Raw genomic sequence first — 121,896 nt, forward strand, 5'->3', positions numbered from 1 at the left:
TTGGATGTTACTGCAGTAGGCTACCACAGAATGTCGCAGAGCCATGCAATATCCTGTCTACATCTCATTGGTCAGGGATTCATCCTATTCGATAATGACCCAGAACAAAAGAACAGAAGAACTTGACAGTGGCCTCAAATCATGCAGTGGCCAGCACTTAAACATAAACCCCACAGAGCAGGTTTGGGATAAATTGGACAGAAGGTGAAAGCGAAGCAAACCAACTTCTGCAACAGTGCTGGGAGGAACTCACAGAACAATATTTGATTCCCATTGTGGAAAGATCAGCCAACTCCAAGTCATGTTGTGCTTGCTGCATTTTTGAACTGCTCAGTTTGAACTCGGTTTGAACTTGAACTTAGCTAAAGATGAGGCAGAAGATTCTTCAGCAGAGCACCACAGCCTTATCTTAAGTCCATGTTTAAAATTTTAGAAAAAAAAAAAAAAGATTTCTTTTGTTTTAAATGTTTCCTGTGTGTCACACCGCGGTGAGGTCATGTTGGGTTTTTTGTCCTGTCTCCATGTCTTGTCTTGTCATTTCCTGTTTTATTTTGAAAGAGTAACTCTCCTCTCGTTTCAGGTCACTTGCCCTCCCTCGTGTGTCTTGGTTTGATTGTCTAAGTGTTTCCACCTGTCCTTCGTTACCATGTGTTTAAGAGTCTGTGTCTCCCCTTGTCTTGTGCCAGTGTGTCGTCTATGTCAGTGTCTGTATGCGATCATTCTAGCCTTCCACAGTTTTGAAACAAGTTGGAATCCTGTACCTTTTGGTTTTGTTCTTGTTCCTCCTTGTCGAGTGATTTTGTTATAGGTCTCTTAGTTTAGTTCCTCCAGTTTTCAGGAGTGTTTTTTGTTAGTTTGAGTCTGATTAAGTAATAAAGACCTTTTTGAGAACACTATCCTGCATCTGCGTCCTGACTCCTAGCCTGGTTGTGACACTGTGTTTATTACAACCAAACTTAAAAACAAAACACACAAAAAAAACGTTTGTGTTTCCTATTGTTGATTCAGTTATGTTTTTATGTCCATTTCTATCATGTTTATATCATATTCTTGTCTTTTTATTCTACACGTTCATGTCAATCACTCAGATTATTTCAGTCATTAGGTTCTGTAAATGTGGAACAAAACAACAATGGGTTGACATAATAAAATGTACTTTTGAATACTGCAGTATTTTTAAATAACACACACAGTTAATGCCCTTTTACCCTGCTGCCAGTGGTATGGTGTATGCACATCCTCTGCAGGGTTATTTTTACAGATTAAATCACCTACATTACCACATACTGCCGATCATTTTACTGGCATAGATTAATAAACAATTTTCACACAAAACCTTCACACATGCACACACTGTGCCCTCTCTTAGTTAGTCTCAGAGCCATGGCAATTAATCACACAATGCAACATAACGCACTCTGCATGGTGTTCCTTGGGCCTCTAAATGGGGTAAATAACCCCAGCACTCACCATGCAGGGAGACATTTCGTCAAACAAATATGATCAAAACAAAACTAATGACGTGTAAATTGTTTATGATGCATTCTGAAATGAGCAGGCCCAGTGCAATGTCTGGGAGTAATCATAGACACGAGAAAGACATAATCAGGAGCAAATGTATATGAACATAGCCGGAGCACACTTTGACACTGCGCCGCGTGTTGGAGTGGTCTGAAGGCAAGTGATACAAATGCGTCTGGCAGCAGGAAAACATGTGGTCTCTGCCGTCTGTGCTCAGTGAGAAAATGATGTTTGAAGGGTGAATGACTGACAGATATGAAAAGTGTTCTTCAATTTCATAGAAGCGCAATCACAATACTGAATGAAGTGTTATTTGTAACAAAGGGGAGCTCTGCTGAATCTCCTGAACTGGCTGCTATTGAACAGTGAGTCAGTAAATGAACTCCACGGGCATCATTACAATACATTTCAATTAGCTCACACACACTGGTTACCAACTACATTTGTTACAATGCACATGTGCATTTACATAACCAGAAACAGCTGCTATGTTAAATGGAGACTATGTCTAACAATATAAAGATGTAACAATGTCACAAAGACACAAGAGCTCAACTGAAGCTGCACTAGGAAAACTTCTATGTAAAAAAAAAAAAAAAAGGATATTTATGTGTAATGTGACTGGTGTTCCTCATACTGCTCTGGGTGTCTGGTTATTCTCCCACACTCTCAGCAGGTGGCTGTTCTCAGTGAAAACGCTCTGGTAAACTCACTGTAAAATACCAAACAGCAGACAGAAAACATTAGCAACTAGATGAGCACAGTGGAACACTGAGCAGCTAAAGAGACAGAGAGCGGCTGAAGAAAGCCTTCAAACCCCTTCACTCATTGCACACCTTTTGTTTTATTGAAGATATCATTTTAAATGGATAAAGCTGCCGTTTCGCTCGTCAGTCTACACCCAATGATCCATATCATGAAGTAAAAGCATTTTTTCGAAATGTTTTCTTTTAAAAAATCAAAAACTGAAATCTTTCATTTCCAAAAGTGTTCAGACACTTTGCTGTGGCTCCAAACTGTGGTCAGGTGAATCCTGTTTAATTTATCTTATCCTTGAGATATGTGGTGCTCCAATTCACCCTGCATGTCAGGAAAAAAACCAAGGCATGAAGTTCAAAGAACTCTGTGTCAGCCAAAACCATTTCTAAAGCTTCAACTGAGAAATGGAAGGATGGACCTTGAGAAGATCTGTTGTCACTGTTCCTGTTGAAACACTGGCCATCTGAGCATCTCTGTGACAGAAGCTCCTGCCGTCCATGCTCCAACAGTGAACCCTCTTTCAAAGTCACTTAGATCTTTTCCTCTGTCCACCTTGATACAAAGCCAGAACCCACTGGGCCTGCTCAGCATTTTTATACACGCAACAGAGCATGATTGGTTGTTACTTTAATCGTACCATCCAGTCCACCTGTGTGGAAGAATCTGCATTTATTATCTTTCTCCACTCATTAATTCAGGTCTTTCTTGGATACATTACAGGTCAAAGTTTTGGAACAGTTCTCACTGGATTTGAATTTGATGTTCTAAAACTTTTGTGTGTTTGTTCTTCAAAAGAAATCTTTTGAGCAAACAAACTGAACTGATTCACTTCTTGAAACTGGAAAATCTACCAAAAGCTATTAAAACACACAATACCTGACAAACACACATTAAACACAAATGCAGACAGTCAACATGAGCTTTAAATGACAAATTATCATCCAGAAGTGAAGGTGTTTAAACAAGGAGACCATTTAAAGGGCAGTTATAAGCTAATTGTCCCCTGGCTCAGTATCCAGCTTAAGTTTACTTACATTTGGCAAATGCTTCTATCCAAAGCAACTTACAAGTAAGGGACATTAAATTCCTTTGGTGGTACATCTATTCAGTAAAGTCATACAATTTGAGAGGGATCATTATTCCCATACATTTCTCAGCAAGAGACTATTTCCCAACATGTGGAGCTATTCCTTCAAATAGTGTTGTCTTCAGAGGAAACTATAATGGGTACACTGGTGGTGGTTTTAGTGTGGTAGTAGTAAGGACTAACCCTCAGTCAAAAGATATTTTTGACGAGCAACTACAAATGTCTGTAAGATATTTCTTTAGTCAATTTGTCTAGATTTAACTTTGAAATCTATTTTCTGTCAATCTGACCTCACTACATGATTATCTGAATGCTCATAGCAGCAGTAGTTTAAAGGATGGTAGTGTTATTTGCCTGGAACCATGTCGGTTCAACCCACTGTGGGCCCCCTCACACAACCATAGCAGTGTAGCACTGCAGCTGCTATGCAACGTGAGAAACCAAAGCCAGCCCCTGCCAAGGCAGTGAATTACCAGAACTAATCCCACAGGCAGAAGCTGAGGATCTTACAACAGAGAACAAAAGCTCTATTTCCTCTCTGACGGAGGCACAGCAGAGGTTTAGCAGGGTCCGCAGGGTGCTGCCCAGGGGGGGTTAGGACTGGACGAAGGTACAGACACACAGTGTTTTTGAGAGGAATGAAAAGAAAAGGAGTCACATGATGATGCAATAAATGACAACGATCCTCCGAACATACCTTTGTGGCAAATTGAAAGACAAGAACTGGAAAAACTGAAAGAAATATTCAAACATAGAGACGATATGTTTTAGCCTCTCTTAGTCCAAAGACTGGTGGTAGAGGAAAGCTTGCCCTTCTTTAAAAATTACATCAGAAGCTACTGATATGATGTATCATGGCTTATAGCTCATGCACTGAGCGCGGGACTCACATGACTGACACTTTCTTTTCTGACAATTGATTGATAGCAATCACACTGTTAAGCTAAACCTAAGTTATAACAGCACTGGTTGTGCTAAGAAACTCAACCAAATAACAAGTGTAAATCAGTATTAAGCTACATGTTTTGTTACCTTTGATGTTTTTGTGATTTTGGCTTATAAACACGCATATGGGTTTTGAATTCTCAAATCTTTGCATCGCAGAAGATGGCAACCCTACTGCTGGGTGTGTTTTATGTTTTGTTATTCTTCTGCCTCCTTGAGTATTAATGATACATGTAATAGAAAGAAGTTTATTTGCCATAATGGAGATCAAAGCTGCAGAGTTGAGTTGAGTTTTGGTGGATTTCTGGACAAGCCAGCTTCAAGAAAAAAAGTTCAAACTGTTAGTAAATGTTAACACTGTATGTTAAAATGTCAATAAATATCAGAACATTCTGCTGAGTTGTCAGGTCAAATGTTTTCACACTGTAGATTTCTTACAATGGAAGTTTTTTCCCATCCGGCCTCACGCTGAATAGCAGCCCTGTATTATGTTAGCTAAGATATGATATTAATCTCCAGAGTGTGTGGTAAGTACGGGCCTTGAATCAGGATGTGACTAGGTTAATTTGATATAACCTTTGCCTTAAGTTCAAAACACTCCTTGCAACCCCTCTAATAATGTTCAGTAATTAATTTGTCATATCTTGTTCATTCAGCCCAGTTTTGTGAAGTTGTTAAAACAACTGTTTCTGGTTGAAGTGACTCTCAGTGTAAAACCAGGTGCAATGACTATAAGTTGGCAACTGTTTTTAATTGTAAATAGCTTAGGCCTGTTCTTAGGATTGCTAGATGTTGCTTGCACTAATTTGCATATCCAAATGTCCCACACACACACACAGGCTTTATCATGACTTGTTACTAGCTTTAAAGCTGCTATCAGCTTCACAAACACTTGCATTCATGTGAGGTTGCCGGGTTTTGTACCACTGCACACATACAAGGACCTACCCACCTGGATTATAATCTGTTTGTTAAGAAATTGTATTTATTGTTGTCTACAGATTCAATAAACAAGATGCAATGTTGTGATTATTCAGCTTCAGAGTTGTTGGTATTGTTTTTTCACTTCAGTCCAGGGCTAGCTGTTTATCCACTGCTTCCTGCCTTTATTTTGAGCGAGGCTACCCACCTCCTGACTGGCTACTGAGTGGTAGGACCCCAGTTCCCACTCTTTAGATTTAAAGCCATTTTTTTTCTCATTCTGTATTAACCTGGTTGCTCATGAGACGCTTCCATTCTCCTCTTCTGCTCATTTTCCAGGCTGTCTTCACAAAGGTCTGAGAAACCCACTACAGAAAAGCACTGTGTTGCTGAGCAGTTCTCAGAAAACATTTACTGTAACCCAACACATCTTTCTATTAAATCATATGATGCAATGAGCAGTGTTGCCAGAGGTTAATTTACCATGGCAGAGACATCTCGCACTGCTCTACCTGTTTTGATATCAGTGTAAATGGCTGTGTTTGAGGGCTTGAGGAAACATGATTTCTCCATACAATCTGTGAGTGTAACAGATGTATTTTCCCCTCCAGGAGCTGAATGAAGAAAAAGAACATTCAATATGTAATTACCTTCCACAGAAATTGTCACGGTGTTGTCAGGAATTCAATGTGCCCCCATAAGACTCGCAGTTTAACGCAAAAGAAATAAATGTTTGTTTGGCTTTGTGAAGGAGGGCAAGAACCACCTCAGCTGTTCATCATGAGAAGCAGGTCAAACCCCCATCTGATACTGTGAGACGTCTCACCATGCCAATGAGTTCCTGTTGAAGAACACACACACACTCCCCACCAGCTACATCTATATGCAATATTTGTAATGGTTGTGTGAGACTCTGTCGCAATGTATTTTTTATTCTTATTAACAGCGTGGGTGCAATTTATTTTCCTCTGAGGCGATGAAGGTGGTTAGGAGAGCAGGAAACTCTGGTCGGAGCTGATAAGCTGCTGCTCACACACAGGCCTGCTGGAGGGACCAGATTTACCAGGAAGACAATGTCCACTAGGTCAGACGCACACATGCACAAAAACACATGCATATGCACGCTCATTTGCACAAACTATACTTTTGAGGACATCAGCTACATCTCTATACAAACTCTTACCTTTACATTAAAAGAAAAGTGGTTTTTAAACTGTGTTTGTGCTAAAAACAAAGATGTATGTGCAGAGATCTTAGAGATGTAGACTTATCTCCTTCAAGGAGATAGTGAGGGAAAGAAGGAAAGGGGGTGAGAGAAGGAGACAACAGCGAGCTTAATCATTAACAAAATCTTAAGAATTACAGGTCCTGTCAAAAACCTCAGTCCAGTATAAGTCAGTTATAATGAACAAAAGTTACTTTGTTTCTTTACTTTGTGTATTTGTTTAGAGGATCGGGATAAATGAGGAAAATAACTGAAAGAAAGGGCCACCCTGAGCCTTTTAGCCTCAATTTTATATGAAAAAAATTAAATCTATTAGTTAGAAAATTTGCAGATAAGATATATCCCATAGTCAGACATTTTTTTTTTTTGCTGATTAGGAATGTACATTCAAATGTAAAGAACAAGATTAACCCTTTTCCTGTTCAGGAACTTAACAAAAACACATGTATATACAAAAAACAAGCGTTTTGGTAACGCAGTGCTGATAGGATTAGTAACAGTAATACTAGTCCTGTTTTAGAAAAAAAAACACATGCCTATGAGGTCTTTATGTTCTTTGCTGATTTTGTACTGCATCATACCCAGCATTAGTGTAGCGATCCTTATGATCCCCATACTAATAGCTAAAGTCTTAAAGGAGCTATTTGTAAATTTTGCTATTACTACATAGCCAACATTAGCATTTACAGCTATTTACCTACTGGTCTAAACTTCATTCCTTTACTCACCAAGAGCTGTCGCCAGTGTTGGAAAGCAACCCTCTTGTTTTGCTTCTATTTCTATCACTTCTTCTACCAAACTTAGCACGCTGGCCAGCTCTGGCCCAGTCTGCCCAGCTCATCACTTTCTGATATGAGTCACTGTAGCATCCAGGCTGTCCTGAAGAAGTAGGGCTTCTCACAGGGTGTATTATAAACAGGGCTGGGAAGTAACGTGTTACTAATATTATTACTTTTCCCAGTAACAAGTAGTGTGAGGGATTACAGTTTCTAAAACAGTAATAATATTACTGTTACTAATCCTATCAGCATTGCATAACCAGAACACAATTAGTTTTTTGTTTTTCTTATGATGATGTCATTCTGCTGATGTCCTGGATAGCAAAGAAGCACTTCTTGCAGCTGCTAGTTGTCCAAACTTCAAACTCTGATGGCTGAAATATGAGCGATGAGGGCAGGAGCGGGCTTGTGAGGGAGCTTCTGACAGCTCCTGCAGAGGAGCCTACCTCTGCATCCACTATATCAGTCACCCATGATGAAATGGACTTTTATACATTTGAGACAGGCCGAGGACTTACTGCTACCCGGCAGAAAAAGAAGTAATGGACTACTTGAGGTTGGGGAGGGGCATGAGGTTGAGACTAACGTCAAAAACATTTACATGAAGTACAACACTCTCACCCCATCTAGTGCACCTGAGCGGTGGCTTTTTAGTTTAGGAGGTTAGGTGCTCACCCTGACAAGGAGCAGACTGACTGATAAGAGGTTTGAGAAGCTGCTGTGAGATATAATCAATATTTCACTTCTGAACATTGGGACCATGTTTAATCAGGGCTGAAATAACAAAACAGGAAGCTACGCTATCACCCTAAATGTGCAATGTTTAATATTTGTAAAGCAAAAGTAATTTAGTAATATAAAAAGTAATGTAACTTATTACTTTTGTTATGAAGTAATTAGTAAAGTCATGTTATTACTTTTAAAGGAGTAATAAATAAAAAAGTAACTAAGTTACTCTTCCTGAGTAACTTGCCTAACACTGGTTATAACCTCTTGTATTGTAAACGGAACGATGACTGAAGCTTTTGGGGAGACTGGTTGCTTTAATACTGTTACACAATTGCCCCGTCAAGTGCCCTGGTACCTCAGGAAACTGGAACTTGGAGAATTAAATATCCATCTCTAAGAGAATATATATGTATTTTTCCTCCTTCCATGAATCTCCCTCCAGAACTGAGCTTTATCTTGTTAGCAATTCAGTTATATCTTAGAAAACACAGTTCATTCAGTCATGACAATCAGTTAACACCTAAGCACATATCAAACCTCCTTCAAGATGGCACTTCAACACATCAGTTTCAGAAGATCCTGATTTCAACTCACTAATAAAAGAGAATGGGCACCCTCTCTGGAGATGGAAGACTCTCCAGAGTTTTCACCATCACTGTTAACGGGACACAGGTGAAGCCGTAATAAGAAATAAGATCATATCATATTCATCATACAAGAAAAAAACAGAAACAAGAATGAAACAAAATCCTAGAGCCACTAACAGGATCACATCACCAAGCTTCACACTGCACCAGGGAACCAGACAAGGATGACCACTCTAACCATCCCTGTTCGCCATTTTTATCGAGACACTTTTGGAGGAATTGAGGGAATTGAGGAAGCCAGTAAACAACATAGAATTATTTTATGCAGATGATTTTTTATTACTATTCACAGAACCCCTGTGCATCACTGCAGGTAACTTCCAACATCATTAACAACTTCTCCACAATCTCACTCTACACGATAAACTGAAACAAATCAACTATACTACCACTGTTTGAAGATACATGGGATTCTACAACCAAAGAGTCTCCTCTCCCTCTTCACACTGGCAAAATCGGGCATTTATATTTCTCCCAGGCTGTCAGAGCTCTTCAACCTCAATTACACCTGCCTACTAGAAAAGCAGAAGATGACTACAAACGCTGGACCAAGCTCCCAGTCACTCCTGCTGGACTGAATTGCTACAGTTTAAACAAAAACTCTAGCTCAGATTAAATGATTTATTTTCAATGATTGCTCCCACCCCCACTGACAGATGGTTCAACTCAATTTTACTGGAAAAACATTACAAAATGAGTGGCCCACCAAACTTCCTCACTACTTTCTGGCAAAACTACAATATTTATTCAAATGGACCCAAAATCACAAATACAATAACTCATGGCTAGAATAGAACAAAATCAATGTAAAACCACCTCAACTGCAGATCTGCTCTTTCTGTCACAATGATCAAGAAAGTGAATTATCATATGAATAACAGAATCTCCTCAACTCTGACAGCCCCGTGGAAAACCAATGAAATCATTCGATCTTCACTTGCACACCTGAGTGTGGCACAATCCAGACTTCAAACTGCACAACACCACTGTCAGCCTCCCTCATGGCAATAAAAGGGAATCACTCACCTTCATCATATATTTCATAACAACAAATTCATGTCATAACACACTAATCCAAAAATATGGGGTTGGGAGAAACAGAATTCACCCAAAAACAAAAGCCATGCACGCAATCACAAGCCCCAGCCATGAGAAACATCTCCCTCTCCCCCCCTTTCCTCCTGATTTCTCTTACCCATTACTGTCTACCACACTGACTATCTAAGATTGTCTTAATTACTATCATTACATAACAATACCAATTTTCTACGGTGGCCCTGAGAACTTAAGAAAACACATGCAATTAGACAAAACACAAACAAATTCAGATAACATCTTCATTAATTTGACAACACATGCATTGCAAATACTCACAACACAATCAAATACGCAACTGCACGGCTGTGTCTAAAGGAGAGAGTGTCTGCAAATACTCACAACACAACAGAAGTGTTTCCAGGGGACGCAAAAAAGTAATGAACCCAGCTGGGATGCACTTGCATGGATGTATTACATTTATACAGGCTAAATTATGTCATATTATACATTTGATTGTATTTGCAGCGTGTTTGTGCATTTGCAGCCCATGTGTTGTCAAATTGATGAAGATGTTTTCTGAATTTGTTTGTGTTTTGTCTGTTTACATGTGTTTTCCTAAGTTGCCGTTATTTAACTACTTTTTTGTGGCAAGGCCGCCAGTGCCCAACACGGGTTGGGGGTGTGCATCTACTGGGGATGGGGAAGAAATAAATGTTAGACGAACCCTCCTAATGTCAGGTGGTTGTCACCTGCTGAAGCTCAGAGGTAGAAGTAGAAATAAATCTTCTACAGAATGACAAAAAAAATATGGCTTTTGGAGTGGTCCAGTCAGAACCCAGACCAACCCAGTAGGGATGCTGTGGAATGACCTGAAGAGAAACAGTCATTCATCCTTAGAATATGAACAGTTCTGTACGAGGAATGGTCCCGCTCTCACTCTCTGCACACTGTTATTGGCCAGGGGCTACACACCCACTGCCCTGAGGTTGCAGCCCAGAAACATCCCAAACACAGCAAAATCAGAAGAAAATAAAAAGTTCGAGTAAAGGGCAGTGTCTCTGCAGATACATACACCACCACACACCAAAACATACTTGGGTCAGTGTGTGCAGTAAACACACAGAAAATTATACTTGTATTATTAGCTTAAGCATATTGTCTGTACTTGTGACTTAGATGAAGATCAGATCACATTTTAATAATTGACCAATCAGAGCAGAAAACCAAGTTATTTTTTTATGTTACTACAGTGGGTCCAGGTTTATATATTCGGAATACTAATAGGTGTGACTGTAAAAACCTTACATGGTTTATGAGCACCATCACCAAAGTTAAAGTTAAACCCTCCCAAACTCATGATTATGCAGTTGTGCTACCTGTTTGTTTATATGAGGAGGCCAGAAACAGCAGTGTAATGATAAGGGAGAAAAACTACAGCTTGCAGTGCACAGTCAGGAGCACAGAGACGTCCATGAAGTGAAAGAAGCACTGCACTGTCGGAATATGACAGCCAATCCATCAGAGAAATGGAGGCTGTGTCTAAAGCACCAAGGAGAGAGTGCCTGGAAGTTTTATAAATAGTTGCACCTTTTAAAGGAAATTGGAAGTTGTCAGACACATGCCATCTGCATTTTTTGAGAATATCTCCAGTAAAGGCACTTTTTGAACATGACTGAAACATCATAATATACAAAGTGGCAGAGCAGAAAGCCTATTTGGAAACGATTGGATCTCCTGCTGCACTAAGAGAAGTCTATTCACAGCCCAGTAACACAGTGTCAAGGTGTCAAGACTAATGAATAGAGTTTCTATGACATCTATTAACCTTGCTTATACTTATGTTGTACGTGTGTGTGTGTGTGTGTGTGTGTGTGTGTGTGTGTGTGTGTGTGTGTGTGTGTGTGTGTGTGTGTGTCCGGCTATGCGTTACTGTGTGTTATGAGCATCTATATTTATGAGGAAAGATGAGAAATGTCCTCTAAAAACGGGTTTATTCTTGTTTGGCAAAGGGGGCAGTTTAAGGTTCGGATTAGGGTAAAAAAAAAAAGTTTTAAGTAAATTAGTCATTTGGCAAAATAACAGAGATCTTAGAATCACTGAAGAGTTACAGCAGATTGTACCTACTTACAGGGGTTGACAGTAACAAAGTACATTTACTTGAGTACTGTACTTAAGTACATTATTCCAGTATCTGTACTTTACTTCTGACATTCCTCCACTACACTCAAAGACAAATGTACTTTTGACTCCACTACATTTCTATGAAGTACTCTTACTTTGAAACAGAGCTTTTAGTCTGAGTTAGTCAGAGCTTTTTAGTTTTAGTTAATGAATTTTATTTTATTTTGAAAAATGCGATAGACGTTATGCTGTCAGTTTGAACCTGTCAGTATCCTAACGATGCTATGTTAGATAAAGATGAGCCCACAGCCTGCTCTTCAGTCCATGTTTGAAGTTTTAGATATAAAGAAAGTTTCCTTTAGTTTTAATGTGTGTTTAATTACAGACTTTTAAACTGACAGCTTGTAGTAGTTGGCTGTTCTTTAGTTGATTCAATTGTGTTTTTATGGCCATTTCTATCGGCTTTCTGTCATATCCTACAGTCTTTTATTCTCCAGGTTCTACACTCAGTTTATTCTCCAGGTTCTACAGTCTTTTATTCTCCAGGTTCTACACTCAGTTTATTCTCCAGGTTCCACAGTCTTTTATTCTCCAGGTTCTACACTCAGTTTATTCTCCAGGTTCTACAGTCTTTTATTCTCCAGCTTCTACACTCAGTTTATTCTCCAGGTTCTACACTCAGTTTATTCTCCAGGTTCTACACTCAGTTTATTCTCCAGGTTCCACAGTCTTTTATTCTCCAGGTTCTACACTCAGTTTATTCTCCAGGTTCCACAGTCTTTTATTCTCCAGGTTCTACACTCAGTTTATTCTCCAGGTTCTACAGTCTTTTATTCTCCAGTTTCTACACTCAGTTTATTCTCCAGGTTCTACACTCAGTTTATTCTCCAGGTTCTACACTCTTTTATTCTCCAGGTTCTACACTCAGTTTATTCTCCAGCTTCTACAGTCTTTTATTCTCCAGGTTCTACACTCAGTTTATTCTCCAGGTTCCACAGTCTTTTATTCCCCAGGTTCTACACCCAGTTTATTCTCCAGGTTCTACAGTCTTTTATTCTCCAGGTTCTACAGTCTTTTATTCTCCAGGTTCTACAGTCTTTTATTCTCCAGGTTCTACACCCAGTTTATTCTCCAGGTTCTACAGTCTTTTATTCTCCAGGTTCTACAGTCTTTTATTCTCCAGGTTCTACACTCAATTTATTCTCCAGGTTCTACAGTCTTTTATTCTCCAGCTTCTACACTCAGTTTATTCTCCAGGTTCCACAGTCTTTCATTCTCCAGGTTCTACACTCAGTTTATTCTCCAGGTTCTACAGTCTTTTATTCTCCAGGTTCTACACTCAGTTTATTCTCCAGGTTCTACACTCAGTTTATTCTCCAGGTTTTACAGTCTTTTATTTCCAGGTTCTACACTCAGTTTTTTCTCCAGGTTCTACAGTCTTTTCTTCTCCAAGTTTTACAGTCTTTTATTTCCAGGTTCTACAGTCAGTTTATTCTCCAGGTTCTACAGTCTTTTATTCTCCAGGTTTTACAGTCTTTTATTTCCAGGTTCTACAGTCAGTTTATTCTCCAGGTTCTACAGTCAGTTTATTCTACAGGTTTTAAAGGTTCTACAGTCTTTTATTTTCCAGGTTCTACTGTCTTTTATTCTCCAGGTTCTACAGTCAGTTTATTCTCCAGGTTCTACAGTCTTTTATTCTCCAGGTTTTACGGTCTTTTATTTCCAGGTTCTACAGTCAGTTTATTCTCCAGGTTCTGCTGTCTTTTATTTTCCAGGTTCTACAGTCAGTTTATTCTCCAGGTTCTATAGTCATCCAGTAGGTTGTTTCAGAGTCAGGTTCTGTAAATGTGGAATGATACAATATGTTGACATAAAAATAAATAGTACTTCTGAATACTTAAGGTGAGTACTTCAGTACTTTATCTGAAGTAAACATTTGACTTAACAACCTCCACTTCTATTACAATAATATTCAACCAGAGGAATGTATACTTTAACTCAAGTAATGGAGCTTTGGACTTTGTCCACCTCCGCTCACTAAGCATTATTCTGTACAGATACAATATGTACATTTTCTTGCAAAGGCCATATTTGTACTCCTACTGTTTTTGCTGTCAAAAATTCAATTACATATGTAACAACTTGTAACCATTAATTGAACAATGGACCAGTGAACAGGGGACCACTGCTCCAGCAGCATTGCTGCTTGGACCCCTAAATATCTGAGCAATTACAATAGGGTTCTACACTGCCTGTTACACCTTGGGATGACTGGACCCGAATGCAAGCAACACAACAGGCTGGAGGTGCAATGCATGTGCTTTAATAAAACCAAGAATGTCCAAACAAAACTCACTAACAGGCCACCAGGAACAGAACACAGGAGATCCAGCTCAGGAAAAACAGATGCACGGGATCAGCAACACACAGGTAATTTATATGCTGGAGACACAAAACGGGACACAGAACAAAAAACTTGCAGTGAACAAAACAGAAAAACTGACCAGACAACTGGGAGGACAGACTGACAGCGCACAAACAGAACCAGTAAAAAAACACAGGTGTAACACATAGGTATAGGGCGGGGCAGACAATCACAATGGAGGGAACACAAGCCAAAGACAGTAAGTACAACCACAGTGAACACACAAAGTAAGTAATTTTAGAAATAAAACAGGAAATTGACTAAAAGTCCAAACATAAAGACTTAAAATGGTCCACAGAAATAGTCCCTTTAGGGCAGACCATGACACTGCCACTATGCATACACTGACCCAGCACCCAGACCCCTAATAATCCTTTCTACAAAAAAAAGGTTTTTTATATCCTCTGTGCTCTGGCGCAAACAATAATAATAATAATAATAAAAGGCATACTGTGTATACAGAAAGCCATTTTCTTGATTGAATCAATGTCTCACAATATTCTCGATGGAACATTTAGATGAAAAAGAGGATGTTACTCTTCACGAGTGGTTTATATTCATACAAGTTGCACATAAAAAAGTAAAAGGAGTTTTGGATAATATAACAAAAATGATCTTGCATGAGGCCCAGTGAAATGACAAGTAATTGAAATCATTTTAATTGTCTATCCATTGGATCCCTCCTTCACAAGGACTTCTGGAACCCCTGATGGACCCATGGGAGTCCTTATTTTATTCTATGCTTATCAAATTGCACTTTCAGATTTATTTTAGTGAGCGCTGTAAATGACAGTTCTTCAGATATAATTTGTCCTGCATGCCTCACAAGTAATTGGTTACCAGTGGACATTTTATTGCATTAAGACATCATCAGGCACTGCCAGTGGGGTAATAATACAATTCACCGTCTAGAAAGAAATGTAAAGGCAGTCTTATGGAAGATAAATGCAGAACATGGAGTCACATGATTTACACCATATGAATGGATAAATATTCCAATTTAAATGCAAAATCTTGAGGTGAGGGAGGCTGTAGATCAACACAGACATTTTGGTATATTTTACCACAGCATTCATAAATAACACCCAATGCAATTACTCCTCTTCAAATAAGGTTTTAAACCTTACTTGTCACTTTGCGTTCTTATAGTAACGTTTTTATTTCCTAAACCCTGTGTTATTCTTGCTCTCAATGTAATTGCTTCTGTCCTTTGGTTCATCAAGCTGACTGATATCTGTGGTAGCACACTTTCTCAAGATCTCAGCTCTCTGCACCAAGCCTGCACAGCCTTTTCTACCGCTCCTCTTAAATCACACTTCACTAAAGCCAACACCATTGGCTTTTATCGTCTGACGCATTTCATTCTCCCCTTTAGCCTAATGGGTTGAGCTGTATTTTCAGTATGTGTACAGTATGTTTGTGCACCTCACTTGTCCTTTTCAAATGACTAAAGCTCTTTTCTACACCAATATATCAAATTGTGGAGTCCATGTGTGATCCTCCAAGATATCTTTTTAATTGAATATAGAGTAATTAATTTCCCTGTGTTCCAGATTAACATTATTACTGTTTGTGATTACTGTCTGTCAACTTGAACTCATGGACCACTCTACTAACCTGGTATTTCTAAACAGACCCTGTACATTGCTGGAGTTGAATCATGGCTTCCATTTATTGCCAATGATGAAAGCTTGATCTCAACTTCAGAAACATTAATTTGACCAAAAAGAAAGACAGGATAATAATACTGAATAATAACAATGAATTAACTTAATTTGATAAATGTATATATTTAGATTTTTTTTCAGACCCATTCACATTGGTCACATTTTGTTATGTTGCAGCCTTATGCTAAATTAGTTGAAGTTAATATTCCTTCATCAATCAACATTTCACATGACAAGCTGTGCACATCTGGATTTGGGGATTTTCTGTCATTTTTCTCTGCTGGTCATCTCAGGCTCTGTCAGGTGGGATGGGGACCAATGGTGAACAGATGTTCGATTGGGTTCAGGTCTCAAGGACCTTCACAGAGTTGTCCTGAGTTGTCTTGAATGTGTGTTGTGTGTTATTGTCCTGTTAGAAGGTTAACCTTTGTCCAATCTGAGGTCCTGAGCACTCAGGACCAGGTTTTCACTGAAACCCTGATCAGTCTCACCCAGTGAAGTGCTGCAGTGATGGTTGTCCATCTGGAGGTTTTTCCATCTCCACATGGGATCTCTGGAGCTGAGAGTGACCTTCAGGTTCTTGGTCACCACCCTTACCAAAGCTTTTCTCCACAGACTGCTCAGTTTTGCCCAGTGTCCAGCTCTAGGAAGAGTCCTGGTTGTTCCAGACTTATTCATGTAAGAAATGATAGAGGCCACTGCGCTCTTGGGAACCTTCAATCGAGCAGATTTTTTTTTTTTGAGCTTCAACATAATCCTGTCTCTGAGCTCAGTGTTAAATATTTTGTCAAGTGCAGAGGCCAATTAGATATAAGAACCATTAGTTTAAGTTTTCCGTAGGTTAGACAGCATGTCAGTGTAGCAGGTCAGTACAGTAAGATCTAAAACAATTGAAAAAAGACTGAACTTGCCTTGCATTTGCACTGTTGTCCTTCTTATACTTATAAACCTCATGTTACAAGATGTTTTCTCATCTCCACTGAGTTTTCTGTATTGTCTGGCCCTTTTCCCGCTGTCACTGAACTGTGAGGTGACAAGCCAGAGAAGCATTTGCCCAGAAGTAGAACCTTAGAACACCGAGTTAGAGTTCAACTGTGTCACTATGTCAATGCAATATTTCAATTTTTCCTGTATAAGAAAATGTATACATTTCTGTTTTTGCTTTGTCATTATGGAGTACTAAGTGTAGACTGATGAGGGGAAAATGAATCGAAAAAATGTTACGCTTACGGCTGCAACATAAAATGTTCAAAAAAAGTGTCTGAATATTTTCTGAATGCACTGTTTACCATCATATTGTTGTTTCTTTTGAAACTAAGCTAATTAAACAGCTTTACCTGGATTTGTCAGAATCAAGATAATGGCTTTTCTTGTATCTTGGTGTTGATATATCATTGGACTGTAAAGGTGTGTTCGGAAAGAAAACAAAACCAAATCAAAGTCTTTGGATTACGCCTTTTGAGTGAATTTCATCTAAACATTCAAAGCCATCCATACCAACTGTATAGATGGTACCTTTCAGGTAGCTAGCAATGGATGCACCAACTGTGTGTGAAGTGTGTTTGGGTGCAGTTCAGCCTCTGACTGAACTCTTGTCTATGCATTTTGTGAAGCCTCATTGCTAAAGCTGAAAAATTTTCACCTTGCATTTGTGTCTACATCTCATTTCTCGCTGCCCAGGCAAATTATGCAATGTCAACTTTCAATTTACTTTGCATGCACTCATGCTGCCTCTAAAATTCACAAAACTCACAAACAATACCCAATGTTCTGTCTGAATGTTGTCCCAGTGTTCTGTCTGAACATTGGGTATTGTTTGTGAGTTTGCCAGACTGAATGTTCACTTGATGATGTTAAGGAGACTTTTTGGATTTAACTCTTTGGTTTTGTTTCAGTCATTTCTGTGTGACGGATAAAAGAGAAAAAATACACTAGACACTCGTTTTTATACTGTAAGACTGAGCCTAATAAAATGGTTGGAGTGAAAAAAGAATTGCTCCACATGATCCTTGTTCACAAATTGCATCCTCAGGAGGCCAAGTCATTGCCAAAAACACACTGTGTGGATTTCAACGTCTCATCTCACCTAATATTGAGAAGGCAGTGTTTACTTTACTTGTCTATATCAATTTGCACTGCTCGCAGATTGTATAAACTTTGATCTGCTTAGAGAAAAGATGCTATCCAGTGATTGTAATTCTGTCAAATTTACACCTGGGCTCACTAACATTATCACACACTGAGTCTAACTCCAGTCCCACTACTTGTCATATATCTACAAACACTATCTGGCTGTATCACAGGCTCTATGTTGATCAAAGTAATGGTAGGAGAGAAAACAACTGAAATGCTGATAGTGATGATGACAATGATGGCTACCATGATATCCCCAAAGTGTTTTGACGCAAGCTGATTAAAAAAACCACCTCTCTGCAGGCACAATACAGGGCCATTTGTCATCAAGCAACGACAGGTGTAATCATCCTTTTTGCTTGCCTGCCCCATCAGTCTTCCCCTTACCATGTATCAGGATCAATCTAGGCTCATTTATTTTAATCGTTTCTTATTTGCTAAATTTGCAAAGTCAAAGGAGGACAACAGAAACAAAACTCATTTTGAAAATGAGACAAAGAACAAATTAATGCAACTCCATCCTTTAAAGGAATGTTCCCATTTCTTTGGTTTTCAACAAGACATTTTGCTAGGGATTATCCATTATAGAAAGAAGAAAATCCATTATATTCTAGTAACTTTTACACAATATCATTATAGTAAGTGGTCACTTTATTAGGTACACCTACACACTATATTTCAAATCAATACAGCAGCTCAGCCAGAATTTCTCCCTTTACAAAGTTTATAACTCTCAGTTTCAGTGACATTGTTGGAAATGGGAAAATCTATTTAATGTTTATTACAGAGGTCATCACTGAAGATGGTGCTGTGCTGGACTACATTATATTGAGAGGTGTTTTTAATATTTTGTCCTTCCATTACATACATGATGGGGCACTTTTGGGACACTTTTGAGTATAATTATACAATATACTGTGTGCATTATATTGTAGAAATGTGCATTGAATATATGTGAATGTTTCTCATTGTAAAAAACATAAAACTTAATTTGATATTTTGTAACACACTATGGTTATTCAAGGGTACAGCAGTACTGCAAATCAAACGTTTCAGAAAACTGTCAAAGAGTCTTGGAACAAACTCTGTTACTAGACCACTGATGTTTTATAGGACCAACAGTGTACTGTAGGACGTACTTCTGTATATATCAGTATGGTGAGAAAAAGGGCAATTAGCAAAGGTGGAGAGACTTGGGTGGTCAGGGATTCATCCTACAGCAAAATAAAAAAAAATAAATAAAAAACATTAAGATGCCATCTGTGGTTTTTGGAGTATCTCAGTTATCATTTCTTTCTCAGCTATTTTAGAATATTTCGTGCTGACGTGTCAAACAGTGCTCCAGTAAGGTTTCACACATTTGGGAATCTCTGACAATGAGCAGTGGAGCTGGCCTGTAGACTTAATGTTACTTTTTGCCTTTGTCAATTGCTGGATTTCACTGTGAGGAACACCAATACCCAATCCAAGTTTCAGTAAAGAGATTTATGAGCTTTTCTTTTTGGTGAGTTTTTGTTAAATTTTTTTCAGTGTCAGTCTTTCTAAATTTACATGTACATGAATAGAAAGTATATATATATATATATACACACACACACACACACACACACACACACACATATATATACATATATATATATATACATACATACATACACACATATACATATACCCACACACACGCATTATTTGTATTTGTTTACTACTCCTTTATATATTAATTTATTAATTTATATATTTAATGTTGCTGTCCTGTCGCTTCAGCCTTAACCGTCCCCTTGGCAACAACATCCTGTCGTCGGGACGTCACCGGCGTGTTTTCCATTGTCCACATAACATGCTGCTAATGGGAGACCTGCCTCGTTCCTTGTAGTAAAAACGAACCACAGAGTGAGTGCTGCTTTCTACACTGCAGGTCCTCGATTTCGATTGAGCATGAATTTGTCTAGTTAGAATTGTCGGTGCACCGATTAAACTCCATTATTTCCTATCTCGAACTGGTGCTAATTAGCAGCTAGCCAGATAAGCTAGCCCAGCTATGCCTTGTGACTAGCATGTAGTGCTGCTAGTGACGCTAATACTTATTTGTTGTACGTGCGGGTTTGGCCTGTTTGGTCTGTTATTGTTAGTCTAACCGGAATCTTACCCTTTAATGCTGTTCTCATACTTATGTCTGTGTGAAGCGTACGTAACAGTGCAGTAATTTGAAGTGAAAGACTACAGCTAATGCTATTCACAATTAGCTGAGGTGGCAACGCAACTGCTGCAAATGTGATGTTTGACGGTGACGGGATTACTATGTTGTATGCTCAAACTTGTTAGGTTAAAAGAGTCTGTGTGGTTAACTAGTGGTGAAAAAGACAAGACTTTCCCAGCGTCATTATAACATTGCGCTGCACTGTGATAGCTGCAGAGGCGCAGCGGTGCTCTTTGTTTGCTAACAGTGTGCAGATACTAAACGCAGTGTAGAGGTTTCTCTCAGTTTTAACAGTTTTAGGATCAGAGAAGCTGCTGGACAAAGTCCGATTAAATATGTCCCTTTCCTTCCTGATGCTGGAGTCCTAGTGGTCTGTGTACAGGTTTGCAAAATGTAAATAACCATGAGTTGTGGGTGTTTTTCTTCTGGAACAAGAACTGAAATGTAAAGAGCTGTCCAGGGTCTTAGCTAGCAGTGCAGTAGTTACTAGAGGTGGGACTGTAAATATTTGACTTTAAAAGAAAATCTTACTATTCTACAATCCAAGTTTTGGCTTAACTTGAGTTTACAGTAAAGGTGAACCTAAATTCTAAGTAAAGACGCAGAGATCAAATATGGCTGATGCAATGCCACTCTTTTTGTGTGTTATGTGGATTCTCAGTGGTAACTGTAGGCATGCCACTCCTGTTCTGCTGGCATGTAACACTTGCACATGTTCCACAACATGTTCCAATACCATTTTCTCACGGATTCTGATACCTGAACTTGTCTATTGGTCGACACTGACTACCAGCCTGATACTGACCCTGTGCACTACTAACCCTGTATGGATGTGATATAATAGGGGGTGGGCGATATATTGCATATACTGAATGTATCATGGCTTGTTCCGCTTGGGATGTTGTAAATGACTATATTATGATCATCCAGTATATTTGATATATCGCCCATTCCTAGTTGTCACGTGTGAAAATACCCCAAGTGAACACTGTAAGTTGACTACTTGACAGCCATAAGTGAATTATTTCAACAGCATTTGTGTAGGAATACTTGCTTTATTGCAGCTTGTTCCACGTAACATGTAGTAAATGACTATATTATGATCATCGAGTATAAATTGTCACAAAATTATTTTAAGATGCCAGTTTGTAGTTCGTTTTGGCGTTTCTCTTTGCCCTTTGGCACTCTGTCTCACAAACACACTCCCCCGGACATCCAGAAAACTCTCCTAGCTGCGTGTGTGACTTCGGTGAGGTGTGTGTAATTTTTTTTATCTGGAGCAGAGGGAATTGGAGACAGCAAAAAAGTGAAGCACCAAAGCGAGTATATAGGCTACATATCTAGAAATGGTAACTGAAGATGCAGCGGATGAATTGGTTCAGAACACACTGCCTGTGCACATTCAATCTCAGTCCAAAACATTTTTAGTTCAAATTTGGACATAAAGTCAGGTTATGATTTGGCGTAAAACATATACCAGTATTGCTCCATGAGTGTAAGGCTTTCCCTTTACAGGAGTGTTAATTTTGTTAAATTTGTTATATTTAGATTTAGTCTTAGTCTTAGTCCTGAGATAAAAAGTCCATGTTAGTTTTTGTCATATTTAGTCAGTCTTTTCATTTTTAATCAGTTCTAGTCAACTAAAACTCTTGACATTTCAGTCTTGTCTTAGTCAAAGAAAGTCTAGTTTTAGTCAAGATCAAGAATGGGCTTAAACTGCTGTAAAACTGCTTTCTGATAAGATTTCATCCAACTTATTTTTCACTAAAAGAAAAAACAAATGAGTTAATCAGAGAGTAGAAAAAAAAGAAAGGGAAACCTTTCACAATCAAAAAGAACCTTGTACACCAGACCTGCGATAAATAAATCGAATAAATAACTGTGATTATCACTGCACTACAAAATCCAAAATTTGATAACTTGCTGCATGAACATCTAAGTTTACTCACACTTTAATTTCTCCAATTCTCCTCTGTCAGTGGACCGCAGTTTGAAGCGCCGGCAGGTGAAGCCACTTGCTGCCTCTCTCTTAGATGCCTTGGATTATGACAGCTCAGATGACAGTGACTTTGAAGTGGGAGATGCCTCAGGTAAGCATGGTCTTTGAAACATCTAACTGCCATAAAGCTATAAAGTACGTGCAATTTTATATTCTAATTAAAGTTACTTAAGTTTCTGTTTTTGTGTACAACCTCCCTACAGTGTTTCCCATGCATAGACTTCACTCAGGTGAGCTGCCCAGGTGCATTAATGTATCTTAATGCCGTGGAGAGGTGGTAGTGCTTTTGTTCAAGTGGAAGTGCAAGTTGTAGTTCCCTTGATGCTACTCACAAAAGCAAGAAATATGTACAAAAATGATAAACAGTAAATGATAAGTCATAAAATTAAAACTATTTTTCATGGTGGAGTCTGCAACCCTGTGTTGTTAAATGATAAATAAATGAACATTGTGACATTTTTTATTTACTATGTTTTGTAACTTAAACCTTATATTTATCTAGTATATATTGTGCCTTATATATGATACTATGATATTTTAGTGTAACTTCCATTGAGAATTGTTTTGGCTGCAAGTAAAACAAATGTATAAGTCGTAAACACAAGGAAAGCAGGTAGATACACTATATAAGAGACATATAAACATACTAACAAAGAACAAATACACAGTGTGAACATGGCAATGGACTGCAAGGTTAGTGAGCAAGAAAGGCCAGTGAATAAAAATGTGACTTTAGACTAGATTTAAAAGTGGAGATAGAGGGAGCACATCTGATATTAAGTGGCAGGAGGCTCCATAGTTTTAGGGCAGCAACTGCAAAGGCTCTGCCACCAGTTTTAAATTTGATTGTGGGACATGTAGGAGGGATCAGCTTTGAGGTCTGAGAGGTCTAGGAGCTGAATGCCAGTGGATGAGATCTGCAATGGAAGGTGGAGCATGGCCATTAAGAGCCTTAAAGGTAATCAGCGGGGTCTTAGTTTGAATTCTTTAGTGAAAGTATGTGACAGCAACAGCCAATCGAATGGGATGTGTTGGAATGGCAAAATGAGTCACACTTTCATTGTGTAGCATCTCCTGCTGGGCTGCAGGCAACACTGTCAGCCAAACACAGGGAAGGTTGTTCCTGTGTCTGGTTCAGAAGCTGTTTTGTTGACTTCATTTAAACTCAGCATTGGAGCTAATTGGGTTGAGCTTGCCTGCCTCTCACTGTCCCTCCATCACCAGTCTACATCGCAGTTAGGTGTGTGGTTCGGTCATTTTGAGACAAGTCTGGGTTTGTAAAGTCTATAGCCTGCAGTTGAATCTGCACAACTATGTGTACAATAACTCAAAGTGCAGCTAGTACACTGAGAAAAGGCAAATCGACTCCACTCATCCAATAACCACTGTTCTCTAATAACACCCTGAGAATAATACTGAGAGTATGTTCCCCACCGAAAACACATGTTTGACAGACTGCTAGGCTGTTGGAATTTAAATGAAGAACAAACTATTTCGAGTGCCCGTCCACACCGTTATTAATCTTTACCCACAGGAGAGCACCAATGTAGGGGAACTATCACTAGAGATGAAATTTAAATGTTAAAATTTTTTTTTTAGTTGTTACACTTTTGAGCAACTAAGTACATAAGTGAAAACAAACACCATGGAGATGTACATTTATTTCCTTTAAAATTTTATTCTAATTTCAAGTTTATTTAAACCACCTGTCTATACAAAGACCCTTCAGATGCAGGAACACCAACCAAGCCTTTTAGAATGGCCTCATTGTTACTCTTTTTTGATTCACTTGTCATTGTTATGTGCTGTGATAGGTTCAGACGGCACAGGAAATGGCAGTGATGAAGAAGGGTCTAAAGCGAGCGCTGCAGGCTCAGAAAGTGAGTCAGAAAATGCTGGTTCTGCAGATGATGGTATAGATGAGGAGGAGGCCAAAGACCTGGCTGCTGAGGACAACTTAACGGAAGACGAAGAGAAGACCAAACAGCAACCTTCCTCAGACAGCTCGACCAAAGACACCCCCGCTGTCCCCCCACTCAAAGGCCGACGCAAGAGCAGAAAAACATCAGAGCCTGAGCCTGCTCCAGCGGCTGATACTGTCTCGACCACTGCATCTGGCAGCGTGAACACTGAAGAGAGTCAGGCTGAGCCCAAGAAATGGAATTTCCGCAGGAACCGTCCCTTGCTGGACTTCACCACGATGGAGGAGCTGAACGAGATGGATGACTATGACAGTGAGGACGATAACGACTGGAGACCCACAGCAGGGAAGAAGAAAGGCAAAGCAGCCACCCAGAAAGGAGGTACTGAGGAAGAGGATGGGGGCAGTGCTAGTGATGATGATGATGATGATGACGATAATGATGATGACGATGACGATGATGATGAGGACGATGACAAGGAAGATGGTGATGACAACAACAACAACAACAACAACAACAGTAGCAGTGACACAGACAAAGAGGTGAAGAAGCCCATGAAGAAAGCTAAGAGCTCCAGCACTTTTGATGAAGAGCTTACTAATGACAGCATGTCCCAGGGAAAGGGCAATGAGGTGAGTACAACTCTAACACGGACAGACTGATGGCCTGACGGATGTTTAACAAAGAAAGATTACTGATCCTCATTTCCTCCGAAGCAGATTCAAAGCTGCACTGATCAATATTTTAAGAACAGTAGGTCAGACTGACTCTCTGTTATGTGATGGGTGACAAACTCAGAGAATTATCACTCAACTCTGCTCTAAAAGAAGCTTTTTTAGCCTCTTTCAGCTCATTGTTTTGATTTTGTGGCCTCCAATCTCCACTCACATCAGCCTCCTTTGAAAGCAGCAGCATTTACTAGTTGAGCTGATAGCAGCTACATAGTTATGGAGCCAAATCAGGGCCAATAGTTTTGTAATTGAAAAACAAATATGGAACTGAAAGTTCAAGTTTTGATCTTGAAAATATGTCATGAATTCAAATTAAATTAATTTTTTTTAGTTTAAATATAATTTTGATGCGATTCTGGAATTTCTTTTGAATAAATTATTTATTTTCATTTTTCACTTTTATATATATTTTGATATTTGAGGTCTTAATTTTTACAGTTGCAAATCCTATTTTTGCATCATTTCTGGCTTTCCCCACCTAAAAGCATTTTTTCCCTTTATGTATGCAGCTATGTTTCAAAAATTACCCATTGTTTTAATGTTTTGAAATTTATTTGATGTTTTTTTCCCAGATTATATACACAAACAGTAGCTAACATTTCTCTTCTAAACTCCGTTGCCATAAGGCTGTCCTGCCAAGGAGGACGCCATCACAAGCAAATACTATGCTGCGCTCACGCTGGCAAGTGGAAGTGGGAAATGAAAAGCGTGGCTGTTGAACTGCACAATCTGGCAGTTTATTGCTCTTATACTGTGATTGGTGCCAAGTGTGCTCTAAAACAGTTTGCTAAACGGTGCTGTCAGTTTTTTCACTGCCAGTCACGTGAATGTGGTGGATAAAAAGTGTTGGTTCATTCTTCTCACAGTACCTACATTTCCTGAAGGCAACGTAATTGAGGAAGATGCTCCTCAGTCTCCTTTGTTGTGTTTGTTATGCTGTCACTCATGATTCCATACCCCTTTCTGTTGATGCCACGCCCCCCACGCCACATCTGATGTCTGAAACTGAAAAAATGTGATCTGAAAGAAAAAAAAATATCTAAAAGTGAAAAAATAAGATTTGCAACTTAAAGAAAAAAAAAATCAAAGACCTCAAATATTTAAATATATATGAAAGTGAAAAATAAAAAGAAATCATTTATTCAAAAGAAATTCCAGAATTGAATCAAATAATATTTAAACTGAAAAAACCTTTCCTACACTTATTTATTTGAATTCATTATTGTATTTTAGTTTTTTAGTTTTAAACTATTGGCCCTGATTTGGCTCCATACATAGTCAGATATTTTTCTCAGGAGTTGGTGGAGAGCAAAATTTATCACATGGGTTGCTGCCTCTTGTGAAAGTGGCCGTTTACCATTTGTTCTCATTTTAGATGTCAAGAAAACAGTGAAACATTTAGGAATGGCTGTAACAGAAGTAAAAGCTGGTTAGGTCACAAATCTGAAGGCACTTCAACATTGTTTAAAGGGACAGTTGTGGTTATTTGTCGTGGGCTTGTCAGAGGTCATAGTCAGTGCGTTACCTGCAGTATCAGCTGCCAGTTTGGAGAAGCAGCAGCTGAGTGAATTGCTGCTGTGGATGTGGTCAGCAGAAAAAGACATTAGACATTTTTAAAAGACTCACTGAAACAATCCAATTTCCGTCTAAATGTTCACTTCGTCAAAACAGCACTTTCCTTTGGTACGACATTTTTTTCAACTGCTTAGCTACCGCATTCTGAACACAAGCACACCTACAGGGCTCATTGTATTGCCCCGCAGGTCAGCTGAGATAATCAGAAAGAGCTAAACTTCACTTTGTTTTGACGGGAGGATAAAATGCTGCAAATATTCTAAATGAAGTGAACATTTCAAAAGATATTGGATTTTTTCAGTGGCTGTCTAACACATTTTTCCTGCTGACCACATCCACAGCAGCACATGGCTCCTGGTGCTCCTGCTGCTTCTCTAAACTGGCAGCTGATCTGAATCTACTGCAGGTGACACACTATGCATGACTACCTCACACAACCCCGTGTCAAATGCCCTCAACTATCCATTTAATGTCTTTGATATTTTATTTTGAATTTTATATGTGATTTGTGTGGTGTTGAATATCTCACAGTCTTTGTGAAAAAGCTTAATTCTTTTTCAGTTTGTTAGACTCATTCAAGGATGTTTTCCATAGCTAGCAGTGCTTTTCTGAGCCGCCTTTATGAAACAGCCCTTTAATCCACACAGCGTGTTCAGTTTTTCAGAGGCTGGGAGACTGTGTTCCACAAAGAACAGAACAGCAAGCACAAAACATCAGATGTGAGAATGAGTGGGTTTGAGAAAGTTTATGAAGTTCAAAGCACTTCATCCTGGAAAGGTTTTGTTTAAAATGGTAATTATAAAAAAGGAACTGTAGTATTTTGTGAGTATGGCAGAATTTTTATTATATCTGAATGATAAGTATCATAAACTTGTCAAGTACCCAAACTTAGCATTGAAGGCTTGGTGAGAATCCATTGTTTTTGCTTGAGCCTTAATAATTATAACTGAGTAGTTATGTTCAAGAATCTAAACATTTTAGTTTATACTAATTTCAACAAATTTAGGCAATTTAGACACGTTTAGACAGAGATTGTTTGGACCAGACTTCAAGCCATAAGAGAGACGTGAAATTCTAACAAGCTCCCGAGCACTGAAGTTTTCTACCTTGCCCTAGTTATGTAAACCACTGGGTGTTTGGACTGCATATTGTCTACTATGTGTGGCATTCCAGAATATCCAACAACAATGAGTCACAAAGTCACCATATAATCCAGTGAGAGGTTTAGATGGTATCTGAGAATACTTCTGCTTTCGTTTTAATCGACTTAGCACACTTTTCATGAGCATTGTATGTGGCATTGACTGTCAGTTACTGGATCTGTGGTCACATCAGAGCAGAGGGACGGGGTTTGGATAAGTGGCTTTATTCTGTCTCTGTCTCCCGATTCCCCAGGATGCCTTGCTGGACCGATCCCAGACCTGGAGCACTCAGCACATCCTCATCTGCTGCGTCTGTCTGGGAGACAACAGCGAGGACGCAGACGAGATCATCCAGTGTGACAACTGTGGGGTGACTGTGCATGAAGGTGAGCTACAGCGTTACTCCAGTGTAACGACATGTAGAGCTGGAAAAGATTCATACCTAAAATCAGTCAGACAACAGTGCAGGGTATTTGTGTCACTCAGAACAACTGTGAGGACTCTACTGAAAAGTGAAATTTTACCTCAACCAGCCTACTTCTTTGGAAGCACAATAATGTTTAAGAGACTCATTTTGATCAGAAGCTGGTCAATCAGACAGGACATACTCCCTGACTAAGTAACAAACTACTACATATGTCATTTAATACTTCATATACTATATTTACTGTAACTGTACAACCACTACAGGTGATTGCACACTTTATTGATATAATGGTAATTGTAAAACTGATATTGTTGTCAGTGCTTTACATCTACATCACACCACTGATCAATGCTGACACAGAGGCAAATGTGCAATCCAGTTTTTCTCATTTTCATTTTACCCATCATCCGCCCTCGTGTGTGGAAATGTGAAAGTGGGTTTGAACAAGCTTCCTTCTCTCAGTCCTCACACCAACCTCTTCTGTCACTTGTTGTGTGTACAACCAGGACTGACACCGAATGTCCTCAAGAAGTGTGTGCTGTTACTCTGAATGTGAAGAACACTTTGTTGTTGTTTGTTGTTCTGGATCACTCATCTGAAGTATTTGATTCACTCATTCTGATCCAATTTGCTTTGTCATCTTTTAATCCTGTCCTGCTGTTGGGGCCTGTATTTGGGGACTGGCCTTTTGTCTTGACCACACCCCCGTCCATTATTGGAGACCCAGATTTTGATTGACTCCTGGTTTTTATTTGAGGAATTATGGTATTATGTTTGTTTTTTTTTGTTAGTATTTCAATTTTTTTAAAGTTTCTTTTCTTTGGTTTCTTGAAGGGGATGGGGGGCTGCCCCCGTCCCACCAAGACAATGGTATGGGATGGCATGGGAAACACTGGGAAGCATTTCATTACTACTTGAAAAGACCTGTGATCGACATTAGCAGATCAGAAAAGATTGTTTTGGTTTTTATGGTGGATGCAGCTTCTGGTCTCTGTTTGTCTCGTCTCTGCTCTGGGCTCAGCTCCTCCACACAGACCGAGCGGAGAGCAGGGGAGAGAGGCCATGGAGGAAGAAATGACATTGGGTGAAGTGAAACATATTACCGGTACTCGAGTTGATAACAACTATGCTGTTACTGTCTGTGCAATAAAATTCACACTAGAACACACTTCATCTTGAAACACCTTGAAAACCCCAACGCTTACGCCAGACTTTTGTTTATGGATTTTAGCTCTGCATTTAATACAATATTCCCTCGGATCCTTTTAAACAAGCTGAAACAGATGGACCAGCTCGTCCTCCCTCCACCAGCAGTATTCAGCATATGCCTTAATATCAAAAATGACTTATTTGCCACATTTGCTACGGATCTGCAGCCATTTGGGAAAGACAGGCCTGTTACTAACAACAGAGAGTAAAATTATAAATCTATTTAATATCTGTTCTTTTCAAGCTTTTCTTGTAGCATCCTGTAGGATCTTGTGAATTTGTCTTATTATACATGTTATGAGTTAGAGAGGGGGTTTCGGGTTCATCAGCTGAGTGAGTCTCATCAATGACTCGTCATCTGTTTTGGATCGGAGCTCTCCCCGACACCCAGAGTAATGGCTGACCATGTGAGATGGATCACTGGGATACCACTCATTTTCGGTCTTTCTTTTGTTTATTTATTGTCCCTGTCATTTAGTCAAGAAAACCTGAACAGAGCTGCTTCTTTTCATATGGGCTGAAGATGTTTATATGGTACAACTGTCAGTTTGGTATGTGCCATTGCACAAAATACTTATTTTATTGTCATTTTAATGATAATACTAATAAGTGCTGAAATAATTAATTGACCATTGGCATAAAATAAATTGGCACACTTTTGATAAATAATTAAATCATTTATTTAACAGATTTAACTGGTTCCAGCTTCTTAAATGTGAAGATTTGCTTGGGTTGTGGTGCTTTGTGCTCCTGCGCTTCGGAGATGTGCTTCAATGTTTTTTGAGATTTCCTTTGTAAAACAATACATTAATTGGAAAAAGAATCTTTAGATGAATTGACAATTAAAATAGTAAATAGTATAATTATTAACACAGAAAAAAATCACAGTGAACATAGTGAATATTTATGTATGTAGACAGTCTTAAATGCAACAGCTAACAGCTGAATTCTCCTAGTACAGCTTATTGTTCATGTCAGAGTCTCATGTTTTAGTGTCATTACTGGCATCTGACATGATCATTTGTAATGTGAAAACTCCTTGTTAAGAAGGAAACACTGTGTATCCTTACCGCACTTGAGTAATAAAAACATAGCACTCTGTGGGTACATTGCTGCTGTACCTATTTTCATAGTATTTCCAATGGTAAGTGAGTGATGTGCAACCAAAAATGCTATTGGAGTTTGTCCAGTCATAGAAAACAATATTCAGGGCTGGTATGCATCATACCCTGTTGGTGTGTGTGGACATTTATCACGGTGATTATTATGATCCAAGACAAACAGCAGCAGTTGTATTCAGCAGTCCTTACATTGTTGATATATGATATTGTAATGTTGGCCACTGAAAGTATTGACACCGTGTTCACATATGCCTGTAATCACACATAACTAGGGATTCGAATTGAGAACCAGTTCCAGTTGAGAACCGTTACAAATTGTGTACACCGTTGGAATCGTATACCTCAGATCTTATCGCCTCCTTTTGTCTTTTAGCCGGCATGTTTTTCTGACAGTTACACACTGTCAAAGTCACGTGTACTCACTACTGAACACTTGCAACAAGTAAGAGTCATGGCACAGATGAAGAAAGATGTTGACAAGGCTGGTTGTAATGTCTGTAAATGTGTACAATGGTAATTTCAAACAAAGGTGGAAACACTAGCAATATGCTGAAACATCTTTCTACACAACACAGGCTTAAAATCCAGAGATCCATGTATTTGATACCCTAAGATGAAAACCTGTGCAGGCCGATCCACACAGAAAATTGATCAGGGAACGTTAAAGGAATTGATAAAGAATCAGGTTGAAAAGCCGAATCGATAAAGGCATTGGTATAAATAAAATCTTATCAGCTCCCATCCCTACACTTACCACATGTAACACAATATCGCACAAACTCATGAGTTGCATTTTGCTGACACAGTCCACCATCACTTTAATTGGCTGAATTGTGAACACCTCTGAGGTGCAAGCAGGACTCGTTAGGTTATCTCACACAGTCTAACTACCCTCTTTTATGACACACACACACACACACACACACACACAGTAGTGAGAGGTGGGTACAGTCCTAATCACCAATTCTCCATTGGCAGACAGGAGATATTAGGAGCAGGTCTTAAATGGATCTTGTTGGTTTGGTTGGCTGATATTTTCTTCCTCTGAGACATGTTTAATCTCCCTGAAAAGTGTTTTGCAGTGGAGGCTTGAGAGAGAGAGGAGGCAGTGGCACATGTGGCCAGTTCTTATTTTTTTCTCCAAAGACATGAATAGAAAATATGGAACTGCATTCTAGCAGTAGGTTTGATATTCCTCTGTACTTGTGCTTACAGTGGATGAATCTGTTGTGCTATTGGAGGTTTTACTGCAATAACTCATCTGTCTATCCCTGTTAATTAACTTCATTAATTACTTAAATCTCTGACATTAAATATTTCCTCTAAAATGTGGAACAAAGTGGGGCTTAATTTTACAAAGAAAGTCGACGACAGTGCAGGTTGTGGTGATGGTAACTCCAAATAAGGGTGGAAACACCAGCAACATGCTGAAACATCTCACGACATAACATGGGAACAGTTTACCCAATGTGCCAAAACAGACAAACAAAGAAGATCATGTTCTCCCCACTCTCTAGTGGTAACTGGCCATGTAGATAGTTATGACTCAGTTCATTAAGGTTTTAAGATTGAAGTTTTTGTCCCAATACCTGAATGTCCACACTAGGGTAGGGTGGGGTGGGGTGGGTGAAAAGCCTACTGTCACGTCCTCCTGGCTGCGTCCCACTGCCTCCCAGAATCTCAGTTACACCTCATTTAGCAGCTGTGACTGAGCAGTTGCAATGAGATCTAGTTAAAAATAAACTTTGGTATTACTGACTGGAAAAGTAACTCCATAAGCTTTACAAACTCTTTTATCCTGTATATTAATATGTATATACTTCTTTCCTGTTTCATGAGTGTTATAATATTTGCTGCTGACCCATATTTCTCCCAGTTCTTGAATTGTGTAGTATTAAGTATTGCACTATGCTTTAAGGTGTTGCTAGCAAGGATGAATCCATTGCCTTTCCATGTGTTCATTTTGAGGAGGGCTGAGGTGGGATTTTGAGGTGTGACCATTTGATTGTGGAGAACTGCTGCGCTGAGGCAGGGTGGTGCTTGTGTGCACCTTCTGGAGCGCCCATCTTAGCCCATCGACTGATAGGAAGTGCTTGGGTGAACAGACGTGAACAGGTATGGCATAGGGTCTGGCTTCTCCCATTATACAGATAACATTATTCAAGTTTTCATGATGGGTAGGACTGAGGGATAATACAAAAGGGAAAAAGAAAAAACCATCAAATGACAATGTGGCAAAAAGGAGAGTGAAGTGAACACTAACTGCTATGCAACAGCTGGATCATGTAAACTTACAATACAACTTCACTAAATCAACTGTCAGCAGTACATTGTCATAGAGAGTGAGGTTTCATTGCATGCAGCATTCAAGTAAAATGGGAGAGATATCCACAACTAACTAGAGATGCAAAGAAAGAGACTTACAATGAGCAAGTAATGTACACCATCACATGTGATCTAGCATCTTATCAATTATTGATGAAACTATTTCTGTATCATTTCTGTACCACACAAATATCACCATAAATAACAGACTCAACAAAAGTCAAACTTCTATCTGAGCATAAAAGATCTTCTGCCAAAACCTGCACCTCAACAGTGTGCCAGCAGCAGTTCCCATCTCAAATGAGTGCAGCATAACATCAGTCTGCCTGTTTTTACTATATGACATATTGCACATACATATTATTATTATTATTATTATTATTATTGCTGAAAGGAATAGTTCATTAAGCACTTAGTAGACAGAAAATTAGTCTGCAATATGTTGGTAAATCAAATTATAGTTTTAATCATTTATCAAGCAAAAATGCCAAAAGAGTAGCTGCTTTGCAGCTTCTCAATTTTGGGGATTTGCTGCTTTATATAATTATAAACTAAACTTTGCATAACTCTGATGCTCCCCTCCAAAGAGCAACTAATGATTTACTGAAGAATGCAGATGGTGGCATGTGCTCTGTTTTACTAAATTTGACATTCTAATTGACTGACTCTCTTTATTGGCCTAAAATACGCTAAGTGCCTTCAGGGTCCCAGTTTATCTTTTTTTTTCATAAAGCTGGGTTACAAATTGAAGGAAAAACCTGAAAAACAAGTGAAGAAACAGGATGACCATGCCCTGATACATGTGGGGAGGAGGGCATGTGGGATCACCGATTGGTTTGGTGAATATGAAAGCAGTCACTAGATCTCAAACCAACTGAAGATTTATGGAAGATTTTGGAATGACATGTTAGACAGTGTTCTCCCTCCCTATAATTAGGGAATATATTTTGGAAGAATGGAGTTAATCTCTCCAGTAGAGACCAGAGACTTGGAATAATCAATGCCATGGAGCATTGAAGCTGTTCTCGTGGCCCAATATCTTACTAAGACACTTTTTTTTCCACCACCCATCTGTATATGCCTTCACTGAGCAATGCAGCTCTGTTCACTACAGGGGGTTCTCATGCAATTTTATGCTGATGACATTGAGTTATACCTTCTAATAAGGCCCCTGTGTTCAGTATGCTGCGTTCTCTATGGGATTGTCCAGCTGATATATTTGGGGTTTTGACTGTTGGTCAGACAAAGCAAACATCCATTGTTATGGGCATTTTTTTATCACCTGACAGGATATAGACTAAATAATATGGATCAACAGGAAAATAAAATTACATCTATGTTTTGACAGCTTGACTTGCTAATTTGAGGATTCGTGAGATCGGTAGTCCTGATACCGGAAATAAAATCATGTACCCCTGCTGAAAAGGTGTACTTGTTACATGTTAGTTCGTTTTATCATCACAAAGCTCCTTGTTCAAGGTTAAGGCAAGGTCAAATGAGGGAGGACTTTGAGGTAGAGATGAGAGATGAGCTGCCAGTATCAGGAGTCAGTCTTGATGCTTGACTCCACTGCTTCTCTTTGTTCTTGTGTTTGCATCACTGTCCGGACACCATCACTCCTTGTCAGATGAGAAGAGAGGCTTACATGAAAGGTAGCAAGAGATCAAAAGATGGAATGAGCAGGTGTCTAAAAGCAAGTATCTACACAGGGCACATAGAGGAGTCCTGTTACTGGACTGCCTGTTGATTAACAGACTATGGCCAGTCATACGGCTGGTTTTCCTGAATTCATTAGTCTGTAAATGCAGATTATTTTGTCATTAAGTGACAGCAGTTTCTGCTTATCAGTGTTAGGTTACACTCAGTCATCCAGTCAGTCATGGACAGACACTGTTTAGACGCCTGTATTTGGCTGTAATAAAATACTGTATATGTGACAACAGAGTAGCAGAGAAGCAAACAGAGAGGGCTGAAACCTGCTAACTCTGGGCAGAGTGCAAATATAATGTAAAGATGTCATGCATATGCTAATTAGAATATTATGTCATCTAGCAAAATTTACTGACTTTTCAAGCAGGCTTTCCATTGAAAGTACTTGCTAACAGTGGTTCCACAAGAGTTTTCAACTATGTCCTCAATTTTTCACATTGACCATACACAGTCCAGCCATATACTAGGTTTTGACCTAGTGTTGGAGTTTCACTATTGATCTGTTTGCTAATCTTTTCACTGACTAATTTGTTTAGTCTGTGAAATTTCAGTTAACAGTACAAAGTTAAATATGCCAAAAGTTCAGTCAGCATTTCTATAGACAACACTTTTTAGATGTGAATTTTTCACAAAGCTCAAGTATGATATAGTTTTTGGATTGTTTGTCAAACCAACAGTCCAGAATCCAAAGATATTGAGTTTACTATAATAGAAGACTGAAAAAAACAGCAAAAGTTTCCATTTGAAAAGCTGGAATAAATGACTTTTTGCTTTAAACATGACTTTAAACAATCTTATCAATTTAACAAATTGTTGCTGATTAATTTTCAGCCAAACAACTAATCAGTTAATGGACTAATGGCCTCTACTGTGGTGTAAATATGGACACACAGATGGGTGACAAATGGAAAACCCAACATAAAGTGGTTTATTAAGGGGTTGTTTCTCCACAAGACTCTAGAACAGCTTCAGTTGTCCATGTCACAGATTCTCAAAGTTTGATATTCTCTCATTTGGTGTTCTAATGGCAGTGTTGGAGAGTGCTGTGTAACATAGTTGTTCATTTCGGTTGAAATCAGCTAACTGAAGGCACACAATTCACATCATTTCCATCCCTTCAAACCATTCACTGACCATTGTGCTGTGGGTGGAAACATCTGCCTTCATTGTGTTTCTCCAATCATTTATTCTTATTTCCTTTTAAATATGTAACCTGTTTGTTACATTGACTATGTAGATAGCTACAGTGCATTCAGAAAATATTCAGACCCCTCTATTTTTTTTCACATTTTCTTATGTTACATTCTTATGATTAAAAAAAAAAAAATCCCTCATCAATCAACACTCAATACCCTATAATCACAAAGTAAAAATGTTAGATATTACAGACTTTACGCAGCAAAGGTTGAACGGATGGCTATGGCATGACGTGTATGACATAGATTCTATCTCTGCATTTTCTACCTTTGCAGCCCAAGCGTCTACAATGTCAAACCAGTTGTTCTCCCATAGTAGGCTGCAACGGTAGGAAGTGTAGAGACATTGCATATCAGAGCAAAAAACAAACCATGAGGTGTAGTGAAGTGTCGAGGCACAGATCTGGGAAGGCTACAAAAATTTCAGCTGCATTGAAGGTTCCCAAGAGCGCAGTGGCCTCCACCATAGTGTGTAGCAACCAGGGCTCCTTAGAGCTGGCCGCCCACACAAAGTGAGCAGTTGCGGTCAAAGAACCTTAGTAAGAGAAGTGACCAAGAACCCGATTCCATGTGGAGAAACTTTTGCACTGTATAAATATATGATTAGTGTGAAACTTTTGCCAAGTTGAAAAAGTGAGTTCTCACTGTCCTGTCACAATAACAGATGGCTGATTCTCTCCTGTGAGGTGCTCATCCCTTTCCCTTTCATCCCATGGACAAACAACCTTCATTCTACATTGTCATCCACACATGATTTCATATTCTTACGTCTGGATGCATCTACATATAGTTAGTTAGTGTCTGTTGAAGGCAAGCAAACAGTTCTTTGTATAAAATTTCAATACAGTTAAAAGTACTTCTCTTGGTTTAGCCGACTCTACCTTGCCCCTTCTTTTTTCTGCCAAGCTTGTCATTTCTGACAAGGATAATCTTTCCTTCAGGGATTATGAAGTTATCCTGTAGTCATCACTTTTTGTCAGCTTAGCTCATATTAGCCAGCAACCCGTGGCTTAACGGTCTGAGCTTTGTATCTCAGTTCAAAAGGAACATCCAAGATTTGTGCCACGGTTCAGCCATAAGTCGGTTAAGCCAGCATGGTGGTCATTCACAACCCCCAGTTCCACAGTTGAAAGCCCAATCAGTGAAGATGAAGCACCCAACTGTTGCCAGAGGTGTTCCAGTAATACCTGTTTTTAAGAAAATCAACATTGTGTTGAAGTATATTGGAGCTAGCATCCTGCTCATACCACATACTGTGGAGGAAAATCGAAGCAGAAATAGGCAGTAGATATCACCACATCTTAGGTAGTTAGATTCTATGTAGATCTTTTGTTTTGAGGGTCCAGATGGATTCCAGCTGTGAATTAATTGCGCCAGTGGAGTAATCAGAAGCTTGATTGGTTTATCCTTCATTTCAGTTGATTCTAACTAGAAATCTGAAACCTGTAAATACTGAAGATACTGTAAAAACTGAACGTGTGAAAACTGAAAATTCAAAATTTGTGATTCATCATGGCACACAACAAATGGTTTCTCAATCAGAAAAGTACATGTACCCACCAAACAGTGCAGAGCTGAATAAACAACTCCGTCTGGCCCATTGTTTGCTTTCATTGGGCTGCCCGGCTCCTCAGTGTGGCACACATTGACAGTCATGCAGAACACTGGGCTTTTGATTTGCGAGTCTTTCCTATTGCTCAAAAAGCCTGAAGGCTGGTTGACTGAATTAGGAGTTAGAGTGTTATCTCCCCAATGGAGGCAGAGTACAGATTGCTGCCCTCATTGGTAGTGAAGAGCACGTTTGCCTGGTGTAATAGCCGCCATAGAAACCACATCAGCCTAGTAATTGTTTAGGCAACCTCAGAAAATTAAGAGGACAACATTAAAATGCTTTTGCTCGGCTTCCTCTTGCTTCTCCCAGGCTACATTTTTTATTAAATGTTCATACTGTTGTGCCGCAGTGTCACAGAAGATTGACAGCTTTGGACCAGAGAACTGAGTCAACCCCATGGTTACATGAACTATAGAGTACAATGAACAATATTGACACTGTTTTTTAATTTAAGTCGGTTGAATCTATGTTATAAAGCAATACCAGTGCATAACTACAAGCTGATTGGTTACAATGTTGTCCTTAAGTTCCAGTAGCTAACCAAGAAGAGCTCTCAAACCAGAGCAACATTCTTCTGGTGGCCACAAATGAAGGATTATCCAGTGGATGCAGGTTTTACTCTCTCATTATGTATTTGTTAACATATGGTGGCAATGAAGAGCATAGCAGACAAACGTATGGCAGAGTGGGAAGCGAGTCCATGTAGTCAAGTCATTCTCATCAGTTTTGACTAAATATTGCATGACATTGTTGTACCTTTAAATGATATGGTAGAAATAAAAATAAATTAAGATTAAACACTTGGTTTACATGTTTCACTTGTTGTAAGATATTCTAAGAATAGAACCTGGTTTACTTTGCAGTATAGGCCGACTCTGTGCCTGTGTGTGTGTAAGCTCCAAAGCTGTGCTGTAGGCTATGCTACACTCTAGCTTATAATATTATGGGTTGCTTGTGTTTTATTCTGCATGTTTCTGATAGTGGTGGAGATTACTGAGAAGACAACATAAAGCAGGTTAAGGAAAGACTGGTATTGTCTTCTAAAATGCAATGACTCCACAACAGTCTTATAAAAAGTAAAGACATGAAGTGGACCTTCAACCCATTTCTTGTGTCAAGAAACTATGGCTGTCAATGACTATTGTGAATTCTAGTATATATTAGAATTATTTAAAAAACCCAGACATCTGATTGTGAAAATTAATATTTGATTGTGAAAAAAAAAGCAGCAATACTGCAGCTGTCTCATAAGTTTTTGCCAAAACCAACTGTGTGGTAATGATGGCAGAGAGAGTGGTTTCGTGGGTGATTCGTTTGGAAAGGTTAAGATTTCAGAGAGATGACTGATGTTATCTTTCATAAACACTGTAACTGACTTTGCCATACTGTGTTTCCAGGGTGTTATGGCGTGGACGGCGAAAGTGACTCCATCATGAGCTCAGCCTCGGAGAATTCAACGGAGCCTTGGTTCTGTGACGCCTGTAAGAATGGAGTGACTCCAAGCTGCGAGCTCTGCCCCAACCAGGATGGCATCTTCAAAGAGACTGACGCTGGGAGGTGGGATACAGTAGCACCCTGACCCGGTGGTCAGTTGCTATTTACGAGGCCAGCGAGTGGAACATGTTCAGAAACAAATATCACCTAATGACCCCAGCTGGTTGAAATGCTGCAGGCAGCCAAAGGCTATCTAAATTGTGCATATATTCAGTGCTGGGGAGAAAAGGAAGTTGAGGAGAGAGAGAACTACCAGAGGAATGAGAGAGGGGGATGGAGGGAAGAGAAGAGATAGAGGAAGAAAAGGAGTGAGAGAAAAGAGTGTGTTATGTGAAGCGTGGAGACTTCAGCCACGTTATCGCTGATAGTGCTCCTCAGCCAGGCTGCACCCGAATTTACTACTTCACTAGAGCATGAAAAACACAGCAAATTAAACTGTGGAGCGGTTGCTTGCCAGAGATGGATATCTTTATATTGGACTTCGGATTCTCTTCCCTAAAGTCTGCATTTGAAATTGTGTCACAGCAAACTGTAGTCAAGAGTCTGGGGCTACATAAATCTATGAATCCATTTCTTTTTGAAGTGTCTGAGCAAGTCACTGCAGCCAATTTCATAATATTAAGTTTTCTTTTGTTTGCAGTAATTCACTACACTGAATGCAAAAGTAACCATAGCCATAGATTTTGATCAGTTTAATGGTGTTTCTTGAAATCAGCATGCAGAAGTCGATACATTTTAAATGTCACCTTTTAAAAACTACTTTTCGTCTTAAAACATTTTCAGTTCATGATTTTCATACTAATGTGTTATAGTTTGTGCTGTTTCTCTTAAACAAACCACTTTATCAGCCAGTTTGATTTTGTTCATCTTCATTTTCAGATGGGTGCATGTGGTTTGTGCACTTTATGTTCCTGGAGTAGCATTTGGAGACATTGATAAACTACGACCAGTGACGCTCACAGAAATGAATTATTCAAAATACGGGGCCAAGGCAAGTACTCTTCTTACATCCTGATGTAGTTTAGTGATGCATAGCTTTAGTAAGGTTTTACTGACATGCTTAACTTCCTGCAGGGCCAGTTTTAGACCTGTTCTTTGATTACTGTATCCTGACTTTATGTCCAGATACACTCACTGAACACTTTATTAGGAACATCACGCAAATACTGGGTAGTTGCTCCCTTTGCTCTCAAACAGCCTCAGTTCTTCATGTCATGGATTCCACCAGATGCTGGAACCTTTCCTCTGAGACTCTGCTCCATGTTGACACGATGCATCACATCATTTCTGCAGATTTGTCAGCAGCACATTCATGCTGCCAATCTCCTTGTGGGGGGTGCGGGTTGGGGGGTGGTGGGGGCACTGAAATTCACTGAACTCACTGTGATGTGATGAAACCAGTTTGAGACGACTTTAGCTTTGGGCCATGGAACTCAGACTATGGCATTCAGAGCATGACTGATTGGTATTAAGGGGCCAGAGTTGCATTCCCCACACCATTACACCACCAACACTACCAGCCTGGACTGTAACAAAAGGCAGGATGTGTCTGTTGATGCCAAACTCTGACCCCACCATCTGCTGCCTCAGCAGAAATCCAGATCCATCAGACCAGGTCTTCACCTGTCCAGTGTTGGTGAGTCTGTGTCCACTGCAGCCTCAGGTTTCTGGTCTTGGTGACAGGAAGTGGAACCTGTTGTAGTCCATCCACCTCATGGTTGGACGTGTTGTTCACTCTGAAGCTTTTCTGCTCACCACAGTTCACTGAGATCACATATTTCCTCACTCTGATGTTTGATGAACAGTAGCTGAAGCTCCTCACCTGTATCTGTTTCTGCTGTGAGGTGATCGGCTGATTAGAAAATTGCATGAATAAGTAGGTTTGCAGGTGTTCCTAGTGCAGTGCTCGGTTAGGCCATACTGGTCATGTTTTTACATCATTCCTGCTTACGTTATTCTCCATTAGAATTAGTAAATTAGAACATTTGGGAAGTGTATTTGTTTATTCTGTGTCAATGTATGTTGTGAATGCAGCTGAAATGTGAGTTTAAGTAAAATTATTGACAGCGCTTGACAGTGACATTGTTGAATAGTGGCATGTTTAAAATGCTGCACGAGCCACTGGCACTTTCAGCTGTGGAACACCATGCCACTGTGCTGTATTTGTCTGGGGGTGTTGAATGTCAAGGAAAATACCTTTTAAGTCGAGCTCCAAGGGAGAACAGAATGTTTTAACTTTACATTCACCCTTTTTTCATTTTTTTCATTTTTTTCATTCATTTTTCACTTTTTTCCCATCTTGAGAAAATACATTGGTTTGGGGTAGATGCATGACCCCGCTGTTAGGAAAAACTATGGAACACGTGTGTATAAGAAAGCAACCTTATTACAGATACAACTTGAAGTCTCAGTGTTATATTCTGTGTGCAGGAGTGCAGTTTCTGTGAAGATGCTCGTTTTGCTAGGACTGGTGTGTGCATCAGCTGTGATGCAGGGATGTGCCGGTCCTACTTCCATGTTACCTGTGCACAGAGGGAGGGACTCCTGTCTGAGGCTGCAGCTGAGGAGGTAAGGGGAGCCACCTCGATATTCAAGCTGAAGTACTTGAAGTACCACTCACAATTATTTGTTGGGGTTTTAAGCAAAACCTCTGGAACGCCCACTCAAAAGCTTTGTCATTGTTGGATTTACACATATGGGATGCCCCAGTATTTCACCTGGTAGAGCGCGCACCACATAGCAAGGCTGAGTCCTTGCTACATGCCCCACACCTCCTAGTAACTAATCACTTGTGGTATTGTTTTATGGATATTAGATACAATCATGGAAGAGCTAACAGAAACATTCTGTTTGGCAACCGTGGCTACAGGTGGCATGATGCAAACAGTCAGCACCGTGTTCTATCTGACACTCTGCAGTGACTCTTCAAGCAGAACAATTCATTGCAAATACATGTGAATACAAGCACAAGACAAGCATGATAGCTCTCCAAGCTAGCTGATTTGCTAGTTGGTAACATCAGCTCAGAAATGTTGCTGTTTTAAATGCTGGTATGATCTGGCCATCACATGGATACTTCCTGCGCTGTGAAATGTTTTTTTTGCTGTTTTGTTGTTATTGGACAAACCATTGGCTTGCTGGAGATCTGTGCTTACAGGACACAAAGCTTCACTTTATCAACAAGTCAAACTGTTGATAACTTCTATTGCAGCAAGCTAAGATTCAATTATTCTAGGAAGCAAGCGGCTGAGAAAAACTGCTTCCAATTTTGTATTTCTTCCTGTGACAGAGTGAGAAATGGAGGGCGTGGGTTGTAGAAGGCCAATGAGTAAAAGCTGTAAAAGAAAATGTTTGTTTTTACTAATTATTATAACTTTCATGTATATCATTTTTGCCTCCTCAGGATATTGCAGATCCTTTTTTTGCATACTGCAAACAACATGCAGACCGCTTTGATAGGAAGTGGAAAAGGAAGAATTATCTCGCCTTACAGTCTTACTGTAAGGTCTCTCTGCAAGAGAGAGAGAAACAGCTTACTCCTGAAGCTCAGGTAAGGTTCATTCATTCATATCAGCTGCAGCAGTCAAACCTCAGAACAACTTTCCAAATATGCATGTGTGTTTGTACCTCAAAAAATTACATAAATCACATATGGAATTATTTGTCAAGTGAGATAACTCATAATAGAGAATGTGCGGGGGGGAAAAAACCCTTCTTGCTAGACAAGAGAGATCATTTGGAATTATGATTGTTGTTAATCTTAATTATGATTTTTATTTTATGGAAGGTGTTTTTAATAATCTTAGTTATTGTTTGCTAGGTACAGATCTTTTCAAGTTATGTGAGATGTAAGTACACGAAAGCACAAACAGGTTTAATTTTAGTTGCACAATTTTAGTTCAAATCTATTTTGGAGATGATATGCAAGACCTAAAGGTGAAACTTCTGTTACTCTGTGAATTGCTGATTAAAGTCATCAATTATAGAATCATCAGGGTTTAGGCACAAGTATATGGGCATGTTCAAACACACTAGCAACACTCAGTCACACACAGAGTGACTCTAGACTTAATTCTATGCAACAAGCCTCCACACTCTGCAGTGGTTTCCATTGTTTCTAACAAAACCATATGAAAGGTATTTGTCTTTCTTTATGTCTTACCATGACCTCAGCCTTTCAGATGACACTTGTCTGTAGAGAGCCTGAATGTGACTATGAGTCTATAAAAGTTCAGTGACAGAACACTTAGATCACTCACCATGGCAAGGGGCTGGTGTAATCTTGAGGAAATGTCAATCACAATTGAAATTGACAGGTGAACAAAATTTTCCAATAACACAAAGTACTGTATTCAAAAATATGAATGGGTGTGACTGAGAGCATTTTGGGCATTTTGAACCCCCCCCTCAAAAAAAAAAGTAAAAATGTATCAAAATGTATCTTAAAGTCCTGACTTTTGGTCAGGACTTTAAGAAACACTGTGATGGACAATAGTACATTTCCAGATGTGTGACAACTGAATGAACATGTGAGCCTGTCCCACCTGCAGGCCCGAATCACGACCCGACTACAGCAGTACAGGGCGAAAGCAGAGCTGTCCAGGAACACCCGGCCTCAGGCGTGGGTGCCCCGCGAAAAGCTGCCACGACCTCTGACTTCTAGTGCTTCAGCCATCAGGAAGCTGATGAGGAAGGCAGAGCTGATGGGCATCAGCACTGATATTTTCCCTGTGGACACATCCGACGCCAACGCCAGCATGGACGGACGCAGGAAACACAAGCAGCCAGCCCTCACAGCAGACTTCGTCAATTACTACCTAGGTGAGGAAACTATTCTTGCAGCTCCAGTCACTGCAGTTGTGTTGCTGATTTTCCTCTCATTTTCCCATTTTCTTGCCAATCTCACCACTTACTTATTCCTGTGTAACGTTGGTAGAGATGCCTCTGTGTCTGAAATAATAGAAAAAACACTTTTCCACTTTTGAAAACTTTGCTTTCATGGATTAAAAATCATAATTGATGCTGCATTGAGAGCAGAGAATCAACGGAGCATTTGCAGAGTAAGATATTGGCATGGAAATTGGCATTCAGAATAAAATACGTTACAAAGCAGTAATTACTTTTTTTTTTTTTAACCAAATATTTTTTAAGTAATTTAATGCAGCATTTACAGTGCATTCAGAAAGTATTTTGTTAGCGCTATCGATCTACATTCAATACTCCATATTGACAAAGCAAAACAGAATCTTAGAAATTTTTTGCAAATTTATTTAAAAGAAAAAACTGAAATATCACATTGACATAAGTATTCAGCCCCTTTGCTGTGACACTTGAAATGTAGCTCAGGTGCCTCCCTTTTCTCTTGATCCTCTTGTTTGTTGTTTCGACACCTTGATTGGAGAACTCTGGTTCATACTCTCTTCTGATGGTCACTCTCGTATGTGCATGTTGTAAGAGTGGACATGTGTTAGTTATAGTGTTATGCTTTTCTATTCATTAATCATGCTTCTGGTGGGTATGCAAGGGAATCTTTCCAACTTCCTCCATTCTCCTTCAGAGCTGCCTGAGCTGAAAACCTGATGCTTATATGTACGTTTGCTAAGAGCCATTCATAGGGTTGTCCTCTGCTCCATGCACGTATATTTACTGACTGCATTTAAAGGATGATTTTTTTTTATATATAACATATAGTTAGGAACTTTTTTTTCTCCATTTTTCAGCTCCAAAGTGTAGAAATGATGCCTGGTATCATGATTGCAATTTTAAGGAAGCTAACAGCGTATATCTCCATGCTCTTTGGCACTGACTGTTGTACAGGGTGGTTAAGTTACTGTGAATGTGTGTAAAGGAATTTACTCCCCAAAAAATGAATATGGTGCCAGGTGTGGAGGAGACGCCGTGATAGCAACCTTGAGAGCCTGCTGCATTCATCTGCAGCAGAGGGCCTATCTGCCATCAGTACACTCTCTCATGTGCTTTTTCCTGTATATAGATTGTGATCGTGCCATTGATTTTTGTCCCATTGATATTCAGAGCGGAACATGCGAATGATCCAGATCCAGGACAACATCTCTGAACAGAAGAGCTTAAAAGACAAGCTGGAGAATGAGCAAGAAAAACTGCACGTGGAGTACAACAAGGTGAGCAGCACAATCAGGAGTGTGCTTTAAAATATAATAAATAAGTTGTTGCTTATTTTAAAATTTAAATGAACAGTGTCTGAAATTAATTTTATGTAAATATTCGAATAAATAAGATTATGACTTCAGGAAGTCATTTAACCACACAACCAATATTTATAACACAAATATGACTGAATCGGACATCTGATACCGATTAGCTGGTCACACTGAAAACCAGCCTTTTCCAATCACCAGCCAATCGATCAGTGTGTCCCTAATTTGGTGATATTGTTTTTTTTTCAATTACTGAGCTGGTCTTCCATTCTTACCCCAGTGTTAATAAGTAAATAGTATCAGGTGATTGTTATGTCAGTTTTTGTGGGCAGTATTCAGTTTAGCTTGTAAAAGCCCAGCCTCACTATGCTGCTTGATAAAAACTGAATCCTGTGCCAGTCTCTCCCATCTCTCCTCAAACGTGACCTCTGTGTAGAGGCTGCAGCTCCATCTGTCAACATGAGTAAGGGAATACAACAGCCGAGTAAAAGTCACAAGAGTTAATGTTGCGTTCAGTCTTCGGCCGTGCGTGTTAAGAGTTATTAATGGAGTGTGTGTTGCTAATTGCACTGCTTGAGTTGCTCTTACATGGCTTTGGCCTTGGAGAAAATGTCAAAGTCTAGCTATGACTGATATATAGTAGTAGAGCCAAGTGCAAGGTTTACTTGTGTCACACAAGGTTCAACTCCTGTGCATCATATGTAGTGGTAACATTTAACTGTTAACACTGACTGAAACCCTGGTTCAAAGGTTCATCTCTTCCATTATAACTGTGTGTATTATAACATTTAAAAGCCTTGTTTTATAGCCAATTACATTTATACTCCAACTCTGACCCTTCCCACTACTTTTGTATCCTTGAGCTAATTCAATCAAAGTCTTACACAAAACCAGAAGCATGTCTGTTTCTCCACTGCCTGGATGTGTGGAAACTCAGATAAACATAGGTGAGCTATAGAGAAGTGAAGTGAAAGCAGAGCTTCCAGGCTATGTTCCAGAAATAAGAAACCTCATTTAAAACCACATTGACATTTGTAATAATTCAAACTGTATAAAGAATACACCCCTCTGACATAAACGTACTCAACAGTATGTCGTGTGGTTCACTCAATTTGTCTAGAGAGGACAGTTATTTAAAAAAAAAAACATAACATTTAAAATTCATTCACATGATTTACAATCATTCATTTACTTAATGTTCCTGCCTGTAACTGTCAACAAACACTGTTTCACCAGTTCCACCCAAACCTGAGACGACTGTAGGCTAATAAATAGATAATAACAAATAATAATAAAAAATAAAGGAATCTTCATCACTTTTTCAAAATGACGTATTTGCTTTCTTTCCAAGAAGAAGATGTTTAGCATTTAGCATAAAGAATGGAGGTAATGGGAAATGGATAGCCTGGCCCAAAGCTCAAAACTACACCTACCCACACTTGTAAAGTTCACTAATTAATATGTCACTGCACGATTGTGTTTCTGTTCACAGATGTATTGTAAATGTAAAAACAAGAATTTGTGGTTTTGTGGTTTCCCCACGTGTGCAGTGTCTCAGTCTACAGTGCAGGTTACCAGATGGGTTTTGTCCTCTGCACAGACACAATGGTACCAAGCCTGACAGCCTCACTGTGAAGACAAGGACACTGCAACTGGCTGCCAAGAAATAGTTCCAACACAGAACTCCTAAAACCACAAATTATTGTTTTCACATTCCCTCAGATTAAGGAAATGAGAGACAACGTGTTAATCAATGAGCTTTAGAGGTGTTTGGAGCTGTATTTATAGCTTTGAACAGAACAATGCTACCTGTTCCAACCAGGTTCAGACCAGTGTCTGTAACACACAGACGTGAGAAAGGTATATATTTTTCATCTCACTCTGCAAAGAAAGGTAATAAGTAAGAATTCAACTTTTCATCCTTAAGAAGAAGAATTGTTACTTTCTTCCTCTCTGGTTTAAAAAAAAAAAGTCTACTTATAAGATAAGATAGATTCCACTTTAGAAAATGTGATTGTGTGTGTGTGCGTGCGTGTGTGTGTGTGTGTGTGTGTGTGTGTGTGTGTGCGTGTGTGTGTGCGTGTGTGTGCGCGCGCGCGCGCGTGTGTGTGTGCGTGCTTGTCCTTACTATGATGTTGTCTCTTCTCTCTGACTGCAGCTCTGTGAGTCTCTGGAGGAGCTGCTGAATGTGAATGGACAGCTGCGGGGAGAAGGCCAGGCCATGTGGACTCTGTTGGGGGGCATCCTGGGCCAGGTACCACCACAATCTCTGCCTCTTCACACCATCTCCTCTTCTCCTCTCACCTCCAACCACCATTTTTAGCAATGATTAGTGATGATGGAGAGATATCCAGATTGAAAGTAGCAAGCAACATGGCCACAGTAGTGTATTGCTGTCCGTAATAACCCTGCTGCGGAGTCCTACATGGGTCCACTTTTGCAAACATGCATGTTCACAGAACCGAACTGAACCTGCAGTTATCTCTAAATTAAGTCTGATCCTGACCCGACCCATTAATACAAGTCACCTGACCCATACCTGTAACATTAAACACAAAGGCTCCGCGGTCACTCACTTTAATACTCATCCAGATTGCATTTACACAGGTCATCTGCCTTATTGTGTGATGTACTGTGAAAACACTCGCTCAGTCAGCTCCCACTTGTTTATGATGTGTGATACAAAGATAACCAATTATACGGTAATCATCTGTCCACATGTTGAAAGGGATTCATCAGTCAGCTGCATTCTCAGTTATGGAATGGTGATAAGTTGAGGGGTGAGAGGTTATGTCTTAGGCATTCACACTAAAAAAAATCATGGTGGCTAATTAGGGTTGATCAGAAGTTGTCTTTAAGTTAATTGTTTTTTCTCTTTTACTTTGTATTGCCTGCCCACAGCTGGCAAATTTTTACCTGTGAATTAATATAAACATATTTTTATCCTTTTTCAAAACCCCCCCAGTGTTTATAAAAATCATTTTATTTTGCACAAACTGATCGCCCTTTCCATGAAGTCAGACCTGACTGTGGAGGTAAAAGCTGAAAAGCTTCTCGTTCCTGTGGCAACCAATTACCAAGCTGTAGCACGATGGCTTGTGTGTTATTTAAAGAATATGAACTGTAATCTGCTGAAAAGGACTGAACCGTCTTTGTTTTTGTGTTGAGCTGAGCTTGTGAGAATTTACATTTATGTAGAAAATAATTTTACATACAATTTCAAACCTCCACCCTACAATGTAAACCTACAGTCCAACCATTTTACTGGCGGGTGCACATAAATAATCTGCAGGTATTCACAATTATGTACTGTTAACCATTGGTGTTTGTAATATTAAACTACAGACTTTCTAATAGAATATTATAGTACAACTGAAACACCTCAAAAAGTATTAGAGAACAAACCTAAATGTAAAAACATCCAATAACTTCTCCACAGTTCAACTTTTATTTTCAAAAAGATGATTGAACAAAGGTCTGAATGTCAGGTACATCCATGAGCAACCACTTCCACCTCAGGGAGAAAATAATAACGTCACCAAGACAAAGAGGGCTGCGCACACAACACAACCATTTCCAAAAGGTATTTAGCTATTAGCTTCTGGAGCTGGGGGACAGATGAGGTCTGTGAGCCAACTTTCTACGTCCCCTCCCTCCGTAGTCAGATTGATCATAAGGGTACTGGGGGGCTACTGCATCGGTGTGCTGGTGGACAGTAAAATAATCCATCAATTGGTCCCAGCAGACAAATCCAGCACTGACTTTCTGTTCCAGTCCAACCATGGCTCTGTCTATCAAGTGAAAGCCCGTCTGATATTCAGTCTTACCTTGGTTTTTGTCACTCTCCCTCTCTGCGTCCTCCGACAGCAGGACCCTTTTCCTTCTTCCGGGTTGAGTTTTCTCAGTTTTTCCTCCGACCGCCATTGGGGAAAACAAAAGCACAATCCTGTGTCTGATCTGGTTGTGCAGTGACAGGTGCACTTCCTTTGAGTCATAAATCAAACCCTCATTTTTCTGTGAAATTTCATGCTCGGTGGCAGAAAGAATTGCATAGTGAAAGAGAGGCTTATAGGGAACCAGTCTAAATGCAGATGGTGTCATTACGCTACAGCTATTATGTTGTGTAATCACAATTTACTTCATGATGATAAGTAAACATAAAACAGTTGTTTATTGTGTTGGCTCTTTAGCTGCATATTATTGTTCAACCTGTTGATACCTGACACCAAAATCTTTCTTTCTCATCCTAAAAAAAAGATCATCTTTGTGGGGGGGTTCAAGTCGTGGACAGCTCATTATTGTTTTGTGGAGTTTAATCTGACTGCTCATTGCAAGCAGGGCAGGTGCTAGAGAGCCAGGGAGAGGAGAGAGAGAGAGGAGTTACTCAGCTTCACAGTGTATAGAGTTAAGATTGTATTTTTTTCCTGTCATGTGTTCAAGCACCCCCCTTGAAAGAGAATAACCTGGGCCGTAGCCCCCCAGGTAATTGTAGTTTCAAAAGCTCAAACGTACTTTAGAGGGCTTGATTCATCTTGTTATTGAGGAGGTGTTTCATATCTCCCTTGGTGGTCAGGTAATAATTGAGTCAAACCTTAGAGCTTTATCCATGAACATGAGACACTGTTGAAAGCTTCAGAACATACTTGGAGTTGATGATATGATATCTTGTATATTTGCACATGTTTAATTGTCCATATTATTCCTAGTCAACATTTTTATAGAACAGTCACCTGTATAATCACCTCAGACATTAGAGACTGCTGCTAACTGACCTTTTATGTAAAATTATTCAAGTCACTGTAGTGACTCCTTTAGGGTTCTGTGTAAAAATGTACCAGCTAAATCCCTCAAAAGCCGTAGTAAAAGTACAATTGTTGAGAGTGTGAGGCATGTAGATAAATGGTCAAAATGATATTAATAGGGTGGTGAGACAGCAGAGTGGACAGGAATGAGAAGGAGACTGGCAGTGAATCTGCAATGACCACCATAAATCACCTAATTATGAACATGCACGGTTTAAGTAGCAACATCAGTCACAGCAGCACATGCTTTTGTGTCGTCTATCTGCCATATTTTCATCTTCTATTTGTCATCCTGCCTGTGCATTTGCAGAAATTATTGATGTCCCCAACTGAGGCACTCATCCCTCTTTCGGTACACAGTGAGTGCTTTGTTCTTGATGCTCCTAGAAGTTTAGCACTCCTGCCAACTTAACAAAAACAGAGTCAGAAGACATTTTCCACCATGGCCTCTATAAAATGCTTTGGGCCTCAAACAGCTACCAGGGGACAGATCTTATAATAGGCATCAGGCATAATGGCATAATGCAATCTACTGTAGTATCGGTCAACAGAAAAAATAATGGCCTTTTTTTGATTCACTGATTTGTTACAATAGAAGGAAACCCCGAACCACAGCATGATGTATATTTATTATATCCATTACACCAAGTCATGACTATAATGTACTGAATAAAAAGAGAGAAATTTAGTGAAAGTGAAAGGAATAGACACCAATGAACCCAATGAAGGAGAAGATGAATAATGGCAATATCAGATTATTTCATTTTAATCTATAGATCACAAAAAGTGGGGCACAAAATAACCAACACTAACTGCCCCCAACCAGCAGAAATAATAATACACCACAACAGACTACAGCATCAAATGATTTGCAAAAAAACTTAAGGTAACAATTGTGCAGATCTCAGTTTCATTATCTTTGGCTACACCTGTGGTGACATGTGGTGATTATATCACCTGGGAGTTCTGGCATGACTCCTGGCTCTAATTTGTCTGTTATTTATTTATTTATTTACTACTTTTTATTAATATTTCAAAAAAGAACATCAGAAAACAGAAGAAGAAAGCCTTTGATAGTGTGACAGAGTCCACGGTGACATCCTCATAAAAACATTGTGATTGAGTAATTGAGTTGATATTTTTATTGACTGTCAACAGAGCAGCTAAAAAACAATTCGAGACCAGAGACTTTAGAAGGCTAATCCTGTGGCCGAGACTGTCAGAGTCAAAACAACCCTGAGACAAAGAGAAGTCTGAGATAATAGAAAAGTGTTGAGAGAGCCGCAGTTCATAGCTGATTGTTTGCATACAGACTCTGTCTTTTTAAGAACGGCTGCTTTTATTGCTGCCAGGCACACGTATCCTCAGGAGGCAGTGGAGAGATTTTTGTTACCTAGAATTTGATGTTAGATCTGAGAGCTTCAGATAGAAGGGTCTTTAGGGCCCTATAGTTATGAAGGAGCCGTCTTCTTTGTTCAGAAGTGTCTTCAAGTGATATTTTGTGGCACAGTTTCCTGATTCATGATTTTACTGTGTTGAATATGATGAAATTACTCTGAGCCACAGCCAGTGCCCAGTTTGCTCATGCACTATGTTTTGATGCCTTTTCCCTGAGGACACAGCAGCGTGGCAGGATACCAGGCGGCTTAAAGCTCGTCTGTGCACCTGACTGCTTCCACTCACTATTTATAAAATGTACCTTTAAACTCCTTCATCTGTCTGATAAAGCATGTTAACAATGTTCAAACTGCTCCATATCAGCAGCTGAGCCACTTTTTCTCAGTCAGGTGCAGGCAGACTGCCGTCCAGGTGGGGGGAGATAACCCCTGCAGCCCCTTGTGCTTTGGTCACCCTGTTCCCCATCTATCAGGCCTCCCTGCAGGGACGCTCCCTGTGTGCTACAGGCAGAGCAAGCATGCTCAGATTAGAGCTTCCCGAGGGAAAACTTTGTCTGTTTAGTGACAGACTTGGTCCCTACGAGATAAGTTTTCTAATTAACCTGAGTGGCAGCAATGCACCTGAGATGCAGGGAGAATAAACCGGCTATCTCTGCTGCTTTTCACCTGCCTCATACAACAGGTTCCCTTCTCAACTCTCCTCACAACTCTGCTGCAAAGGAAGTTGGGCTAACACTTTTGACAGTCCAAACTCTTAGGTACCAAATATTCAGTAAGTGTCACTTGACTCTTTGTTGCATCTTTATACAGTTTGTAACCTTCACTCTGACCTTACCAACACAGACCTACAGTCTCACTTTTATTTCTGGGGTGCAGTTTGTTAAGACTACATGAGGTTTGTTCTTACAGCAACATCTAAGTAGCAGAGACAAAGAGAGTTGAAGGAAGGATGAATACAGCCAAACACAGAGAAGTATATGAAGAAAAACAAAGTTCATCTCAAGGAAAATTAAAGCAAACAGGATGCACTTGGCCATGATTTCGAGTGCCACAGCAATTCATTATGGTATAATGAGTGTAAATTAATGTTTTGTTTTGTTTAGTTTTTTTATTTCAGTTTTTCCTTTGTTGTGACATCACAAAGTTCCAGAAGTCCTGACGGCTGGTTTTAAGGCTCAGTTTCTGAATACAGGCTGTGTGCATTACTCTGTGGACTGAGGCTTTGATACTTTCACAGTATTAATATAGAACCTAGACCTGCTTTATAATCACAAACACATGGCAAGCTCATGTAAACTGAAATGGTAATTCCCTCTCATTGTTAGGCTACAATACAGTGGGGATGAGTGGAATTTTGTTCTGACGTGCTCAGAGCACTGAGAAATTAGGCCTAAAAAAATTCAACAGCAACTTGTCATTCCAGAAACAATGTCCTTGTCATTCTACAGCCCCAACTATGGACAGTTCTCTTTAGAAATCCATTCTATAAAACTAAAAAAAAAAAAAACATGTAAAAACTTTCAACTGTTAGCTAAAACCCACCAGTGCTGGTCATGCTATCCACACTGACGGGGCCACTGAAAGACAAGTTGGGGTTCATGGCTGATGAACCCCAACAACTCAAAATGCTGATGAAACATTCCTTCTCTTTTTGTTTTGGTAGAAACTAAATACCCCAGCAGTACTGAAAGCCCCAAAAGAGAGGAAGCCTAGCAAGAAGGAGGGAGGAACCCCAGGCAAGTCATCCAGCCTGCCAGCAATCCTCTACAGGTGAACATACAGTGTCTAGAGAGAAGCTAGGGTAAAGGCAGGATTAAAGGTGATGATTAAGTCATAAAGTAATGATATTGTAACCAGACAAAATGTCAGGGGCAGAGACAGTGTGCTTTACTGCATACGTTTACATCATTGTTTTCAGACCATCTGTGGTTGTATGAGTAAATCTACATATTACAATCTCTACTTATATGGCAAGACAAAAAACATAGATGGGTCATTTGTTCAACATTTTCTCAGATGGACTTTTTTTAGAATGATGCACCTTACCACTGTGAAACAGACGTGTAGAGTTCCAGAATAATGACTGATACTTTCAATGAACAGCATGTTCACACATAATTTCACCTGATTTGTTCCTGCAGCTGTGGCATCTGTAAGAAGAACCAGGACCAGCATCTGCTGGTGTTGTGTGACACCTGCAAACTCTACTACCATCTGGGCTGCCTGGAACCACCACTAACACGCATGCCCAAGAAGACCAAGAACAGCTACTGGTGAGGGACATGAAAAAACAAGGGGAATGGGAGGAAACAGGTCCATGTGCATGGTGAATATACTGTGTTAGTGAGAAGTCCCAAGTACAGTAACGTTTTCTTAGCTCTGTATGTTTGGATTCATACAGAAAGCCACTGTAAGCTTGAGGTAACAACAGCATAAACCAGGCTGCACTGGGGGCCATTAGTGAAGGCTGAACACTTTAAGATTCCTCAGAAGGAACACCCGCATATCTCTACCTCTTTTTGTTTATTGTGTCTGACTTGTAGTCCACCAGCCCTTTCTTCCTTCTCAAAATATCTCTGTCTAGCATGAAAGAGAGTTCTGCCCTTTGGGTCACAATTGAATTAAACTCGTACTTCACTTTACTCAATCTGGTAAGATTTCTGGGAGATGCCCAGTAATGATCTTCTCATGTGTCCAGCCTGTGAAGGCTCCTGTAGAGTCCTCCGTTAGAAATACAGGGTGAGTGTTTGTGTATACATATTATTTGTGACCTTTGAGGCCAGTTGGTGGCAGCGGGATTATCAGATGATGAATGTTGAGATGGTGGAAATGTCACAGTCTCTACTCTCAACTACTGTAGTTCCTTATCTATTTCAGGATGTGTTTGTGAGTGTGTAGCACAGTCTGTTTGTGAGTGCAGTAATTTATTTAGATAAAGAATTAAACTGGGGACCAGCTTGAGATGGGATCACACCAGCCCTGACACCCATCAACATGTTGAAATTGCAACCCATGAGTACTCAGCAGGAATTACTGCATTATTACTATATTATTATATGAGTACTAAGTACTCATGGATCAGACCACCATCTTCAAACTTGGCCTTTATTTGGATCTGAACTAAACATCTGTAAAGATTTGTGACTGTGTCTTGGGTGGTTGACACAGACTGACAGACAGACGTGCACACACACACACACACACACACACACACACACACACACACACACACACACACACACACACACACACACAGATTCACAAGGTGAAAACAACCAGCCACACTGTCACAGCTGGTAATGAGCAAGAAGCTCTTTTGATTTATTAAATGAAAATTAAGTGTGTGGATGCAGAGGTATCACTAACAGAACTGTGCGTGTGCAGAGACAACAAGGTGCTGTGCTTCTGTGTAAAACTAACAGAAGACAGAAGCTTCTTGCTTTTGGAAAGTGAACACAAGGCGGCAGTCTCACTAGAGTAAATAATAGTTTAATGTTTTGGGAAATAGGCCTGTATACTTTCTTTTAAAAAAAGTGAGATAAGACAATACCACTGTCATGTCTGTGTGTTAAATACAGAGCAGGATTCAGGATGTTGGGAGACGTGTTTAGCTCAAAGACTTGAAGCAGAGGATAACAGCTCACCCAGCTCTGTCCAAATTTCAAAAATGTCACCAATAATGTCATAGATTATCATGTGCCCTTTGAAGGACAAACATTATTAAAGAACGGTATTGGCTAAGATTTAACATTAGAATTTACAAAAACAATTCAGTATCAGAAAGAAGTTATAAATTTTGGCATATTGAGTTTCTTTTATTCACTCAAGCTATGAAAGTCTCTGTTTTTTTTTTTACAGTAGAGATTAAGGATTTGCGCCTGTGATAATAAAATCAATGCAGTTTGGTGAGAGGAGCTCTCTTTCTTCTGCTCAGGCAATGCTCCGAGTGTGACCAGGCCAGCAGCGATGAGGCTGATATCGCCATGGAGACACTACCTGATGGCACCAAGAGGTCCAGGAGGCAGATCAAAGGACCAATCAAATTCATCCCACAGGAGATGTCGCCAGAGCCCAAGAAACATCAAGTGAGAGGCACGGTGTGTATATACACTGTGGAATTATATAATCTTCTTAGATTTCTTAAACAAAAACTTAACAAGTTTTGTATGCCCACCTCGTCCCCCACTCAAATTAGAGTGTAACTGATGACACTGTTGGCTAATTGATTGATCTGTATTGATTACAAATAATTAACTTGAATTCTCATTAGTCTCAAGCTCTTCTTAAGGTTATCACAAAGTTGCACAAGGTGATAGTGTGTTCCCCTGAGCAGAACAACAACATTTGTAACCAGGGGTTTTGTTACAGAGCCACCGAATACAAAATTCTGTGGATAAACAGCAACAGATGTGGATTCACTGTTGGTGGAACAGAGACAGGATGCATCCACTCAAACTCAAACTAGAATGAAAAAATATTTATCCTACATTTCATTTGATGAAAGCTAAGAGACAAGAAGAGGAAGGAGTTAGCCTGGAGGGATATAACAGAAACAAATACACATCTTAGTAAATTCATGTGAATAAGAATTCAGATTTGGTTTGCATTGTCTCTTTAGGGCAGTCTGATTTTTCGAGTTTTAAAGGCTCGGAAAACATGAGATACCTTAGTCAGATAAACAAAGCTTCACACCCTCACAGATGGCTGAATGATGATATGCAGGTTGTGGTTTTATGAAGGAAAATAATCCAAAGATTTCTGCACTTGAAACAAAAAAACCTCTAGAAGACTGAGAAAGAGGATTTAGCAAAAATTCACTCGTGCCGGTCAAAACTTATTAAGAAGTTAAAGAGTAGGTATGTCTTAAACAACTGTCAGATGCCTATGGCAAGATGTTTCAACATTTCATCAAACCACACTTCTACTAACTGTACTTACATTTTAGATATCTTTGTCAAAAATTTATTCTCACCAGTCAAAATGATAATTAAATAATTATAAAATTATTAATTAAATTAATAATTAAATTAAATAATAACATTCTTACTAACAATAATTGTATTTCAAGGTATCTACGACTACAATTCTACTAGTCACAGCTAAATTTAAGGGGCCATTTTATTCAGTTCTTCCTGGTCAGAAAGAACATTTCAGATATCCACACCTTCATATTTCCCAGGACAAAGGTCGTCATTTTGCCTTTTTATGCTCACTAGGTTTTCAGTTTCAGAAATCCACAGTTACATTTTTGATATTAAAGATAACAAAGATTCTAGATATCTACAATAGAATACTCACTAAGAAAACAAAACAAAACGTATATTCACAATTTGTATTAACATCCATTTCAGACATCTACATTCCAGTTCTTACTCATCACGTGTTCTACATGTCAGCAGCTCCTATTTGTTAATGCATTGTTCATCTACTTGGACATATGTGAGATTGCATTTTACTGGTTATAATAACAGTAGTGAATATCAGTAATGTGGATATCCATTTTTACTAGTCACAAGGTATTTTACATATTTGGATATGCACTCACCGTCCACTTTATCAGATACACCTTGCTAGTACCAGGTTGGACCCATTTTGCCTTCAGCACAACCTTGATCCTTCATGGCATAGATTCAACAAGGTGCTGGAAACATTCCTCAGAGATTTTGGTTCATATTGACATGATAGCATCACACAGTTGCTGCAGATTTGTCAGCTACACATCCATGATGTGAATCTCCCGTTCCACCACATCCCAAAGGTGCTCTGTTGGACTGAGATCTGGTGACTGTGGAGGACATTTGAGTACAATGAACTCATTGTCATGTTCAAGAAACCAGTTTGAGATGATTTGAGCTTTGTGACATGGTGCGTTATCCTGCTGGAAGCAGCCATCAGAAGATGGCACACTGTGGTCATAAAGATTATTATCTCAGAATTATGTCATTAATTCAGAAAAAAATAGCAAAATATTTTTTTTTCCTCAAGTGAATGCATTACGCTTCTGTAAGTATCTGAATATCAAAAATGTAACTGTGGATAAGTGAAACTGAAAGCCCCAGTACACATGAATGGCAAAAGTGACATCATCTGTCATGGGAAGAATAATGTTGTGGATATCTGACATGTTCCTGTAGACTAAGAATTGCAGATATCTGAAATACATATCCTGTCTAGCAATTGAATGTGAAATCAGCTTGCACATATGAACACTGAAACAGGATTTACATGTTGTAATCATTCCTCCTATTTATACTGGCCATTAAAAGATCCTTTCCTGATGCACTTAAAGTGATAAATGACAAAAATCCAGAAACATTTTCCTAAGTTTATCTGAGGGAAATATGAGTGGAAAGTCACAGCCTTTTTAGTACAAAACTCTCTCTTTGTATTTTCATGGTCAATGTTTAATGTTGAGCTGCAGCAGAGAAGCTATTAGGAACATAAAAAGTCAGTGACAGGGAGAAGTTGAGTCCTTGGCTCTTTTCTCATTTCCACACAGCTGACCAACAACTACGTGAAATGGGTGTTAATGTCAGACTCTCGGTTTCAGGAAAATCCAACTTTCTCAAAAGCTATATATCTGATGGAGTGTACTGGCAGCTGCATCAACTACAGGGAGTGTGTTTTATCAACTATTTTACCACCAAATACATGAGAACAATAGATAAAATAACTTTATTGATAGATGTTTCACACCAAAATTAGAGTGTATAAGCAGGTTTTTTAAACACAGGTAAACCTGCTAAGAAACAGGCCATTGACTCCTTTCACACTGTCAGACAAGTTCACCTGTCTGAGGACACAGACACAACTGCAGGAAGCAACTTCATCACTTGCAGTTACAGAGCGCACACACACTCACTCAGACACAGGGGAGAAAGAGTGAGCTGCTGGCAGCTGTGCAGACTGGTAAACTGGATCCGTCGCAGCTCATTCCTGTGTAGTTGCTCCTGTCATGAGATGCTGCAGTCAGTGATGTGTGTTTTTAAAACTTATTATGGGGCTGCAGCTCACTCTCAGCAGAAGGCTTAGTCGTGGTGTTTCTGGTTTAACATTTTCTGTCATAATAATGAAGGTATAAGAGGAGATCATTAAACTAGTTAAAATGATAAATGTGACTATTTCTAACGCTGAGTTTGTTTTGTTCTACCAAGTAATATAAATTCAGCATCAGATAGCATCATCACTTGTTATTTTAACTTAACTTAATATAGAATTATGATAAGTAATAAACATAATATTTGTATATTAATTCATTAAGAAACAAAATGAATGTTCAGCTGCTCTGCACCAGCGACTGAAGCAGGTATTCTTGGGATTTTAAAAGTCATCAAAGCTCTGACTGTGTCAGTGTTGCCATAAATCCTCTGGCGATTTCCCTGTGAGTTTTTCTCCATTGTCCATAAAAGACTGACAGCATGTGGACTGTGTCAGCTGTGAGAGGGAACAGACCCCTTTCTCCAACCCTCACTGGATCCTACTTATCTGTACCAACCACGCTCTGATCTTGCGATACTGAGCTGCCTCCTCGCTCCCTCAAGAAACCCTCCAGATTGAAATCTGACAGCTTGGTGGTGAGGAGGGGAAGTGGAGTTATCTTTAACTTCTCTTTTGTTTTTCCACTGTTAGTGTGTGACCCACTGCCATTCACCTGGGACTTGAGGGAGCTCTCCTCCTCCACTGTGACTGGGTACACACAGTGGAGCCAGTACCACTGAAGCTGCTCCTGTCTGTTACGAATAGAGAAATTAACAAAGAAAAGGAGTGTCCCAGCCACTTCTCTAAACTCTGTACTCTATCTGTCTTAGAGGGGAAACAGTGGAGTGTTGGAGCACAGTGGCAGTCTGTGTTAATGTGTTTTTCTGTTCAGGTTTGGAAACCCGTGGTCCAGACATGTGCTGAAGACTCTGCTGGAGCTCTCAGGGATTAAGCAGCTTCCTGGTCTTTTTTTTTCTTTTTTTGGAGCCACAGCCACTCAGGCGCAGCACTTCAGTGCAGCATTTATCTTCAAATGCAAGGCATGCAATGGCAGGCACTAAAAGGGCCCTGCTTTGCATTTTTAATGCTTTTACCAGGGCACCCAAGTGCTGGCACTTCTCTAAAGCCATGTTTCAATTTATCAGGACTGGCTAATCGACCTCCTGCTGGCCTCCGAGGCTGCGCTGTGGGTGTGTGTCTGTGTGTGTCATGGAGTTTGTATGTCGAGAAGGAGTGTGTGAGCGTGTACATATGCATGCATGCATACACCTACACACACACATGCAGACATTTGGACAAAAGGGCTAACATGGCCCAGTGGCACCCTGATGAAGATGAGGGTTGTGTGTGTTATTCATGGCCTGTAGTGGGTTCTGCCAACTGGAGTGAAACCCTTAAAATCAACGTGTGTGCTGAATTTTATTTAGCATGTACGTAATGTCGCAGCTGTAAAATGAATGCTCCGCAGCACGCTCTGTCGAGCTTTACGCAGCGCTGTTAAAAATAGCCAGACTGAGCTTCATACAAGGACAGTTCATTAACACACATTTGTTCTTCAGTGTGGGAGATGTAAAAGAAACACAACCTGTGTTTTTGGAACTCGATCATCAATCAGTTTTAATACTAACCATTTCTCACTGTCAGCAGGTTTTAGTCCCCCTCCCTGATGCTCCTCATGCATGAATTCATCAATGCACTAATTAAGTGAAGGGTGTTTGTTCAAGCACAGGTAGATGAAAATGAAAAAGTTTGAACAGAAAAACATGTTTTAATGATGATAACAAAACAGTCAGACAGGGACTTGTAACAGGACAAGTCATTTTAGAAATGGTTGTTTGCAATAAAAGTTTCATCAGAAAGGGATATCTTAGTGCTTTAGATTTATTGATGATTAACACTGGCCATGGAGTCCACACTGTCACAGATAAACCTTTTAGAAATCATACAACCGCATCTTCTTACTCACACACTGACACAGTCTCCTGTCAATACAGACTTTTACTTGATGAAAAAACACCGACCATTTAAGAATTTGTAAAACTTTGTCTCCAACCTCTGACATAGCAAATCATGTCATTTCTGAATGGCATAAATATAATCATGTCATGTCCAGCCAAGACATGTAGTGATTAACCTGTAAAAAAAATAAGTTCGGGGGTTCAGGGTTAACTTTGTGACTGCAAACATGGTGGCACCCATTCCTTTTACAAGAGTGACCTACTACAGTGGGTACATAGTGGTTTCTGAGAGTCACAGGTCGTACAGTTCTTCAGTATGACCTGTGACATCAAGATTTAAAACTAAGAATCTTCCACCATCACTTAAGTTATCTCTCAAATGAGGTAGAGGGGTTTGTTCTCACCTTGTAATTTAGGATTCTTCTATTGTCAAATAATTCTAATTATTTCATCTTAGTTAAATCATTAAAAATGATATGTGGAAAAGGTACAAGGGACTGAATCCACTTAAATATTCTCTTCATTTGATGCAGTGATATAGCCATTTTCTAAGATTAAAGAAAATTAGGGAAAATTTAAGGGGGAATTTAAGGTTCAAGAGGCTAACTGAAGGTGGCAATAAAATGCTCCTCCTAATGGGACATGATTTACTGCTGCTGCAACCCACCATAGTCCTAACATTAAAACTGCCCATGAGAACATATGCCATTAATCATTTGGAAATTATGAGAATTAAGTTAATATATCTAGTTACTACCACTTCCTATGCTCTGTTAAGTTCTCTAATCCTGTGTGAAATGATTCATGCTTGTTAAAGATGCGCTGATGTACTTAATTAAAAGATTGATTTTGCTTCGTACTTATAAACCGCCTGCAGTTTTAATTTCCTCACCTGAGCAGAGCCTGAGATTAGCTGTGCAGTGTGGCTGAGCGGCGTTCAGCTGAGCCAGCTACTGAACTGCTCTCTGCTCTCTCTGGCCTTATAGATTACTTTAACAGACACTACTTTAATGCAGAAATTATTGAATAATGTCAGGCCTTTTGTTTGGTGCTGCATTCGCAGGAGAAATGGCGAAGGTCTGAAGGAGCCAACTGGCAGCATTCTTGCAGTTAGCATTCTTAATGATAAGTGCTCCATCTGGCAAGTGGTGGCGAGCCAAAGGCGACAGATGGAATTGTTTTCACAGTCTGTTTAAATATGTTGTCGATTTTTCCACCCCTTTTAAACCCTCCTTAGCAGTTCCAACACTCCCTTGCTAGCAGCAAGAAGGAGATGTTTGATTTGTATGTCCTTTGTTCAGTCTCCTGCAAGGAAAAAGCACACTTTAGGCCTGTGTCGTAGATGGAAGTATTGCTAGACATCCATCCGGTGGTCTTTAGCTTGCATAGGAAGAATGTGATTGATGGTCTGGCATGTTCTTCCACAGCATGACCAGCTGGTTTGCTTGTAATGCTGCGAGTATGGCTGCATTCATGTGTTGAAATTAAGAGATTAGTGGTAACATCACAGAGAGGCTCTGACTCGATCAGCTCGGCTCCCTCACAGTCTGAACCACAATATCTTCACAGGCTTTTGGTTGAACAATCACATTTCTTGTGAACAATCAGCTTTTTCCTCCCACTAATTGAGTGGAATGTGTCCTCCCATTCAAAAGTGTAGACAATGAAGTCAAGGAGTTTTTCAACTCAAAAATCATATGTTGTTTGTGTATATACACAACCACACTGTATATCTATACAGTGTATTCAGAAAGTATTCAGACCCCTGTATGTTTTTCATGTTATGATCAAGCCCAATGCTAATCCCTCATCAATCTACACTCAATACCCCATAATGACAAAGCAAAAATAAAATTTTAGACTTCAGTTAATTTATTAAAAGGAATAAGGAGTTTTTGCTCAGACCAGGATTAGGACGCTGCAATGAGAACTGTGACGAGTGACGACATCTGTCATCAGAGCCATCACTGATAGCTTTTGGATTTTCCAGTTTCAAGACAATATTTGACAATATTTCCCATTCATGTATTAACTGGATACTGTAGTATTAAATTGTTATTTTGCCATAGTTTCATCAAAAATCTCCTGCATTCAACCAATGTTTGCAACAACAACAATCATTCACTCACACTCTCATATACACACACACACACACACAAACACACATACTTCAACGAGCTGACTGTCATTTAAACACTGTTTGTGTGATGGATAAGAGATCAATAGACATAACACATCACTTCATTCAGTTTCTTAGCCTGCTTGCTTTTCATGGTCGTAACTAGAACTTTAGGCCCTAGGAGGGAAGTGAAGGGATGGTCAACGAGAGAGAGAGAAAGAGAGAGAGAGAGAGAACTACAAGCCATAAAGAGATGTTTTTGAGTGAATATTATGAATGCTCTGGTTATTAAATGTAAATTATTAATGTTTTGTTTGTGATGACTGTTTAGTCTTAACATAGCCATGAAATGTATTTGTCGCTCTTGACACTCTCTCTTGCTCTTTGGTTGCTTTCTCTCTAGGATAACATAACTCCACCCCCATGATTATATCAGCTATTGGCAACTTCACAGTGCGATGATAGGACAATGTCACTGTGGATAAGATCATGCAACCCTACTAAGTAGAAATCCAGATTCATCAGGTCAGGCCACGTTTTTGGCTGCACTGCAACAGCAGAGCCGGCCTTATTAACGGGTCTGTGGCCGACTGTCTGAGTGACAAGGGTACACCATTGATTGGATGGCACCATAGACTGTGGCCACTGGCCTTTGCTCTTGCACAACTATTTTTTGTGAACATTAACCGACTTTTTAGACCCTTAAGCAACAATTTTTTAAAAAATCACCAGGCAACATAACTTTTTGGACAAAACTACTATGACTTTCCGGAGAAGACAGTTACCAGTATTGCCCCATGAGAATGAGGTCAGGCTCTTTCTCCACAGGCACACATCTCGATGCTGACTGCACGACAGCTGACATGAATGAGCCGAGTGACTATTTTACAGGAAATACAGCTGAAATTACAGCTCAGTCTTCATGTGTTTGGTGATTTTGTCAGCAGAGCAGCAGCTTGAAGTGACTGCTAGTTAACACGTCGTCTCAATGGGCCACGTTTCAGTCGCTGTTTCAAACTTGTTCCATTTTCCGACAACAGAAACAGAAAAAGATGAATGAGAACAGCTTTATTGTGAATTCATCTGGATTAAAATACTGTAAATGTGAGCACAGAGAGGAGAGAAGCAAACAGATAAAGGGCTGAAGCCAGCTGACACTACACTGAGAGCAAGTAGACTACGATGCAGTCCAGCCATATGCTAGGTTTTGACCTACTCTTGTTCCAGTCTTCACCTGTCCAGTGTTGGTGAGTCTGTGTCCATTGCAGCCTCAGGTTTCTGGTTTTGGTGACAGCAAGTGGAACCTGATGTGTTCTCGGCTGTTGTAGTCCATCCATCTCCAGGTTCAATATGTTGTTCAGTCTGATGCTCTTCTGCTCCTCCCAGTTGAGTGGCTATCTGAGTGAACGTAGCCTTCCTGTCAGCTGCAGGCAGTCCTCAGAGCTGCTGCTCACTGGATGGTTTTGTTTTTGTCTCGATTCTGAGTAAAAACACTCAGACCAGGCACTTGACACCACCAATCATGTCACAGTCAATGTCACTGAGATCACATGTTTTTCTGATGTTTCATGTGAACATAAACTGAAGATCCTCACCTGTATCTCACCTGGATTTACTTTATTATGTAGAAGAACATTGTGTGTTGTGTTCATGTAGGGTAAGCAGGAAGAAGCTGATTGACCCTTCATTGTTTGTTGCCTCATTTGCTGGTGCATTACCACCGAAATACTGTGAAAGTAGTTGCAGGATGTGTATTGTGCTGCACACATGCTTGTGCTTGTGTGTACATCATCATGCATGTGTGTGAAAACATATGTTTTTTATATTTCTTTTTTTTCATGTATTTATTTTTACCCAAAATGAGATAATTGTTTTTATCAACTCAGCTTTAGTTTGTCAGCTGACAGTCAGGTGACACTGTTTGCACAGATTTTAACAAGTAAATTTAACTGAAACCATAAAGATGGAAAGTTACGTCTTTGCCCTGATCTAAAGGTGTCGACCCATTCATCTCAAACTTGAATGAAAATTAACATTTTACTTAACAGTTACAGTGCATTATGATTTTGATTTGTGATTATGATCACAGCTCAAAAGTGATTTTTTTTGTTTCTCAGAGAACCAGAGGACAGAAGAGGAAGAGGGTTCCCATCTGTGAGGACAAAGAAGATAAGATTGAGGTTTGTCTCTTCATTCTGCTGCAAAAAACTACTGCTGTTGTTCTAGCTGACATGTTACTGACATATTCAAGTTCTTGATGAGCCAGTTCAGCTCTGCTCGTCACTTTCACTGATATTTGCTTTTTTCATCCTCTTTCACCCATATTGTCTGTTTTATTTAGATATCACTCGATGAAAAGTATTTTACATTACAAGGTTTCATATAAAGTGAGAGAAATCATCACAGTAGTGAGTAGTAGAAACTGATGGGACTACAGAATTTAAAAAGAAACTTGCCTCAGTTTTCTCTCCAGTAAAAGATTTTACCTCCAAAAAACTAAAACGCTCAAAAACTGCAAAACTGTTTAAAGTCTAGTGTTGTTCATAATTACCCACTTAATCATTAACCATTAATAAGAATTTTGACCAATTAATACTAACAGTTAAAATATCCTGGGACATCTGTACCATCTAAGAAGATATTCTGTGACGTAGGTCTCACAGTGAACAGACCACAACAGCACTAAACTAACCCTGTTTCTGAATAAAAACCAGTTGACAAGCTGTCAGCTGCTGAGGCCCGATTTTGGTTTAATGCCAGTCTGACTCTGTGTCATGCGAGCTGTAGCCTGGCTGTTCACACCAGAAGCACATCTCTCAGCAAGCGATTCTGCTCCTCTGCTTTTTACTCACACATAGAGCGGATCTTTATAATAACCTCATTCATTTATAACATAGAGCTTTTTATGTGGGCCCTCGTTTCTTCTGCAACAATGAAGTTAAAGGGACCATCGCCTTGTGTGGTGATCTGTGGGGAGGGGCTTCTCTCCTCTGTGTGTGTGTGTGTGTGTGTGTGTGTGTGTGTGTGTGTGTGTGTGTGTGTGTGTGTGTGTGTGTGTGTGTGTGTGTGTGTGTGCATGCATGCATGCATGCGTGCGTGTGTGCATGTGCTTGTCTGTCTCACTCTTCTTCCGGTCTACTTTAACCACTTTGTATTGGTATTTTTTTATGGGATCCAGACGTCGCCTTTCAGTCAGAAAAAAATAATCTAAATGAACATGCCTGTTTAAATCCAGTTGTTTCCATATTCATATTGACTACGAACAATTCACATATCTCTCACTCTAATGGTCACTTTCATGAATTGGATTCAGGAAATACTTCTCCATTGTAGCTTCCATCTTTCCCCAGTTTGTTTCATTCCTGTTTACATCCCCACCACCAAAAAGTGCCCATACAGCTCTCCATTCTAATCAGCCGTGTTTCCATAGGAACCACTGCCACGGGAACGCCGACAACGGCAGTCTGTAATGCAGAAAAAACCAAAAGCCGAAGACACTAGGACTGAGTGTACAACCTGCAAAGGCCCGGGCGACAACGAAAACCTAGTGAGGTGAGAGAATATGTGGAGCAGGGAGGTGGGGTGATTATACATGCTCTGTGTGTGTGTGTATCTCATGAGGCAGCCATATCCTCCTGATGATTAAAGTTCAGTCTTCATTAGGCTCTGGCTGCCTGGGCTCTGCAGAATGAGGGGGGCTGAGGGTATCTTATCCATAGGCCCCCTATATTGACCTGCCACATACATTTGCACAGTTCATTAAGGCGTAATGAATAGCTCAGTTTTTTTGCTCCTTTCTTGGGATCTCAGGTGTCAGGCATCTAATAAACATGATTCTTCTTTGACATTGGAATTCTGTGTAGAAAAAAATCTAGATCACACCAGGCACCTTGTCAGCCCATTGTCAAGATGAATCTCTCACTTGAAAATTTTCTCCTGTCTCACCTCTGACTGTACAGAATTCACTTCATGAATTTCACACTGTCTCCCTGAAAACGGCTTATTTCAACGTGATCCTGTTTATGACTTTTTGAATTGTTATGTTGAAACATTTTTCCATTTTACATATTGCTTAACCATAGATTCTCAGGACCAATGTATTAAAGACTGACATTTATTACCTAATATTCCTTTTTCCCATCAACGGCATCTCCAACTTTACAAATCCACTCCAATCCACAACACTTCCTCCATCTCTACATACTGTCTTGAGAAATTCAGAACAATGTACATTCTACAGCACAACTGCCATGGCTTTATCAACAGTCATACCATACCAACCACTCTGATATGAGTTTTTAACAGAAACACTGTCACTCACAAGCTAATCCCAACTGCATCTACATTGCTGTTTTTTCAGTCAGTGAGAAAAACACTTCCCAGATTAATTTAAACATCTGATCAGTCAGCAGAAAATGTATTTCCTACTATTTTCATAACTGTATAATTATTTAAGTCGTTATTCAAGCAAAAATATGTAACATTTTGTGATGATATTACTTTGGACTCCAGGATATTTTCATTATTTTCAGATGTTTTTTTCTGTCAAAGGATGAAATCAGTTAATCAGGAAAATAATCAAAGGAGTAATCAATACAGTAAAATTATGTGTTGCAGATTTGTTCATTTATAGGCAGGCTTTTAATGTTGAATATCTGCACGACATGTTGCCTTCCAATGACTTTGCCATTTCTTTCTATCTTTAACAATTATACAAAGGCAGCATCAAAGGTCGAAGCCCCTGGAATTATTGTGTGAACGTATTGTTGTAAAATGGAGGAACTCAGAGCCACATTTGAGCCAGTTTTTGAGTATGACATGACTCTGTTGTCTTACTTATGAAATTAATGCTTTCATAATGTACATTATGCTGAGTTTTAGATGTAAGATAGGTCATTTCACCACCCACCATCCCCCAGTATTTTTGCCGTTGTTATCAATTGGCCTTTATTTGTTCATGCAGGCATATTATTTGAGACTTGGATACTTAAGATTTCTCCTTTATAACAAAGTTTCACTTGCCTGCCTCACTTTTTAATTTAGTTTCTTTTGTACTACTTTACATAGCTGACAGGTGAAGCTAAAAGCAAAGGTAAAATCTAATCTGCACAAGGAACTATATACTACTTCATTTACATCGATGCAGCGATGCTGTGTACAGGTTTCTGAAAATGATACCATGCCCATGGCAAGACCAGTATCATGGAAATAGATGAAAAAAAGCTGAACACTTGAATACCAAAGTGTTTCTGTTTTTCTTGTGCTCTTGAGGCAGCGTTTACGTTGTGAGGGTTGCTGGTCGGGGTGTGAGGTGTGCTGCCCTGACTCTTTCTATCTTTGCATTGCACAGGTTGTGAGAGCCCGGGCAGCCACCTCACCTCCCATAAAAACTCGGGACAGATGACCATTGGCTTAGAGACAGAGAGGCAAATTGAGGCGTTTGAAGAATGGCACTCGGGTCAGGCTGAAGAATGAGACCGTCACACCGCCCCGCAACCACCTCTGATCCAAACTGGACCAACAACTGTCCAACGAAAATTGAGCAGAACTGTCTGAATCTAAATTATGGAATTCAAATCATGAACGGTTGCTTTCAGCAAGTAATGTTTGGATAATGTTTAGACTCTCAAATGCTTGTACACACTACAAGTAACTTGGTTGATGGGATCATTTTTTAACAATTATGGCTTCATTTGCATCGAGGCAAAGGTCTGCATCTACAAGGTTCTGACTAGGTAAGAAAAGGGTTATCTGTTTATACAGTTTATGTGTTAAAAATGGCAAATAAACACAATACTGTTCTATTTATGTAGCCTAATGACATAAGAGCTTATCATAGAGCCAACTGATAGATACAACTGCTCCATATATGTCTTTTATTAGACACTGAGTCCTGTAATCTTAAGAAGTTCTATGGTATGTCATAATTACTTCCTGAATGTGATGTATTTTATTTTGAAATAGGATATTTGTGGCATTATATGAGACAGCAAGAGAGCAATCTTTAGTATAAACCAAGGGTCTATCAACTATGGAATGGAGTCAGATTGCCATGGAGTCCATTTAATCTGAAAGACAAGCAGAAGTTTTACAGTCACAGTTTTCCAACATGCCTCCTCTGAAGATGCAGTGGTTTCCATGTAGTTGCAGTTTTCCAGGAAGGTCAGGAACCCATTTTATCTTTCAGATCGTGCTCAAATCTGGCTGTTGTGCGTATTTATTTGATCTAAGGCTGATGAGCTTCTTCACTGCTCATACGGCAGCTAAGTTTGTTTGGCTTCTTCACTCTTTAGGAAATAAGCGAAATACTGTGAGGTATTTTCGATCAACAGATTGCTTTTCTTGGTACTGGGCTGATGCTCTGCCTCCCTGTCCAACTTCTCATCATGGCCAATCAGCAGTAATGATTGAAGTAATCTACCAGCCAGTAATTCTTAAGCATTTCAGTGCAAATTTGGTTAATTACTGACAGAGTTGAACCTTCTTAGATGTGAGTGTTGTGTTGTGTTTTTTCAAATAAGTGGTGGACCAGAAGTATTAAGAAAAGTCTGTGTTGTTGATTGAAAAGTTAACTGTTTCTGGTCTGTCCATTGTGTCAGTAGAGTAATGCTGCCATAAATCATCTGTAGTATAAACAAACTAGTGTAGTTAGTGATGATAGCACTTAAATATTAGTCTTTAGTGTCTTTAGGCATTTAGAAGTCTTCCACTGTCTCCATATCTTGAAGTGACAGTTAAACTGACGTGTCTTCAGACAGAACTCCAGCTTTGTCTCCATGTCCCTGGTGGCCCATAGTCAGTGCCGTCAAAACAACAGCTGCTTGCAGCTCTGTCAGGGCTCATGACAAGTGTCACATTCTGCCCTCATGTGTCACTCTGTTGCCCATCCAAGACCCAATATGCATGCTTTTGGGAGCAGCCAAACCCATACAGTTTTACTGCTTTTTGCCTCTCTGGTGTGTGTCCACAAACAACACCACAGTGGGTTTGTCCTAAGAGATGAGACCTTGGTGCAGAATGACTTGCTGACTCCTGACCAGCTCTTTTTCATCACTCATACTCAGTCAGTCTCAAAGACTGTGTGTCAATTATACAATGCATGGTTGTATCTATTTACCCAGATCTGTATAATAATTTAAAATTGAAAATAAGTGGTGTGGTCTTGTAGAATTTGAATGCCAGGTAGTGCGACTATGTGTACAGTATTTATTGAAGAGGCCAAACATACGTCTTTTCTTTTTGTGCGTATGGACTTGATCATATATCATAAGCTTGTGTTGTGAACAGAGTTGAACTCTGATTTGTGATGTAGTCTTGAAGCAACCACCATATCTTCTTTTAATTGCCAAACATTTCTTTAGCTTTGTTTACAGACATGCTCTTAAGGGAATATTTCAGATTAATTGTGAACTGTGTTACTGTGATACTGTATGAAGTAAGAATATGAATGTTGCTCCTGTTGTGTATGTAAAGTGTCTCAGCCTCTGGCCTATAGCTCTTGAAAATTAAGCAGAGCTTTAATAAACTCTTGACTTTTTCACCTTATTGCCGCAGTGATAAATGAGTGTCAGCCAGCTAATTAATCGTTCTAAAGGTGCGGCAGCGGCAGTCCGTTTGTGCGTGTAATGCCCTCTGTCATCTGTGATTTATCACCTGGGAAGTGGCCTTCTTGTTGGGAAATGTTGCTTCTCGGCACACACAGAGTACAGTCCAATTCTTTGACTCTTGTCATAGAATAAAAAGACCCCTGAAAATTAGGTTTAGAACATGGAATACTAAAGCTGACAGCCAAAAGACGAATGATAATGATTGGATGGGTTCCACAATAATTCTGTAATTGTGTGTGTGTGTGTGTGTGTGTGTGTGTGTGTGTGTGTGTGTGTGTGTGTGTGTGTGTGTGTGTGTGTATCATATTGGAATATGACAACACAGATGGTAAGAGCCAAACATACAGTTCTATGCAAAAACCCACTGGGCAAATAATATATTTTAGTGATGTGAAATGAAAAGAAAAAATACAAACACACACTTGTGCCATGTGCTAAAAATGTAGGCACTCCCCTAAAAACTCTAAAAAGGTTTTATTCGAGAAGTAGTTCATAGTGTATTTTGAGGGCTGCTTTGGATCCATCTCGTCTCTTTACGAAGCAAATGTAAGCAAAATAGAGGCTGCGGTGCAAGCAAGCAGCAACCTCTGAGGCTGAAAAATGAAACCTACACGGACGTGCCAAAAGCTGCAGTTCCTTGATTGGCCACTAGAGTCTGGCTCCAAAAGAGAGTCAAACCCCTTTGACTCCCATGTTAAAATGTCCAACTTTACAGCAGAAATAAACATGTTTACAGCCTGGTACAAAAAACGGTTTTGGTCTCTATAGATTGTAGAATAAATGTCAAGGAGCAATGCAGTGGTCAGGTTCTAATCTTACAGGAGAGTAAAGACAACCTCAAGGGGTCACCTGAAACTTATTAGGAATGATCTACAACAAATTTCATGGTGGTTCATCACTGCTCTTGGAAATTTTAGCACCAGGTCTCCCTCCTGGTAATTTTCTGCAACTTTCAGACACATTTCATGACCTTTAAACTCTTTCTACTCATGAAGGCCAATATATGTGGCTGGCAGACCTCATGCAAAAATTTTTTTGTTAAATTGTGCTTTTTTTTGCTACTATCCCCAGTAGGGTTGCCACCCATCCTGGTTTTCCGGGGGTGTTCTCTTTTTTGAGTGACTGTCCCAGAAAATTAATATTCTTTCCAGGGACACAAATTGTCCCATTTTTTTTGTGAAAATGCACTTCTAATTTAGGATTTCATGGTTTCAAATGTTTCCTTCCACTGCTATTCTGTTCTCCAAGCCTACAAACATAGGAAAACAGGTGCAACATTGATGATTGGCTTTACGTTTTTTTGATTGGTTGCAGAAATACAAAAGTTTATCTTATTGCCCAGCAACTGACATGTGCATCCACATCCACAACCCCAATGTCAATTCAAGCAGAGGGGATGAAACGGGTGCTAGCAAGCATGTTAGTTAAAAAAAAAATTAAAATAATCATATTTTGTCAGTGTGGTGAAATAGGGAAGAGATGGATGAGGAGGACGTCGTAACAAGTCGTGTGAAAAGCCAGTGTAGAGATCACTCTCCTCCCCTTCCCCTCCGCTCCAGCTGTGAATGAGTTGTGTCCAGATGAGCTAATAAAGGTGGTCCCTCTGACTTACAACATATAACACCCCCCACACCACCGCGAAAAAAAAAAATCAGATTAGTTTCCCGGTTTTTCCACACATCAAAGGTGGCAACCCCAAAAGCCAACATTAAATTTGGTAACATAGTGTAAAAAAGACACAGTGCCTTCGAGTGGGTGGGCACTCTTTGTTCTTTAAGCAATCGTGGGAGAAGACAGAAAGCGACACATTTTGGTTTTCAGTGTGGAGGTAGCATCATTTAGTGGCATCTCCACAAGATGGAACCGACTGACTGTGCCAAATTCTAGATGCCCTAATCCCTTATCCCCAACCCCGTGGCCTTTAGGGACTGAACAGCAGCCGGCAAACCAGAGATTAGCTTGGCCGCAGCTGGTTTCTGGTCAGGGCATGAGACTGACACCACTAGGTGCAGGAAGAGAAGGGGGCAAGAGATAAAGAGAGAGAAAAGCTAACAGGGAGGTTCTGGAAAGCAGTAACCTTTCCAATGATGAGTGCATTTCCCATTACTGCTCTGACACTGGATCCGGGGAGATGATTTAATGGTGGCATTTTGTTTTTGCTGACTTCACCTTTTTTCCCCCTATTAAAACAGAAAACACAAGAGCTAAGACTGGGGCTGTGTGGGAAGTGTGGCCAAGCAGCTAAAATCTATTACTCCCCAGCTTCTTTCCCCTTCTCTTTATCCCACCGATTCTGCCACATTGTAGGACTGCTCAAATACTTCCTGAGGTACATGCCCTGACTTCTCCTCCTCCGTAAATGGTTTCTGTCTTATCCTCCCTTAACTGCACTGTGTTTCCACCAATTTTTAATCATTACACACAGAACATGAACCCAAAAACTCTATAGCTGCCTTATATCTTAACTGACTACCTCATCACAGACTTGTTTTAAAGGAGATGCAGTGTGCTACATGCTGCATGTATTTTGAATGGAATTTCTGCAGCAGGGTACCAATTGAGTCGACAGTGTCTCTGGCGAGATCAGGGCTTGAGTTTGTCCCACAGAGGTGAGGACGTAGACCTCCTGCTGAAATCAACTCTTCTACAGTGTCGTACCCAGTTCACTGAGGCCCCCTGCTGGCAAACATGAGAAACTTGAGTCATACATAAAGCACCAGGTGAGAGCTGTAGAGATCACTCCCCTCGCCATCCCCTCCTTTCCAGCTGTGAATGAGTTGTGTCCAGATGAGCTAATAAAGGTAGTCGCTCTGACTTCACTTTCTCCATAGGTGCAACTTCAGCAGTCAATACATTACTTCCCCCTCTTGTAAAACAATGGCTCTTTTATAATGTTGCAATGACCCAACACTAAATCAAAAAGTAGGGGGTTTGCAAAGTCCAATAATCCACTCCTTACTATAGAGAGACACCAGCGCACTTTGTCATGGATGAGAGTCAATGGCTGAGTGCTTTGTGTCATATTGATTTCTGTCACGTGGCCACTCCCAAGGTAATTGCATTGCTCACTTGTGATAAATTCACTGCCTTGTTTCAGCCGCTTGGTTTCAGACACCAGTGTTGTTGGAGACAAAAGATGTTTTTAAAGCCAAAAACCCACCGTCAGTGCATGGGCCCATAACTGTGGGTACAAAGCAGTAGGGAAGCAACAAGCTCCATTAAGTGTTTCATTTATGTCTTGTTGATTTTTGTCATTGTTTCTGTTATAATGCAATGGAGAACGTGGAAACCAAAGCTTTTCTCAGTATCTCCTCTGGGGGTTCAGGCACAGAGAAGCTAATCAGAATTGATGATGCCCTCAACAGATAAACACCACTTCCTCACATTTAACTGATATATTCACACCTAAAGCAAGACTATGTAACTTTTTAGAGAAAAATTCTTTCTTTTGAGTTAAATATAAATGAAACACAACACAGTTCAATACACTCTGGGGTTTTGTTGATACCCTCCTACTGACAAAGGTGGGAGGATTAGGACTGTGGTATTCTTGAAAGGAACTAGTTGCTATGGTCTTGCAAAACTTTCCAAGAACCTGAATGTCCACCAAAATGTCCCCCTAACCCTTTAAAAAACTCTGCCTTGTGATCATCCGAACCTTACAAGGCAATGTGATTTAGACATTCTGGGAATGTACACTTTTTAGCTTGGTTAAGCCCATATGCAAATTAAGTGATTAAGTGACGATTAAGTCCTCAACAAAACATTTTTGATATGACCAACTAGGGACTTTATGGGAACTGCCTGTTTACATCTTGAAAGTCCTCTTTCGCATGACGTCTTTAAAGTCATATAGGGATTTTTAAAGTTCAGCACTTCCATGACCAAAAGAGGATATTTTGGGAAGGACCCCAAAGGTTCGGGATGTTCCATATCTTTAGAGAACTTTTTGGGAATGTTACCCAAGGTCTGCAGAACATCCCCTCCTACGGGGGATAATTTTCAGTTCTGTTTAACAGCTTCAATATAATAAAGTTTCATCTTCGCACTCATCAGTGTGATTTACTTTAGCTGTAGTGATACATCAGTGAATATTTCTGCAGGGTATGTGAATAAATGGAGGCTCTTTTTGGTTCCTCGAGTGATGACTCTTGCTCTTCATGAGACCTGGAAAGTAATGTGACAGTGATTTTGAAGCGCTGGATGAGATCGAACAACGTCATCTTAGATTTGTGGGCCATCAGCCTTATTCAGCAAGGACAGGTCCTGGGGTGATGCTCAAGGGGAGGGAGGATCTGAGAACTTCACACAGAGATTAAACGCCAGATGAAAGCGGACACGAATCGCCAACTGAGAGCAACATGTGTAGCAGACAAAAGCAATCAATCATGTCCCCGCCACCACCTCACCTCCAATAAGATTACATCAATCAATAACCTCTCTTATGAGTGATTGGATTTGTCAGTTTCAAACGTACAAAGTGGGGTATGGGTGGTGGTGGTGATGGTTTGGTGGGGGGGGGGGGGGGTTGCTCAATTTTCCCAATGATTAAAGCAGGGTCAAATTGCTTTGATAACATCAAGGACCTTGGAGTGGCTGTGTGTGCAAGGGCAGTGTTGGGAGCAGATATAGGCTGGTCGTAGCAGGTGACTCAGACACTGTCTGAGAGACTCAGAGCAACACCGGCTACATTACACAGATCAGCCAGCGAGGGTCCAAATGTACCGTCCTCCAAAGGCACAGTGCTGCTAAAATGGTTCCTCACTTTTATTTTTTTATTTTTTTTATTTTTTTAGAGGTTTTTGAATGCATGTTGATGGTTGAGCAAGGAAGGTACCACATGGACCTAAGGCGGGACAGGCAAACAGAAACCATTACAGGTGTATGTGTTGGGCTTAGACACATTTTAATTAATTAATCAAGCAAACATGCTCCAAAAAGTCCTTTTCTTTAAGCTTTCATTTTAGTGACACTAGCAGTGTGGCTCTGGGGATGGTTAGGGTCAGTCAGACCATCTCTCTGGTCCGGACTGAAATATCCCAAATATTGGATGGTTTGCCATGAAATTTTGCACAAACATTTGTAGTCGCCAAGGAACAGTTTATTATTGTTGACAGTGTATGTAGATGGTGATCCTGTGACTTTTTTTATCACCACTCTGAGGTTGATGTGTGATTTAAGTGAAATGTCTTGACAGCTATTGGATGGATTGCCATGAAATTTGATTGCATCCATTGTCAGCATCACTTGCTAAACGTCAGCTTGTTAACATTGTCATTGCGAGCATGTCACTATGCTGCTGAGGTCAGCATGAGCTGAACCCATGGCCGTAGACTCTAAATCTTGTTTTTAGTTGAGAATGTCTCTGACACAACAGAATAAATTAAATCACCAAATGAGACTGAAATGTCTGGTGGAATAAATGTGTTTGTGTATTTTTTCTGTGTCTATATTCTTGCACAAAACTGAATATTACACTAAGACATCCCACACACTGTCAATCATTGGCAGTCATTGGAATTTACAAAAGACACTGACAAATAGCCACTAGATGAATGCACCATGTAGTGAATATTTATTGGTACTGCATCTTGGTTAAATACTTAAGAAACTTTGGCATAACCTTCAATATCAGGCCATAGTGGTGAATTGGTAGGTACTCAATTACAGAGTAACTCTAACCTCTAATTCCTTCCTATAATTCATATATGTGTGTCTGTGTGTGTGTGTGTGTGTGTGTGTGTGTGTGTATGTGTGTATTTATACACACTAATTTCTCCAGTTGAAAGAGTAGGTTTAATTCACTTGTTCCTCTGATCAATGTAGATATCAACCAACTAATTTTATTTAATATGTGTGTGTGTGTATAAATACACACATACACACACACACACACACACACATATTAAGTAAAATTAGTTGGTTGATATCTACATTGATCAGAGGAACAAGTGAATTAAACCTACTCTTTCAACTGGAGAAATTTAGTCTTAGGATATACAATATAAAACAAGAGTTGAGGAGTTGTTTAAGACTTTTAACAGATTAGCAGGATAAGCAGTTTCCCCTGCTTCCAGACTTTGTCCTGTATCTGTCGGCGTACAGATACACATTGAAAAGAACTGATATTTGTTGGAATGTGTTATAAATGCTGGAATACCAGGTCCCTACAGACTGTGATTGTGTTACTGTGAGTGGGTGGACTGTCCAAGCTTCGTTTTGCAGAAAAAGAGGAAGAGGTTTAGCCCAGCGAGCTTCCCCACAACAGACAACAGCCATTACAAAGTGTTCATTAAGGTGTAGTACTTAGGGACGCAGGGGTGTAGTCATCACAGTTTTGCTAAATGAAAAGAGCACTCCTGTGAAGTTCGGAAGGTCTTCAACACTCTCCAGCAGCGTAACTTAGGATGGAGATTCATGTGAAATCAATTGCCGGTTTGTGTGCAACAATGGGAGTGTGCTCATTAGTGGAGAACACACACCTTGGTCATATGTCATCTATTCACTGGGTAGCCAGAGGGCACTTTAAATTCCCATTGTTTCCAGGCAGATACGCATGCTCAGCCCATCCAAGATTATGTGTGTGTGTGTGTGTGTGTGTGTGTGTGTGTGTGTGTGTGTGTGTGTGTGTGTGTGTGTGTGTGTGTGTGTGTGTCAGTGTTTCAGTGTTTCAGTGTAAGTGTGGGGGAGAGATCCACCTGCCTCAGCATATTTGTGTTAATGTGCAGCAGCTGTTTGCTTATGCCCCTACAACTCATAAGATGCCAATTATCTATGCCAATTAAATTTCTGCTCTGATTTTAGTAAATCTACCATGCTTAATGTGTAAACACTACAGGTGTATCATTACACCTGTTTCACAGCTTTTCTTAGTCTAGTGCCAGAGGGCTGCATTCCATAACTTCATGCTAATTAGAGTTTGGCTAGTCTCAGTCTACATAGCAGTGGAGTACCCACTGTGTTCTGTTGGTTACTTAAAGGATAATTCTGGTTTATTACAACATTTTTGGCCATCATTCTTAGTGATAACAAGTCACCAAGTTAATTGCTGAGGTCTGGGATCATGCTGTCAGCGTAGCCAGAAACAGTCACAGGTAGTGAGCCCACACAAACCGCCAGCTTAGCCAAATGTATTTGGAGGAAAACAAAGGTGACTGGTAAAATCATTACCTAGAGTGTCTGTTGAAAACATTCATGACAGTTTGTTAACAGACTGACTTGCTAGTTCAACCCTGGCCTAGTGTTCTTACCACAGTTGCACACCCACAGAGTTTTCCTACAGTGAGAAGAAGTGACTGTCAACATTTTAAGTGTGCTCACTTTCCCTCCAGATAAAGTGGTTTGAGACTGGGATAAACCAGAAAACCAGCTGAAACCTTCAGTGACTGCATAAACCACACGTGGATCATTTCCTGCAACTTGCACCGATCTTTTAGTCTTTGACAGACAGGAAGGAGTACAGACCTTAAGCTGTCTGTATTATTCTGGCAGTAAATGACCCCAGCAAATCCCACAAGAACACCAGTGGTTTCGTCCACAGTGATATTCACACTGAAGAGGCCAAAAAGGCCAAAAGGAATCAAAGAGTTTGGGTTGAGAATGAGTGAATTTGTATAACAAATGTAACTTCAGGTAAAGCTATTTATTTACAGGTACAGCTCTCTCAGGCTGCACAAAAGTCACATCATTGGTTGCTGACATCAGTCACAAATATAACAAAAAAAATTGTTATCAGACAGACTAATGATTAGAATTCTTACATATCACATTCTTACTCATATTCATTATGTGTGTCCCTGCCTTTACATATCTGACTAAGCTCTCAGGTTATATAAAACCCGTCTGATTGTCTGACTCAATACACAGAGATACAGACATGAAAATATAGAAAAAGTACAATAGAAATATATCAGCCTAGTAGCCTTCATACCTTCAGTATGGCTAGATTTAAATAGACTATATTTTAAAAAGATATAGTTCAATTGTATATATATATATATATATATATTTAGATATATAGGAGTCTATCTAACTAACTATCCATCACTCAGTAATTCACACACCAACAGTGCATGTAATGACCACTTAGTAAATAACACAGAAATATAAACATGAACAGGAATACACTGATACCTGAAGAAAACATGGCAGACTGACACCACAGGAACACAAAGATATCTGTAGATGACACTGTGTTTGCTGCAATGTTTGGAAAGTTTATTAGAAACTGCATGCAAAGCATTCACTGTGCATGGAGGTTTGGTCATAGTCACTGCCCTCATGGGTACTGACTTAAAGCAAAGGAATGCATAATGACCCTCAACAAACAGCTGACTCCTCCACGTTTAGATGGAAGGTGTGCTCGGTCCTATGTTACCATCAAACTGCCTAATTTCTTTCAGCACACACATCCAACACGAAGCAGGCTTCATTGTTGAGGATTAGTAGTTGATCTCAAAACACTGGATAGACAGCAATAAATCATATACAGACAGCTTCTTGGAAAGAGCGTATAACATGATTTCATGATATTCATCCTGAAACCAAAGCATTGAAAGGGCCAAACAGTCCGAACCAAATGAAACAGAATCAGTGTGGAGGAGCAGCGACCACCTGCTGATTTCTCATTTTACTGACTGAGGTGAAGAGCAGGGCTCAGGAGTGACAGTGATGTGTCTGTTAGGAAGAAAACATCATGTAACAATTATCAAAGTAGAGACTGGAGATCCACTGAATAACTATATATGGGTCCTTTAAAATCATATATTGGGATATCTCAAATATAGGTTCATTCAACAGTTTAACCAATTCTGTTCATCCACCTGTAAGGTATATTCTGCTTAAACATTCTGTATTTCAAACCTTGGACTCATTTAAAAAAATGATTACAGAGGAAGCACTGCTCATGCTGCTCTGCTTTACGGCATGAAAAAATAACATTTTTCTTTCTCTTATCTCTGGTGGTACGGATGTACACAGTTTTATTTGTTTTTTGGAGGGTTTTTTCTTTGATATTTCTTGGGTTGTCTATCTCCGAATTTTGCCTCTACACCAATAAAATGGAGGCGGCGTCTTTCTATAAACAAATTTCCCCGTTAATCTGGTTAATTCACACAACCCAGTGTCACTTCTCATTGGAGGTATTTTTTTTTGTACCAAAAGTCCTAAAGAAAAATAGATATACATGATATTTCTAAACATGAAAACAAATATGTGTTAGCTGTACCCACTTATCCTTTAGTTTCCTTGTAGTTATAGGGAGCAGGAGCCGATGGCAGTTGACCTTGACCAATCAAAATAGTCCTTAGCAACCCAGCAGTTACAGTGAGATATTATTAACTTAATTTAATAGTGCAGCCCTGTACACAGTGCTTGAATAGCTACCAATGCTCTAAAACAGCATCACAAATTTAACACCAGAATTATTCATTTGTTTTTAATACAAACTACTAATAGACAATAATTCATGTGCACAAGTGATCAAGTTGTATCAGCTTGTTCTATGTTGTTTACTTCTGCACAGCTCCACATGGCTCAGACACTTTACATTGGGATGACGTCAGTCACTTTAAAATCACTTCTCTATGCTCTGAGAAAGTTTTGCAAGTAGAAGCTTGGACCCATTTCCAGCTCTCTTAATACATTCCTGATCTCACAGTTACAGTTCTACCATGCTGATGTTTAGCAGGTGTAATGGACACGGTTCTTAGTTTAGTGTGTTAGCATGCGTGTTAGTAATGCATTAAAATGTCTGAAAAGACCAGACCAATGTTATTTATTTTGGTGAGTTAATGATAGTATACTATAATTCAGCTCCCTGTAAAAACCACCGTTCAGGTGACACTGAAGGAATCCAAACCACTGACTGCAGTGATGGAAATGGTGGTGAAGTTCTGGTGTCTTTTGGCATTGTTCTGATTGAGAGCCCTAATGGCAGAGAATCACATATTGTGTGTTTAATACTAAACGTAATGAGCACCTGAGGTTTATGGGTATGCTTTGAGTCTTGCAGGTATTCAGACAGACCTGATGATGGCGCTAGATAGAAAGTCAGAGGGTCACCAGAGTTCTTACATTTCATCCCAAGAGAAACATGAAAATCTGAATCAAATTTCATGGCAATCTAATCCGAGCCCTAGAGAAAAAAGTCAGTGGATCAGAAAAGTCAGCAGGAGTCATCCTCTGGCAACAGTAAATGTCTGTGTGATTTTTTTTTTTTTTTTTTTTTGCTAGTTCACGCAGTAAATGTTGAGATATTCACAGAATAAGTGACTTTGACCTCCTGGTAGAATTAGAGAAAAAGTCAGAGGATCACCAAATCCTCTGGGCAGCAGTAATAACTGTCCTACACGCATTAAAGATATTTCACTCTGGACCAAAGAACTGAAATAGACCTCATATTGTGCCTCACACAGCTGCTGATTTTTGCCTGCTTTCGTTACTTGTTTTCCCAACACTTACAATCTCTACACCATGAGAACCTTCATTCATTACAATGTGGCTGTACTGAGTAAAAACTCAATTGCCTGTATAGATTGTGACTTTACTGTCACCAACCACCAGAGGCCACACTGAATATTAAAATAGAGTCAGGTGGTTACGAGAGGATTATGTTCTTTGATTTTTCAAGTGCATTTAACACCATCTGACCCCCCATTCTCAAAGACAAGCTCGAAGGCATGGGGGTGGATCCCTCCTTCCTGGGATTGTGGATTACCTCACAAGACGACCACAGTACATCAGGCTGGTAACTGTGTCTCAGGGACAGTGGTGAGCAGCACTGGGGCTCCTCAGGGGACCATTCTGGCTCCGTTCCTGTTCACCCTGTATATGAATTTCCCCTCATTTCTATATTTTTGTGTAATTAACTTGATAAAATACATTCATAAATTTAACATTGTTAAAGACTCCTTGCGAAGTTACTCAATATGATATGTTGTCAAGCACCGTAAGAAATATTGTTATAAATTTCTGATTCAGGTCAGTTAAAGATAATGAATGACTCAGACCTGCTTTATAATTGTAGCAGCATAGTGGGCTAGTGCTGAAACAAGAAATAGGTTAATTGATTAGTTGACTGACAGAAAATAAATTGTCAAAAAATGTCAATAACTCAGTAAGGCTCATAAAACACCCAACAACAGGAAGTTGAGTCAATACTGCTGGGTCTATCTGAACAACAGGAAAATGACCTGTGACTGTAGAGCAAAGAGAGAAGACTTTTCTTTTAATCATTTATGAGGCTGACTGCCCTTCAACAAGCTCCCCGAGCCTGGTAAACACACACGCACCACAATTAGAGCCAGTTATGTCCTAATCAATGAAGGAGATTCACATTCTTCAGTGAAAATCTGATAACAGCAGTAACAGACAGGGAGGTCAACCCGAACCCTCTCTATTCATCTCCATTACTGGGGAAAGAAGGACAGCATGAGGGGTTTGAAGACAGGGAGAGAAAGTCAACAAGACAGTAACGACTGTAAGCTTCAAAGAGACTTTTCAAGACTTGAGCAAGGACAGAGTTTTAGATCAATTACAGGACACATGAATAAGAGTGGATTTGCAGTGCAAAGAAACCTGCCATAACACATTTAATTTACGACAGTGAGGTGTTATACTGCAGCGTTTGTCAGAGTTATTTCAAGAGCAACTTTTAAAGGTATTCAAATGAAATGAACAACTTTTATATAAATAAAAATATTTCAACGTATATTGAATGGATTGCCATGGCATAGATATTAGTGTCTGCTAGTGATTTTGGTGAGCATCTGACTTTTCTTCAAGCGCCATCAACAGGTCAGAATTTTAGTTTGTCAAGAACTTGATTTATGAGCTAACACCTGCAAAACTAATGACTTACCCATCAGTCTCGGCTGTGCTTTAGTTTTAGCTCCAACAAAAATACTGCTCCAGCCATTCAAAAACAAGCTGTGTGACACACCTTTTGACTGCAGCTATGTGGGAATTTGGACCATGGAACTGCTCAAACTGCAGACAACTGGCCAAAACATTTCTGACCTGCCAGAAATCCAGAAAAACAACCATCCCTGCAGCACTGCACTGATCTGGGTGTTATGGCCATCTGTCCATACAAAGCATCTCCTCAGTGAAAGTTTGCTAAAAAGCAGCTGAAGGACTCTGAGACTGTGGGAAACAATATTCTCTGGTCTGATGAAACCAAGACTGAACTATGTGGCCTCATTTTTCAGTGTCGTGTCTGGAGGGAACCAGTCACCACTCATCACCTGACTGACACCATCGTAACGGTGAAGCATGGTGGAGGCAGCATCAGGCTGTAGGGGTGTCTTTCAGTGGCAGGGACAGGGAGACTGGTCAGGGTTGAGGAAAAGCTGAACAGAGAAAACTACAGAGAGATCCTTGATGAAAACCTGGTCCTGAGGTCCAGGACCTCAGACTGGGCCAAAGCTTCACCCTCCAACAGGATAGTGACCCTAAGCACACAGCCAAACTTTGTGAATGTCTTCGAGAGGCTGCTACAAAACTTGAATCAAGGGCTCTGAATACTTGAATGCACTGTGTGTGCCGTAAACTGGACAGTTTAGGATAATATTTGCTGCCTTGCTTGTTTCAGATGCGAAACCCGGTTGCTGAATTATCTGCTTATGCTTTTAAAACTCAAGACATACACAAGTGCAACCTCTAGGTTTAAGCATGGTAATCATTTTCTGCAGGCATACAGTACTTTTTTAAGTTTTCCTGTGTGTGTGTGTGTGTGTGTGGTCTGACCCACGTTGCTTCATCTGAGGACAGAGGCAGTCTTGACAGACATGCATCTGACACTAACAAGGCCTGTATTTATCTGGTCGCTGATACGAACCATTGGACAGTCATTGGCTGCGTAAGGTCAAGGGAGTGGACTGATTAGAGGGACTTTGGAATGCATTAACAAAGTCTGACTGACTGACAAATGGCTGCTTGTCATCATCCATCATTGCTCCTGAGCTGGCCTCATCACTGAAGGAAGACGGTGCTTTTATTTATGTGACATGTAACACCTGTCCTTCCTGTTTGTGCCTCAGGTGTGATGAGTGCCGGCTCTGCTATCACTTTGGGTGTCTGGACCCCCCACTGAAGAAATCCCCCAAGCAGACAGGATATGGCTGGATCTGCCAAGAGTGTGACACATCCTCCTCCAAGGTGAGTGTGTGTACAGTTTGTGTGCATGTCTGAATGCAACAGAGGAAAGATTCAGTTTGGGGTTTGGCCAGCCTGCCAAGAGATTAGCGTGTACATCCTTTGTGTTTGTTTTGGCTCGTGTGCTTGTTTGGTTAAATTATAACTATCAAAAAAAAGGAATTAACATTTTGTGCATTTTTCTGTAGTGATAGTGATTTTTTTTATTATTATTATTTTTTGGTACCAACTGACAGTGTCGGTACAATCATTTGATTTCTGAAATGTCTGTATGGGAGGACACTGACAATAGTTTGTTATATCTCTTCTAATAGTGTAAAAGCCCTCAGCTGTGACCTCAGCACCACATACATTACTCTCTTGTTATGCTGCATTCACTGCGTGAACAGAATTGGACATTGGGAATCAGAAATCCAAGTTGGGAGCATTCAATCTTCTCCAAGGTGGACATCCCCATTATTAGCCTTGTTGTTGTCAAAACATATAAATTGTCTAAATTAACTATTTAGCTATAGCTCCCTTTTATTAGCTGAACCAATGGAATTAGCATTAATACTGGATTTTGTTGCAGGGCATCTGTCAGTGGTTATAGACCGTTTTCAGAATCTCTGCCTCTGGCTTCCTTTATGTGTAGCGTACCAAGGCCAAAATATTATAATTTGAAATCCTCGTTATATGGGGCACCAGTCCAGTCTCTTCAGAGACAAACATTTATTAATCCATAAATTCAATTCATCAGTCTAATATCAGAAACCATGACTTCTTGATTCAGTGGATCTCCAGTCTCTAATTCAGAGTAACTCAACAGGACAATGACTGATTTATTAACTACACTACTACTTACAAGGTAAATGCAATGTCTAACAATCAGCAGGATGATGAGGCTCTTCACACATATGGCTATACAACTAAATGATAAGCTACTACTACAAATGAAATCTGATGATTCATTATTATTTTATGTCAACATCAACCCAGTCGTAAACAGAATGTTAAGATCTCGCCCACTGTGAGTTGCGCTGTAGCTGGAGATCCGGCTGGAAACCAAAGCAGAGCGGAGCCCAGTGACTCTGGGTGGATCTTCCCAGGGGCGTCGTTCCATTGCCAGGCGATGGTTCTTGCCGGTGTCTGTCCGTGTTTTCAGCTTCAGATGAAGTCTGCCAGCAGACTCTCTTTCTGGTGCACTCTTGATTTCTTTCTAGGCCTCTCAGACGGTAGTGGGCAGATCATGTTAATGCTCGAGTTACTTAACTTTAGATAGGCCTAACTTTAGAGGGGACTGGCTTTGGTCAGGTGACTCTAAAACTGTCATAAAATCAGCAAAAATTGAACCAGTGATGATATTTTAAAAAGTTACAAAAATATTCTGAGGCACTTCTGCTGCTTGATTCAGTTGGTTTTGACCTGGCTTATAAAAATAAAAGATTGCATATGTGGGAAAATGACTTGGAGCATGTGGAAGAAGAGAGAACAAAGAGCATGTGCACAAAAACGATAAAGAAGACTGGCACCGAGCCAACAGCAGCAGCAAATCAACAGATGCCAAAAGGCAAAAGCAGCATGTGACATGATCACAACAGTTTTATCCCCTGGGGGCTGGCACACATTTCAGGGAGGTTACCCGTGTTCTCCTTTCATTTCAAGACATTGTGGTCGTTTGTGGTGTCTTTTGTGAAGGATGCTGACACTATGGTCACATGACAGATATGGTCTTGAAATCTATGTGGTGCATCTCAGCTCTCAGGATTGACTTATTATACAAAACATCACACTGGTTACAGAATAGTTTGATGGTTGATTTTATAATTTGACTCAGATCTGTGTCTGTGAGGAGTAAACAGTTGGTTACTCCTGGATTAAAATGGATTGGGATGTGGCAAATTTATGATTCTTTTATATAAAGAGGGACAGAGGAAGAGGAGGAATCCTTAGTTTGTGTGTGTTTGTGTGTGTGTGTGTGTGTGTGTGTGTGTGTGTGTGTGTGTGTGCGTGCATGTGCGTGTGTGTGTGAGAGAGAGAGAGACACAGAGTCCAGGATTTACACTTTAGTGTTAATCACAGTCCTTTTGGTGGTTACGTTTCCTATATTAGTAAGAATCAAATACCAATTCAATCTTAGTGTTACACAAATGGAGGATCTGGTTGTTGACTGCAATCTTGTGTGCATTGGTTGATCCTCTGGAGATGACCCTTTGACCCATGGTCTGACTGTATATGTCTATGTGACCTGCTAAAAGCTGGTCTGTTTGTGGAAGAAGGGTCCTTTAACTCTGTTTCCTATCAGTGTGATAGTTTGATGGTAGGAAGAGTAAGAAAGTGTCAGTTTCACAGTGATAACTCTGCATGTCCTTACTATGAACTTCTTTAATGGCTTGTGACTGATGCCAGGCCAGGTGTGACCACTACACAGTAAACAGTATAATGTGAACCAGGATGTACAATGTGCTGAGATCACAGACTGAGCTACTTAAAGTTACTTTAAATGTTGCTATCACCTCATCTGGACACATGAAAGAAAGACAGCAAGCATTTGCTGGACTCCTCATTTCTACAATACAGAACAAACACAGCACTGTCCAGGGGTCAGCAGGTGTCAAAATAACATGATCGGAAAGTAACATTGTGAATTCATCGGAACATGCAAGGCAAACCTGATTCATTCCCAAGTGGAGTAGAAACAACATGGAGGCCCTCCTAAATGTGTAATGTTGTAATGGGAAGACAACAAATGGTTGATTAAATATTCATAGTCTATACCGTAGTGTGCCATTGAAGTTGAATTTGTGCCTATTAACAATTATGGAATCAGTAAGAGTTTTCCAGTGGATGTTTTGAATGAATGAATCTTGGTGCTGCTCATGGTAATGATATAGAAACAGGCTTTTCACATGTGCCAATGATTTCTGGAACGTGTTAGCTCATTTTGGATTTCCAAGGGGCGTTATTAACAATTGCAGACCAAAATGTCTAAGCAGCCTACAGAATCAAAAGTGGAGCTGTGATGGTGTAGCATCAATATGCTAATCCTAACAGCCAATTCATATGGCTTCAAGTTAAACATAACAGGCATTTGACATAATGTGATTAGGTAGGCATTTGCATGTAAGGTGAACTTCATCCACGACAGTTCCCATAAGGTTTTCTTGGGAAACCTTGGATGCCAATATGTCTTGCCATTTTCTGTTCAGCAGCCAGGAGTCCGGGCTGCTAAATATAAGTTGCATATTTCTGCTTCATCATGGAGTCCAAGCAGAGTCCAAGCGACAAGGCAGTGATTCACAGAGTGGGCGCTTCCTTTATCTATCCTTTGGCAACAAGCATGGCCAGTCGGTCAGTTAAGCTTTTACCACCCATCTTTCTCATAAGTAAATCTGTAAGTGCAGTTTTTTGCTATTCTTTTAGAGAAAATACACTGTCTAGTTCATTTAATACTGACTTAATACTGTCTTCCCCACGTTATGTAGGATGCATGAAGGATGCAGAATCTGATTGGTTAAAGTTAGCCCATGATAGATGGTGATTGACAGATGGTTCATCCAGTCACCTAATGTTGTTCATGATTGTGATTGGCCCAACCTGTCTCAGGAAGGATGGAAAAACTCGGATGCTGGTCTGGTTTCCTGGCTACATTTGAAAGTAGTCAAAACATGCTGAACGACATTATCTTAGTCTGAAATTTTAAGATTTTGTCCTAAAGTGACACAGAATGTACAGAAATTTCAATTTCTTACTGTTTATTCTCATGTAGCTGATACAAATGTTTGTACATACACATAGAATAGAGTAGACATAAAATTCTGCTAAAGAAAAATGTAGGAACACATGGGTTAAATTCCATTTGACTCCTGCTTCCCCACTTATTGTTGCACTATTTCCTGTGAAGCCCAAAGCTAACACTCTAGCATATTACTGCAAGTCTCCTTTAACTTACTGTAATTCTGTCAAATTGAGAATCAATAAATAAAATACAGTACAGTACCTGTCTGCATTAAAAATAGATCTTTAAAATCAGGATTTAATTTCCATTAGAAAACACATCAACATCACATCATCCCTGCAGAACTGTTTTTAAAAAAAAATACTTTTCTACCTGTTTGGTTGTTTTTATTGAATTATATTGCAATGAAGCCTAACATTTGACTGCCTTTCAACATAATTGATAAATGTATCCCGATTTCCATCTCACTTTAAACAAGTAGTCTGTCCTACTGGGCTCTATCTTTGTGGAAAATAGGGGCTGATTGATGCTGGGAATGGGGAAGTTAATTATAAAAGCCACAGTAGAAATGCTGAATCACAGGAATTAAACATTTAATTTTGAAGAAAACCAAAAGGTTAAAGCTCTCTTTCAATGTTCAGTGGTCACCATATAACCACATAAAAATCAAATTTGTTTTAAAATGTTGTATTAGTCTGTTTTTGCTTGAATATACAACTTCGGTGCCATCTATGTTTTTATTTGACTTTTAGTAGTATATATACACATAGTAATATATTTGGTAACATATTCAACAGAATAATTTACTCCAACCTTAGCTAAGCTGATGGTGTCATCTTTGCTCTTTGGCATAGGTGACCGCTAGTTCATACCATTTAGGAACTCATGAAGACAACATGAATGTCAGCATGTGTCCATCACCATGTGCCAGTATCAGATCTGCCTTCTTATATCCAGAAAGGGATTTAGGGTTAGTTCCTGTCAGTTGGGATCCCAGTCAAACATCTAATGAACCACAGCACAGTTCTGCTAAGACAAAAACAGCAGAGTTTTTTCAGGCTTCTTGGTATGTTTATATGATATGTTTAGTCATAGTTTATGTTGACATTTGTCATAAAACTATAACCACTTTTTTCAGTTAGAGAATTATACCTAGAATCACTTTATTATATTGTCATCTGATTGTGGTTCCACTCAATAGTATTCCTTGCAATGGCAGATTAATTGTGTTATCTAAAAAGGAAAGCATATTTTAAAAACTGTAAAACAATTATTACCTCTATGGTGGTCATCCAGATTTCATAGAACCTTAGTGCCATAGATAACTTGCATTGGGAGCTGTAATTAAAATTCATCAAGATAGCATGCAACTAACAGCAGAGTTGGCCGTCCAGCTAAATTGAGTAAATGGGCAAGAAGGGCCTTGGTCAACCTACCAGAACAACAACCATCTCAGCCACACTCTGTCAACCAGGCAGAAGCCACTTAAAGTAAAAGGCATATGACAGCAGAACTCCAGACACTATGTCTGGTGACACCAGGCATAGCTCATCACCTGGCTAATACCATATGGCTAAGCAGGGTCGTAGCAACATCATGCTATGGGGGGGCTCTCAGCAGCACGGACAGAGGGGAGATGGGTCAGAACTGAGAGAAGGATGAATGCAGCCAAACACTGAGAGGTCTTTGAAGAAAACCTGCTCCAGAGTGCTCATAACCTGAGCCTGGGCCAACGGGTCCCCTTTCAGCAGGACAACAACCCGAAACATACAGCCATGACAATGCTGAAGTTGATTTGGACACATTTCTGGTTGTCCTTGAGTGGCCTCCTGAGGAAAAAGAGCCAGCTCCACCCCTTCCTGTAGATGGCATCTGTGGCCAAAGGCCAGTCCAGTTTACTGTCCGGGTGCACACCTAGGTATTTATAAGTGCGCACCACCTCATGCCCTTCCCTTGAACATTGACTTGTTGAAGGGTGGGCCTAGACCTGCAAAAGTCAATGACCATCTCCTTGGTCTTGGAAGTGTTCAGAAGGAGGCCATTCACTGAGGGCCATCATCAGATCCCTGTTCTCTCCTTCCTGTTCATTCCTGATACACATCACAATAGCTGTGCCATTTCTGGCTGTGGCAATACTCAGAGTTGTATTTAGAGTCTGCTGTGTACAGGGTGAACGAGAGCAGAGCCAGAACAGTCCCCTGTGGATCACCAGTGCTGCTCACCACTGTCCATTGAATCCCACCACTGAGACACAGTTACCAGCCTGACATACTGTGGTCGTCTTATGAGGCAATCCACAATCCAGGACTTGAAGGAGGGATCCACACCCATCCCTTCTAGCTTGTCTTTGAGAATGGGGGTGTTGGGTCGTGTTAAATGCACTTGAAAAATCAAGGAACATAATCCTCACATAACTACCTGGCTTGTCCAAGTTAGGATGGGCCATCCACTCCAATATGTTTCTTATAAGCAAACTATAGGGGGTCTAGTGCGTGTTCAGCCTGTGGCCTCAGAAGGTGGAAACGCAACCGCTCCAAGGTCTTTATGATGTGTGATGTGAGGTCCATCGGTTTATAGTCATTTATCTTGGCCGGGCATCCTACTTTAGGTACAAGAACAAGACATGATGTTTTCCACAGGACCAGGACCCTCTCTGTTTGCAGACTTAAGTTGAAGATTCTCTGGAGAGGCTTGGCCAGCTGAGCTAAACATTCCTTAAGCAGCCTCAGGCACACACCATCCAGGCTGACTGCCTTTCCAGGACTTAGCCTCTTGATCTTCAGCCTGACCTCATCCTTTGTAAGGGACAGGAGACATGACACAAGTGTCGAAGTTGCAGCTGCAGCAGTGTAAAGGAGATGCTGTAGGAGAAGCTGCAGCTGAAGCAGTGGGAGAGAGAACAGGTGAGGCTGTGTCACCCCTGTTGTAGAACTGGTTGAACTCATTGGCCCTGTCCTCATCACCTGATGTTGCCTGGCTGTTCTTCTCTCTATAGCCAGTGATGGTCCTCATCCCCTTCCACACCTCGCTAGTGTTGTTGTGTTGCAGCTTCCTCTCTACCTTCCTTTGGTCTTTAATCTCCCCTTCAACTCATGTTGCACACACCTACACTTCTCCCTGTCTCCAACCCTGAAGGCCTCCTTTTTCTGGTTGAGGAGGGTCTTGATGTTACTGGTGATCCAGGGTTTGTTGTTTGGAAAGCAGCATACAGTTCTTTTTGGTATTATAGTGTCCATACAGAAATTTGTGTAATCTGTGGTGCAGTCAGCCATTCTATCAAAATCAGTGTTCTTGCTGTTCTCATTTTCCTGTGACTCCAACAGTACATTCCAATCTGTGCACTCAAAACAATCCCTTAGAGACACGATGGACTCCAGGTTCCAGTTCCTGAATCAGCAGGTGGTTGCAGCCTGCCTCAGCACTCAGAGTTTGTAGGAAGGCTGAAGAAAAAACAGATTATGGTCTGATCTGCCAAGTGGTGGTAGAGCTGAAGCAGTATAAGCCTCTTTGACGTTTGCATACAACAGATCAAGTGTCTTAAAGTATAAATCGTATAAATGCTAGAATAAGAGCTAGTGGAACAGAGGTAACAGCTTTTAACAGCAGTAGTTAAAGGAGGAGGACACTCGAATTACACAAATTGTTTGGAGATGTGCTTACTGGCAGCCTGAAGAGACAGTAGAGTCTCTCAGAGGACCCTGGGGTCCAGTCGTGTTTAATCAGCCCTTGCCAGAACTTACAAATACTTTGATATATGTTTGCATGTTTAAACAGAACACTAATACTTAATGACACAAAATCTGTGAAACCCTTCAGATTTTAAAGCATTCCCAACAGTACTGTTACATATATGCATATGACTCAGAACCTGCACTTTGACCTAGATATACTTAAGTATTTTAATATAAATATATGGAGCAAATATTAGTGTAAAATTATTATACATGCTGAAAATGTACAGTATGTTTTGAAGAGCAAGAACATCAAATCACATCAATTTAATTTCATGGACTTTTTCTGCTGATAATGTATGGTGGGAAATGGTGGCATGGAATGACCTCTAAAGAGGATCATCAAAAACATTAGGATTCATTAGCTGTTCATGAGAACCATGAATGGACACAGCCAGTTTCATGGAAATTTGAACAGTAATTTTCAATGTGGGGTAGAAACTTCAACTTAAGAGTGGTGCAAGAGTAAACCTTGGTCCATGTTCTTGAGACAATCAGGCAGGTGGATTTTTGAGATACCATATAAGGCACCAAAACATTGGTCAAAAGGAATTTGTTACCTGATGGATCAAACTGTTGGACGAACAGACAGAACCATCAATGTCACCATCCTCAAGTTGTTGTTACATTACCACCAAACTCACTCCATCTCACAGTCACTTTACTAGAGGCCCATATAATTGACCAGTTCAAAAATGTGTTTCCAAACCTGCTCTGAGCTTTAGTCTCCACATGGCATTTGTTCGTAATTGACCTAAACTTTGGTTTAGTCAGACAACAGAAACAGTGATGCCTTGTGGAAATGGAGAAGTCATCACTCTAGTGCAGGGGTGGCCAACCAGTCAGAGACCAAGAGCCACATTTTTTACTGTGTTACCATAAAGAGCCACAACATACACATGGGCACACATGAACATCACCCCATACCTTCCTCACACACACACATACCTTTGCTCAGCCAGATTTATTGTAAATGTCACACACCAACATGATAATGACAGAAATTGACTCCTACAGTACTAAGACCACAGCCCAGTCTTTTCAACAATGAACATTGTGTGCATCGTCTCACACAGACAAACTCCCAGTTCAACCAAGTCCACAAACATAAATATAATAATTTACAATAGCGTATTTCTTTTACTATGCATGTTACTTAGTGGGACTTCTGGCATTCCTTGCCTTTAACAATCCTCTTCAAATCTGGCTTGTATTCCGTTGTTGCCACTCGAAGCAATTCTTTCACATGGGTGTCAATCAGAACAGATCGATGCATTGATTTCACGTGTTTCAGGGTAGAAAACACAGACTCGCAGACGTATGTTGACCCAAACATTGACAGTATCTTAAGCGCAGCCCGTTTGACATTGGGGTATTTTTCCATTGGCACACTTTTCCAGAACTCAATGGTCCCTTCCCTTAAAGCAGGTTTCAGTTGGTCCTCCTCACAAAGATCGATCATCTCCAACTCAGCCGCAGCCTCATCTGTGACTAGCGGGGCTTACAGTCCGTCTCAGCATTAAATGGGTTGACAAGGAACGTAATCTGTGGCCTTTTCAGTTGTAGATCACGGAACCGGGCCACAAAGCTTTCTTGCAGGTTTTCAACCAGTGTTGCATATCTGGCTCTTTGCTTATTCAGGGTGGCGCTGGTGACTTGCCCGCTGGCTTTTAGCAGAGTGGGAAAATGCGTTAAATCTCCCTTTTGAATATGCGCCTTAAACAGCTTCAGTTTGTTGACAAACGCAAACACACTTTGCACCAGGTCAGGCAGCATTTTTAACTTACTCTGCAAGGTCAGGTTCAGTCTGTCCAAGTGACACAGCATGTCGACCAAAAAGGCCAGATCCATAATCCACTCAAGGTCCGAGAGCTCGGGATAGTCCTTGTCCTTCTCTTCCATGAACAGTTTCACGGCATCCAAGAGCTGAAAGAAGCGAGAGAGTACCTGGCCTTTTGACTGCCACCTCACGGTGCAGTGCAGCGGCAGGTCACCTGGAAGCCCTTGGTCCAGCTCAGCCATGAGATTCTTGAATTGCTGGTGGTTAAGCAAATGTGTGCGGATGTAGTTGACGATTTCCATCACAGGCTTCATGACGTTGTCCAAATTCAATGATTTAGACAAGAGTTGCTCCCTGTGGATGATGCAGTGGAAATTCCAAAACTCGGGAAATGTTTGGTCAGCTTTGCACAGCCCCACAAGCCCGTTCACAGATCCGATCATGGCTGGCACTCCATCCGTGGCTATTGCAGTTAGTTTTGGTATGGGCAGATTTGCTTTTGCAAATGCAGCCATCATTGTTTCTTTCACATCTATGCCACGGGTTCTGTCTTTTAATGGCACAATATCAAGGAGTTCTTCTTTGATCGAACAATCGTTTGACACAGACCGTGCAAATATTGCCAACTGAGGCTTGTCTTGTATGTCACAACTCTCATCTAATGCAACACTAAAATACTCACATGCTTGAAGGTCAGAGTGCAACTGTGATTCAATAGCCGTGGTAATGTCCGATATTCTGTGTTCAACAGTGTGGCGGGACAGTTGGACGTCTGATACCATTCGTTTTAGTTTGTCGTTTTCAGGAGACAAGATTTCAACAACGTCACAGAGGCATTTTTTAACAAACTCCCCTTCATTGTATGGCTTTTTGGCCCGTGCAATGTTCCAAGCTAGTTGATACGATGCAAGCGTTACAGTCTCTGAGTGCTTCGTAAATTTTTGGAAAAACTGTATCTGCTTTTCTGCCTGACTTTTCAAAGTGACCAACTTGTGCTTGCGAAGTTCAGTCCCTTTCGGAAATTCTTGGTCGATGTTAGCATGGAGTGAGCTGAAGTGGCGCTGAAGATTTTAAGCTTTGAAATGCGCTAATGACGCCTGACATATACATATACAAGGCAGAATGGCTTGCCATTACGTTCAACAAAAAAATATAAACTCTCCCACTCTGATAAAAACGTCCTGTGTTCATCTTCATATTTTCGTTTTGCTGTGCATTTTTCCCCTGACATTTTGAGAGCAAACTTGACACAAATTGTTTACTCAAATGATCTTGCTCCTGCTGGGAAACTGAGGTATTTTCATCCCACGCACATGCGCATTTGACAAAAATACTGTATTGAACTCAAGCGAAGCGAACACGCACATTAAAAAAACACAAACACAAACTTCGATATGAACGTAAGAGCCGCATGAAACCGGGCAAAGAGCCGCATGCGGCTCGGGAGCCGCGGGTTGGCCAGGTCTGCTCTAGTGGTTTGTCATCAGTCTGTGTTTTGCAGTATTATACTACCAGTTTAGAAACTGCAGCATCACTTTTATAGATTGTGATCATTCTTCTCAATATAGATTTATTTCCTATGATGGAACTCCGACGTCACAACCATTTTTGATGCCTAATGCTAAGAAACTTTGTTTGGTTTGGTTTTTTTAGTTGGGCTGTTGCCTAGCGACATTGACAACACATATGAAAAACACAAAAACTTGAGGTTTTAAGGTTTGGTTTTGAGCTGAAATCCAATACTTACATTTGACAGTGTAATCCTCAGGCTCTGTTGATGTTGTATGTAGCCATATTATTTTCATTACCAGCGTGCAATTAATTTTGGGATGTCGTTGGAGTCTTCATTGGCCGCGAAAAGAAGAACACATCTGTTGGCCACATTTGAAGGAGCCTTTGAAATGGGCTAGCCGAGTCACATCACTGTGACACAATCGGTGTTTAAATGCAGCCTCCGAAGGATGCGGCCCCTGAACTGGGACACAGCTATTGACTCAAGTGGCCTTCCTATACAAGTTTTATGACATATGCAGCAGAACTCCCTGACTTTCACTTTAAGGTTTGGTTAAGTTTAACTGACCAACACTGCTTGGTTATGTTTAGTGATACTGGGGTCATGGTTATAAAAAACAAAAAAAAAACACACAAAAAAAACACTGTCTTTAGTAGGGAAAGGGAAGTGACTTTAAAGTTTCTCTGTTAAAGTCACATGTGTGGCTGACCCAACTACTGGAAAGCCTTGATAATGTCACCTAACTTCCACCTTTGCTTTGGAAATAAAACAGCCCTGATAACCACAAGAGGTTACTTGTCAGAGAAAACTTGGATCAATTTAATCGTTTGAACACTCAACCAGTGCTGTCATTCTTTCTGGTGTGGACGGTATCAGTTAATTACAAATATTCACAGTACAACTAAAGTCCCCATGTCGTGATGATGTACAATGTGTTGTACACCATATTTCCCTCTTTGATTATTGATTCACAATTACAGACTCTGTTCACATATTGCACTTTTAGTCTGTACATCAGTTTGTCAGTAAAGACAAATAGTGAGAATTAAGCCAGTCACTGTGGCTTTCTCCCCCTCAACTCTGTGTGTCATCTCCCTGATTCTACCATCTCTTATACTCTCATATCTTGTTCCCTCTGGAGCATCTTGCCCCTATGAAGTTGCTCCCATTCTCCTCCTCCTCACTCCTACTTGTTTACATCAAATGGGAGAACCTTCAGGCTTCAGCTTGCTTTGCTCCAGACCAGGGACACATTTCACTGGTCACAGGAGAAAACGTTTTCTCTTCTGTTGACATGACAAATGAGTGTGAACGTTGTTTTTCTCCATTCCTTGAAGATCGCTTGTGTTCAGTTAGTAGTATGTTCTACTTTGGAAAGTAGCTCACAGATATACATAAAGGGTGAATGATTTCTGATTCTGAAGAATTTTTCTTATTCAATTTGAGTTAATCTGGCACATTGAAGAGACATGTTTAAGCAACAAATGGATGAAAAAAGCCAACACGTGTACAACATTTCTGATATTGCAGGGTCTCCATTTTGAGAGACAGTTAAGAATGTGACATTTTTGAGAAAGCGTGGTGTACAGACCTTTTAAGGCACAAGGTGCTCAGAGTGTCTCAGTAATAGCAAGTGTGGGGAGATAATTGACTCCACTAAGGGCATCTAAAAAGCACTCTGAGATGAGAGCTGTATTTAAGGAAAGTTTTATTATCTACTTTTAAATGCCAAGCCATGCACCATTTTTGCCTGTCGGGAGGGAATGTTTCTTAAATGCCAACATTAAGTGCAGAATATTACCTGATCGTTGCGACTGAGATTCAGCTGCTGGCAGAGATAGTGGGCAGTCAGCCCCTCTTTCTGACAGTCTGCTACAAAGAATGGTACAGGAAGTGATTTGTCGGAGCCCCCCTGCAGCCACTGCTCTTATCTGAGAGGAAGATGTATGATATCTGAAGAAAGAGGTACGCAGGCGGCAGCACAGAGTATCTTACAGTATATGATGCTGGCCATAGTTCTGGTTACATCTCTTGTTTGAAAGCCAGTCTGTTTATGTTTTGCACCATAGCTGCACTTGAAATAAGTGTAAGGAGAACAGCATATGTTTCTGTTTCTGCTGGTAGAGTTTCAGTCTTTAAGGTCTCAGTCATACTCAGTGTCATCCATCCAAGTGTTAATACCTGTTCCAAGTAGCCACAGTTAAAGGTGGCGCCATCATAAAGAGACATATTGGTAATTGTAATAACAGCTCACTAGTTGTTGTCTCAATCGTACGTACGTAGGAAAAGGGAGAATCCATGCTCGTTGGCACATTTCACTTGGATGTACAGTGGCTTCAGAAAGTATTCAGACCCCTTCACTTCACAGACTGGTACACTTTATTGTTTTATAGATTTAATTTTAAATGGATGAATTTACCTTTTTGGTCCCATCAATCTACACTGATGATAAAGGTGTGGAAAGCTTGTGAAGAATTAGCCAGAAAATATGAAGCTGTAATTGCAGGAGGCTTCTACAAAGTACTGAATTAAGGGTCTAAATACTTTTGTCAATGACAGTTTCTTGGATCAGTTTTTGATATTAATACATTTGCAAAAATTTCTAAAAACATTTTGTCACTTTGTCTTTGTTTGTGGGTTATTGAGTTTAGATTGATCAGCCAAAATGGAAATTTTGTCCATTTAAAATTAAATCTAGAACACAATAAAGTAATGATAGGATGTGCGGGAGGATGAATTCCCCATTCTCCAGCCTACAGTACGTCACAGCCATTACTGAGCACAACACCAGGTCTGTGTTATTACTGTAGCTCCTGCCAAAGAAAACAGTCCTTAAGACACACGTCTTTCTGTTTCCATGGGTGTAACTCTTATTGTCTCCTGCTAAAGGTCACAGCGAATGGGACTTCGTCTTTGAGGTTGTGATTACTAACAAAATATCCTGCTGATGACGGTCCGTGCGTCTGATTGGTATTGTAATGTAGGTATTTGTAGAACAGCAGAAATAACAGAGGAGCTGCTGGTTTACAGTGCTGCAGGAAAATGCGAGAGCTGAGCGCTGGTGTTGTTGCACACATTTCTGTTGTGCAAAGGGGCAATAAAAGGCTTTATTAGACAGGCTTGAGTTCATTATAGACGCTGTGTTTCTCTCAGCCTGCTCAACTTAGATAAACCTCGCTCTGACCAAGGCCACATTCCTCCCACTGTCTCCCCCGGCCCTCACAGAATTGATTTCACTAATAAAGTGACAGTCTTGCCATAATATAAGGATGGCCTTTAATTCAAGTCTGTTACCGTGCCAAGGGGCACTTGTTTAAGGCTTTATTTACACCCTTGCAGCACTGCCTGGCATGCTGGGCTCCACGGTGAATCAGACCAGAAGATTTGGATAAAAGGTTTGAAATGCCAAAAGCTCTTAAAGTCGCTTGGGCAGTGTTTAAAGTACTCAGCTGTGAACTTGTGTGGGATGCACTACTTTCGCTGCACTCTGACTTGTTGTCATCAAAAGGATTGCAACTGTGGAAATTACTGTCCATAAAAGTTTAATTTTCTCTACTTCCTCCGCAGCCATAGGCCCACTCCTACTCAGCAAACAGTTTCTAAGTTCTGTTATGACCTCAGAGTCTTCAGCTTTGTTTATGTATGTATGACAATTATGTGCTTACGGTTATTGTTTGCCTTTTCACACTACAAGGTGTTTATAAGACCAGTGTACCTCAAGTGTCTGCAATTTTTGATGGTCTGTAGCTGCTGATGTACATTTTAATGTCATTCCCAGTTCAGGGAAAGATTATCTTTACAAGCTGTGCCATCAATCAGAGGCTTCATCACTTGACCTGTGAAAGACTGTAATTAAGTTAGCCTAATTAAGTTAATGAAGTGTCACACTTGGCTGACTTTACTATGTAGAGTAAATTGAAAGAAAAATAGGCATCATTACTCATCACATAGTCTGATATTTAGAGTGAGGCCTAGGGAACACATTTCATATTACCAGCTCCTCATCCATTGGACATCTATCTTAGAGGAAAAATCAAACCTTTCACCTTTTTTCATCCGTTTCAGTTCTGTCCTTTCATCCATCCATCCATCTCATTCTCCTGAATACAATGTCTTAGGGACACCTCCAGGGAATTTCTTGAAATTTTGCAAAAACATTCACTTAGACTCTAAAATAAAGGGATTGGAAACTGGTGGTCAAAGGTAAAAGGTTAAGGCCACTGTGACCTCACAAAACACGTTTTGTGGCCATAACTCGAGAATTCATACACTAATTATAACAGAATTTAACACAAATGTCTAACAGGATAAGGTCAAAGGTCAACTTCACTGTGACATCATAATGTTCTGCAAGTAGGCTTTTCAGGCCTTTATTCAGCATCATAACTATGGTGATGGAAATTGATTTTCTGTGCTGATTCACTGGAATCATCCAGATCAATATAGTGATAAGTTCCATTTCACCAAAAAATACACTGAATAACTTTTATTAAATTCCTTTGAAGTCTTCAATACATACATTACATGAGTCTGGACAGACATGGATATAAACTACAATGCGACTGGTTGGCGGAGAAATCCAACCACAACATATTTATTTGAGTTGTTTTCTCAATTAGGTGTTTTCTTTAGCAGTCTGATTGGTTTAATCAGCATGACTAATGTATTTATGGAATGAAGATAAATCCCTGAGTGTGATTTTAATGTGTCCCTTATCTGTATTCAAGTTTAATCCTAATGCCAAAAGAAGAGTGCAATCAATAAGCCCCAGAGTCGAGTGCAGTCTTTTACTCAAGCCTATTAGGTACTTAAAACATGATGACCTCATCAATGATGGTTGTCTTTTAGATGTGACCAGTTTAACTACAGTTTAATGTGATTTAAAGGTGAGTAGGGACTGCTTAACTAGCCTGCGGGGAGCACAGGACATGGTCAGTGGTGGCCAGGCGGGATGCCAAAGATGAAGGGAAAATCAATGGCTAGGAGTCACCTCAATCACTTTAACTAGGCGCTGCAGACGCTCATGCCCCTCTCAGGGGCCAATTTGTGGAGTAAACAGGAGTGTGTGATTGCTGTTGGGGTCCCCAGTGGTCCCAACAGTCCATTTCTCTGGACCTGGCTCCATTCTAATAACCCTCTTTGCAGAGAGCGTATATGAGGCCACTTTCATACCCCCCAGTATTTTATGGCCATAAACCGTGTAGCAGCAACATTCTCAAAAGCCCATGGATCCTGCTGCGTGGGTAGACAGCATGCCATATTCTAAGGGTATTCTGGATATAAACACAACACTTTTCGTCCATAAGCATTCATCATAAACTTTAGTTTAACATTTCTTTTTGCAAACCCACCACCATTGACTATAGTGGTATTTTAAACATATCTTTGGCCTTATTTTCTGTTAAGGACATACAAAACATATTCACATATACTGTCTTGTTTTGTCAAGACAACATATGTGAACAAAATAATTAGTCAATTAATATATTTACCAAGAAAAATGTGTATATATTAGGGTTGCACATCTCTCTGTGATAAACGCTTCGATATGAATCTAGATACACAGGTTACGATTCGATTCAAAAACGATATCCTTTTATTACAGACCGATTCAATACGAATCGATTCCATACAGTGTAAGAACAATACGATTTGATTCTATGGTTAATATTTGCCGTAGATATTTTATATAATAAAGAAGCCAAGTCTATGAAAGTGACAGTACAATAGTTTCTTTTTAAATATGTAAAAAACTGGCACTGGCAAAAAAAAAACAAAATCACATGTCAATGTATTTATTTTTAGACATGGACCAAAAAAAAGTCTGGCTGAATCGTTGGATGGGAACTCCAGAGGTAAAAGTAGCACAGAATAGTAACAACAAACTTTGTTCGAGCTTCCCTTCCTTCTTATAAAACCCAAAAACAGTCCACACCTTGGATTTTTGTTTCCCCGATGTGTTGAAAATCTTTCTCGGTGCATTATCACCTTCGGTCAGGCTGACGCTTTCGTTCTCCACCTCCTCCATTTTCCGTGTCGCCCCTTGTTTATCACTCATGCTAATACCAGCTAGACAGCTACGGCGTTTCGCGGGCAGCCTCAGCTCTCGCGTTGTTTTAGAGACCTGGCGTGTGTGTAATGCTAATACCGCCAACCGATTCAAAGTCTCGCGATACCCGATCCATGACTCTATAACCGATTCATCTAGGAATTCATTGATAATTCGTATCGATTGAGGAGGCTGCTACCGATGCAGCCGTATCTCTCACTTGTTGAACCGAATATCCGGTCGCATCGGTTTATCGTTCACAACCCTAGTATATATATATATATATATATATATATTTATTTATTTTTTTATTTTTTTATTTTTTTACTTGGAACCCTGGTTTCAGCTTCTGAACTGTGAGGATTTCCTGCTTTTTTGTTACATGTTAGACTCACTGCTGAAATAAAACCGAGCAATTTAATGACATCACCGTAGGTTTGAGAGAACTGAGAGAACATTTTCCACCACTTTTTGGCATTATATTTACTATATTATTAATCCATTAATCAAGAAAATAATCAGCAGATTAAAGGATAATGAAAATAACGTTAGTTACAACCCTTCAACACAATTTAACACAGTAGCTGCAACTTTGATTTTCATGTTTGATCTTCTGTTTAAGTATTTAACAGTTTATATAACATTTTAGTTGTATGTCCAGTTCCTATTGGGAAGCAGAAAAGAAAACAGAAAAGAAAACACACATAAATACAGGGTCAACAAAAGACTGGAGAAGTTGTGTAACACAAAAAAACCCCACCCGGTTGAATATCTCACAACTAATGAGGTTAATTGTCAACAGGTCAGTAGATGATTGGGTATAAAAAGAGGCTCCAGAGAGGCAGAGGCTCTGTGCAGTGAAGATGGGGAGAGGTTCACCACTCTGTGAAAGACTGTGTAGATAAATAGTGCAACAGTTTAAGAAAAATGTTCCTCAATGTTAAACTGCAAAGAATTTGTGAATTTCAGCCTCTACGGTTCATAATATCATTAAAAGATTCAGAGAATCCAGAGAAAGGAACAAGGCTGAAAACCAGGACTGGATGGTCGTGATCTTCAGGTCCTCAGCAGCACTGCATTAAAAACAGATACAATTCTACAGTGGAAATCACTGCATGGGCTCAGGAACACTTCTGAAAACCATTGTCTGTGAACACAGTTTGTTGCTTCATCCACATGCAGGTTGAAACTCTACCATGCAAAGAAGAAACTATATCTAAACATGATCCAGGAACATCTCCGACTTCTCTGGGCCTGAGCTCATTTAAGATGGTCTGAGGTGACATGGAAAACTGTCCTGTGGTCTGACCAATCAAATATTCCGATTCTTCTTGGAAATCATGGACACTGCATCCTCCAGGCTCCAGAGGAGAGGGATCATCCAGCTTGTTATCAGTACACAGTTCAAAAGCCAGCATCCATGATGGTGTGGGGGGGCATTAGTGCCCATGGCTTGGGTAGGGCAGTAAGGCAGTTTATTTATACACCACTTGTAGCTGTGAGTATAATAAACAATACAGTCCATCGTCATCAAGTGATGCATGTAATTAGCCAATCAAAGTAGAGTACCAAGTAGTATACCTTTTTGCTTATAGCTTGTAGTATTGTGCTAATTCAGCTGTTTACTTTATAAGCCCGGAGACAGAAGAACAAATTATCACTAAGTTTTATAGTTTTGTTTGGAGTCCTGAAATATACATCTTTGTGAGGTTCAACATTAACCATAGTTGGACTTATTGTACCAAATAAGATAACCTGTATAATGATTAATTTAGGATCAGTAAGGCTGCAGTGGTTTGCTCAGACAAGCATATGTTGAGCAGCACACTTACTGTGCAGGCACAGATACATTTAACAAAATGCTGGTGTGCAGGACTGTGTCTCATCGGTGCTATAAATCACACTAATGGGGATGAGCAGAAAGCCTCTTGATCATAACAGAAAGGCTTCATAAACCACAGCCTGCTGAAGTCTCCATTCCTCTGCTATCAGCATGACTTTCCCTATTGCTACTGTACATGGATCTCAGTGTTTTCTGCTGCACCTTATTTCACTGTACTGGCTCATTACAGGAACCAGTAGTTGGATCATTTGCCATCACTAACCCCCAAACACAGGACACCTAAGTATGTGAGAGCAGGGGATTTCAAAAAAAATAAATAAAAATGCTGGTTTAAATAATTTCTTTTTGAAAATTTGTGACCTGAAAGTTTTGACGTATCACAAGCTGCAGTTTCAAGTATTCAAGTGAGGACCCTACAATACAGTGAAGTCTTTTTCAAATGTCATAGCAGCTCATATTGGAAATCTTTGTATCCGCCCCTCGGAGCTTGTGGAGCAGTGTTGACTTTATGTACGAGGGTAATCTGGAGGGATGAGGTGGGATTTTTTTTTTTTATTATTAAAATGTAATCAGGGTTTATCCTGGCCCAAAGTGAGGTGGAGGTGGTACCATCCTGATCATGTGCACACACATGCACGTGCACCGCACCTTCAACTGGCTCCGGCTGATGCTTTTTACTGGTGTAGTGAATCCAGAGGAATTTCCAAAAGGACAACAATAATAATAATTTAGGAGACGCCACCTCGTGCATGTCTCACAATTTCATGACATTTTAAAGACTAAATGAAAAGAATAATTGAAGACTGAGGAAAATCTTTTCTTTCAGCCCAACAGCAAATCTTTGCTACTTTTGTGTCACATTCACAATTTCACTTTTAGTGTCTCTAGAATTTTTTAAACCTGTAGCAAATTATTGCAAATTATTTTTCCACCTGACTGAATGAGAAACTTTGTCTGATTATAACACAGTGAGGAAAGACAAGTGATGCCCAGATGTCCACAACAAAGGACAGTGTTAAAAAAAAAAAAAGACTGTGTGTTGTCTTTATCTAATAATTTATGAAATGGACAGACTTTTAATTATTCCAGGTCTCAGGAGGAGTCTTAGTTTAAAATGCCTTTGGGGAAGATGAATAAAAAGAGACGTTAAAGTCACATTAACATCAGCTTTGTGTTGATACACCTGAACACTTACCCTCACTTGACTCCTCATCCTCTCTTGTATTCTGACTCTGATCCTCCCCATGCTTGGGTCAGGTCGGGTATAAGGCTATTTATTTATGCAATACAGTAGCAGTAAGTGTAATAAATAAAACAGTCCATCATCATCAAGCAGTGCATGTTATTAGCCAATCCAAGCAGAAGACCAAGTAGTATACCTTTTTGCATATTGCTTGTAGCATTGTGCTAATTCAGCTGTTTACCTCATAAGCCCGGAGACAGAAGAACAACTGAATTTGAATGTCAGAATGTGTGTGTGTGTGTGTGTGTGTGTGTGTGTGTGTGTGTGTGTGTGTGTGTGTGTATTTTTGTGTGTTTGGGGGGGGGGCACAGTTCCACAACACACACACTTTATGCTCTCATGAGCACCCCGGATGACGGGCTCACAGAGGGGGCTCACAGAGGGGCCTCACAGAGGGGGCCGGTAAAGAGACAGATAGAGACAGCCAGTCCGACTGAGGATGAAAGAAGACGGTCGGGCCTGTGGGCAAGTTATGTAATCAGTTTGTGCCTGAACACTGTGAAACACCATGTAACACCTTTATAAGAAATTGGATGTGCTTGAATACAAAAGAAACAATATTCACATGTTTGAACAGCCACGAAACATCAGGGCACCACCAAACTCCTGCTGAAGGGACCAGTGTGGAGTTTAGTTCTTAGAAACTGCAGCTCTTCCCTGGCAGTTTTGGCAGTGCCTTTCCCGGTGCACTGTGCTGTTACTATATAGTGGAACAAAACAGCGTCGTGCTGCAATTGCACTTACAAATGACAGAAACGCACCAATTGCAACGCTTGTTAGAAAAGAATGTTTACCAAGACATCTCCAGCAGTATCACCACCGGCACGTTCTTTCGTTGTCTTCACTGCAGTGTTTTGAAGCATGATGCTCTACTTTGTTTACATGCCAGTAAACATCACATGTAGCAAATCACAGCACAGTGCAATGTCTAATGATGTTTCACAAGTACAGACCGGAGCGCAGATTGAGAGAGAGACAACGAGTGGACTGATATTTCATCATAGCTCCATGTTAGAGAGACACTGCACACCTTTGCCTCTCTATGGTTTTTGTTGAGGAATCATTGATGCCACGTGTTTGCTGTGTATAAGCCAGGCCTTTCATGTACTTGTATAGAGTAAGATTTGGTTGAATTTCTGTTAAATATTCTATGTAGACCTCATTATACCATCTAAAACACATTCATCACTTCCATTACTTTTCCATTTTATGAGACATCTTTGTAATTTTCTCTTTGAGATGTTCAGAAATAAAGCAGAAACGCGGAACCAGTGTTCCCACAGTGCTGAACACTGTTTATGATTCTCTGCTTTATTCTAAATGCTTCAAATATGAGACAGAGAGAAAGTGGTTTTCCTTTCCCTGACTCTGTGTCCTCTTCTTGGAGGCATCTGTAGTTATTGAGGCGATAAAAAGAAAAACCTGCTTGTGCATTTTACCTCTGATTAAATTAGGCATTGCCTGGTAAGTTCACCTCGGTATCAGTCATGCCTCACTAAAATGGAAATAGGTTTCTTGGAAAAAAAAATTGGACATTAAAGAATGCCCTTTGTAATAAATGAAATGGGAATTGCAAATATGCACAGTCATGAAATTTAATTGTGCTCTCTGTTGACTGGTGTGTGGGTGCTAAGGAGCAGAAGTGCAGGAGAAACGCTGGGGGCAGAGGTGGTTAAATGTAGCGAGTAACGTACTGCCGGAACGGGCTAATGAAGCCGCTGTTTATGACCCACTGGAATTGTGTCATCTCTTGAATGGCAACAAGATTCCAGTGTGCACACAGAGGCACTCAAACACACAGCTGCACACACGGACACACATACTCGACAACCTGCTCCTATCTGCCGAATGTGCTGTTGTCTTTTGTAAATGTTATTAATGGCTCCATGTTTTCAGAGGAAAAAGGGAAGTATGTGCACAACCAAAAAGTGCTGTGATGTGCCACTGTAGCTGATAAAACTAGTTAGAAAAGCAAAAATGCCCAGTATTAAATAGATAAATTAGACATTACAAAATGAATTGACCTGATTTTTAGTGGTAGTGTTTAAACACTTAGATACTGTGTATAACTCATAAATTGTACATGTCATCATCCTGAGCTGATTCACAGCCAATCAAGTACAACATGACCTGATAAATGAAATTAATTTGTGCTGTTCACAGCGGCCAAGATATAAATACAGAAAACGTAGATGAGAGTTAGAATTTTAACCAATAATTCAAAAAGTCTCAGTAGAAAAAGTCATTTTCTGACGAAGGAGAATTACATTCTCAGAGCTGTACAGACTGTTGTTCAAAACTGTATCGAAAACAATGTTTTTCAGGAATATCCAATTAAATATAAATTATGAAGTGAAAATGTAATTGCATTTTGTAAAAAATATCATCATGAACCATATTTAAATAAAAATATCCATAACGAGCTGTAGCTAAATTAATTAATACTGACCTCCTGACTCCGCTGAGCTAAGTCTCAAACCACATCTGGTTTTATGATTAAACCCAGTTCAAACTGGGATTAGCCCCGCTGTGACTTTACAGTAATGCTTGATGGTGGTGCTTCTCCTTATTGTTCAGTAGTGTTTCTACGGAAACATGTCTAACGCCGCTGTCATCTGTGCAGCTGAATATTAAACTGCGAGAGCAGGGAATCCATCGAAGGTGAGAGGGCACAGCAAAGCAGAGCCTCCTCTGCGTACACACAGTTTGGCACACTCTTAAATAAATACAGTGAAAGCAGAAACACGATAAGAAAATCAGTCACACTAATTAACTGCTAATTCTTTTGAGGACTGTATAGGCTTGATAAAGGATGGCAAAGCTTATTAAAGTACACACAGTGTTGCACATTATGATTCCTTTTCAGTGGAATTTTAATCCGAGTCTTTGAGGTTGATTGCATTGGGTGTGTGGTTTGCAGATCTCTTTCTGTGTGTGTGTGTGTGTGTGTGTGTGTGCGTGTGTGTGCGTGTGTGTGTGTGTGTGTGTGTGTGTGTGTGTGTGTTCTCGGGTAGCAATTAGTGGTGTAAGCAGCAGGGATATGAGGCTGAGCAGTGTTATAGCTGGGCCGGTTTTTGTTGCCACCTAGGGCTCAGTCTGAGCTCTCCTCCTCTCTCCGCATCACATGACAGAGACGACGTTCAGCTCCTGCCCTTTAAAATGGCGCCCTCCACTCAGTGAAAAATGTGGCATTTCCTTATCGGATTTGTGTATGTTAGAGCCAGAGGGCCTGTCAACCTATGGAAAGCAAGTGGGGGAAAACAAACCCACCCTCCTCCCGTCTCCTCTCCCCTCAACTCCCCAGAGGGAATTGATGGCGATATCCCACAATGCCAGAGCCCGTCGGCTCCTCCAGCCCTGTTGGGGCCACAAAGCAAACGTATCTAGCAGAGGCCACTGATGCAAAACCCTGCTCCACGGCGCAACGCCTGTGTTGCAGAGCAAGAGAACAGCAGGAGGCGGAACATTGCTGCATTTTAAACACGCTACAGATTTTATATAGCACTTATCTTCCACAGCAGAGACAGACAGATCAGGTTCAAAATGATTACTATGGTTATGTGTCATTATTTCAAATCAGGAATATGTTGTCTTGATGGACATGATGCAACAAAGGGTTACAAATGACAAATAACTGCTAGACGTGTTATCTATAAAATATAAAATTATCAAAGGTGTGATTTTCCCTGAGGATTAGGGGACAACGCTTTTCAAAATCCTGTTTTTGTCCCCCTCCCTCTTGCATCATTTCATTTTGATATCCTCACAAACACTCTGCATCCAGACTCTTCTTACTGTCCAGACGACACAGGAGCAGAGCGCTCATGTAGCTCAGTCTCCATCATTACCGTGCACTCACAGCAAGAAGCTTTACCAGCAGCAGGCAGAGCTGTGGTGTCTCTGCCCCGGGCTCTGGCTCTCAGGCTACAGCACAGATTCAGCAGTCCTGCCCTCTTCCTGCAGAAGGTTGTACCTCGAGCCTGACGAGAGAGCTGCATGTACTACACATCAGGAAATTGTTTCTGGGGTATACCAAACACTAAATCTATATTTTTATTCACAGTCAATATTGAATATTGTTCTCAAATACGCTGGAAGTGAAAAATCAGCAAAGATAAGGCAGTAAAGAATCAAAATGCAAATGTAATATTTATCTATCCTTTCACCATGAATACTAAAAGTGATTTTAAGGATTAATGGATTCATAATTTCAATAATTAGGCAAGCGATAATTTAAAAAGCTCAGTTATCAATTTCAAGCATTTTTTGCAAGAATGATTTAAGCTGAAGAACGTTCCCGCCCCCCCTACTCACACTCACACATACACACACACACACTCTTCAGGAACCAAACCTTGACCATTTAAAGTGATGTGCAGTTTTGTTTTGTGTGTACGCTGGAATAAGTGGAGCCATTTTCATAATCTCACCTAAATACCAACAAGATACACATGAAAAAAAGTGCAGAATCATATCTCATCGATCTAAAATTAAAACTAGTTCATCTTGTACTAACTCACAGCAGGTCCTGGAGAGTGTGAAAGCACAGCTGTGTCCATCAGAAACAGTGACAGGTGAAAACAGAGGGCAGTCAGTCAATGCTGTAAAGTGACCATTTTATTTATTCATTTATTTTAAACTTTATTCACAAATGTAGAAACGTCGACACATACTTCAAGCAGCATAAGAGGCTTATACTGTGAGGTCATAACCGTGCTCCGTCACAGCACTTAATGCACAGTGTTACTGTCGGTCTCAGTCTCCCCGCTCTCATCAACCTGATTTCCCACTGCTCTTGGAAAAAAAGCAAATGTCTAATACAGTGGTTCCCAACCTTTTCCAACTCATGGCCCACTTGAAAATCTCAAAAACATTGGTGGCAAGCATCTGACCCCGCAACTATATGGAGGACTATAGAACTATCTATGTTCTGAGAGCAATTTTTGTTTTGATTTTAATTCTAATTTGAATTCTATTTTATTTAACAATCAAACATTCAGGACTGAACTGAAATCAGGGGAAGCTCAGTTTTTCTTTTTTGCACTTGTCGATTCACCATCTGTGTCTTGAATCTGTTGTCTTGTAATTCTTCCTGTTGCTAACCAGCTGTCCACCTTGTAGTTGATCGTGATGTGATGAGGCGGCAAAGTGGTGCTGGCGACAAGGTTCCGATCCCTGGCTTATCACGGTGACGGGCCCCAATACAAGAAAAGAAAAAAACTAAAACAATGAAAGGAGTTTTTCAGCATTTTTCGTGTTTTTGAAAATCATTTCCTTTTGAAACATTAAAAACATTGATATTTTTGTTTTTCATATAATTACATAGTTTAACCAAAATTTTTCAGTTTTGCAAATGATGTCGGCCCATTTGCAATACCGTCGCAGCCCACCAGTGGGCACTGAAACACAGGTTTCATCAAATGGACATAAACACAGCTACAAGTGAATACTAATACTGCTGTGTGTCTGTTGGATGTGTAAACAGGCAGTTGTTCACTAACACACACATCAAGTCTTAAAGTCCACAATATGTCATAGTAAAGCCCCTTTTCCACTGGTCAAAAAACCTGCTTAGACCTGCTCACATCAGGCTTCATTGGCAATGGAAAAGGGTACAACTGACATTCACACCTGGGTCAAATGACTCTGCAGTAGACACGGGTATTTACTGGCTCCAGCTCCGATCAGCATTGATGTAAACACAACACCCGGGTGAACTCACTATTTTTCACCTTTTTTCTGCTGTGACGTCTTTCTGAGCACAGTCTCTGCAGACAGACCTGTCACCTGCACAGCACAGTGCTGTTAAACCAGAAACATGGCGGCTACACCGTGCATGGAGATGACAGAGTGAGCGCAGCTTTGAAACAAGTTTTAAAAACATGCAATCACCGATGGAAGCCTCTCACACGGAGGCTCCAACACTGTTACATGAGCAGCAACCTGGGGATGAGATGTGACAGATCTCTTTTACCAGTTTGCAGGGCAGCTAGCAGCTCACTCTCTCTCCACTGCGTCTGTGTGTGGGTGCTCTGTAAGTGCATGTGATGACATCACTCCTTACAGTTGTGTGTGTGCTCAGTCTGAACAGAAAGACAAACTCGACTGGCAGTGGAAAAGGGGTCTACCAGCTTTTATTAGCAGGTTAAAAAATCCCACTTATACCCGCTAATTGTGGTGGTATGAGGGTATAAGTTGCGTTTACAGTTTGTTCTGATGCCAACCAGGGCTGAACAAACAAATATCATCTATATCGCACAATGACAAGAGCTGCAGTTTTTTTGTTTGTTTTTTTTTAGCTAAAGGTAAAATGTGTCACAGCATACATGCATACATGTCACATAAATGATTTTTTGGTGCTACAGAGACGCCCTGGCCTCCAAATTATATTCTCCAGACATAAAGAAACATGCTTGTCTGGTACAGACCCAACAAAAATCACATCATTATATTTTTTTCAGTGGAAATCAGAAAAATGGCCGTTCCAACTGAAATCAATATTCATCGCAATTACATTATCTTCAAAAATGATCATAATAGATTTTTCAGGTGTACCTCCAAACTGACTACGAAGTAGCTGGATGCAGTTTAATTGATGCTGTCATTTCCAAAAAGTTATAGAACGCCTGTTAATTGCAGTACAGTAGAGTGAATAATGTTACGTCACATGAAGGAGCTGGTTCGAATAATTATAATGTTACTGTCTTACAGATATTCTCTACAAATACACCCCTCCCCAAATAGCGCCTCAGATACCCCCCAGGTGATATGTGCATTTCAGATATGATTAACAGTGTCTCCTCTCCATCTGTCTGACACTTCAAATTGCACGCTGCACAGGCAATATCTGTGGACTCATGTCATAAGCCCGACTGTAAGAGCAGATAAATGAGGAGTGGCCTCTAACAGGAGGCGATCCTCAGATGAAGTATCACTCCCAGCATGGTATTTCATTGGAATTCAAAGACACATGAAAACAGATAAAGACTGGGCCGTGTCTGTCTCCGCTGCCTCCTATCCAGACTGAAGGAGGCAGCTCTGCAGGCAGAAAGACAGCAGGATAATACCAGCAACAGTGAAGCTGTGGAGCACTTAGACCCGTCTGCTTACCCTCAGGCAGAGACAAGACTGACACATGGCTGAGGGGTTGGAGGGAGGAGGATAAAGAGCATATGAGAAATCCTGAGAAGGCCCTGAGAGGCCAGGGGGACTGGTGTCACCCCTCTCCTCAGGGACACATGCTAAATCAGTTGAGGAGGCTTGGGAGGCACATCTCTGGCTTTATGAGATAGTTAGCATGCGCTGGCCCCTCCTCCCTTCTTGTTTCCCATTTAAGAGCTGACTGGCCCTCCGATAAAGGATGGCGCCACAGGTAATTGGAAAATTGGCAGGCCTGTCAGGGAGATTTGGTGGATGGCATGAGTGTATACGATGGCGGAGTTCATGAGGTGTCAGCCCACAGCTAGATTTATATCATCTCTATGAACCATCACCAGTAAGTATCCAGAGTTCAGGAAAAAGTAGCACATTTTTCTCCAGGGGAGACTGCATATCAAGACTGCTCCAGAAGCTCCGACAAGGTTCCTGTTAGTAAAGAGATGATATATGGTCTGTCCTTTGCATTACCCCTAACCTTAATTCACTGTTTCTACACACGCCTTAACAACTGCTGCAAATAGATCTGCACGCCGTCTGCCATGAATTATTTACAGTAGAATCCAGGAAATATACTAGTTCAACTCATCTTCATCACAGCCTACCTGACAAGTTACATTTGCATGAGAGTAGTTTACATGATCGATATGTTGACATGGTGAATATTGATAACTGAGTTAAAGAATATTGAGTAAAAGTTCTTATCCTGGCACTGATTAAACCCCTGAAAACTCATCTCTGCTCCTCATTTAGAATTTTTTTTTTTCATGACAAAAACCCCCTCATGGCCTTAAAATGCCTTGGAGAACACCTTTGCTTGTTTAGTCTTTGTACCTATGAATATGCAAATTTGTCCAACCTGTCTCCGCCCACCCCTTTGCTCGCCTGCAGCTCCGACTCTGCTCATCAAACCTCTGCTTGTTTTCTGTTTTGCCAGCTAGTGAATGCAACACAACACACGTGTTGGAACCAGAGGCAGTGAAGAAGAAGAGCAAATTGGACAGGGTGTCCTACATGTCATTATATCAGAATGTTGATGTATTTTATGTATGGCTCTCCACAGCTACAGCTAATAATGTGTTGATTAAAATGATAAAAATCATTAGCTCTGACTTCACTATTTTAGCTAACATAGCCTCCAAAATGCTGATGATTAGCTACAACCGGCTTCTCCTCTGTGGTGAAATGATAATGGGAAAACCCACTCCTACCCCCACCCCCACCCCCACCTCAGGAGCTGACAGGATTGGTTCCATAGGTTTGCGATGAATGAAACTCTGTTTTGTTGAGACTGTCATTGGTTCACAGCAGTTCCCAGGTGGATATACTCGCCTGCTTATTTCACTCATATGTCTTGTATCATATAGAAGACACCATATGAACATGTTAACAGGGGTTAATACCATGCCTCATTGGGGAGGGTCTTTGGTTACACTTGTTTCCAGGCCCAGCGTATCTACATGCATCACATATACTTTTATTATGCATTATAAAGTAATATGTGATGTGAAATATGTCATGCAACAGAAAGGTGGTTATGATTTGTCATAGTGACCCCCAGTAAATCTGCACATGGCTTAAATCAAAGTGTCAGAGCAGCTGTATCTGTAGAAATTTCACTGTCAAGAAGACAGAACACAAGACAGAGAGAAATATTTGACCAGTGGAATCTGTTTAATGACATTATGAGATAAAAACAACAATAACAGGAAGAGACAAGAGTCCTGTTTCCTGTCATATACAACAAAGATTTAGTGGGTGTGTAAAACAAATAAAAATGATCCAACTTAAAACACCCTGCCAGTGAATTGCTGGGGTTGAATTCTTACCTTTTCTCTCTAAAACAAAGTAAAAATATCAAAACTCTGCTTGAGTGCAGAGACTCCACTGCTGATGAATTCAGAGCAAAAAAATAAAATAACGACAGGATGATTTTCACACATTTCTGTCGAATGTCAGTTCAGACTCACATTTGATGGATTGAAGACTTCTTGCAGACTGGGCCCAAACGTTCCAAGCAAACACGATGTGAGACATTTTAGATTTTTTTTATTTTTATTTGTTGCCTGCCATCATTAACTTACATTGTGTTACAATGCGTTATCGTGAGTATCTATAGTGCATCGTAAGTGAGGGTTTGATTGAAAATGTTGCTCACATTTTTGGCCACCATGATGGTGTCTTTATAAATGGCAGCAAGGTTAAAAATTTTATTTGTCCACTACTTTTTTTTTTTTTTGATTGGACCAAATATCTGTACAACTAATAATATTCCGATCAACCTCAGGTGTACTTTGTGTTCAGTGCTACCCAGCAAATGCTAGTATCTTAACACACGTGACAGGCAGAGCACAGTAAGAATCAGTATTTTTACATGTTAGCACATTGACATTAACATTTAACATTGAACTCACAGCATCACTGTGTCTGCACCTTCCCAGAGCTGCTGACGGGGCTGTAGACGCTCAGCCTTGTTAAACTTGATTAATAGTTTGAAATGAATTGGAGCTGTTATCATAAAGTTGCCAAGAAGATATTTTTATATGATAATTATATAATATAAAAAATAATAATGTAATTACATCTTAAAGAATCTTCAGAGCACACAGTCACTCCACACTGTGAGGGGCAAAGTTCACAGACATTAGGCCCTGTTTATTTTGGAAGTAGGTTTTAGATTTTAAAATTTTGTGTAGGCATGCATCAGATAGTGATGAGATCAGTCTGTCAGGAAAGATTTACATTACTTCTGTATATTTCTGCATGTTGGCATGGAAGCAGGCTTAACAGACAGAGAATTAGAATCTCACTAATGTCTGCTCTCAGCTCGCTGGAGGAATGTGGATTCAGGAGGTGTTGTGGCTGCAGATCCCAACCTGGTAATCACACACTCTGGTGTGTAGATGTGTTTATTAACCTCAAGATGGGGGATAATTGTATTTGTCAGAGTCGTTTAATCACCGCTGTAGCTCGCATCACTGTCACTTTCACTTTGTCTGCCTTACTAACTCAGCCGGCTCCTGGTTGGCCGACCTCGATCCCTGTTCTGTGTGCCACTTTGTTTTTTTCTGCTTTCAGAACTCACATATATATTTGGAAGCTGTTTTGTTATTTATATAATAAAGAAAAGTTCTTTTTCTGATCTTTGTGGTCAATACAACACTACTGAGTTCATGATTTCATCTTTAATACAGTGGATCCTAAATCAAAAGCCTGATTTGGATGTAAGTGAATTAGATTCTCTGATCCGTCATTCTGAATACTGATTAAAGGTCCCATATTGTGTAAAGTCAGATGTCAATGTCTTCTTTTTATTATAAAGCAGGCTGTAAATTCCATCCATTATCCAAACCCCTTATGATTATAGGGTCGTGGCTGGGCTGAAGCCAATCCCAGCTGACTTAGGTAGAGGGCAGTGTCAAAGCCTCAGTCCACAGAGAAATACACACAGCCTGTATTCAGAAACTGAGCTTTAAAACCAGCCGTCAGGACTTCTGCAACTTTGTGATGTCACAATAAAGCAGTCACCATGCTCAGCCACCCCCCAAGCCCTGCCCACCTGGACCACCATCCAACCTTGCAGGATTTGGTTTCCCTGAGTGTTTACCTGAAATCTGCTGTATTTTTAATGGATCATTTAGAAAACAGTCAGCCAATCAGAGGAGAGGCTCAGAGACATCAACACACAAAGTTTGTAAAGAAAGAACATAGTACAAAGTGATTTCTAATGCCAACTAGTAAAACTTACAATACTGCTAAATGGACTGCACTTCTAGTGCTTTTCTAGTCATATCAACCACTCCAAGCACTTGCCACATTTACCCCCTTCATTCACACATACATACATCACAGCTGTACACATACACATACACTGATGGAATAGCCATCAGGGGCAATTTAGGGTTTAGTGACTTGCCCAAGGACCCTTTGAGACGTTGCCTGGAAGAGCCGGGGGACCAGGCTTAGATTAGTGGATGAGACACTCTACCTCCTGAGCCACAGCCACCACACTAAACCTGCCTCCTCCTCCTCCTCCTCCTGTCTCTGTCACTGCAGCCCTCATAAACTACACCCAAACCCTTTACACTCATGCACCTGTGGTACACTGGTCTGTAACTGTCACACATCGCTGGCTGTGTGTGTGTTTACAACAGAGCCCAGGTGCTGAATCTCACAGAGAGCTGCCGTCCTGCTAGCCAGCCACTAGCATGTGTAACCTAAGGGGTTTTCCCACAGACAGCCCCCGTCACTGGATTATCTGAAAAGCTGATCCACAACTCTCTGGTCTCCAGTCTTAGCTGATGAGAATCTAAAGCTCACATGAGACTTTGTGAGACTTGTGGGAGACTCAGTGATGGGATCAGTGCTAAACAAACTAATTGGCATTTTATCCTAGCTAAAATGATGAGGTGTTCAAAACTTTTTCTCCATTTATTTTTGAATTGAGCTTTTCAGGATGTCCGCTGAAAGAAACGTTGAAAGTTACAGATGCTGGTGGAACAGAAGCTACAATAGCAAGGGGATCGTGTGGCTGCCCTCCATTTCAGCTGGAGGGCAGCCAATCATCCTCTCTATCTCTCATCTTCTCTCAAAGACGAGTGTTGGATGTTCATGCTAAGCTAATGATTGGGTTTTTAGCTCCACATAGATCCCAAAAAACAAGAAAACAGGACGCCCCGGTGGCTCACCTGGTAGAGCGCATACCATTAAGGCAGCGGCCCTGGGTGCGGATCCGACCCACGGCCCTTTGCTGCATGTCATCCCCTCTCTCTCCCTGACTTTCCTGTCACTCTCTCACTGACCTATCCAATAAAGGCATTAAAAGGCCAAAAAAATAACTTTAAACAAGAAAACAGATTCTATTAAACTAAACTTTTAGTTTCCCGTCAATAAAATACAGCAGCTGACAAAACAACCCCCACTTACGGTCCACATATTTCCTAGCTGCGGAGCTTTCAACCATATCAAATGGTCTTCATCAGCAGATTGAGTTTGCTTAGTTGTTCGGGGAAACTTTGCTCTGCTCATCAATGTTGGCCCTTATCCTTTAAAATGAAGTTCATGAATGAGCTGTAAAGCCAGCATGCCATAAAGAAAAAGGCTCAATAGCTAATTGAGATTTTCTTGATTTTCCAATTCATTGTTTCACCAAGTCTTCGAAATAGTAAGAAAATAGTGTATGAACATATCAGTGTCAGGCAGGATGTGGGTTTCCTCTGCTCGAGCATGAATCCAAGACACTGCACACGTATACATTCAGTTATATGCATGCGTCCCTGCAGGTGTTGGTACAGTCATAAGACAGACATGACTAATGAACATACCAACCTGTCTCTGGTAGACAGGCCTGATATATTCCTGATCTCAGTTTCCACTCCCTGGTGACACAGTTCAGTTGTTCCCTCTGCATGAATAAGGCTGATGTGTGTCACGCTGCCTCGTGTGATATAACAGTGTAACAGTGTGATGTGTCCTGTGTTTGCAGGAGGAAGAGGAGGAGCAGTTGGAGGAAGATGACTCCGTTAAAGAGGAAACGGCAGAGCAGGAGATTCCAAACTGAACACCAGAAGAGGGCCTGAACACACCCCTGCTCTGTGGCATCACCGTCAGTCTATAGCACATGTAACTTTCTACTAGCCTCCCAAAGTTTGTAGACAGCCAGCAGTTAGTTTCCACTCCAGATAGTTTAGCAACCAGAGGTGTATTTTAGAAAACACTATTTAAATGGTGATATCTTTGGATCCAAGGTAGAGTTTGTACTTTTTATGGACGCGGCTGAACAGGTGGACAGATTTCAGACATCTTCATGAAGCAGCACATTAAAGCATCCGGCCGTAGGTGCACACTCACTACTGTGTTTCTTCTACAGCAGTGATATGCGTCTGTGCCCAGCCACCTGATGTATTAAAGACACTTTCCATGCAATCTATTTTCATACACTAATGATCATCAGGCAGTGTGTTCTCATAGAGCATCCTCAGTGTCCTGTTCAGCAGAGTGGGGCTGAGCCCACGCAGCACACTCACTCTAGTCTGATGGCAGCAGTGACACGCTTTCCACCGTCTTCAAATGTATTTCACTTGACATTTGACTGGAGGATTTTATTTTTATATTTTATGCATATCTTGTTACTTCCCTCATTATAAATATCGACTTATTTTCTCACTCCCCTGTTTACACTTATGTGAAGTACTGAGTTTTGTTTTGATGTTCAAAAACTTTTTTATCTTTGATTTTCAGTATCTTTAAGTGCTACATGAAAATGTACTGTCATTGGATTTGTAATAAAATCATCAATGTTTAGGAAATGTGTCTTCTCAGAGATTGTATTTACACACTTTGTAAAGTAGAATTAGTTTTTTTCATAGTCAGATGGTAGTTTGACCTGCTGGTAGCCTGTGGTCTGTGGTCTCTAGGCTGCCTGAGAATCATCTCTCATTTGTCAGCAAAGTTTGAAAATGAATTGAACCCACAGAGAGCAAACGAGAGAGCAAACGTGTTTGTAGCTTCATTCTTCAGATCAATTACTACATGTAATTTGATGCTAAATACGATGGATTTAACTCAAATTAGAGGGAATGTAAAGTTGATTTGACTTTTAGTTCATACATCAAAGTTTGGTTTATGTCCTGAAAGATCGTGAGATGTGACCAGAGACTGTCGTCAGGCCGAAGCACCATCAGACTTTCACAGTAAATCTGGAATTATCCCTTAAAGTGCCAATAAATCTGACCTGCAAAAAACCTTTGCTTCTCTTTTACTGATGCTCATTAAATGTTTGAGTGCTCTCAGTCAGCGTGGTTCTTGTCTGACTGTAGCGAGACACTATTGGTTGGTGGCAACTGTAAGATAAAGCCAGAAAGAAAGCATGTTGCATAGCAACCAACAACCCTCTGATATGACCCATAGCAGTGTCTCCGGAACTATCGCCCCTGCAGTGGCAGGCTACCAGACCTTGGTTGCCATGGTTACAATAATAAACACATGGACTGTACCGAGAGCAGCTTACCTATTTTCATCGCCATGGTAACTATAATAATGGTCATGGCTTGGTTAGGTTTGGGAAAAGATGGTGATTTGGGTCAAAATAAGTTCTTCCTTAACATTGGACGATCTCTGTTGTCATGGTTACAATAATAACAACAACGGTCATCAATAATAGAAACAACATAAACTGCTACTGTCACATGGGAATTGAACACCGCTCTCCTGTGTCATATTCATCCATCCACCCCAACCTCCTCCTGACGTGGACTTTGTCGCTCTATAAACTACGTCACCGCACTTTTCCCTTTGCTCCTGTCATCATTACTACAACCACTAGATGTCGCCTAGCAACAAAACCTAACTATGGGTCATAATAACCTGCTGACAGACGACCTGTGGGCTCGTTGTTTACAGGAGGTTGGTCTTAGAATAACAGTATAAGTCACCAAAGTTTACCTTTCATTGTAATCAACAAAATGTATATAGTCAATAGTGACTGCTTTAGGCCAAATGAATGAATGAATAAAACTAAGACGAATCTAGAGACGTCCACGTGTGATATCAGAAACATGGCAGTGGTTGCAAAGCAAGACACGATGTAAAATAAAAGATTTAGAAAATATGTTATCTTATGTTTCAAATTATTTGTTGCAATAGAAACAGCTCCATAAAACATATCTGAAGTCAGATAGCACTGATAATGAGGCATGAGATTATTCAGTGTCGCAGTGTTTCACAGGGCCAAGGGGTTTCCCTCTTCAGGCTGAGGATTAAACACTTCCAATCTTCGTTCACACGGACCACACTGCACTGCACAGCTCAGGTTCATGCTGAGCAGGGGGGAAAGAATGTGTGTGTGCGAGGGGTCTCCTGCATATCTTTACACCCCTTCACACTGTCCTCCTCCAGTGTGTTTCTCAGATCTTCATATTCCATCAGCAGTCAGACCTGGGACATCTACGCTCTTGCATTCTGACATTAAGGCATCGAGGGGTGTAATTCCAATTTGTTTCAAAGGAACTATTAATTTGCCCATTTCAAGGCCAGACAGGAGGGAAGCCCTGTAAGACTGCTGAACCGTGAAAGACATTATCTGGAGAATTGATGACGGGAGGCGTTGGCGCCTGCAGACATTTGAGCCGGGCTCCCCGCGGTCGAGCTCCCAGCATGCCGTCTGAGAGCGATGTCATTAGGCTTATGATAACAGCGATGGGCACATTGATGATAGAGTGGCCCACTCTGCCACCCAGTGCCCCGCCAATCTCCCATTTACACCCGCAGCATACTAAACAGCTCCTGATGATGAGAATAATACAAAGAGCAGGAGCGGTGCTTAGCAGCCAGGTCTCACAGCAACAAAGGAAACACTGTGCTCTGTTGTGTTTTCACATCCACCATCACAGGACCCATGTCTCACCATGCTGATGCTGTCACTGTGTCACTAGTGCAAACACATCTCACAGCTGTACAGCTAAGCTGCACATTTACATCTTTAACAAACTGAAATTGTGATGTGGGTTGTGTATAATACATCCCTACTTATTCCATGTTCATGTCTCTCAGCCTTTAAAGGTCCATCCAGTCTAAAGGTAGACGTCCATGTGTTTGTGATTATAAAGCAGGTCTAGGTTCTATATTAATACTGTGAAAGTATCAAAGCCTCAGTCCACAGAGAAATGCACACAGCCTGTATTCAGAAACTGAGCCTTAAAACCAGCTGTCAGGACTTCTGGAACTTTGTGATGTCACAACAAAGCAGTCACTGCTCTCAGCCACGCCCTAGCCCTGCCCACGTGGACCGTTTACCTGGAATCTGTTATATTTTCACTCAGAAAACAGTCAGTCAACCAGAAGAGAGGCAGAGGTTGTTACCAGAGCTCCAGAGAGAAGCCTGAGAGAGGAGATGTAAAACTACACTGAGATGGTTTTTGGTTCTTAAAACCACGAATATGTCTTCTTGTGGATATCAACACCTCAACCCACTGGATAGATTGAATATAGAATACTGACTGTTCACATTATAAGGCTGAAGGATGATCCGGTGCAGGACAGAGCTCCCCACCAGTGGACCATTGTGTTGTATTGTATTGTCAGAGGCACCACTGCTGGAAGCTGAAGTACAGCTCTCTGCATCGGTCATTCCGCCCCCTCATCCTCACCTCCGAAACAATCGATACACTGGGTATTTTCTGGGAACTTTGAATGAGAGATAACTCTTGTGAGATCTGTCTGCTTAGACTGGGTCAGCACTGACCTGCCAAGACTTGTAACTGGGATGGAGTGGAAGACCAGGAGAAGGAAAGAGCTCCCTGGAAGGTGGGACAAACAGCTAACAACAAAATGACACACATTATTGTTATTACTTTCTGCACTGGGTTGTACTCTTGCCGTACATGATGCCTCTGCGGTTTTATTACCTGGAATGGAAGAAGCATTTTGGATTGGCCTGACACTTTATTAGGAAAGTCCAGCTACAGAGAGTTTACAGAGTATTTGTAACACTGTAACATTACTTGAACATTAAAATGTTCAACAATTATAACTGAAATGTTACAAATACTCTGTCAGTGGTCCATCCAAATAAAGAGTAACTGCATTTCGATTTCATATGTAGTTTTTATAGATGGAATAAGTGACTTTTTGAACTTTTTGACCTGTGAAATTGAAAAATAGAATTTGTGCCATTTTCTTAAAATGTAATGTCTGTGTTGTTTCTCTGAGTGGCAGATTATTCTGGCATAAAGCTTTTCCACAGCATCTTATAGGTCTTATATGAAGGTGTTTACTAAAGATGTGGCTGCACAGCTTCAGTCAATGATTGATTAGCAAGTTGTCTGTGGGCCAAAAAAAAAAAGATAGCACCAACATTTCCTAACTTTAATCCAAGTTTTAAAAACTAAAGCTCCACATGTGTGTGTCCACCATGGTGAATAAGACTCAGGAATGTTCTGCCACCTCTGTTCTTTTTCATCAGACCAAAAACCTATAATTCAGCCTGTTCCTCTACCTGCAGCTGTTGTGACAGGTCCAACAAGCAGCAATCAGAGCTCTTATGCAGACAGCTTCATACCTTCATACATTTATATAGAAGCATTTATTCTGTTGATTTTCATACTATACAGCTGGCCGTTCATTTTAATGGCTGAAAGAGACACACATTAGTTTAATTATATATCCACTGCATATGTAAAAATAACCTCCCATCTGCATGTAACTTTGATTCCCTTTTACTGAAAAAATAAATGTCTTTTATGTTTATGTTTGGTTTTGTTCATTTATGTTATAAATGCTGATTCTGCTTCAAATGATGTTAAAAATATTTCAGTTTGATCATTCATTTTATGTCGTTTTTGCCTCTGAAACAGCATTTAGACCGTTATGTATGACCCTGACTGACAGATCTTTGTTTTCCCACAGTGTGTTTGTACTACATGTGGCCCTGTGAGCCAATACAAAAAGGAAAGACATCTGGTAGAGCCTTGTCCTTGGCACATGTCAAATTTACACTCACATAAAAAGGTAAATACCCTACAAGGCTGCACAGATACAAGCCGCCAATTGTCCTTCCTATTACAGCTTTATGGAAGGTGTAATTCATACAGACATCACCCACCAGTGAGCCTTAACTGAGAATTGTCTCCCCTCTGAAAATTATCAGCCCATATACCTCCAAAATACCTCAACCCTATAGAGGAGTGGATAAGATGATGGAGAATTATATGCTGCTCATGTTATCTGCAGCTGCAAGTGGAGGTTTCTTCTATCACTGATTCTCTTCCACCGGGGAAAAAACTGTGGTTAGTCTGATTTGTTCAGCCTCATTCTTATTTCCAGTGAAACGTGTTTAATCATACCTGTAAATTCACCGTCTGAAGGGCACACAGCAGTAAAGTGTATCACACACACACACCCTCAGTGTATCTAACTGATATATAGTTGAGTGTGCGTGGTAGGACAAAGGCTCTTGGTTGGGGGTCAGTCAAACACTTGCCCCCTTTTGTCAGGAAACAACCACCTCAGAGGACACTGCAGACCTTCTCCCGGCTTCCCTCTCAGTCCTCCACACACACACACACACACACACACACACATCACTTATGTCCCCTTTCCCCTCCTGTGTGATAAACACTTTGCTGTTCATTAGCACACCACCATACACAGAGCAGCAGGGTCACACAGATGTGTAGGTTCTGTGGGATTGGCCGTAGGTTTACACAGAGAGGGTTAATATAATGTAGATATCTGACGGATGGAGGCAGAACAACAGCTTCACACTGTAATGAAAGCTGTCTGTTTGTATGTACAGTGTGTGTGTGGCCACAGACTAAACTGACAGACACACACAGAGGGTGAATGCCTGCTTCAAAGACCAAAGGCCATGATAACGCTACCCATATGTGATGACTCCAGAAACTGAGGATGCTTTCATTAATACTTAGAGCAGGTAATTCCAAAATAAAATCCAGGTAGAAGGACAGCTGTCTTTGAAGTAACATTTTTATTATTATTTAATCTATTGCAAATTTTTTTGATAAATTGACTAGTTTTGAATTGATTAGTTTAGGCCATAAATTTCTTGTTTAGTCTAGAACCCAAAGAAAGTACAATGACAACAAATAAAAACAATTCCTCACATTTGAGAAGCAGAAACCAGAGAATGTTTTGCTCGATGTAAACAATTAATCAGTTTATTATGCCAAATGATGCCAATCAATTTTCTGTTTATCAACCAATTGATCAGTTAATTGAGTCACTGTTTTTTCTCTAATGCCAACTAGCTTTCTGCCCAAGAACTAAATGAGAAGATCACTCAGACTTGGGACTTGTTTAGAGACTTGTCTTGAGTTATTTGAGCTTCGATGATCATTTTACAGTAAATCAGCTGAAGTCGCGGCTCAGTCTGTGTCTTTAACTGATGTGTTTGGTGATTTTGTCAGACGACCTCATGGTTATAAGATCAGGATTTTAGCAGCAGCTTGAAGTGACCACTGGTTAACAGGTAATCAGTCAGAGTTTCAAACTTGATCT

At 40.3% G+C, this 121,896-nt stretch overlaps 1 protein-coding gene across 4 annotated transcripts; it reads left to right on the forward strand.

The window, feature by feature from the left end:
• Positions 1-19,774: 19,774 nt before the first annotated feature.
• Positions 19,775-116,189, forward strand: phf14 (PHD finger protein 14). Of its 4 annotated transcripts, none has more exons than XM_071499587.1 (18): positions 19,775-19,887; positions 22,174-22,284; positions 24,008-24,747; positions 27,817-27,949; positions 38,561-38,720; positions 39,537-39,648; positions 41,088-41,225; positions 42,061-42,207; positions 43,208-43,478; positions 44,691-44,797; positions 46,992-47,087; positions 52,696-52,802; positions 53,174-53,305; positions 54,967-55,129; positions 64,205-64,267; positions 65,518-65,639; positions 82,735-82,852; positions 115,367-116,189. In XM_071499587.1, coding segments are annotated over exons 1-18 (2,796 nt in total). In that variant the 5' UTR covers positions 19,775-19,886; the 3' UTR covers positions 115,442-116,189. The 4 variants fall into 4 exon arrangements, with proteins under 4 accessions (XP_071355688.1, XP_071355689.1, XP_071355691.1 ...); XM_071499588.1 differs by having other exon boundaries at positions 54,967-55,117; XM_071499590.1 differs by lacking the exons at positions 82,735-82,852; positions 115,367-116,189 and adding an exon at positions 67,438-69,632.
• Positions 116,190-121,896: the final 5,707 nt, after the last annotated feature.

This window comes from Trachinotus anak, unplaced genomic scaffold, assembly GCF_046630095.1.
Source record: "Trachinotus anak isolate AG129_WGS33_773 ecotype Australia unplaced genomic scaffold, CSIRO_AGI_Tana_v1 ptg000016l, whole genome shotgun sequence".
Classification (NCBI taxonomy): domain Eukaryota; kingdom Metazoa; phylum Chordata; class Actinopteri; order Carangiformes; family Carangidae; genus Trachinotus; species Trachinotus anak.

Bases quoted from the DNA above. Each gene is read 5' to 3' on its own strand.
- phf14 (XM_071499587.1), top strand. The intron at 24,748-27,816 runs GTGAGTACAACT...CCGATTCCCCAG, and splicing joins CCCAGGGAAAGGGCAATGAG to GATGCCTTGCTGGACCGATC. The intron at 64,268-65,517 runs GTTTGTCTCTTC...GTGTTTCCATAG, and splicing joins ACAAAGAAGATAAGATTGAG to GAACCACTGCCACGGGAACG.